The following is a 123,907-nucleotide window of genomic DNA, read 5'->3' as shown; positions in this document are numbered from 1 at the left end:
AGTGTAGACAAGCCTTCATTCGGTTTGTTCCAATCTAGGAGCCTAAAGACGCTGCACCTCCATAGAACAACCTCACTGGGTCCTAACCTCAGCCAGGCCCACACAGCACCTGTCAGGGTTCCCTCCCCACTCTGAACTCTAGGGTACAGATGGGGGGACCTGCATGAAAAACCCCTTAAGCTTATTTTTACCAGCTTGGTTAAAAACTTTCCCAAGGCACAAATTTCGCCTTATCTTTGAACAGTATGCTGCCACCGCCAAGTGATTTAGACAAAGAACAGGGAAAGGACCACTTGGAGTTCCTGTTTCCCCAAAATATCCCCCCACGCCCTTACACCCCTTTTCCTGGGGAGGCTTGAGAATAAACAAGATGAGCACAAACCAGCCTTGATTTTTAAGACCCAAAAACCCCAATCAGATTCTTAAAAAACCAGAACTTTATTAGAAGAACAAAAAAAGATAAGAGAACAACTCTGTGAGATCAGAATGGAAGATAATCTTACAGGCAGTCAGATTCAAAACATAGAGAATCCCTCTTGGCAAAACCTTAAGTTACAAAAAGACACAAAAACAGGAATACGCATTTCCTCCAGCACAGCGAATTTCACAAGCCAAAACAAAAAAAACCTAAAGCATGTTCTAGCTAGATTACTTACTAATTTTACAAGAGTTGGAGGGCTTGCATCCTTGATCTGTTCCCGGCAAAGGTATCGCACAGACAGAGAGAAGCCTCCTCCCCACCACCCGCTCCAGATTTGAAAGTATCTTGTCCCCTCATTGGTCATTTTGGGTCAGGTGCCAGCCAGGTTACCTGAGCTTCTTAACCTTTTACAGGTAACAGGATGTTGCCTCTGGCCAGGAGGGATTTTATAGCACGGTATACAGAAAGGTGGTTACCCTTCCTTTCATATTTATGACCGCATCGGTGTGGGAAACTGACATGATTTGAGCAGTGAGCCAGGAATCCAATTTGTGTTTCTTTCTTCTAACTTTTCTGAGGCCCCCTTTGCCAGCATGTCAGTCACCCTGCGGGAGCCGCTGCTTCTCTTGTTAGTCACCGATGCCAGCAAAGGGTGAATTTAAAAAGTCGCTGTTTATGTAGGACCTGCCTAAAAACAATACATGGTAGTGCAGCAACAGTGGACCATTTTAGGTGACACTGAGCAACTGACCCCTGGGAGGCAGGGCACCTGGGTTGCGTTTCCAGCTCTGGGGAGGGACGTGGGGTGAGGAGAAGGCCTGGGAGTCAGGACTCCTGGGTTCTCTTCCTGACTCCACCACTGGATCCTTGGTCACCCTGCACCATGCCACCTCTGGGCTGAGAAAATTAAAGGGGACAGTTGCTTCATTCTTTCCATAACCAAGGGTTTCATCATTTATTTTTTTAAATGATGCGTGTTTCATTTTGGCGGAGTGATTCAGTTCAGCAGAGCCGCAGGGCCTCCCATCGGCTTCTTTCCAGGAAACGAACATGGCGAGTGCTCGATTCTAGCAGCGTTCAGTCCTACCAGAATCCCCAGCCTCCCCGCATGGCCTTGGGCCAATCTCGTCACTTTTGTTAGCGCCGCCTCCCCATCCACGCGAGGGGGATAACAGCACGGCCCTGCCTCCGAGGCACTCTGAGTCCACACCACCGTGAGTGGGGCCAGATAGGCACAAGTGTCTCTGCTAGAAAGTTGTGCCACTTTGAACGACAGCCTGGTATAATTAAAGCAGCCAACCCCCCCTGCAGCCAGGGCCCTGCTTGGCCCTACACTACAGTGATAGAACAGCAAAGCACGCTTAGTGCGGACGCAGCTTACACTGGCAAAACCGCACTTTTACTGGCCCCGCCCAGCGAAACGAGCAACGCTCGTATAACTGTGTCTACGGTGGGGGTATAACACTGTAGCTCGGGGATGATGCTACTGGCTGCCATAGCTATACCAGCCGAGGTCGGGGTAGCCCTGGCCTTAAAGGGGCAGCTCTCAGCTGTTTAGATCTCAGCTAGATGCTGGCAGAAGGCTATAGCAGTGGTTCTCAACCAGCGCTATGCAGAGAACTTCCAGAACTGTATTTTTCTGTCTGGTTTTGTAAGCAGAAGTGAGGGTACACAAGACAAATCAGACTCCTGAAAGGGGTACAGTCGTCTGGAAAAGTTGAGAGCCACTGATCTACAGGGTAGGCATGGCCCTAGTGGGGATGCAGTTATATGAGGAGAGAGGTGCATTATGCCAGCATAGCTGGTTCTATAGGGGAAGGGGAATCAGCCGTACCAGTATAAGGTACTTTTATACTGGTATACACAGTACGATTTGACCCATTGGTCTGACTATACTGGTTAAAAAAAATCACCTCCTGATTGACAGTTATGAAGGTTGAAATTTTAATAGTGGCCAAGCCGGTGCCAAAACCAATTTTCCTGACACTCTGTTGCCAAAGTCAAGGGATCAAACACCAGGTATCAGGCCTGCAAATATCACAAGCATGGCTGAAGAATCATGAGATTGTTGAAAAATAATAAATTTGGAGTCTGGCTTCCTGTTCCCCAGCTCCCGGTTTCTGAACCCTGAGGGTTGCCCTCAGGTCACATTCTCAAGCTTCTTTCCACCAGCCCAAGGGCTAAAAATTGAGAGTGTGTCTACACAGCAGTGTTTTAGTAGCTGGAGTGCTGGACTGGGAGGACATGGCAGCTCTGGCCTGCTGGGTGACCTTGGGCAAGTCACCGCCTGCTCTGTGCCTCAGTTGCCCCATTTGTAAAATTGGGATAGGAACACTGCCCTCTGTTAGAAAACACTTTGCACTCTGCTGAACAAAAGCACAATATCAGAGCTAGGTATTATAATTAGCCAGAGAGAGAAATACTGGGGTAACCCCGGGTGTGGCCCCTCTTATTTCAGTAGGACGGGGGTGTGTATTAGATTTCACTTAAACCCTTTCCCAAGTGACGTAGCTAAATGGCCCTCTTGCACCAGGATAGGCTTGTCCATGGAGGAGGTTATACCAGTATAACTATATCAGTTTAAAAACAACATACTGGAAAACTTTCCCATGTGGACAAAGCCTTTTTTGAAAATGCAAGCTAACATTCCGCCAGAATCACATGACTCCTGGAGCTGGGACTTCAAGAACATCGCAAGAATTGGCAGCACTCCTGATTTCTCAGCTCCGGGACGGCTGCAGGTCCTGGTATTTCTAGAGTCCAAGGCCAGAAGGGACCATTGTGATCATCTAGACTGACCTCCTGGATTGCGCAGGCCAGAGACCTGCCCCGAAACAATTCCTAGGGCAGAACGTTTAGCAAAACCTCCAACCTTGATTTAAAAATGGTCTGCCCTGCCCTGGGGAAGTGTGATTGCAGAGCGTGCAGCGAGGATCTAGCCAGCTCGCTCCAACAACAACAGCAGTGATGCGCGCACCTGTTGAAACACTGCATGAGCGGAGGCCGCTCAACTAAATACCCAGGGTCCTGGGAGGGCAGGGCTTGCCCGGGCAGCCCCCCATCCCTGCTCTTGTTATTCAAGGCTCGGGGATGTGATCACATACCCCGGTTGCAGCGTAGATGCACCCTGCTGAGTGCAGCTCATGGCTGTTTCCATGATAAAATGAGTGAACGTGATAAAAGGAATGAACTCGATGCCACTGGGCGGACTCATGCTTCCCTCCCTCTCTGGTGCACTGTTCCCCACCGTTTTCTGCAGGCCAATGGGCTCAGCGGGTTTCTCCGAAGCTGGCAGCTGCCCTACAGGTCTTCCGCCCTGCACAAGGCTAGCAGCGCTGCCTGGTAATCGCCTCTCGTCTCCACCTGGAGCAAGGAAAGGAGAGAGCAATGAGACATTTCCCAACCTAAACCTTTACAGCAAACACTGGAAGAAAGCAGCGCGGTCTAGTGGGTAGGACAGGAAAGTTGGTGGTGGAGGGCCCAGATTCTATGCCTGACTCCAAGGAGCAGGGTCCGGTCTTGCTCTCACTAGGCAAGGGGCTGGGAGCCAGGACTCCTGGGTTCTAATCCTGGTGCTGGGAGGAAAGTGGGGTCTAGTGGGTAGAGCAGGGAATGTGGGAGTCAGGACCATGGGGGGTGCTTGGCCTGGCGGCTCTATGCCCCCCCGGGTTCTAGGGCATGCTGGTGTTGGTTCTGTCTCTGTCTCTGCCCCCGGGCGGGCGCAGCAGGCTGACCTGGAGACAGGAGTACAGAGACTTCCCATGGCACTTCTTGAACTCGGAGCGAATGCTCAGCAGGTCGGTTTCACTGCGGGAGACCAGGACACGGATCAGGACTTTGTCATCGGTGCCGGGGCCCTGTGGGGGAGGGGAGGAGAGGGGAGGTGCACGCTCAGGCTGGGAGATGGAGAAATTTCAGCCGCCGATAGATGGGAAGTGGAGCCCCAAGTTCTGGTGGTAGGGGTCACTGTATCCCCACTGGTTTCTACAGCCCAGTAACTGCCCCCTGCAAGCAGACTAATGCAGCATCGGCCCCCTCCCGATGGCTAAAGGTCCTGTCTGACCTTAGTGGCATGCACAGAACCCCCTGCAGCCCGAACATCACTGCCGGGCTGCCCCAAAAGGCCGCTGGGCCCATACACCGCCGATTCACTGGCATGGGTTGAAGGCGACTCACCTTCACGGCATTGTGCAGCTTCTCGGCAAAGTAGCGCGGGGTGTTCCTGCACGCCGAGGCTGAAATGAGAGGGGGGGCCCAGGGTTCAAGCCATGGCACATGCTGGCTGGCATGCACGGGGCACCACTGCACTTTGATGGATGGAATCAGAACTGCTCCACTCGGTGTCATAAGCCCTGTACTGTACACACCTCCTGGGAATTCTCCCATAGCTGACGGGGCAGGCGGTTCCACCCCCATAACCCCTTCGGTGCTCAGCCACTCAGGGGGGGCTGCCAGCCCGAGGGGCTCGCTAGAGACAACGCTGCAGCTGGCGTCTGCCAGGCAAACGCCGGCCTGCTAGGAACTGCGCTGAGACCCACCGCACTCGCTGCACAGAGAGGCCAGCGGATGGCAATGCTCCTTAGCAAGGAGGTGGCATTTGTCCTGGTGCCCCAGGGGCAGCAATCGCCCATCTTGTCCCTCAAGGCCAGGCAGCTCGGTGCCAGCCCTGAGTCACCCCTGAGCCCAGAACCCTTCATGCCCACTGCCCTGCGCATGCTCGTGTTCTTCCAGGCCTTGAGTGGAGCCCAAAGCCTGGCTCTCACTTGATGCTGCAGGGTCTGTTTATAATGAGTTAATAAATAAATGAGTAGCTTGGCCCAGGCCCCCATTGCGCTAGGCACTGTACAAATCCAGTCCCTGTCCCACAGAACGTATAACCTATGTGAATCAATCGGGTGCTCTAGAGGGAGTCAAATGGGGTCCTTAGAACCATCTATGCTCCCTTCTTCTGATGGCCGCAAAGCCACGCCTACCACCCACTACTCATGTCTGCACCGTGCATCCCCCGTCCATTTGCCAGGGATTAGCCCTTTATAAATGGGGCCGTCACCCGTGGATGACGCCATCAGAAAACAGGGAATCTGCAATAGTGACTCCCACTAAATATTCTCTTCTACCTCTCCGGCCGCCATCCCTGAGCACTTCCCAGGCTTTAGCGGATTGATCCAACCCGCTTTGAGGCAGGTAAATGCCACGGTCCCCATGGGAAACTGAGGCATGGAGCGACTGGTCCAAGGTCACCCTGGGAGTCCCTAGCAGAGCACAAACCCCCAGTTGGCACACTAACCCCTGGGCCCTTCTGCCTCTGAACTGCACTTGGCTGATGGCGCTCTCAGGTTCAGGGGACCCAGACCCAACTGCAGCCCAGGTTAGTGCTTACCTAGGGCCAGCATGGCCATCTGGCCATCTCCCCGGAAGCGCTTGCAGATGGTCTCCTCCACCTCCAGCCCGTGGGATTTCCGGTACTGACTGAACACTACCAGAGTTGGAAAGGGGAGAGTTAGTCCTGGCCTGCACGTGGCGTGCTTTGCCGGGGGGCTGTCCCAGGGCGCCGTACCAGCAAAGCACTCCTGGGGCAGGGACACGCTGCACAGACCAGCCACACTGCACTCTTAGGGTAGGGTTCACTCCCGCCCTGCCGAGCGAAACGAGCGACACTGGTGAAATACAGCGTTGCCCGCATGACACCATCTACCCTGGGGCCAGGATGCCTGCAGACATTTTTCACATGGTGTGCGCCTGCCACCCCCGTCCTGGCCGGCTCCCCCGGGCGGGTACCCACTGCAGCTTCCCATGCTTGTGCAGGTCTCCAGGCTGTTGCTGAACGAGTCCTGGGGGCAGAGCAGAGGGGACATGGGCCGCTGGAGGCCGGGCAGCCCCCCGATGGGGAGCCGGGGTGCAGAAGCCAGCCCCATGGCAGTGGTAAGGGGATGCAGTGCTGGCCACCCCACTGACCATGGGTGAGACCTAAGCAGCATAGAACCCCCATGTGTCAGATCATGACACCACTCACTCAGACTTGGCCCGACCAGCACCCTTGTCATGACAGAGGGGCTGCAGGTCCAAACCTGAGTGGACAGTGAGGTGGCCACTGCCCCTTCTCCCCTGCTGCTATGGGGCCGGTTCCTGTACCAGGGCTTCCCCCCAGGGCCCTGCCCAGCCGCACCCTGCTTCCAGGAGGCCATGTCCCTGCAGGACTAGTGGCGAGTGCCTGCAAGGGGGTGGGGCAGCCCGTGGACAAAATTTCCAGGGTACCCCTGGGTCGGGCCACATGGACACAGAGAGAGAAATGCCCCGACTCCCTGTGCCAGCTCCCAGCTGTGAGTGACGCCAGGTTCCTGCAGCAGGGCATCTGGGCCTTGCCTCTGCTGAGATGCTCAGGGCTTCGCTGCGTGAAGATACTTATCCATGTCCTCTCACCAGCCCCCTCGCTGCTGGCTCCTGGGTCTGCAAGAGCCTGGAAGAGGAGGAGAGCGGTGATGGGCTGTGGGTGCTGCGAGAAGTGACTCCCCCCCAGAGGGCTTCCCCATTAGCCTGGAATTAATCCCACTGTGTTCTGGGTTGGGGGATGCAGCAAGATGGGACCGGGGGCATCTATTCCAGAGCCATAACCAGGCAGCTCTGAGCAAAGGTGCACTGAGCTTGGCTTCGCTGAGGAAGCTCAGACCTGAGGCAGGCAAGGGGCACGTGATCCAGAAGCACGGGGACAAACAGGTGCAATGGGCAGGGGGCAGCCGCCCATTGGTGCCAATCGTGTCACTACTGTGGCCTGTGGCCGGTGTACAGCAAGGTGCAGTACTGACTGCTGCCACGGCTCCTTGGCCTCAGGAGGCTGACGCCATCCCAAAACGACCCCATCCCAATGCCTCTCTCTGAGCATGGATCCCTGGGGACCCCGGGAGGCATGGAACTCCCCCCAGTCAGTCCAGCAGGAGGATTTCAACAACTCACCCCCCACCACCTTGGGCACATCCCCAGGCTCACCTCGGCATCCTGCTGTATCAGGGCATAGTCGATGATCCCAGTGTCACGCTCACGCTTCCCCTGCAGGGTAGAAGGCCGGAGAGATGGATTTGTGACGTGGTCAGAGCTGGAGTCCCTCGCCCCACAACCCACCTAACAGGATGTCCGCTCGCAGTTACAATATTCAGCCACTAGAGGACCCTTGGGTAGGCTGCGTGGAGGAGGCAGAGAGTGGCTGTCTGGTAATTAACAGAAACAAAGCTGGGTCTCAAGTGGTGTGGAAGCTTGTCTGTTTGCCAGTAGCTGTATGTACCATGATGCCCACAAATGCTGAGGGAAGGGAGTGCTGGAGATGGTAAAGCAGGTGGGTGCGTGCTCGGCCCCCCACCCTTGCTCTGCTGGTTCCTGCAGCTGAGCAGTGGTCCCCAGTGTACGTGCCCATTCAGGTTATGCAGAAAAGGAACCAAACAAAGTTTTACCTTTGCTAGAGCCAGGAGAATTTCCTTGAACCAACCGCTGGTTTCCAAGGCTATGTCCTTCTCAGGGTCTGCTTTAAAATCTGGAGATAGAGAAACCACCCTGGTTAAAGGGGAATTCAGCTCAGTGGGCTTGCATGGGTAACACGGCCGCCAGCTAGAATATATGCAGGGATCAAACCAAGAGACCTCTGGATTTAAAAGCAGCAACCTTTTCTGCTTGAGTTAAAGGAGCACCCCTGCTAGGCTAGCTGCCGAAGCCTGTATATATACTCTAGCCTTGGGGTGGGGGGACAGAAAGCGACCCTAATGTGCGACCACATAGGACTGGTCCAAAATTTTTCATTGAAACTGTTTTTTGACAGAAAATTGGGGTTTTGACTAAAAAACACAAAATCGCAACACATATCTACTCCCCCACAGAAAAGTTTCATTTTTCATTGAAAAGCAGAATGCCCCAAAATTGAACTCTTTCAATTAGGAAATGCTATTGCGGTGCCTCATGCTCCCCATTTTCCTCTCTTGGGCTAGGCTCCCTGGCTGGACTACATTTCCCATGATGCATCATGGCCAGTGATTCCCATGATGCACCACCTTCCTCACGAAAAGGGGAGAGTGTGGTGCATCATGAGAGATGTAGTTCAAGCAAGGAGCCTGGCTGATAGATGACAAAATGATTCCCTCCCCCCCCCCCGGCCCGTTTTTATTGAAAAAGGAATCCCAGCTGGCTGTAGAGACACACGAATCCAAATGTCCTCAGGGTAGCAGGGCCCTTCCTCCAGGGCTCAGAGAGCACTAAACTGGGGCTCCCCTCACAGCCCCTGGCCTTCCCCGCCCCCACTTTTACCTTGCTGGTAAAAGGCCAGGATTTCTCTGAGCTGCTGGTTGGATCGAGTGGAGAGAATTTCGGTCAAAGCATCTTCGTCAGTGCCCATGCCCTGTGAAAGCAAAGGGCACAGAGCGGGTACAGGAGTGGCTGGCATGGGAGTGGCTGGCATGGCCATGGGATGAGGACAAGCCCACTGCTGGCTTCACTGGAATAGGGGGTGGAGAGGGCCAGCCCAAAGGAGAAGCATTGAGCCAGGAGCGGGGATGGGCAGTGATGCTGCTTTATGGCAAGCTAGTCCTCGGGACGTGAACGGCATTTGACGCCTGTTATCACGTCCCCCTTCTAACCTCTCTGTACAGCTCCTGCCATCCTCCTTGTTTGTGCTGCTCTTCTCGGACCTCCCTCCAAGGTGTCACCCCAGAGTGGCAGGACACCTGGGTTCTATGCCCACGGACCAGCTGGGTGAGCTTGGGCAAGTCCTGTCCCCTCACAGTGCCTCACTTTCCTCTCCAACTCTTCGTCTGGTCTGTTCTGACTGTGAGCTGCTTGGGGCAGGGACTGTCTGTGTCTATGCAGCGCCTGGCACCATGGGGCCTCTACCACTGTCATAAATATAAAGGGAAGGGAACCACCTTTCTGTATACAGTGCTATAAAAACCCTCCTGGCCAGAGGCAACATCCTGTTACCTGTAAAGGGTTAAGAAGCTCAGCTAACCTGGCTGGCACCTGACCCAAAGGACCAATAAGGAGACAAGTTACTTTCAAATCTTGGTGGGGGTTGGAGGGGAGGGTTTTGTTTGTGCTCTTTGTTTATCCAATGAAGTGAGCTGTAGCCCACGAAAGCTCATGCTCAAATAAATTGGTTAGTCTCTAAGGTGCCACAAGTCCTCCTTTTCTTTTTGCGGATACAGATTAACACGGCTGCTACTCTGAAACCTTTGTTTATGTGTTGTTCTCTCTTGGGACTGAGAGAGGCCAGACAGAAATCCATCTTCTCCAACCCATCCTAATCCAAGTCTCCAATATTGCAACCAGCATAGGTAAGCCAGGCAAGGCGGATTAGTTTATCTTTTGTTTTATGTGAATTTCCCCTGTGTTAAGAGGGAGGTTTATTCCTGTTTTCTGTAACTTTAAGGTTTTGCCCAGAGGGGGATCCTCTGTGTTTTGAATCTGAATACCCTGTAAAGTATTTTCCATCCTGATTTTACAGAGATGATTTTTACCTTTCTTTTTTTAATAAAACCCTTCTTTTAAGAACCTGACTGATTTTTCCATTGTTCCAAGATCCAGGGGTTTGGGTTTTTGATGATTTTGTAACCAATTGGTTAGGATATTATTCTCAAGCCTCCCCAGGAAAGGGGGTGTGTAGGGCTTGGGGGGATATTTTGGGGGAAGACGTCTCCAAGTGGGCTCTTTCCCTGTTCTTTGTTTAACACGCTTGGTGGTGGCAGCATACGGTTCAAGGACAAGGCAAAGTTTGTACCTTGGGGAAGTTTTAACCTAAGCTAGGTAAGAATAAGCTTAGGGAGTCTTTCATGTGGGTCCCCACATCTGTACCCTAGAGTTCAGAGTGGGGAAGGAACCCTGACAAACACAATACATATTATATATGATAATATCACATCCCAACCTTGACTTGGCCAGTCCAAAATTCGCTTGAGTTTTTCTGCTGCTATATCCCCTTTGCAAGCCCCTCACTCACTGCCCCCTCCTCAACCCTTCCTGCTCTTAAACCCCTCCCACTGACCAGATGAATTTGTCAAATTTCCTCTGGGTATTTTCCACCTGTGTTTGTAGTCTCTCTGGCGGGCCCCTCACTGCTGGACGCGGCCATGCGCAGAGTCGGGAGCAGGGCTGATAGGCCACATGCACCCCACTGGCCTCCCAAAGGGGTGCTGTGTCCCCAGGCCGTACCTGCATGGCCGCCCTCAGCTCGTGAGCATCGTACTGAGCCGGTGGCTTCAGCAGCCCCACGATGACCCGCTCCAGGTTCCCTGACAGAGCCGCTTCCATGGATTTCAGCAGGTCCTGGAAGAGAGCCCAGGAGTGGTCAGAGCTGGGGCCAAGCAGTGGCCTAGCTCCAGGCCCCAACTCCCCTGAGACAGGAGGCTTCATGCATTTGGGGGACCCCATGGCAGCTCCCTTCCTCAGGGCCCTGCGAATGGTCACCCCAAGTGGGCTGGTCTAGCAGTTGGAGCATGAAACAAGGCAGGACTCCTGGGTTCTGGGAGGGTGTGGTCCAGTGGGTAGAGCAAGAGGCAGCAAGTCAGGATTCCTGGGCTGTATTCACGGTTCTGCCACTGACTCGCTGTGTAACCTCAGCACAGCCTCAGTTTCCCCATTTGTTAAGTGGCGAGAATAAGGGCTCCCATACAGGGGAGCTGCAAGGGTTAATAAATATTATTTGCACAGAGTTTCAGATGGAAGCCTCTAGAGAAAGGGAAAAGGTTGTAATGAGGCGGCCAGTGTCTGTGGATGCACCGCTGCCCCCTAGTGGAGAGATTCGGCAATGTGGCATAAGCCCTATACTGCCCACAGCTAATAGGGATTCTCTGTTGGCGCAAGTGCTGGGGCCTGGGCTATGGCCATAGGAGGATCAGAACAGTCACAGTCAGGATCTCAGTGGCCCACTGTGCAGCGTAGCGGCAACCAGGATGTGTTGGGTTATTAATATGACAGGGTGGGGTTGAACCCAAAGGAGCATGGGGACACAGAAAGGAGCCCACTGAGTGGCTGCCCTGTCTTCCGCATGGCTGGTGCGTTGCCAAACGCCCGGCACACGGCCCCATCTTGTGCACTACGGCATCTCTCTGCAGGGCAGCCAGACTCCAGTGCCTGAAATGGGCCCCAAGCAGACAGCATCGCTGCTGCTGAGAGCCCAGCCCAGTGCCCCCCAACCCCGGGGCCCTTCCCATCACCTGCTTGGTGAGAGCCTGGAACACCTTGGTGATCTGCTGCCTCTGGGCGCTGGTCCGATTGGTCAGCACGTCCAGGATGGCCCCATGGTCAGCGCCTGTAGCAAGCGGGCAGGGAAGCTGGGTGTGAACCCATTCAGCTGGGTGCTGGGATCCCCTCCCCCACCCCCTCCACGGTGGGATCACGTTACCATTGCCCACGATGGCCTCTGTGAGGTGCTGCACGTCACTCTCCACGTCAAAGCCCAGGTAGGGTTTGATGGTGCCCAGGGTCCCCCAGGCTGCTGTCTATGGCAAGAGTGGAGACGGTTAAGCAAGTAGTGGTTATTGAAATTCATATATGGAACTTGTTGCTGTGTGATATTGTTGAGGTGAGCCTGCGGGACTCCCTGTCACTCGCTATTGGTGGGGTTAACCTAGGGGATTCACTGCTGCTAGATATTAACATGATTAGCTTGTGGGACCTCACTGCCCCGGGTTATTATTGAAGTTAATTCATGGGACTCCCTGCGACTGGATATTACTCAGTTTAACCTGTGGGACCCACTGCCATTGGATAGTACTGGGGTTAATCTGTGGGACTCACTGCAGTGGGCTATTACTGAGGGTAGCATGTGGGACTCCCTGCCACTGGATATCATTATCAGAGTTAACTCATGGAATTCACTGCTACTGGAAATGATTTAACCTGTGGGATCCCTCATACTGGATATTATTGGAACTCACTGTCATTGGGTATTACTAGGATTAACTTGTGGGACTTCTGCCATTATTGAGGGTAACCTGTGGGACTTTCTGCTACTTGATGTTAGTGGGGCATACCTGTGGGTCTCCATGCTACTGGCTATCACTGGGGTTAACCCAATGGAAACCCAAATCACCCCCTCACAGTGCTCACCGCTCCCCACTTGCTAGGGTGAAACGCTCACCATGGTGCCCAAGAACATCCTTAAAATACCCATGATGCCTGCAGAGACGCCCCAAAACACCCTTCCACCCATGCCCACAATGCCCCGGGCAGGGATGCCCATGGTGCCCCCCTCCTCCCACGCTCCGTGGCACCAGTCACCTGCTGGGCCAGGGGCAGCTGGCTGAGAATCTCATGGGCGAGGGAGCGTCTGTCCATCCCGTCCCCCAGGAGCATGGCGTTGTCTTTGTCTTTGGACAGCTCTGAAAGGCAGAGAGGGGCGGGGGTGAGGCCCCCACAGGGAGACTTAACCATCCCCCCAGCATCCCAAAACAGCCACCATCAACAGGCCCAGTCACAGGCCTGATTTCCTCAAGCCCAATCCGATTCAGGTATGCGGGCTGGTTCCCTGCCCCGGTCCAGGCCTCCTGCACGTGCCCTGCTCCTTTGGCGGCCCTCGGGGATGGAGGACGGAGATCCGCGGGGTAAGTGCAAACTCGCAGGGGCGGAATTGGGAGCCATGTAGGCTGCCTTATCCACGCAGCTTGGGCAGCAGCAGAGCAAACTTCCCCTGCATAGTGCCCCTGCTCATGGGGTGTGTCCCCCGGCACTGCCCTGAAGGGGATTAAATGTACCCCAGTGAGTAAGGCACTGGCCAGAGAGCCACATGGGAGACAGGACACCTAGGTTCTATTCCACTATCTGCTGTAAGACTCTTGGCGGCTGTTCTGTGCCTCAGTTTCCCCTTCCATCCTTAGCTGCCTACTCTATTTAGACTGTGAGCTACTCAGGGCTGCCTGGGGGAGCAAAAGGGGCCCTTTGCCCTGGGCCTCCCATTTGAGAGGGCCCCCTAACTGGAGTGGTGCTGCAACCCCATGCACTAGGTTGCAGTGCCCAGAGTGGGGAGCCAGGCTCAGCCATGTGGGACAGGAGCCACCGCTGCTGGGCGAGTCCAGGGCCTTCCCCCAGGGATAATATTTTTGGAAGGGTGGGGAGCCTCTGTTTCGTATTTTGTCTCAGGCTCCCCAAAACGTCTGTGCACCCTGCAGGGGACTGTCTCTCAGGTGTGTCTGGGCAGCGCCCGGCACGACGGGGCCCTGAGCTCAGTCACTCTGTGTCTGGGCAGCACCTGGCACGACGGGGCCCCGATCTCGGTCGCCCTGTGTCTGGGCAGCGCCCGGCACGACGGGGCCCCGATCTCGGTCGCCCTGTGTCTGGGCAGCGCCCGGCACGACGGGGCCCCGATCTCGGTCGCCCTGTGTCTGGGCAGCGCCCGGCACGACGGGGCCCCGATCTCGGTCGCCCTGTGTCTGGGCAGCGCCCGGCACGACGGGGCCCCGATCTCGGTCGCCCTGTGTCTGGGCAGCGCCCGGCACGACGGGGCCCCGATCTCGGTCGCCCTGTGTCTGGGCAGCGCCCGGCACGACGGGGCCCCGATCTCGGTCGCCCTGTGTCTGGGCAGCGCCCGGCACGACGGGGCCCCGATCTCGGTCGCCCTGTGTCTGGGCAGCGCCCGGCACGACGGGGCCCCGATCTCGGTCGCCCTGTGTCTGGGCAGCGCCCGGCACGACGGGGCCCCGATCTCGGTCGCCCTGTGTCTGGGCAGCGCCCGGCACGACGGGGCCCCGATCTCGGTCGCCCTGTGTCTGGGCAGCGCCCGGCACGACGGGGCCCCGATCTCGGTCGCCCTGTGTCTGGGCAGCGCCCGGCACGACGGGGCCCCGATCTCGGTCGCCCTGTGTCTGGGCAGCGCCCGGCACGACGGGGCCCCGATCTCGGTCGCCCTGTGTCTGGGCAGCGCCCGGCACGACGGGGCCCCGATCTCGGTCGCCCTGTGTCTGGGCAGCGCCTGGCACACCAATGTTCAGAGTCCTACAGCTCGGTCATTGTCTGGAGCTCCATTGATTTCAGCATAGCACTGCTCATTGACAACAGCTGGGGACCTGGCCTGCACATGTCTGCAGCTGGAACACATCTGCCCTTAGACACACTTCCCTGCAGTGAGATTTTCCCTGAGCTAAAAAGCGTGGATCCATTGCTGAAGCCAGTTTTGCCAGCCTAACCGATGAGTGTGTGTTCTGGGTCCTTCTCTGTGCTGACCTGCGGAGGGTGCGAGTGGTGACAGCTGCAGCCACAGAGCGTTGGTGCTTTCGCCCAATTCATCACAGCTCCCGCTTTGAGCGGCGGAGGGCCCTGGCGTGTCAGCCCAGAGCGCTGGCCATCAGGCAGACGGGAATGGTGGCCTTTGAAGGGAATTTGTTCATTGCAGATGGGGCTTTACAAGCAACCTCCAAAGGGGCGAAATTAACGAGGCCGGTGCTAGCAATCCAGGCCTCGTGTCTGGAGTGAGGCGAGACTGCTTTGTCTGGAGATCCAACCAGCTCGTCAGTGCAGCCAGAGACTTTCCACAACAGCCTCCCCAAACCTCTTGCTTTCCAGTCCCCGTCCCCAGCCTCTCTTTCTCAAACCGCACCAGGCTGGGGGATGGGAGGGCGCAGGCCGTGACACAGGCTGGAAGAGCCTATGCCTTGGACAGGCGCCAAGGGGAAGCGAGCGCCACGGGGGGCTTTTATTTGGGCTGTTTCGAGGCTCTGGGTTGCTTTTGAACTCAAACATCTTGGGAGGAAAGACAGTTCGAGATGCCCGGAGCCTTTTGCAGGTTGCCTCTCCCAGCCTGGCCTTTAGCACGGAGCTGGAGCCTTTGCCACGGGCCCGGAGATGGCCTCCTTCTCTGGCTCCCGCCTCCACCTCCCGGCTGCACTTGCTCGTGACCACGGCCCAGCGAGCTGCCAGGCAGAACTAACTCAGTTAGTCTATTGCGAGCAGGGAGCTGAGATTCTAATCTGGTCTGCAGGGAGTCTGGTGCACGGGGTGGGGGGTGTACGCTGGGGAGCCTTGCATGGGAGAGCCTTTCACAGCACGCACGGGGGAGTGTTGCCCTGGGGATTGCGGCATTGGGGGGGCGGCATGCGCTCCGTCTTCTCCGTGCCCAGTGCTCCTCCCCCACTTTGTACTCCTCTCCCTGTTCCCTGCAGCCCCATTGGGACTCAGGGATCCCTTACTGGTCTGAAGCCCTGGGGGTGGCAGCCATAAAAAGCAGGAGTCCCCCTAAAGTGTAAGGCAGCCTGGCCAGTTAGTGGGGCTCCATCTCCCCACAGCATCTCAAGCACTAATTGAAGTTAAGCTCCCCATAGAAATGCTAAGAATGATTATTAATTAATTAATCCACGCTGTGGGAAGCTGGCAGATGTATGTGTCTGTCCGGCTAATCCCCATTGAGATCTAGGTACTGGACATGCTCTTGATCACCAGCTGCAGATCCACCCCTGTTAATTAGCGTCATCCTCATTCCACAGATGGGGGAACTGGGGCGCGGAGGGGGAAAGTGAGTGGGCCATGTCCATGGTGGGAGTCGGGGGGAGCTGAGACTAGATCGCAGGAGTCCAGACTCCCAGTCCCCTGCCCTCACCACTGGAACACACTCTCCTTCCAGAGCTGGGAAGGGAACCCAGGCGTCCTGACCCCCGCGCCCTGCCCCCCGCTCTAACCACTAGACTTTACTCCCCTCCTAGACCCAGGAAAGGAACCCAGGGGTCCTGACTCTCCTTGTTTGCAGCTCAGCTGGCCAGCAGAAGAGCTGGATTTCTCAGAGACTGAGACAGACCTGACAAGGCTGCACTTACCCCAAGCCGCACTAGTCAGAGTCCGGATCAGTGCACACTATGACCCGACCAGTGTGTGTGCTCGGCTGATGCAGGGAGTGGCCAGGACTAAAGAAATCTGATCGGCTGAGGTCCACACAACTGGTGGGCGTGTATCATCTGTCCCACTCCCAAATAAACACCCTCCTGTGCAGGCGTGGGGACAAGCGGGGGCATATAAACAACCCTCCGCCCCCTAACCCACCCAGAAGCAGCCATGGCAACCCACACATACAGCCTGTCCATCCTCCCAGCACCCGGATTTTTCCGGACACTGGCTACATTGTATTCCGCAGTCCCCAGCTTGACGTGACATCCACCGCCAGCCAGGACCTGCTGGGACAGTGGGCACTGGAGGGATGCCCCTCCCCGGCGGGGATCAGTCATTGGGCATGGAGCTGCTGACGAGAAGTGCAAAGAAAAACCTGTCCAGCGTGTCGCTCCAGAGCCAGGGTGGGTGGAAGCAGGGTGTCAGGTGGTTCTCAGCTTGGCTTGTGCACCGCGCCAAGCTTCGCTCCTGCTGGAAGACGCCAGACGGGCCGTGCCCCAGGGGGAGCACTGGGGCGGGCGGCACTGGGACCGTGACCGGCTGTGGGTTTCTTAGTGGGGAGGCAGCGAGTGGACTTGCTACAGCATGACCTGGGGACAGGTTCCCATTGGGAAGCCAGAGAGCGGTTGGCAAGAGGCCAGGCCTGCCGACGTAGATCGCTCAGTGGAGAAGATGGGTGGCGGAGGGGTTAGTGTACCAGCCTGCCTGTAGCGAGACCTGGTTTCAGCTCCCACCGCTGCCTCTGTGACCTTGGGCAAGTCAATTAGGCCCAGATCCTCAAGGATATTTAGCAAAAAGAAAAGGAGGACTTGTGGCACCTTAGAGACTCACCAATTTATTTGAGCATAAGCTTTCGTGAGCTACATCCGATGCATCCGATGAAGGGAGCTGTAGCTCACGAAAGCTTATGCTCAAATAAATTGGTTAGTCTCTAAGGTGCCACAAGTCCTCCTTTTCTTTTTGCGAATACAGACTAACACGGCTGTTCCTCTGAAACCTGTATTATGCAAGGATATGTAGGTAACTAACTACCCCTGAAATCTGGGACTTAGGCCAGGTTTACACTGCAGACCTATATTGGTGTAACTATGGGTATGTCTACACTACGGAATAAGGTCGAATTTATAGAAGTCGGTTTTTTAGAAATCGGTTTTATAAATTCGAGTGTGTGTGTCCCCACAGTAAATGCTCTAAGTGCATTAAGTGCATTAACTCGGCGGAGCGCTTCCACAGTACCGAGGCAAGCGTCGACTTCCGGAGCGTTGCACTGTGGGTAGCTATCCCACAGTTCCCGCAGTCTCCGCTGCCCATTGGAATTCTGGGTTGAGATCCCAATGCCTGATGGGGCTAAAACATTGTCGCGGGTGGTTCTGGGTACATATCGTCAGCCTCCCGTTCCCTCCCTCCCCCCGTGAAAGCAAGGGCAGACAATCATTTCGCGCCTTTTTTCCTGAGTTACCTGTGCAGACGCCATACCACAGCAAGCATGGAGCCCGCTCAGGTAACCGTCACCCTATGTCTCCTGGGTGCTGGCAGACGCGGTACGGCTTTGCTGCACAGTAGCAGCAACCCCTTGCCTTCTGGCAGCAGACGGTGCAATACGATTGGTAGTCGTCCTCATCGTGTCCGAGGTGCTCCTGGCCGCGTCGGCTGGGAGCGCCTGGGCAGACATGGGCGCAGGGACTAAATTTGGAGTGACTTGACCAGGTCATTCTCTTTAGTCCTGCAGTCAGTCCTATTGAACCGTCTTATGGTGAGCAGGCAGGCGATACGGACTGCTAGCAGTCGTACTGTACCATCTTCTGCCAGGCAGGCAAGAGATGAGGATTGCTAGCAGTCGTATTGCACCATCTTCTGCCAGGCAGGCAAGAGATGGGGATGGCTAGCAGGCGTACTGTACCATCTTCTGCCAAGCAGCCATGAGATGTGGATGGCATGCAGTCCTTCTGCACCGTCTGCTGCCAGCCAAAGATGTAAAAGATAGATGGAGTGGGTCAAAACAAGAAATAGACCAGATTTGTTTTGTACTCATTTGCCTCCTCCCCTGTCTAGGGGACTCATTCCTCTAGGTCACACTGCAGTCACTCACAGAGAAGGTGCAGCGAGGTAAATCTAGCCATGTATCAATCAGAGGCCAGGCTAACCTCCTTGTTCCAATAACAACGATAACTTAGGTGCACCATTTCTTATTGGAACCCTCCGTGCAGTCCTGCCTGAAATACTCCTTGATGTACAGGCACCCCCTTTGTTGATTTTAGCTCCCTGAAGCCAACCCTGTAAGCCGTGTCGTCAGTCGCCCCTCCCTCCGTCAGAGCAACGGCAGACAATCGTTCCGCGCCTTTTTTCTGTGCGGACGCCATACCACGGCAAGCATGGAGCCCGCTCAGCTCACTTTGGCAATTAGGAGCACATTAACCACCACACGCATTATTCAGCAGTATATGCAGCACCAGAACATGGCAACGCGATACCGGGCGAGGAGGCGACGTCAGCGCGGTCCCGTGAGTGATCAGGACATGGACACAGATTTCTCTGAAAGCATGGGCCCTGACAATGCATGCATCATGGTGCTAATGGGGCAGGTTCATGCTGTGGAACGCCGATTCTGGGCTCGGGAAACAAGCACAGACTGGTGGGACCGCATAGTGTTGCAGGTCTGGGACGATTCCCAGTGGCTACGAAACTTTCGCATGCGTAAGGGCACTTTCATGGAACTTTGTGACTTGCTTTCCCCTGTCCTGAAGCGCATGAATACCAAGATGAGAGCAGCCCTCACAGTTGAGAAGCGAGTGGCGATAGCCCTGTGGAAGCTTGCAACGCCAGACAGCTACCGGTCAGTTGGGAATCAATTTGGAGTGGGCAAATCTACTGTGGGGGCTGCTGTGATGCAAGTAGCCCACGCAATCAAAGATCTGCTGATATCAAGGGTAGTGACCCTGGGAAATGTGCAGGTCATAGTGGATGGCTTTGCTGCAATGGGATTCCCTAACTGTGGTGGGGCTATAGATGGAACCCATATCCCTATCTTGGCACCGGAGCACCAAGCCGCCGAGTACATAAACCGCAAGGGGTACTTTTCAATAGTGCTGCAAGCTCTGGTGGATCACAAGGGACGTTTCACCAACATCAACGTGGGATGGCCGGGAAAGGTGCATGATGCTCGCATCTTCAGGAACTCTGGTCTGTTTCAAAAGCTGCAGGAAGGGACTTTATTCCCAGACCAGAAAATAACTGTTGGGGATGTTGAAATGCCTATATGTATCCTTGGGGACCCAGCCTACCCCTTAATGCCATGGCTCATGAAGCCGTACACAGGCAGCCTGGACAGTGGTCAGGAGCTGTTCAACTACAGGCTGAGCAAGTGCAGAATGGTGGTAGAATGTGCATTTGGACGTTTAAAGGCGCGCTGGCGCAGTTTATTGACTCGCTTAGACCTCAGCGAAACCAATATTCCCACTGTTATTACTGCTTGCTGTGTGCTCCACAATATCTGTGAGAGTAAGGGGGAGACGTTTATGGCGGGGTGGGAGGTTGAGGCAAATCGCCTGGCTGCTGGTTACGCGCAGCCAGACACCAGGGCGGTTAGAAGAGCACAGGAGGGCGCGGTACGCATCAGAGAAGCTTTGAAAAACAGTTTCATGACTGGCCAGGCTACGGTGTAAAAGTTCTGTTTGTTTCTCCTTGATGAACCCCCCCGCCCCTTGGTTCACTCTACTTCCCTGTAAGCTAACCACCCTCCCCTCCTCCCTTTAATCATTGCTTGCAGAGCCAATAAAGTCATTGCTGCTTCACAGTCATGCATTCGTTATTCATTCATCACACAAATAGGGGGATGACTACCAAGGTATCCCAGGAGGGGTGGTGGAGGAGGGAAGGAAAATGCCACACAGCACTTTAAGCACAGCACTTTAAAAGTTTACAACTTTAAAATTTATTGAATGACAGCCTTCTTTTTTTTGGGCAATCCTCTGTGGGGGAGTGGCTGGTTGGCCGGAGGCCTCCCCACCGTGTTCTTGGGCGTCTGGGTGTGGAGGCTATGGAACTTGGGGAGGAGGGCGGTTGGTTACAGAGGGGCTGCAGTGGCAGTCTGTGCTCCAGCTGCCTTTGCTGCAGCTCAACCATACACTGGAGCATACTGGTTTGGTCCTGCAGCAGCCTCAGCATTGAATCCTGCCTCCTCTCATCACGCTGCCGCCACCTTTGAGCTTCAGCCCTGTCTTCAGCCCGCCACTTACTCTCTTCAGCCCGCCACTTACTCTCTTCAGCCCTCCACCTCTCCTCCCGGTCATTTTGTGCTTTCCTGCACTCTGACATTATTTGCCTCCACGCATTCGTCTGTGCTCTGTCAGTGTGGGAGGACAGCATGAGCTCGGAGAACATTTCATCGCGAGTGCGTTTTTTTTTCTTTCTAAGCTTCACTAGCCTCTGGGAAGGAGAAGATCCTGTGATCATTGAAACACATGCAGCTGGTGGAGAAAAAAAAAGGGACAGCGGTATTTAAAAAGACACATTTTATAAAACAGTGGCTACACTCTTTCAGGGTAAACCTTGAAAGTTAACATTACATACATAGCACATGTGCTTTCGTTACAAGGTCGCATTTTGCCTCCTCCCACCGCGTGAACGGATTTTGGTTGAATGCCAGCAAACATACACTGCAATGCTTTGTTCTACAGTGATTCCCCAGTACGTGTTGCTGGCCTGGAGTGGTAAAGTGTCCTACCATGAAGGACGAAATAAGGCTGCCCTCCCCAGAAACCTTTTGCAAAGGCAGAACCGCAAATGCCAGGGCAAAGTAATCCTTTCACATGCTTGCTTTTAAACCATGTATAGCATTTTAAAAGGTACACTCACCAGAGGTCCCTTCTCCGCCTGCTGAGTCCAGGAGGCAGCCTTGGGTGGGTTCGGGGGGTACTGGCTCCAGGTCTAGGGTGAGAAACAGTTCCTGGCTGTCGGGAAAACCGGTTTCTCCGCTTGCTTGCTGTGAGCTATCTACAACCTCCTCATCATCATCTTCTTCGTCCCCAAAACCTACTTCTGTATTGCCTCCATCTCCATTGAAGGAGTCAAACAACACGGCTGGGGTAGTGGTGGCTGAACCCCCTAAAATGGCATGCAGCTCATCATAGAAGCGGCATGTTTGGGGCTCTGACCCAGAGCGGCCGTTCGCCTCTCTGGTTTTCTGGTAGGCTTGCCTCAGCTCCTTCAGTTTCACGCGGCACTGCTTCGGGTCCCTGTTATGGCCTCTGTCCTTCATGCCCTGGGAGATTTTCAGAAAGGTTTTGGCATTTCGAAAACTGGAACGGAGTTCTGATAGCACGGATTCCTCTCCCCAAACAGCGATCAGATCCCGTACCTCCCGTTCAGTCCATGCTGGAGCTCTTTTGCGATTCTGGGACTCCATCATGGTCACCTCTGCTGATGAGCTCTGCATGGTCACCTGCAGCTTGCCACGCTGGCCAAACAGGAAATGAGATTCAAAAGTTCGCGGTTCTTTTCCTGTCTACCTGGCCAGTGCATCTGAGTTGCGAGCGCTGTCCAGAGCGGTCAGAATGGAGCACTCTGGGATAGCTCCCGGAGGCCAATACCATCGAATTGTGTCCACAGTACCCCAAATTCGAGCCGGCAACGTCGATTTAAGCGCTAATCCACTTGTCAGGGGTGGAGTAAGGAAATCGATTTTAAGAGCCCTTTAAGTCGAAATAAAGGGCTTCATTGTGTGGACGGGTGCAGGTTTAAATCGATTTAACGCTGCTAAATTCGATCTAAAGTCCTAGTGTAGACCAGGGCTATGTCACTCAGGAGCCACATCTAGCTGTGGGTGGAGCCTGGGATTCAGGGGCGGAGTTAGATTCCCAGCCTGCCATTCTGGAAAAGGCCTCTTTACCTGGAAGGTTCTCAAGGCAGAACGACCTACCCCTCCAGATACACAGTGCACGGCGTGGAAAGGGCGTCTCTGGTCGGTTAAAATGGGAAACTGGGCAGAGGAGTGTGGATTGTAGGATCATTGGGGGCTAAGCCCACCCAGTGCCCCCACTGATGTACTGTGGGGTGCAACACCACCTGCTGCCACTGAAGGTCTGGTAGGGCTGGAGCAGCTGCAGTAGACCCAGCTGCCACCAGAGAATGCCGGAAGGAGACAGCGCAGAGCATGGAATGTAGGGTTCAAAGGGACCGTTGGAGTTCAGCCCCCACAAACTCAGAGCCCTGTGCCTCTGGCCCCCACTGATCCTGCAGCCACGCTGGCTGAGAAGCAGCTGCTGCTGCCCCTTATCAAGCAAAAGCTGGTGTCGGCTGGATCCGTCTAGGTGGCCAGTGGTGCGTTTGTTGCATAAACCCTCACACCTGCGTGTGCCGGGCTGAAAACGCGGGGGTGTCTCCCAGCTGTCTGGAGCTGCATCAAGGGGGGCACCGAGCCAGCCAGTCTGACGCCGAGCCGCCTAGGACCAGCGCTTCCAGCTCAGGGGAGTGAGATATGGAGCCGCTTGGCTCTAGTGTGCGAACAGCAAACGCCCGAGCCGGCGGCCGGTGGGTGGTCTGCATGCAATGAGCCAGGTGGGATGAGGAAAGCTTGCCCCGGCCATCCCCATGCTGTGCTTGTTCTGGGGCTAGAGAGGGGATTTCTGTCTCCTGAGGCCCTGTCCGTCAAGCCAGCAGGAGAAAGCTGGATGGGGTCGGGGAGAGCTCTGTGACTGGGGGCTTCTACCAGGCATGTGTCCACGCACAGTTCCTCTGGGTGGCGTCCACAGACTCCCTTTCAGGGCAGCGGGCACTCTGCTCGGTGTACCCTTCTGGGTCCCTCATTTTGACCCTATTCCCTGCACTCCCATCCCTCTACTTTTTTTTTGTTCCCCATGCTCAGTTGTCATCTGGGTCCTGTGGCCCCTCCCACACCTGAGGAGTGCGGGGCCTTTTGGTCCAGTGGGCCCGGCCCACCGTCTCAGTCATCAAACAGGCTGGGGAGAATGGATGGCCTTGTGATACAGCCCTGGGCCAGGGCTCTGGGGACCAGGTTTGATTCCCTGTTCTGCCATAGACTTCCTGGGTGAGGTCCTTAACTACTTCATGCCTCAGTTTTCCACCTGTAAAATGTGGATGGTATTTCCCAGGCTGAATTCACTTCTCTTTATTCCCCACCTGGGGTTAAACAGATCAGTGGCTATGGGGTGGAGGCCAAAGCAGAATAATCTCAAGCAGGTAGGAATCCTGGGCCATTTTTCCAACCTCCAGGGAAGGAGCCCGGAGGCCCTGGGTGACTCAGCTGGGCTCCTTGCTGCCAGACTGCATTCCTAGCAGAAATTCCTTCCTTGTCAAACAAGATCAAACAATTCCTGCCTCAAAGGAGAAAGGGGGAATAAGTAACAAAACCACTGAGGAGGGCGGATCAGATGGGCCCAGAGCCGCTTGCACAACATGGCAAAGGCTTCCGTACCTGCCAGCACCTGACTCCTGGCTCTGATGCCTGGAGTGCTGTGGGGCAGTCGCTGCTGGAGGGCAGAGAGCAAAGTCCAGCGCTGGGTTCCAAAGCTCTTGCCGTGGGGGGGGAGGTATTTGGAACTGGGGGTGGAGAGGAGGAGTTGGGAACTCGGAATCCCCCCCAAAGTTAGAGGGGTTAAATCCTGGGTTTGGGGTTCATCTCTACACTGGGGGTGAGGAATCTTATCTTATCCCTACACATGCCTGTCTGCCTACCTAGGGCTTGGATGTGCTGCCCATCCCCGTGGCATCTGACTCCCCAGCCGAAGGCGCCCCCCCAGCTCCTTTGTCCCAAAGGGTATTTGCTGCTGTCAAGCGTCCCCTGAACTCTTCTGTTGGCATCTGCTCTCCCTTCCCAGCCCCACACCTGAGCAGAGCCCCCTCCCCAGCCCATCTGCTGCAGCCCCACAAAGAGCCCCATCTCCCCCACTTCCCTGGCCTGACTCCCCACTTATTCCCCCCAGCCTCAGTCTTTTCCCTCCCCTGCATCTCCTCACCCCTCTGCGCCTGTCTCCTTCCCCCCAATGCTGCCCCCCAACATGCCTTGTCTCCCCGCCCCCCCGGCTCCTGAGCAATGCTGTCCCCTCCTGGAGAAGGGCTGTATTGCAGCTGCTCAGGTCCAGGGGAGGGACCTAGGGAGAGGGAAGGGGCAGGAAGTCTTGGCTGCCGGCTTAGCAGCCCTGGTAGCCAGAAAGCCGGGCACATGCCCGCAGCCCAGCTGGGGAGCAATAGTGCAACTGGGCTGAGTATCAGGCAACTGCAGGGGGCAGGCGTAAGGCTGACGCTCCCTGTCCTGGCAAGTGGGCACTGCTGGGCCCTTGGGACTTGGGATGTGTGTGTGTGTGTCCATGCATGTGTCATTGCGTGTGCGTGCAGGGCTGGCCCTAGATCACATGGCGCCCCAGGTGAGGAGCGTCTTTGATGCCCCCTCCCATTTGTTAAACCTTTGAATACCTTCTTTCTGATTGCGTTTGTAGCCCATGTCACGACGCTGAGGCACGATTTGCCTGTGTGATTTATCCCTGTCATATAAGCTGACCAATTTGCGCACTGGGATCTGTACAGCTGTATTTATTCGGGCCGGACATAAGCAAATAACAAAAAATTAGTTTCCTCTAAGCTTATGGAAACCTTTTAAGAATAACTGAAATGTACAGGGCAGGGCTGACAACGTTCTAGGTTAGTGAAAAATGAAGCCACGTACGGAATACCGGAAACGCTTTACTTCAGACGTTCTATTTTCCCTTTTGTTGCTAGCCACAAAACCAGCCCCCCGAGCCCGGCGCCCCCCGAGCCCAGAAACCAGGCAGTCGCCTGCCCCTAAATCTGGCCCTGCCTGCATGTGCCTGCGTGAGTCTGTGTGTGAGCTTGCACGCGTGCGTGCGCCCAGCCTGCCTACCTCTCGCACGCTGCTCCTGGGCCTCGTGAGCTAGTGCAGAGATGCTAATGGAGGGGTGGCCTGGGCAGCACAGGTTGGGAAGGGATCCCGGCAGTGGAGGAGGTGGGCGGTGTGGGGATCACTAGGAAACACAGGACTCTCTAGCCTAGATTGGATCAATGGGCCCATCTAGCCCAGCATCCTGTCTTCAACAGTGGCCAATACCAGATGCTTCAGAGCAAGGAGCAAGAACCCTGCAGCGCTGGGATAATCTGCCCCCCAGGGAAAGTCCCTGGCTGATCCCAGGGAGCTAGAGGTTAGTTTATGCCCCTAAGGAGAGAGGTTTACAGCCTTTCCAGCACCTTTCATTCCTCCCCCCTGGAGATTTTCATTACCCACATCCGTGTCTGAGCCGTTCTGGAATCCCTCTAAGCTCTTAGCCTTGATGCTATCATGTGGCAGTGAGTTCCGCTGACTAATGGCAGGTTGCGTGGAAAAAGTAGTCATTGCATCCCACTGTAATGCAGCAATGGAGTCGGGAGTGCCTGGCTGCCAGGGCCCCACCCTGTGCTCTTCACAGACCCAGAGCTCCCATCGGCAGCAGTGGGAGCTTCCGGCATACAGGCTCCATCCCCAAGATTGGAATAAACCCCTGGGGCCAGTGAGCCAGATCCTCTTGCCAGTCAAACTGCCTCTGATGCAGAGATTCTGTGGGCTGGACAGGGGCCAAGCAGCTTTGAAGACAGATACTGCTGCAGGATCTCTCAGGCTGTGGACAGGTTCCTGGTACCGGAGGTCCGAGGGACTAACTGCCTGGCAAAGCCAGCTGTGGAGGGAGGGAAGCTGCTGTACCACACCCTGAGTTGGCCAGATTTTATTGACTGAATTTCCTGGTGCAATATGAGGCCACACTGTCCCCTGGAGTTTAGACTCTTGCATGATCCAATTTTAGAGGGTAGATTATTATTGCTTGATGCTATAGATCTGCAGTAAATAGGCCAGTTCTCTCAACATCCCGCCGTTCACACCCCCTCCCTCTCTCTCTCTCTGCTTTCTCCCAGACGGCCTGGCATAGCTTCCTTATTGCTCTCTGCCCGTCCCACCTTTGTCTGAACGGCAGTGAGGGCTATTATTATTACTGTTATTTATTAGGTGTATTATGGTAGTGTCCAAGAGCCCCAGTCACTGAACCCAGGACCCCCACAGTGCTAGGGGCTGTACAGACTGAACAAAAAGACTGCCGCGAGCCAAACAGTTAATAAGCGAAAGATGAGAGCATGGTAGAGGGAGGCAGGACTCCTGAGTTCTAATCCTAATGCTGTGTGACCCCCTGGCATCTCATTTCTGTGCTCCATGACTCAGTTCCTCCCCCCGCTAAAATGGCGGTACAGACCTCCCTTTGCCCAGAGAGTGGAGATCCCAGGATGAAAAGCACAAGATGTTTATTATCTGATCTGATTATAAATCTGTTCTGGGAAGCTGGGCAATGCCAAAGGAGAGAGGCTCGTCAGAGGAGGGAACTGCTAATTGTTCGGCATGTTACCCTGTTGCGCCAGGCCTGTTCGTGGCTGTACAGAGAAAAATATAGTCCCGGCAGATATTGGGCAAACTTCCTTCACACAGCTGTGCCGATGCTCCTCAGTCCCGACCCGCAGCCCTGGGCTTCCCCCGACCCCCGCTCTGCTGATGCCCCTCAATTCCAACCTGCAGCTGCTGCCCTGACGCCCTGAGCTAGCCCAAAACAGCTTTCCCGATGCCTCTTAATTCTGACCTACAGGCCCCCCAACCCCAGCTCTTCCGATACCCTGCATCATGACTTGCATGCAATCATAACACACCCCCTGGTATTCGAGAGTCCTTTCTCTAATTTCTATTCTTCACGTATGCAGGTTTTGTTGTTGACTCTGCTACTTGACTTGTTTCCCCACCTATAAAACTGGGATCACAGCTCTTCTCAGAGACGCAAGGGGTCTAATTCCTTAGTGTCTGGGAAATTTTTGAGATTTTCCAATAGAAGGTGTGAGAGAAATGCAAAGTACCGTTATTATTTTGGTAAGAAAATCTGTCCATGTAGGTGCTGTTGCAGGGCTAGCCTCTGGGAACTTTATAGAAAGAGGGAGAATAGCATGTGGATTCTTCTCCCAAAGCCAATGCCCCTACCACCTGAGCTAAAGGAGAATCTCCATTTATGTATAGGGCATATGACACACAATTGAGTTGTTTCAATTCCATCCAGGAGAGGGCAGCTCTCCTTCAATATCTCTCACAAACTCTGCAGTCCATTACAATATTATTAATTTAATTGGTCGTTACTTAAACTCCATTTCCCAGCAGGCTATGATCCCCATTGCTTTAGCCTTAATATTTCTCAGTACTTACAGTGCTTTTCTCTTTCAAAGCCTTGTGCATTCATTAGCTTTTAATCCACCTATTAACAAACCACACTTCTCGACCTGAATTGGAGAGGAGCGGGTTGCATTGTTGAAGGCACTCCGTACATAATCCTCAGCTGTGAGTATGCAATTTTTCCAGGGACGCGAAGCAGATCACTGCTCCTGCTCCTAATTATTATTTTTCTTATCAATAATAATAATGCTGATCACCTTTCCGCTTCATATTGCCAAGGTGCAGCAGATGGCAGCAGAGTAAACAGAGAGATGTTTGTATTGCAAGCGTTTGCTCGGCAGTGACTCAGCAGCGCTGTAGGTCTGGTAAATTAGTTCTCCCCAGCTGGGCTTTTCAAGGCTCATGGGCCCTCCTGGCCTAATGACAACAAAAGCTAAAACCTCGGACTGTAAAGCCCTATCCAGTTCAGGAGCGCAGCTCTTGGCTTTCATTCCATGAGATGAGCCAAACAGGATGAGTTTTGGGAAAGACTCAGGTCCTGATCACACAGCTGGAGTCAGATGGGCAGGGCCCAGAGCGGCACCAAGTTCTAAGAAGTCAACGTAGATCGAAGCCCAAGTGTCAAATGACTAAATAAATTTAATTTAAATCTCTTTTATTCTGAGTTCTATTGCCCGCTCTGCCACTGGTGACCTTGGGTATGTCATGTCCCTGCTCTGTGCCTCAGTTTCCCCATCTATACAATGGGGATAATGAAACCTACCTCCTTTCTAAGAGACTGTGAGATCTGGGAATGAGAAGTGCTGGATAAGAGCTAGCTAATAATCATTTCAATGTATAATATAATGATACAATTATTATTATAAATCGCATACACACTATTCGGAAGAACACATTTTTCCTCAGTACGAAAACCAGTCATACTCTTTGGGCCTTTTGGCGAACACCGTTCAAAAAATGGATGGTCTGGAGCCTGGGATAAAATGTTATCAAAGCATCAGCTAATGCTGATTGTTAATTAACTGTTACTCATAATTAATGGTGCAATCATGCTTGTATTGTTTAGTGTGCATGCCCTCTTGTTGGTTTGGTATAATCTCATCATGATTTCACTTGCTTACGAATTTGTTTGCAGGCCAGCAGCCTGCAAAGGCAGGCGAGAGGCGATTGCAGATAGATGGTCTGGAACAGACATGCAGGGAAAGGGCTCAAATTTTCAAACGTTCTTAAGCAGGGTTCTCAAACTGGGGGTCGTGACCCCCTCAGCAGGTTGTGAGGTTATTACATGGGGGGGGGGGTCGCGAGCTCTCAGCCTCCACCCCAAACCCCGCTTTGCCTCCAGCATTTATAATGGTGTTAAATATATAAAAACGTGTTTTTAATTGATAAGGGGGGGTTGCACTCAGAGGCTTTCTGTGTGAAAAGGGTCACCAGTACAAAAGTTTGAGAACCCCTGTTCTTAAGTAATTTAGGAGCCCAGATCCCACTGGCTTTCCTTGAGGCTGACGCTCTGGAATTGCTTGACTATTTTAACCAGTGTTCCTATCCGGGGCAGGATTTAAGGAAAGGTTGAAAGAACTGGACATGTTTAGTCTAGAGAGGAGAAGGCTGAGGGGCGACCTGATAGTCTTCAGATATGTTAAGGGCTGTTATAAAGAGGATGGGGATCATCCAGAGCCGTCCCTAGGGTACAACGAATCAGGGCAGCCGACCTGGGCCCCATGATTTGGGGGGCCCCCAGCAGCCACCCCAAATTACCATACCCTAGGGACAGCTCTGTGTGCCTGTCATGCGGGGGCACTAAGCCAGCCCAGAGGGGTGGGGTTAGGGTGCGGGGGCCAGGCTGGCCCAGGGGGTTAGTGAGGGGCCTGGCACCAGCAGCAGTGACCCCAGGAGTCGTGCGTGGGAGGAGGCGGAAGCTGGAAAGAGGCGGGGCAGGAGCGGAGCAGGGGCGGGACACGGGATTGGGGGAAGGGGTGGAGGGGGTGGGGTTTTCCTGGGCTCTGCACCCCTCGGGGACGGCCCTGGGATCATCAGCTCTTCTCTATGTCCACTGGAGGTGGGACAAGAAGTAATGGGCTCAATCTGCAGCAAGGGAGATTTAGGTTAGAGATTAGCGGAAACGGTTTAACTGTAAGGACAGTTTAGCATTGAAACAGGCTACCAAGGAAATCCCCGCCACAGGAGGGTTTTAAGAACAGGTTGGACAAACACCCATCAGGGATGGCCTAGGTTTATTTAGCCCTGCCTCAGCGCAGGGGGCTTGACTAGATGACCTCTGGAGGTCCCTTCCAGCCAGACATTTCTCTGATTCTCCATGTCTAACTTGGAGCACGTGCTTACGTCTCACGTGCGTGCGAGCACTGGCCTGCATAGGGATAATTTCCTGAGTCGGGCCCTGGGAGACTCAGCGGATGACCTGACTCTGCTCTCATTTGACCACCTGGGGAAGTTTGCCCAGTGACTTCAGTGGCAGCAGAACGGCAGCTGAAATGGGGCGAAGGCTCCGTCCCTACTCAGATCACTGCAGGATCGGGGCCACAGGAGGGCGGGGGGAGAGGGTAAGAATGTCGCAACCTCTGCTGAGGCCGCGTAGAGGAAACGCTCAGGGGAATGTGTTTCGGGCCAGAGAAGTGACTGCGCAAAACACTGGCCCCGCTTACTCAACCTGCTCCCTGCGTGTCTCTGAGTCACATCCCCTGACCCTGGCAACTCGGCCCTCCTGCTCCCTGCCAGCCAGGGGGGTGTACTCTGGGCCCACTGAATTGCCAGCTGCAGTGGCATTGTGCCCGGGGGTGGTGGAAGGAGCCAGCTGGAGTTTGAGATCTTGGGGGTGCAGTTTAGGGGGGTGTTTCTCTAGACGTCAATGGCCTGGCAGTGACTACGAGCCCTGGCATTCTGGGCTTCTGTTTTACTGCAACAGCACCCTGAGCTCTGGGGCCCTAAGTCCTGCTTGTCTTCCCCCCTGCACCCCTGTTCCCCACCCCTGCAAGAGGTTACTCCAAAGACGCAGACAGGAATGGAAGCAAAGAAGTGGAGAGTGCCAAGCTCTTTGCATAGCCCTTTAAGAGCCAGCCAAGGAAAGCGGGGTTAGAACAGGGGTCTGGGCATCAGGAGTCCTGGGTTCTGTCCCCAGCTCTGGGAGGGGAGTCGGGTCTAGTGGTTAGAAGAGCAGGCAGGCAGACTGCGGGGTTCTATCCCCAGCTCTGGGAAGGGAGTGAGGTTTAGTGATTAGAGAAGGGGGGTGGACCAGGACTCCTGGGTTCTCTTTCCCAGGGGGACCCACCACGCACACTGCCTAGTGCATGGCAGATGCGCAGAGAAGCAGAACGATCAGTGTCCCCAACTTGCATCGGGGGCTCTAACTGTATAGGGTGTGATGGGAACTAGTGGGAAACATATGGCCTGTAATCCCATCCTGCCCTAGCCTGACTCACAGGGGCTTTCCGGCAGTGACACGTTCCAGCAGGAACAAAAGATTTAATTCCTTCTCTGGGTAAGCAGAATCCTGCGTGGTCACAGACTTGTTCCAGTCCCATCAGCACCATTCTACAGATGGTGACACCGAGGCACAGGGCAGGGACCAGACTTGCCTAAAGTTGCACAGACAGTGCTGGGAATAGATCCCAGGAGCCCAGACTCTCAGGCCCCCGTTCTAACTACTAGACGCTGCTTTCTCCCAGCAGTGGGCGTAGAACTGAGTCACAGTTCCCTGCTGTAAACACTAGACACCACTCCCCTCCCAGAACTGGGAAAGAGAACCCAGGAGTCCTGCACGCTAGAGGCTTGGCTCTTTGAATCATACTGCAGCAGCACCTGGTTCAATCCTGGTGTGTTGGCCAAGAGGGTGGCTGGCATGCATTCTTCTGCATGGGGCCCGGACGGTGTCATGGCGCCAGGGGCTCTGGTGGGTGTCCAGGTTGCAGAGAGTGAGACGGCCAGGGCTAACCTGATGGAAGGTTATGAAAATCACGACAGGGACCTTCCCCCCCGCTTCCAGGCTGGTATGTTTACAGTGATCGGGGTTGCTAGGCGGATAGGATTCCTTGTTCTGTACCAGCTAAAGCTGCATCAGGGTGTGTTTCTGCATTCCTAGGCAAGGCATCCCACGGCCAGTGCTGTGCATCATGGATCTGTTTTTTTGTAGTGTAGACATACCCTTAAACCCACTATGGATTTGGTGGAAGGTAATTATGCATCTTGGTATTAATAATTAGCATTCTCTGAACGGCACTCAAAGTTGGACAGACAGACAGGCTCAGCGACGAGTCTAGGTATTGATCCTGCAGTTGGGCCCCCTGCCCGCATGTGCAATCCCATGGGGCAGCAGGATCGGGGCCTCAACAGACCCTTTTCACACCATGGGGCAGATTTCCAAGGGCTCACCACCCACAGTTGGGGCCGGGACCCAGGGTTTTCTAAACACTTCCGCTCCCATTCGGCTAGCAGAACAAGTGCCCCAAATTTCCAGCCCGGCACCCAAAAGGGTCACTTTTGGTGAGCGTCTCGGCACCCAGGGTGCTTCTGGAAAGCAGGTCCCTAGTACTGTGGGGAGCTGGGCTCTCTGGGAAAAGGGATGACCGTATAGCTGTATTTAAGGTACTTACAGGGCTCCTCCCACTACCAGAGCATCTGAGCGCCTCACACCCACCCTGTGAAATAGGGAAGTGCTATTATGGACCCCACTTACAGATGGGAGAACTGAGGCTCTAATCCTCAAAGGTTTGGTCCCCAGTCATTTGCCCAAGGAGCCTGGGTAGAGTAAGGAATTGCACTTAGGTTTGCCAAGTCCTAGGCTAGTGGGCTAACCATTAGGCTGTCCTTACTCTCTGGGGAAGGGTTTGTTTGACTGCTGTCATGCCGCACTCTCTTAGGTCTGACCTGGCCCCCACCACCCTAGTATCTGAGCACATAACAGTCTTTAATGTATTTATCCTTACACCACCCCCATGAGACAAGGCAGTTCACTTATCACCATTGTACAGATGAGGAAACTGAGGCTAAGTGACTGGCCCAAGATCACACAGAGAGCCTGTGGCAGAGCAGATACTTGACCCCAGGTCTCTGGCTAGTGCTCTGACCACTGCACCAACTCTCCCGCCCTGCCTTCTCCCCCAGTGTCACGGCTCCATGCCCCCATGTTTAACACAGCATGTATTCACTCCCGCCATTTCTAAGCCTTACCCATTAACTCTTTAGTTGCTGTTTTATGGATGACTGGACACATACACACATCCCTCCCTGACACTCGGGGATGCTTCGCCCGCCCTACTGAGGGGGCAGAAACCTCCATCCCTCTCAGGGTAGATCTAGAGTGCAAAGAAAAGACCCCTAGCAGCAACCCTCAGAGTGAGGGTCAACTGACTTGGGCTCATACTAGGGGGCTGAAAATAGCAGTGTAGCTGTTTGTGCTTGAGCTGGAGACCCTCCCTCCTCACTGGGTCTCCAGCCCGATTCTCTACACTGCTATTTCTAGCCCTGTAGTGCCAGCCCAAGTCAGTTGACCCAGGCTCTGACACTTGCTGCCGGGGGTCTTCTATGGCAGGGTAGCCATTCCCTAAGTCTTCTGGCCCTGGAGTACTCCCTGCAGCCGCCAATTGGGTGTCTCTGCAAATCACAGAACTAAGACCGGTCAGTGATACGCCCTCCCCGCCTCCAAACGCACACTTCTCCATTTGGTCTGAGCAGGCTTGCTGCCGCAACTGCAGCAAACCTGTCTGCTCAGCAGAAAGGCATCTGACTCACCACCGTGGACCCACCGTGTGCGTTAGATGCCTCCTAGGCCGGTTGACTGTGCCACACATCCATGAAGAGTGGGCGCTCCACAGGCGGGTGCTGCAGTCTATTGGGTGAGTGGAAGGAGGACCCTTCAGCCCCCAACGGCGAGTTCGTGGGGTCACTTTCTGGGGCTAAAGGAAGAGGACTTAGACTTACAGTGCACTGGAGTGGGGCTCAAGTGACCCAAATTCAATTCCTAGCTCTGCTGGTGACCTCAGTTTCTCCATCTGTAAAATGGGGACAATGACACTGACCTTCTTCATAAAGCACGTTTTGATCTATGGATGCAAAGAACTAGGGATTTGACTCTGTTGACAGCATTGACAGGACAGCAACTGGTGCGAATTGTGGTGCATTGAAAACTGTGTTAATTGTAAACTGTCACTTTAAATTCTCAGGGGGCCTTCCTGGTTTTGCTAGCAGGCTAGGGGGCTCTGTAGGGAAGCGTGTGATATGGGCCTAACAGCAGTCAGTGCCAGTCTGCAAAGAGCCATGCTAGAGAAAGATTGGGTAAGGTGTGCCTCGCTGCCTTAGGGAGCAGCCTGCTTTGTCTCTCTCTGGTTTTGGTTCTTGTGTGTTAAGGTCTGGAGTTTAAGAAATAAAGTCGTGTTATGCTGCAACCTTCCAGCAAGAGTATTGATGTTTTCATCTAATGCCCAAATCAATGGACTCTCCTTCCTTCTTGCGATGTTGGGTAAAGGAAGTTGGCAGCTCATAGCTTGGTCAGAACAACGGAGCACCAAGGACCGAAGCAGCATTCCTGACCTCATGTTCCGAGGCGCTCTGTTTGTCTACTCCTCTTTGGACTCACTCCATAGCTACCTACACAAAACCCTGGCCGAGTGCCATCGGGAGCTTTATTAAAAGCTCTGGGTCGGTGTCCCTTGCCAGCACCTTGTTGCCTCTTAAATCCAGACTCAAGGGCCATTTTTCTATGGGAGCACCTACTACTTCTCCCCCTGATAACAGGGGGTTCCTATGTCTGGTTTTGGCCAACTTCAGGTTTAATCTTGTAGCCAGGCAAGATTCTTTGTTTTCCCACTACCAGGCAGGGTTGCACTGTCTACCTGTCAGATCCTTTGTGTTTAACACCAACACCCAGATTTCACAGGAGAACTCTGTGCCTTGGCAGGAGTTAATGAGAATGTATTTTAGCTGGTTCCAGGCGGGGTTTGTCAGACCTGCCGCTGTAGCAATGGGATAGGGTGTGTCCAGTTGCCCTCTTGAGTTTGCAAATACAGTTGATGTGCCGCAGTGTTTCTCCAGCCTCTGATACGCCAAAAAATAAGCCAAGCTGGGTTCTCACCCAAGCATCAGGAACTGTGGTGCAACATTGTGCTTTGTGTCCCTGGAGATAAGCACCAAGAAAGCAGCAAAGAGATTTCCCCCTCCCTATTGACTGGCATTGCAAAAGCCATAATAGAGATTCTCACTGGGTGCTCACTGTACTACCACTGGACATCCTGGTACACTGAGGGTGGGACTGCTGACTCTCAAGCTATGATGGCCCCCAGAGACTTTCCTCTACACGCTTCCTCTTCTCGGTCTCTCTCACCTGCCACTCTTGCATCATGTTGATGACATGCTCAAGCCGTGTGTCTCCTCCAGGCAGCGCAACAGCACCCACAGAGAAGCAGCTCAAAGGAGCACTCTAAAAAGCTAATGCATCAGGTGACACAGAGACGGGGTCTGAGGGTTAGAGTCCTTCACATCAGCCAGACTTACTGGCAGGACGTCCCCAGCGGCTCTTGCCAGCTCCAGGGGCAGAGTTCAGGTTGCGAGGCAGGGCTGGTGTGCACCTCGGTATTTCCTAGTTTTCAGAGGTTTAAGTAAGGGGGCCCCTCGACGTTCTGGAAAGGCAAGAGGCTGGCCAGACTTAACGCTCCAATAACAAAGTTTTGGGGCAGTGAATTTCCCTAGTTGTTTGGGGGAAGCGGGGGGAGTGAGGGCACACTATTGCGGGGTGCAAGGAGGCTTCCTGGGAGCACCTCACTGCCACTCAGCTACCAGCTCTGCCCTCCTCCTTGGGGCAGGGATGGGCCAGTAAGGCTGGAGTGGCTCCGGGGAGGAAGGAAGGTGGTATGCAATGGGCTCTGAGCAGCACATCGACCATTGGCAGGCAGCCAGGGAGAGTGGAGGGGATCCCTAGCTGCTACACCCCCCGCTGGGGGCCAGCGTATTGGGAGGGGGTTCTGCATAACCCTCTGTAGGTTCATCTCTCTGTTGATCCCTGTATCCGTCTCTCTATTGATCCCCACATGTATCTATCGATCCTCATACACCTCATCTCTCTATTGGTCCCATATCCATCTCTCTATTGATCCCCACATGCATCTATCGATCCTCATACACCTTATCTCTCTGTTGATCCCTGTACCCATCTCTCGATTGATCCCCACATGCATCTATTAATCCTCATACACCTATCTCTCTATTGATCCCTGTATCCGTCTCTCTATTGATCACTGTATCTATTAATCCTCATACACTTCATCTCTCTATTGATCCCTGTATCCATCTCTCTATTGATCCCCACATGTATCTATTAATCCTCATACACCTCATCTCTCTATTAATCCCTGTACAGTATTTGGCCTGCTAAACCCAGGGTTGTGAGTTCAATCCTTGAGGGGGCCATTTGGGATCTGGGGCAAAAACTGGGGATTGGTCCTGCTTTGAGCAGGGGGTTGGACTAGATGACCTCCTGAGGTCCCTTCCAACCCTGATAGTCTATGATTCTATGATCCTCAGACACCTCATCTATTGATCCCTGTATCTATCGATCCTCAGATCTCATCTCTCTATTGAGCCCCGTATCTATCGATCTCTCTATTGAGCCCCGTATCTATCGATCCAGCTATCCGCGTATCTCTTTCTCTGTCTCTATTGATCCCCGTCTCTCGCTACTGATTCATCTATCGAGCCCCGTCTCAGTCTATCAGTTGATCCCCGTATCTACCCCTCTATCCCCCCCGCCTCCCGCCACGGCCGCCTCAGCCCCGTGAGTCGCGCCCCTCCCCCCCAGCGGCGGAGCGGCCGCGCGGCGCCGGCAGCCGCAGGGTGGGGCGTGGCCTCAGCCCGGATCCGCCCCTCCCCGCCGGCGGCTGAGGCCTCGGGCGGCCGATCGGTTTCTCCGCGGTCGACTGCTGGGGCTGGACCAGCGTCTCGCGCGGCGGCGGCGGCGGCGGCGGGCACGTCACGGGGCAGGGCGCGCGTTGCCCGGCAGGGGCGGGGACCGAGAGGCGCAGGCGAGAGGCCGCAGGGAGCCCGCTCCCGCTCTTCCACAGGTGAGTGTCTGTCTGTCTGTCGGGGGGCTCCCCCCCTTCCCCTCCCCTCCCCCCGGGGGCGGTTGGCAGCGGCGCCTGAGGGGAAGCGACGCGCGGCTCTTCGCCAGCGTCGGCTGCAGGGTGGGGCTTCGCCAGGCGGCTTCTGCCCGCCCCGGCGGCCCGAGAGAGGGCGAGGGAAACAACGGCCCCCCCCCGCTAGGGGGCGTGTGCAAGGGGGGGGGCACCCCTCCCTTGGATGGGGGCGCTGGGGGCACCTACCCCTTCTGATGGGGGGGGGTGGGGAGTTGTCGATTTCTCCTCCTCTTTTGTGTGTGGAAGCCGTTAAAAAAGGGAGGGGGGGTGGTTTCTGCCGCATCCCCCCCCCTTTCCCTTCCCCTTCCCCTTCCCTTCCCTTGCCATGACTAATGGATTCAAATGGGCTTCGGTGCGTCTCAGCCCGTGTCCACCCACGTGAAGCGTTTACCAGAAACTGGTTCACGAAGGTGGGGTGGGGAAGGGGGGTCGTTTCGCGGTCGGTCCCGCTCTGCCTTATTCCCTTTGATGGCGCCCGGGCCTGAAACAGTCACGAAAAGCGTTAACCGCCCCCCCCGCTCCTTCTCCTGTCTTCTTTATCGTCTCCACGCGCTGCCCTTCCCTTGGGCAGGGAGGGTTTTGCAAAGTTTCCGTGCCGCGGCGGCGGGGTCATGTCATCGGCTCTCCCGTTTGCAACAAGCGGAGAGGCTGGAAGCGTTTGCAAAAGCTGGGCACTCCGGCGGGGTTGCGTCGGCTGGCCAGAGCCGCTTCTGAGCCTGCGGGGTGTGGAAGGGCCTTGCACGCTCCCCTTAAAATGAGGGAATGCAACCGGCTGGGTGGATCGTGAGCAGAAAGTAAGTTGGAGGAGAGGCTGTTGATAAAGTGCTCTCTTTCCACCCCCCACCCCCCCCTTGAAGGGTAGTGCCTTATGGAGTTTGGACGATGCGTGTGTGTGGGATATAATTATTTTCCAAGTAATCTAAGGTCTCTTCCCCACCATATGCCCTACATTTGGGGTACATGCTTTCTACGTTTATAAGGATTTTATTCTTTTGCTTCCAGTTTGTTTTTTTTTTGGGGGGTGGGGGGAACCTGCCCTGCCTCCAGACTTGTTGCTGTGGTGAGTTTGAGACTTTTCCAAAGCACACGACTTTGCAGAACGCTTAATGCAACTGGGAAACGTTTGCAGGGAGTATGTTTTCCGAGGCCTCAATTACGGGAGTTTATCTTGTTTTGACTCTTCAGATGTTAAACAGCACATATCTCTGCTGAGTCCCATTATGTTTTTTAAGCTCCTGGGCTGCTGACTTCCCACTTTCTGAATTCCAGGAGCCATAATGTGACTTGCCAGTTAACGGGCCTGAGTCAAAGCAGATTGTAGTCTGTGGAAAAGATTCCATATTATGCATTAAGTTCTGCATAAATGTTCATCTTCAGACACCCCATGTTTCGGGGGGGATTGAATCAGTGAACTTTTAGTGGGGCTTAAGGGGGTGGAAAGTGTGCAAATTTAATAGCAGCTGGGTTCCTAACTCCCCTAGGGTACTCTGAAAACCCCAAAAAGAAAAGGAGTACTTGTGGCACCTTAGAGACTAACCAATTTATTTGAGCATAAGCTTTCGTGAGCTACAGCTCACTTCATCGGTTTTATGTGGCTCAAGAAAGACCACACAGTAAGTTGGAGGCCAGGGAAATTGCTGGCTCCCAGCCCCATGCTTCATCTGTGAGTAAATTCTAGCATTCAGTAAAATAGAAGGTTTCATTATACAGAATCTGAGGCTGCCTTCCAAAGTAAGATAGCTGGACCTTTGGGCGCTCTCTTAAACGGAACGAAAGACTCTGTTTGTAATGTTCATTGATTCAGCAATGCAGGTTCTCAATTACCATATTTGGGCGGGGGGAGGAAAGGGGACAGGAGCCCAATGTGTCAGAACCCTTATCGGCTCTGACTGTACGAAAGGTATGGGAACAGTCAGAATCTGCAATAACTTTACAAGATCAGCATACTGAATAATTTAACAATCTAGGAATAGAGAGGAAGATGGCCCCGTGGTCAGGACACTGATCTGTGACTTGGGAGATCTGTTTAATTTCCTGCCCTGCTGCAGACTTCCTCTGTAACCTTGGGCAAGTCACTTCAGAAATTAATGGAAGTTAAAAGCCTAAATACATTTGAGCATCTTGGCTTTCGTTTGTCTGTGCCTGAGGTTCCCCAACTGTAAAATGGGGGTGATCCTTCCTCACAGAGGGTTTGGGAGGATAAATATGTTAAAGATTGTGAGGTGCTCACATACTACAATAATGGAGGTCAGATAAGGACCTTAAGGTAGAATGTGTAACCTGCTTGATGCTATAATGTAATTCTTGGGCACCTTTTAAAATTAGCCTACTCTGTACAGAAAACAGTGAATTTCTGGCATGTTGGTAGCTGTGTTAAAGGGGGTATGTTTCTATCTTTGAGATAAAGGTCTCACCTCTAATTTTGTTGTAACCAGGGTCGTTCTAGTTTATATTTACTGGGGAGCCGGAATCTTTGGCCTTGTTAGTGGTGGCTCCAGCTGACAACCCTGGTGCTGAGCAAACCAAAACACTTGAAAAGCAAAAGTTTCTGATTCCAAGTTCATCCCAAAACAACCCTCCTCTCCATTCCCATCTAGATGGGTTAATTCCAAGGAGCATTATTTATACAGCAAATCTTGCAAGGCTGTCAGTGGAAAATAATACTTTATTTACTCTTTCCTCTGTTTGCCATCATAACTGGAATTATAAATATTCCCCCTTTAAAAAAAAAAAACAACTTGGCTGAATGAGCAGAATCTTGTGGGGGTACATGCAGCGCCTGGCACTTTAAATTCTCTCTGCAAAGAAGGGTTTTCTGCCATAAAGAGTTTTCAGTCTGAAGCAAATGTGGGATGCAGGATCATTACCACTTCTGTTTCTTGCTAGTGCTTTGGCCTGATCTTTTGGTCTGGTTTGAGCAGGTGGTTCCCTGCACCCATGTGGAACCACATTGTTGGGCTGGGTTTTGCGTGGAGAGGTCAGATTGCAGGATGGGGGTTTTGTGAGCTATTCCTGAGCATCCAGTTAGCCAAATGTTAATAATCCATGCATTTTCCCTCCCCCTTCCCTAGCTCTGTGATCTGAATTGCTAGACAACCAAGACTCAACTCCTTCAGGTTAATTATTCACATCAGTGGAGAGTTTCATATGAGCTATCTATTTTTGGGCATAGATTTCCCCCCCCCCCCCACCACCACTATGACTGGTGATTTTATTTTGATGCTTCTGTTTTTGGGTGCCCAACTTGAAACACCCTGGGCCACATCCTCAGCTGGTGTAAACTGTCATAGCTCCATTGTGGGTATGGCAGGTACTTAACACACTCTGAAATTCAAACCCCTTTTAAAGCGCTTTGGGTTTGGTCCTACAAAATGACTCATTGCTTTTGAAAATCATGGCTTTGTTATTTTTAAGCCAGCAGTGGCAAAGCAGAAGTTGCCCAGATGTAATGTGTTAACTATGAAGACAAGAAGATTCTATTCTCAATAAATCCCTAGCTGTCACTCAGGAATTACAGGATGTTGGATGGGTGAGACTGAAAGAATTTAAAGAATATTGACCTGTCATCACTACTGCTCCATGTGTATGTTTACATAGGCTAGTCTGTTTCACTTTTGTTTTTAGTTACTTTCACTTTCTGGTTCTCCTGCCCCTTGTACAGCTGTTTGGTACAGCTACCTAGAAATCCATGTGTGGTTTTTTCAAAAGCACTCAAGGCCCTGATCTTGTAAACACTTACACACATTAAACATTTTACTGTTATGAGTAGTCCCATGAATGTGTTTAAAAAAAACAAAACCATGAAATGAAATCGGGAGGCAAATAAACAGAACTTAACACTTAGATTTCAGAGTGCTTTGCAAAGGAGGTATCATTGTGCAGACAGAGAAACTGAGTCACACAGAGAGGTAGTGACTTGCCCAAGTCACCCAGAAAATCAGTGGCAGAGCCAGGAATAGAACAAAGTCTCCTGAGTCCCAGTCCAGTGACCTACCCATTAGGCTGCACTGCTGGGTTCTGTTTGTTTGCCTTCTGTGGTGTGTGTGGTGTATTTTGTTTTTGTTTTGCCATTAGGGGTCATATTTTCAAGTTTTTCTCTGTGACCACAAGGGCTAGAAATGAAAGATTTTCATGTAACCTCCTGACTGCAGGACCAGGGGCTTTAAGAAAAGCAACAATTATCAAAAGACTCAAGATTTGGCAACATTTCTTTGCAAATAAATCCTATTTCTCCCTTCTAACCCTCTGAAAGCCTTCTCCAAATAATTGGAAAACTGTGTTTTTATGTATGTATATTTAAAAAAGAAAAGGAAATGGAAATTGTGGAGGTAATGAACCAAACTCCACTGCTTAATCACTGCTCTTTGTTGTAACCCCACCCTGATCTCTTATCTGTAAGGTTATCAACTTAAATCAGGATGCCTTCAGCATGAGGTCAGAGGTGTTGGCATCTTAATACTGCAGAGCACATGAGATTCCTTCTGGTGCTGTATAAATAATAATGCCATTTTTTAAAAAGACAACCCTGCTAACCATAAATTTGGAGACTAATCTTAAATTTATGTTGTCCCTTTAACTCTGAGGAGCATCACTGTCAACGCTACAGATTTCCCTGGGTTTGGGGATCACAAGCACATAATCTCATTCATTCATTTTTTTTTTAAACAAAACCCAAACTACTTGAGTAAATTCCAAAAGCAGCTGATAAGCTTTTTCATAGCCTGCAGCTGTGTGTCTGCCTCTGTTTAGATCTCTGAATCCAGCACTTTGCTCAGTTAGTTGCTTACATTCTTTGTCTGCCAAAAATCTCTCTTCTTAATGGTCTGGCTCTCTCTAACTCATCAGCTAGCACAGTTCTCCATCAGAGTGTCTTTGTGGCCTACTGGGTAGGGCACCAGCCTGAGACTTGGGAGACCTTGGTTCTCTTCCCAGCTCTGCCATTGATTTCCTGTTTGACCTTGTGATTCCCTTTTCAGGGCCTCTCTTTTCCATCCCACCCATTGTCTGTCTGTCTAGTTTTTGTTTGTTAGGCCCTGGTCCTGCAAACACTTCTTATCATGTGCCTAACAGTGACTCATGGAGGTAAAATTAAACGTGCATAAGTGTTGGTAGGATCGGGGCTTTACTCTGGAAAATGGGGATGATCAGTCCTTGTCTGCCTGGTCTGTTTAGATTGGGGGCTCTTTACGGGCAGGGTATGGTCCTCACACAGTCTGTGCAGTGCCCAGTGTGACAGGGCCTTGATCAGTGTCTCAGTGTGCTGCTGTGACACACTGAAGGAACAATGAGGATGTTATTTTGGCAATGAGTTTAACAATCAGTTTACTCTTGATTAGCATAGGATGGGGGGGTTTTCTTGGTAGAATAGTTTAGGTAGCCAGTCTAAGCATCTGGGTTCTGTGGTCTTGTGGTTAGGATGATGTGAAGCAGTCATAATCCTTCTATTTTATTATTTACATCATAACAATGCCTAGAAGCCCCGACTGGATCAGGGCCCCATTGTGATCAGTACTATACTCAGAATCATAGGACTGGAAGGGACCTCGAGAGGTCTTCTAGTCCAGTCCCCTGTACTCAAGGCAGGACTAAATATTATCTAGACCATTGCTGACAGGTGTTTGTCTAACCTGCTCTTAAAAATATCCAGTGATGGAGATTCCACAACCTCCTTAGGAAATTTATTTCAGTGCTTAACTACCCTGACAGGAAGTTTTCCCTAATGTCCAACCTAAATTGCCCTTGCTACAATTTAAGTCCATTGCTTCTTGTCCTATCCTCAAAAGTTAAGAATATTTTTTTCTCTTTACTCCTTGTAACAATCTTTTGTGTACTTAAACTGTTATCCCCCTCGGTTTTCTGCAGACTAAACCAATCCAACATGCATGTAGTGCGACAAAGTCCTTGGCCTGAATTCCTTAGACAAAGGTGGGAGAAAGAAATAACTATAGTCTTCCCTTTAGAGGAGAAACTGAGGCACAGAGAGGCCAAGTGACTTGGGCTGGGAATTGGACCTGGGTCTTTTGAGTTCCTGTCTGGTGCCTGAGCCATTTGCTGCCCAAACTTTTGGAAATGTCTCATCAGCCAGGCATGGCAGTGGGACAATTGGAATGGACCAGAGCCATACAACTGTTGGATGTTTTTCTTCAAGGCTGTGGGTGTTTTTTAAGAGACACTCTAGTTCAAACGGGAATTAATTCAGGGCAGTTCTTGGGCCTGTGCTATTCAGAAGGCCAGACTAGATGATCACAGTCTTAAAATCTGTGAATCTATAAATGAAAAATGAGCAGAAAAGCATATTAACAGACTTAATGATGCTGCTTTAGTCATCCCATCCCTAAAATGGACTGCAGCACTTGTTAACCCTTGCACTCCCCTGAGCTAAAAGGATTGGTAGAAGAGTAACTGAGAGATTGATTCACCCCCACACCCCACCCCATGGGTTCTTTCTTTAAATATATATTTTTAAGTAGCTATTTTTGAAGTCTGTGCAAAAATTCTGTTAGCGATCTAGAGACTCTCACACAGTGGTCTTTAAAAACTAAAATACTTCTGATTAGCTGTACAGATTAGTAAACAAACCAAGCAGTAAGGAAGGAGGTGATCAAAAGTACCCAAGGGATTTAGGGACCAAGTCATATTGACTTTGAATGGAATTTGTACACCTAAAAATCCCTTTGATGCTTCTGAAAATCTCCTTTTACATTGTTGTTAATACAATGAGAGGCTATGTGGCTTGGTATGTAGGACACTAGACTGGGACTTGGAGCCCCAAGTTCTATTCCCAAGTCTGCCGCTGGCTGGCTGGGGGGCTTTGGACAAGTCACTTCCCATCTCAGTCTGTTTCCCTGTGTGTTGAATGGGGAGACAGTTATACTGACCTCCTCTGTAAAGCATTTTGAGATCTAGAGATAAAGGGAGTGATGTGTAGTGATTAGAGCCATTTGAGAGATGAGACTCCTAGATTGTGTTTCTGTCACCAAGTTGGACATATGATATCAGACAGGTCACTTCCCCTTATTGGTGAGAGCCCCTGTCCCAAAAAGCTTTTAATCTAACCCATCTATAAAGAGAAGATAATGCTTACCCCCCTTCCTCTACTAAACCAGACCATAGTCTGTTGGGTGCAGCAGGGGGCTGGGTGCCAGGACCCCCTGAGTTCTAATCCTGGCTTGGCCACTGACTCGCTGGGAGACCTTGAGCAAGTTGCTTCCCTGCTCAGTTTCCCCATCTGTAAAATGAGGTAATGGGATTTTCCTCCCACATGAGGGGGTTGTGAGGACAAATCAGTGTCAAGTTCTTTGGGATCCTGTAATGCAAGGTGTTAGGGGAGTAGGGCTTTAGCATCACAGAGCACCCTGCCTGCCCTTTGTGCCTTTGACAGTCATCAAATCATAGAAATGCAGGGCGGGATGGGACCCCGAGAGGTCATTTGGTCCAGTCCCCTGCGCTGAGGCAGGCCAAGTAAGCCTACAGAATCCCTGACAGGTGTTTGTCTTCTAACCTGCTCTTAAAAACCGCTAATGACAGGTTCCGCATCCCTGTTGGTAACCTGTTCTGGTGCTTAACTCTGCTAATATGGCAGCTTTGATCCATGCCAATTACAGCCCTTGCTCCTATTTGTTTTAGCAGCAGCATGGATTTCTTGCTCTCCTTTTCCTTCCCTCCTCCTTACAAATCTTCCTTACTTAGCAAAGCTTCAAGACTGAAGAGGCGGGTGAGGAGACAGGCAAATAGAAACCAAGTTCCTTGGAAGAAGTGTAACTCCCTCCCCCGCAGTCCATTGAATCTTTAAGTAGACAAACTAATATTAGCTCTGGCACAGGGCAGGGCAGACCTCCCTGAGCCAGCAAGTCAATCAAGGGACTTGGCGCACTCATCCCTAGTTTCACTGAAAGTAAAATATTGATTGTGTGGCAAAGGTGCCAGAGGCACTAATTTCCCAAGGCTGAAGGGTCATGCCAGCAGGGGCCGGTTCTTGGTTATCATTCAAACCTGTAATTTGGGACGTCAAAATCCTTTCATGGGACAGCTCCGCTCCTCCCTTCTCGTCCATCCTCTCTCTGCAGCCTGGCGGATAGAGCCTCAGGGTACCTGGGTTCTGTTCGGAGCTCTGCTGCGGGCCTTCTGGGTGACCTTGGGTAAGTTGCTTTCCCTCCATGTGCCTCATTTTTGGGGACAATGAGACTGAAACCACCTGTTTAAAGTGCTTCGAGATCTCCAGATGAAAATTGGTAGGTAAGAGCTAGAGCGATGTGTATATCTCACACAACCCTTCAGCTCTTATCTAGTGCTTTTCATCTGGAGAGCTCAAAACACTTTACAAATGTATAACATTCCATTGGCGTTTAGGGGCTGCAACTGAGATGTGGGCCCCATCATGTTAGATGTGGTACGTTCACATAAGGTATGTCTACACTTCAATAAAAGACCTGTGGCTGGCCTAGGTTGGCTTATGCGGGCTCGGGCTGTGGGGCTAAAAATTGCAGTGTAGTTGTTTGGGCTTGGGCTTGAACCCGGGATCTGGGACCCATCCTTTACAGCGGGTTTTCTGAGCCCAGGCTTCAGCCTAAGCCAGAACGTCTACACTGACATTTTTTAGCCTCACAGCCCGAGCCCATGTTGATTTATGTTCTGAGACTCTGGGTTTTTTATTGCAGTGTAGATGAACCCCTTGGGGGATGGTCCCTGCTCCAAACAGCCAACCATCTTATGGACATGAAGTGGGAGGGGAAATGGAGAGACTTGCCCAAGGTCAGGGCTGAGAATAGAACTTGTATCTCCTAACTCCCAGCCTGTGCTACCTCCCTGTGTGATGGCCCTATTAAATCTGTATTAGTGCAATGGGTTACATACCCTACCTGCTCTGCATCTTGTACCTGTGTTGGGATGTTTTCCCTCCCCACACTCTGGGTGCTACAGTATTAAATCTCCCCTGGTTGCATTTTGATTTGTACTGTGGTACCTCTTAGATATCCCGTAAATGCCCTTTTGTGCCTGAACTCAGAGATTATGGATTTAAGTGAGGAGGGGTCTTTGCACTGGCTTTTTGAAAGGGGAGGATCTAATTTCCAGAGGCGCTGTGTCCCTGCAGCTCCCAGTGACAGCTGTAAATCAGGCCGCTGATTTAGGTGCCTCCGGTTAGGTCCCTGATTCTGGAAATCTCAACCCTGAACTGAGGAAAACCAGGACCCTGGTCTGGTTCCCTGATCCTTAGCTCTGGTTTCAGTCATCCGATGTCCTTTACTTAGTGAAACCTGGGAGTGTGGTCTGTTTGTGTTGGTGTCTAATCCTGCTTTGTGGGATTGTTTTCCTTCCTCTTTGTCGTTCTGGTTCCTCTGCAGCAGGGGGAGGGCGGCCAGCATAGCTGTATACCCAGCACTGCCTTCCCTAGGAAAGCTGAAGCCTTGGAATTTAGCACCTGTGGAAGTGAGGATGTGCTAATGTCACCCAGGCATAGGGTGCATAAGTGCTACTGCTCTGCTAAACCTCAGCCAGCAGCACTCTTTGCTCTTCCAGTCCTGGCTACACGCTCCTACATCACTGCTGCTTCAATCCCAATTTACTGCCATTCCAGCCCTGAATTCCCCCACCCCTCATCTCTGCCAATGTTGTAGAAGTGCATGTAACTACAGTGGCATCATAGACTATTGGGCTGGCGATATAAGATGGGAATTCTACAACAAGTGGGAATATGGATGAATTGCCAAGAGGAGTACAAAGGAATAACACGAGCATATAGGGACAAAATCAGGCTAAGGCACAAAATGAGTTCTGTGTAGCAAGGGGAATAAAGGGCAATAAGAAGAGGTTCTTTAAATAGATTAGGAGCAAGAGAAAGAAGGACAAAAGTGTAGGTTTTCTACTTAGCAGGGAAGGAGAGCTAATAACGGACGATATCAAGGGGGCTGAGGTGTTTAATGTCTATTTTGCTTCAGTCTTCACTAGAAAGGTATATTGTAATTGTAACCAGATATTTGACACAATTAATATTAACAACAAGGTGGGGGGGAAATGCAAGACAAAATAAGGAAATAACAGGTTAAAAAATATTTAGATAAGTTAGATATATTCAAGGCAGCAGGGCCTGATGAAGTTAATCCTAGGCTTTTTAAGGAACAATCTCGGAGCCATTAGCAATTATCTTCCAGAACTCATGGAGGAGGGGTGAGGTGCGAGTGGACTCAAGAAGGGAAAACATAGCACCGATCTTTAAAGGGGAGCAAAGAGGACCTGGGGAATTATAGACCAGTCAGCCAAACTTTGATACCTAGCAAGATACTGGAACAAACTATTAAACAATTAATTTGTAAACACCTGGAGGATAATAGGGTGATGATTAATAGCCAATGTGGAATTGTCAAGAACAAATTAGGGTTACTGGTCTTGTAGATGTGATATATCTTGATTTTTAGTACGGCCTTTGACACAGGCCTACATGGTATTCTCAATAGCAAACTGGGGAAATGCGGTCTAGATGAAATTACTATAAGGTGCATTTTGTAACTGGCAAAATGATTCCTCTAACAAACAAAAACATGAGGCATATCACCTTCTTAAAGCCAAAGTCCAAAGGCGGCTACGTGACCTCAAAAACAAGTGGTGGCAAGAGAAGGCGTCTGAGATCCATGGTTTCGTAGACTAAGGTGACATGAGAAGCTTCTTTCAAGCAACAAAACCTATATATGGGCCAAGCTCCAAAGGGCTAACCCCCTTACATTCTCCGGATGGCTCCACCCTCCTCAAGGACAATGCGGCCATTAAACAACACTGGAAGGAGAACTTTGAGAGCCTACTAAACCGCAGATCCATGGTCTCTGAAGACCCCATCGAGTTTATTCCACAATGCTTAGCAATGGAACACCTTGCTAATCCCCCATCTTCAGAGGAAGTCTGGCATGCCATCACCCAGGCAAAAAATCACAAGGCACCAGGCCCAGACAGTATCCCAGCTGAAGTTTTTAAAGCTGGTGAAACAATGCTCCAGCACAAACTTTCCCAACTCCTTGACAAAATCTGGACCTGTGAAGAAATTTCACTTGACTTTAAGAACACCAGCATTGTTACAATATTCAAGAAAGGGGACAAATCTTTGTGCGGGAACTACAGAGGTATTGCTGTCCTCTCCATTGCAGGGAAGATTCTTTCCCAGATCCTACTAATCTGCCTCCTCTCCCTTGCTGAGGAACTCCTCCCCGAATCACAGTGTGACTTCAGGCCATCCCGAGCTACAACCGACATGATCTTCATGGCACGACAGATTCAGGAGAAGTGCAGAGAGCAACACCGGGAACTGTTTATGGCATTAATCGACCTAACCAAGGCCTTTGACTCTACCAATCGTGATGCTCTATGGAAGGTGTTGTGTAGGTTTTAGCCACAGAAATTCATTTCTACTCCATGATGAGATGACTGCCACCATTTTGTGCAACAGCTCAGAGACCGAACCATTCGCACCGGTGTCAAGCAGGGCTGTTTCATTGCTCCAACACTTTTCTCCATTTACCTTGCCATGATCCTGATTCTCATCCACGATCGCCTTCCTGTTGGAATAGGGATTGAGTATCATATGGGTGGCCAACTCCTGAATCTTGGATGCCTCCAAACAAAATCTAAGATCACAAATTGGCATCTCTGACCTTCAGCCTGTCATTCTTGCACACACAGAGGCCGAGCTGCAAAGCACACTAAATCTTTTTGCAGATGCCTATCACAGCCTGGGTCTCTCTCTCAACATCGGGAAAACCAAGGTACACTACCTGCCCTCACCTGCACAAACTACTCTTCGTACTCCACAAGTCACCGTCAGCGGAGAACCCCTAGAAAATGTGGACCATTTTCCGTACCTTGGCAGCCACCTCTCTCAAACAGCCAGCATTGACACAGAAATTGAATACAAGATCCGCTGTGCCAGCACGTTGTTTGGAAGACTATTCAAACGAGTCTTCAATGGTAGGGATCTACAAACAGGTACCAAGATCTTGGTTTACAAGGCAGTTGTCACCCCCACCCTTCTCTATGGATGAGAGACCTGGGTAACCTGCAGACGACCTCTCAAGCAGCTGGAGTGGTTCCAGCAGCGCTGCCGCAGGAGGATTCTCAGGATCAGCTGGGAAGACCAACGCAGTAACATCAGCGCTCTCTCTGCAGCCAACATTCGCAGTATAGAAGCACAGGTCATGAAACACCAACTCCGCTGCGCTGGCCACTGTGTATGTATGCCTGATGCTTGCCTCCTGAAGCAAGTGCTCTTCTCTCAGTTAAGTGAGGGAAGAAGGGCTTGCAGAGGGCAGTGGAAGCGTTTCAAAGACATTCTGAAAGTACATCTTAAAAAGAGGCATCAACCCAACAAACTGGCAGGACTCGGCACGGAACAGAACAGTGACGCCACGCCATGCACCAAGTCACATCTCGCTTTGAGGTGAACAGACGTGCTCAAGAGACAGAAGCGACAAAGGAGGAAAGAGAGGGCACAACACTCCAGCCAACAACTATGTTTCCTCCAAGATTACACCTATCACTTCTGTGGGAAAATCTGCAGGGCAAGAACTGGGCTCCTCAGCCACTTAAAAACTCACCAATGAACCCTCTTGGCAGACGTCATCCTCGCGTTGAGGAATAGCTGAAGAAGGCGACAGTTATAAGGTGGATGCACAACTGATTGAAAAACTGTTCTCAAAGAGTAGTTATCTATCGTTCGCTGTCAGATTGGGAGGGCCACAAGGGTCAGTTCTGGATCCAGTATTCAATATTTTCAGTTATGACTTGGATAATGAAGTGGAGAGTATGCTTATAAAATTTACAGATGACCTCCATCTGGGACGGGTTGTTAGCACTTCGGAGGAGAGGATTAGAATTCAAAACAATCTTGACCAGTTGGTCTGAAATCAACAAGATGAGATTCCGTAAAGAGAAGTGCAAAATACTTCACGTAAGAAGGAAAAATAAAATGCGCAGCTACAAAATGGGGAATAACTGCCTAGGTGGTAGTACGCTGACAAGGATCTGGGAGTTATAGTGGATCACAAATTGAATCTGAGCCAACGATGTGATGCAATTGTGAAAAAAGCCAATATCACTCTGGTGTGTGTTAACAGGAGTGTTGTGTGTAAGACATAGGGGGTAATTGTCCCACTCTGCTTAGTACTGGTAATGCCTCAGCTGAGGGACTTTGTCCACTTCTGGGTGCCACGCTTCAGGCAAGATATGGACAAACTGGCGAGAGTCCACAGAAAGAGCAACAAAAATGATAAACCTGATCTATGAGGAAAGGGTAAAAAAAATTGGGCACATTCAGTCGTGAGACAAAGATGACCGAGAAGGGACTTGAGAACAGTCTTCAAATATGGTACGGGCTGTGCTTGGTTATTCTCCATGTCCACAGTGGGGTGGACAAGAAGTAATGGGTTTAATTTGCAGCAACAGAGATTTAGGTTAGATAGTAGGAAAATCTTTCCAACTATAAGGTTAGTTAAATGCTGGAATAGGCTTCCAAGGGAGGTGATGGAATGCCCATGGCTGCAGGTTTTTAAGAACAGGTTAGAAAAACACCTGTCAGAGATGGTCTAGGTATTCTTGTTCCTCCTCCTGTGCAGGGGGCTGGTCTAGATGACCTCTCAAGGTCCCTTCCAGCCCAACTTTTCTATAACTTTATGGCTCCAGCGGCAAGCTGAGTAGCTACTCCTGACAAGAGGCAGCCTGTTGTAGCAGCCAGCGTGCAGACCTGGGAGCTGGGATGTCCTGAGTTACCTCTGCGTCAGAGAGTCTTGCTCAAACACTTTCTGTACCTCGGTTTCCCTAGCTGTAAAACTGGAACTAATGCATATCTCAGTGGAGAGGGACTGGGGCTTCATGAATGGTTGAACGTTGGCTTGGTGATGCCAGTGTGCATAAGCATTAAGGTTTCTATTGGCATCCCTCTAGGAGGTGAGTGCATGCAGGTGGACAAATACCTGCTCTACATTGCAGATATTGGGCACTGGGGTAGCTGCACTAATGCAAACCCCTAATGTGTACATGGGTTACATCAGTGCTGTTAACCTGGTACAAATGGTGTCCACGCTAAGGAATTTGCAGCAGGAGCAACCATGCTGGGGAATGAATCCCCAGTCTACCAGGCCATAGATCCCTGCAAAGTGGTCAGTTGATGCCTTCAGAGGGGATACCAGAGCATCGGTTGCTAATCCCCTAAGCAAACACAGAGGAAGGATGGTCTGGGGCTGAAGGCGTTGGGTTGGGACTCAAGAGATCTGGGTTTCAATTCCCAGCTCAGCCACCGACTCCCTGTGTGACCTTGTTTGGGCAAGTTAAATGATCTCTCTGGGCCTTGGGTCCCTATCTGTAAAATGGAGATCCTTTCTCCCGCCCATCTCTTGCTTTACATTTGTGCAGCACCTGGTAGAAGAGGACCCCACCCTGAGCTGGGACCTCTGGGTGCTGCCATAATACACACAATAAAGTAGCATTGTTGTGTGTATTTAGGTCCGGGGAGATGAGTGGAATCCACTCCACACACTCATTGCTGAGGGGTAGATTGGAATTGCTGTCCGGCAGTGGCTGTCCTCTTGTTCAGTGCTTTGTGCAGCGCCTTGTGCCATAGATTCCCTATCCATGACTGGGGCGGAGAGATGCCGTAATACACCTAATAAGTAGAAATAGTTTTACAGCAATTTCTTCTCCAAATGTAATATCACGACTGGAGGGCCAGATCTAGACTAGAAACTTTTGCTGGTAGAGTAATGTAGCTTATTGTTGTTATTATTATTATTAGGGACTGATTATTTAACATCTCTTCTGTACCAGCAAAACCGTAGTGCAGGCACAGTTATTCCAGCGTGAAAGTGGGTTTGCTGGTCTAGCTGATTTTGATTGGTATAAGCCATACTGGCAAAAGCCCTTTTTTGCCAGTATACGATGCATCTGCACTAGGAGGGTTTGCTGGTTATAGCTACACTGGCAACCCCTTTCTAGTGTAGACCTGGCTAAGATGTACTGATTTCAGGACCATTATTTTTGTCCTTTTCTAACGGGTATGAAATCTTTCTGAAAATACAGCGTTGCTCCATTAAAAATGGTACCATGGGGCTCCATATTGATCGTGGTTTTCTTAGCTTTATTACGATAGCCACCGTAATCTTTCATCTTGTTGATTTCAGATCAGGTCCTGTTGTGCCAGGCCCTGTACAGATCTAGTGAGAGCCAGTTCCTGCCCTGAACAGCCTACACTCTAAATAGCTAGATGATGTCTTCTAGAGAGAATCTGCCAACCCCCTCAGTGCTCAGATCTGATGAGGGTGGTTCAAAAAAACTCATGAGATCTTAATAGTGGGTTGTTTTTATTTACTTCCTGTGTCTTGGACCCTTATAGGGTCAATTGTCCAAGCTTTTCTCCACCATCATTTTAGCGAGAAACTTGCCTTCTTTTTTTTTAAAATTGTGCCAAGATTATCATGTGATCACAGGACTCCAGGAGATGGGGCTTTAAGGAAAAAACCAAGTCTCTCAATATTTTGTGAGATAAAATCATGAATGTTGGCCGTGCTGAACTTGCGTAGTTTAAGAGTAAAAATTGGGTGAGGGGTATTGTTCTGTCGTCCTTGCATTCTGGGATCTTGAGGGTGGAGACGAGGACTTCTGCCTCTCAGGTAGTCAGGGTTAGTTAATTCTGATGCATGAGCTAGATTTTGTTCTGGCTCTTGCTGCCACAGCTGTGCTGAGACTTTGCAATACTAATAGAAGAAAAAAGTGTTAATTTACATTAAAGAAATTCATGCTGGTATTAGTGCATCAGTGTAGTTATGCCCATATAAACACTTTTCCTGGAGCAATTTAATCTGGTCCCAGATGGAAATAAGATTGATGGTGTAAGCCTGCTTTGCCTGCTGCAGAGCTCTTACATTGGGGTTTTGCATTGATTATACACATGCAAATGCCCTTAGTTACTAAGGTTTTTCTACACTACAAAATTCAGTCGACCTAAGTTAGGTCAGTTTACAGCCATTGCAGTAATTATTGCGGTGTTCATGTCCACACCGCGCCCGCTCTGTTGATGGTACATGTCCTGACCAAGAGCACTTCCACCGACTTAACTGTTTGGGGCACTGACGGGTGGAGCCCCCTGCCCCAAGGCTGACAGCCAAGAGGCAATGTAAGCAACACAATAGGTATTAGGTTGGTGTAGTGGTCAGCTTACATCAGCAGGAGCGACACTGACCTAACTCTGTAGTGTAGACCAAGCCTCCAGTAAGGCCTTTGTCTGTGTTTAAAGTCTGGGGCTGTGCATCCCCATCCTGAGCAGACTGGTTGAGTAGAGGAAGCTGCTGTTTATTTTTTTAACAGTCTTTTTAAAGGTGTGCCCGTTCCATGGCCCTATGGCTGGATCCTGGGGATTTTCCGTCCCTGTTAGGAGGCAAGAAATGTTCAAAGTGGGAGATCCTGGTGCCAGTCTGTGCTGGTGGGTGGGGAGATGTTTGGCAAGAACTAATGCCTTCAAGGCAAGTGCCTGCCCACTTCCTGTGACTGCTTTGGCAGTGTGGGTGTGATCTGTGCGCTGGAGGAATGTTGGATCTGATGCACTGCTGAGAGTCTGGAGGGCTACCCAGGATTTCTGCCCATGCCCCTGAGATCAGAATCTGGCTCTTAGACGTGCAGCGAGGAGAGCAGTTCCCACTAAGGCAGATCCTGTTGGATTTTTCTTCAGCACCCAGAGAGTCTTTTTACACCAGGTCTCAGGTCAGGGAGCTCGGTTAATCATCTCTCTGTGACCCTCCAGAATGAGGGCAAAGTCCCTGAGCCAAACCTTTGGCCAACATGCCAGCAGTACAACAATTTCACAACCCTGTGGTGACTAGCTGGGTCAGGTGGGCTTGAGAATGTTTGCTGAATGATCTGGTGGATAAGACCTCCCTAGTGCCCATCCCTGGCTACTAGCGGGGTGCTGATTCAAGGGCTAGGCATGGATTTCCATGACAGCATGCAGCTGATCCTGACTTGGCAGCAGTGTCCATAAGTAACATGACTCCCCTGCACCTCCTTGCTGTCATAATTTGGTCAATATATTTGTTGTTTGTGCTAAACCTGAACTGCAATAGGGTAACCTCGTTTCCCCTCCCGAAGCTCTCCTGTTGCTTTAAATGGTTGCAGAATTCTCCTTGTTCTGGCCTTGCTGGGTGACCATGGGTGAGTCATGTCCTCTGTGCCTCAGTTTTCCCATTTATACAATGGGTAAGGATGTTGACCTCCTTTGTAAAGTCGTTTGAGATCTAATAACCATCATCAGTTCCTATCCTGAAGTGTTTTTTAGTGTCACCATGTGGCTGTTAAGCACTAGCAGCTGCCACGTTCCAACCCAGAGGTGGCTGCATCTTTATAATGGCTGAAGGGAATTGTGTAGATGGCTTGTAATTTTGTAAAAGGATTTGGGGCTTTCAAAATGATCAGGAAGGATTAAATCAAATTCTACAGCACCCATCTTCTGCATCTCCTTAGCTGTGAGACCTAGGTGCATATTTCAGATTGAATAAAGGAGCAGGGAATCCCAGAGAAGTGAAGACCCTGGGCTGGGACTCGGGTGACTGGGCTTCAGTTCCCAGCTCTACCACTCCTTTGGCTGAGGCCCTGAGTGAGTAAACTCCATGCTTAACTTTCAGCCTGGCTTCACAGGTACGGGACTGAAGCATGTGCTTAAAGTTAGGCATGTGCTTAAGGGCATGCAGTACTTTAACTACGTTGGTTTAGAAACTGCTACAGTTAAAGCGGTACAGCACTACAGCATGAGTCTTTGTGAGTGCCTTTATACCAGTATTGCTGTGTCCACACTAGAGGTTGTTCCAGTTTAATTATGGTGGCAGAAAATCCCACCCCTAATCAACTGAGTTAAACCTGAACAAAAACTGTGAATGGAGCTGTGAATCTCTGGGCCTCGGTTTCTCATCTGTGAAATGGGGATCATAATCCTTCCTTTGTCTGGCTTATCTTTGAGACCGTGAGCTCTTCGGGTCTCTTGTCCTCTGTCTGTGCAGTGCCTGGCACAATGGGGCCCCGATCTCAGCTGGTGTCTCTAGGCACCTGTAAATATTATTTATTAGGTGCACTGCGGTATTGCTTAGGGGCTCCAGTCAAGGACCACGACTCACTAGTGTGATTTGAGTCTGATGTGAAGGGACTGTTTGAGACATGCAAGGGCTTTGCAAGCTCCCTTTGCCCTTGGGTGCAGAAGTGAGCTCATAAATCAAACCTTAGGCATCTTGCTCCCAACTGTCTTTATAACAAACCAGCCCTGGCCAAAGAACCATTCTCTAGAAAGGCACATTGGCTCCTTCAGGGAGTTTATCTTGACTTGTTCTCAGCCCTGCCCAATGGCTACTAATAACACAGCATCTCCTTGCAGCTGTTGACTGGAACACTCTGGAGATAGGGATGGCATCACAACACACGTGCAGATTCTGGATTGGCTAGTGCTAGGGAAATGGAACAGGCTGTGCACTTGGCCAGCCTGGCTTGAATCAGCACCGGTTTGCTGACCTATGGAACTTGCAGCAACAGCAAAGTAGTTTAGAAAAGGTTGGAAAAGGGGTAGGAGATGATACGCATTCCTTGATGTGGTGGGTCCTTGCAACAATCCCAGGTACAACTATGCAACTATGCAAGTAATCACAGGTACAACTATGAGCGTTGCTTGAACTATGAACTGGGGTTGCTTCCACCATTCCTGCAGAGTTTGGAGCATTATTGGAGGTTGATTGGTATGAGTTGGTGTCAGGAGTGGGATACTGGACAAACTGGTGCATTATCTTGTTTGTTTGTTGCTCGTATTGCAGTAGCAGCTATACACCTTTTCGTGGGGTCAGGCCATGTGTCCCCTGCCTCAGTTTCCCTTCGGCTCCCCTTAGATGCTTGTGAATCAGGAAACAGCCCTTCCTGGGTGGGTGGCTTATTAAAATATCATTGCACTGCAGTGTCAATGACAAATCTCTCCCAGGCTCTATAGTTCTTTCCCCAACTAGGTCCTGGTGCCCTAAAGCTTCTCGCCATTAAGGCTGCTACTCCTGGTGCTTATGGGTATCATTTATCAGGAGCAAAACCCGCTCCTAGGCTCTTTCTCTGACCCTGGGGCTTCCTCCTATAGGAAATGACGCCACTGGGTGGTGCTGTCGCATGACCCTTGGTGACCTGCCCCAGGACCTTGCTTGTAAGCCCCATTGTGCTACATGAATACACAGTGAGAGACAGTCCCTGCCCCACAGAGCTTGCAGTCTACAAATACAAAAGGGAGGGGGGAAACTGGGGCACAGGGAGGGGAAGTGACTTGCCCTATGTCAGAGGCAGTGCTGGGAAAAGACTTAGGTCTCCTGACTCCCAGGCCTGTGCTGTATCCACTGAACAATGCTGTCTCTTTGGAAGGACAGCGGAAAAGAAGTACTGTTATCCCCACTGTATAGATGGGGAGTTGAAGATCCAGAGAAATTAAATTTTGGGTTGATTTTTCTTGTGCACATCCCACCTTTCACATGCCGCTTGACATGCTGGTGAACTGCAAGGCCAGGTGATGAAAGAGGCTGCTGGCTATGGTGGCTTGGCTGGAACGCAGCCAGCTGTGGGTTCTGCCATGGATCAATGGGCTGAGGGAGTGCGGGGGGCAAAGTCCACTGCACAGGATGTGCTGGACCTCTGAGGACATCCTGGCAAGCACTTGGGGATTTGAACACGTAAGTGGAAAATGAAACTTGGTGCACTGCATTGTGGAAACCTGGGTTCCAATCAGTCGCTGAACCGCTTTGCAGCTGGAGTGTAGCTGCTTGTTGCAACTGATGTTCTATAAAGAGCTGCAGGGAAACTTTAAGCTTGGTCCTGGGAGAGATCAAAGCTTTTTGTGAAGTGGGTGGGCAGTCCCCAGCTTTTTGAGGCCTGAATTCTATGGGGATCAGCCTCCTGGGTAGCTGGTCTGGCCTGGATGAGCCATTAGAGTAACAGGCACATGCCAGAGCAAAGAGAAAGCTGTACCCTTTGCTGCACTGAGCCCCCCAGAGGGGCAGCAATGCTACAGCGACAGGACTCTTTCTGAGGACTGGATGCGTCACTTTGTTGGGGGACTCCAGACACATTCCACTGTGTGCTGTCTCCCCGCCTATCCTGAGCCAAAATGTGTGACCTTAAGTCACTTCCCAGCCCTCCCTTAATGCCTGCAAACGCTGCTCAGCTGTCTGTGCTCGGCCCTTGTGTCTGTTTCCTGCAGTAGCCTTTTCAGCCCTTGTGGGATTCCCTGAGACACCGGTCCTGCACCAGGTCATGGCATAGCAAACCTGTCTGCTGCCCCAGCTGGGGCCCAGTCTAGTGTCTGTGCTTTGCTTCTAGCTATGGGGCTTCCGCCCACCGAATGTTTGTGAGGGGTAGAAGAGCTCGGGTTTGAGGACCTGGCACAATCTGCTTTGCAGAGTCTGGGTCCCAGTTCAGCACAGAGCGGGCAGGGGAGAGCTTATTTTCCAATTCCCGTTTGGATGTGGCCAACATTGCACTGCTCCCAATAGTAGTACTTTGTGCCCAGCAAACCTGGTACTTTGTGGAGGTGGGTGGAAGATCAAGGTCCCTCATTTGAAGAGGGGGGAATCAGGGCAGAGAGGGCCCAGTGTTTTGCAGCCAGTCAGAGAGAGAGAGCTGGGAATGGACCCTAGGAGTCCTGATTTTTAACCCCATTAGCTCTAACCACTAGATCTGTTCCCACAGCCAGAAAGGAACCCAGGAGTCCCCATTTGCAAACTTGTGCCTTATTAGCTAGGCTGCAGCAGGCCCAGAATGGCGAAATCTAACATCTCCTGGCTACTGTCATCTTCAGCTGCAGTCTGTGTGTCTATTTTGTGTATGTTGCATTGAGAGCAGCTAGGTTGGTTGGCTTGCAAACACAAGGGTGTGTTCGCCACGTGGCTCTTCCTCTCGAATCACTGAGTTATTCCTAATGGCTTGGCTGTTGATGCTGTGTTGCTGCAGTGCTCTCAAATCCAACTATGTGAGAGAGTGCGAGCACCTGGCTTGGGGTGTGTGTGAGATACCGTGGTGTAACCTCTCCCCTCTTATTTCCCAAACGTGAGCCTCTTGGCTCACCTCTGTGGACACTTGCAATGCGCTTGGGCAAGGAGTGCTGACTTAGTTTGAGGAAGTCCCTGCCCCACCCAACCCTGGACACCCCATGTGACTCAGGAGGAAACCACAGCTTGTGACAAGCTGCGCCACTGGGTGTCCCTGGCTCTTGCCACACGCCTGCCCAGCTGCACCCTTTCTCAGCTTCCTGTGACCTGGGCTTCCTAGCTAGGCCCGTGCCCTGGGAAGCGGGGCAGTCTCCTTCCAGGGTCTTGCTCAGCAGATGCATTGAAGCAGCACTTCAATAGCTGTGGGGAGTGGAGGGGTAGGGCCCTGGGCACAGCTTTGTCTCTGCAACTGCAGCCAAGATCTGCACCCTTCCCCAACTTTCGCACTCCAGATCTCCGTGTGCTGCCCATGTCTCTGCTCCCTTTGCCTGCTCCACACTGCCCCACCACCCTGTCTGTGCGCTCCCAGCTCCCTCATCCTACCCTGGCAGCTCCCACGTGCCTCAGTGTCCTGCGGAACAGATGCCCATCATGTCTTGGCAGCCTTTGCACGAAGCTGGCCATGCTCAGGATGCTGTGCATTCAATGGATCGGATCCATCTGGCTTCTCAGGGGACCCTGGCAGGTAGCCAACCTGCTTCCTGGTGCTTCCTTCCAGGGGTCTCTGAGCGTGGGGGTTCAGCATCCCTGCTGTCAGGGGTCACCCCACATCTGGGCTTCTGATTAAAGGAGATACCAGCTATTGTCTGCCTAAGGGCTTTGGGCCATAGCACATCCCTCTGGGGTCAGGGCCGCCCCTGGACTAGGGGATCCTATGAAGAAGAGGCTGCTGGGTGGGGGGGATTTTATTGTTCTTGCTCGCTGTGATCTGGGAGCCCCCTCGACTCATCCAATTCCGCACACAGCCATCAGGGCCCTCATTCCTCTTGTGCTCCCTGCATCTGGGGTGAACACACCCGTGGCCTGTCTGGCGTAGGGGGTTCTTGTGTTGAAGACAGAACTTCAGGGCTGTTGAGGGCACCCCGGAATGTAGGAGCAGGCACTGCAGAGGGACTGAGGGAGATGTGCTCCTGTGTGCCAGCTGAACAGGTGGAAGTGACAAGGTGCGTTTGCAGTATACATTTCCTTGGTACCCCTGTATGGTGATCACCGGAAGCAGGAGATCTGGGAGTTGGGACTCCTGGGTTCTATTTCCAGCTCTGAGGGAAGTGGGGTCTACTGGATGGGGTCGGGGGGCTGGGAGTCAAGATTCCTGGGTTCCACTCCTGGCTCTGCCACTAACTGCTTGGCCAAATCACTCTGCCTTTCTCTGCCTCTCTTTCTCCACCCATAAACTGAGGGGGCGTGACAGTGACCCACCTTTTGCAAAGCCCTTTAAGATCTATGGATGCAAAAGGTCATAGAAAGCCACTGTTTGTTCTCTCTGTTCAGTGAATGCACTAACTGATCAATCCAGCTTCACCTACGTGTGTGTGAGAGAGATGTAGCACATCAGCATGGGACCAGTCAGTGCAGCTGCAGGGACTCTTCCCTCAGTGTGTTTCTGTAGCTCCTGGCATGGCGAGACGCAACCTGCTTGGCCAATAGGCGCTGGTGCTCTATAGCTGTTCCACAATGACCTCTGCTGTCTGGCTGCCCCACCCGTTGAGCCTCAACAGCGTGCACAAGACCCAGCACCTGCATCCCTGCTGTAGCTCTGCATTGAGAGATGCAGCAGTGGGAGAACCTGGGAGGAGCTGCTTTGCTCTGGAGACGTCTGGTCACCCGGCGTCATTTGTTTTCCATGGATGGTATTTAAGACAAGTCCTGACATGGTTAGTTTCCTAATCTGCTAAAACTGCTAAGGGCAGGGTGTGTGTGTGTGTGTGTGTGCACACGCTAACGTCCCACTTCTGTCCTGTCCTCTCGCCACCTGGACTAGTAGCTCTTCTGCTTTCTAAATCCCGCCGCTTCCAAGCCTTGAAACGCAGCCCTTTCCCCAGCCCCTCTACTTGTGAGTGGGGGGCATGAACCTAGTCTAAAGCAAGGCCATGGGTTTGTCGAGCAGTCACTTGGGGGTGAAGGGTGCTAGCAACACAAGACCGTTCATGTTGCTTACTGTGAAAGACTTCAGCTCAATGAATGTAGCTTGTCTCTCTGGGATCCCTTGCTCAAATGAGCCCAAATTCTGACCACTAACCCTGCCCCAGGAGGCACAGGAGTTTCCAAGAAGATGTGAGATAGCATGTGGATTTTAGAGCACTAGGAAAACCTGGTTGTTGAACAGTAACTTAGGCCGTGTGTACGCTTACAATGCTACAGCAGTGCAGCTGCCCCAAAGAAACCCTCCCATCGCTATAGTCAATCCATCTTCCCGAGAGATGGTGTCTGGGTTGCATGAAAAATTCTTCTGTTGGCCTAGCACTGTCTATATGGGGACTTAAATTGGCTTAACTATGTCGCTCGGGAGTGTGGATTTTTCATACCCCTGAGCCACATGTAACTGGGTTGACGTAATTTTTCTAGTATAGACCAGCCCCTAGTCTCAAATTTACGTATAGCAGAGCTGCTGCTTTGCTGTAATCAGAGAAGATTGAGAAGCGACTTGATCACGGTCTATAGACACCAACATCAGGAGAAGGTTTCTGCTCTTGAAGTGAGCAGACAAAGGCAGAATTAGCTCCAAAGGCTGGAAGCTGAAACGGGAGTAATTCAGACTAGAAATAAAGTGTAAAATTTTAAGGGAGAGGAATTGATCTTTGGAACAACCCTGGGGATTCTACATCACTAACCGTCTGTAACTCAAGGCTGGGTGCCTCTTTTTAAACAAACAAACAAACAAACAAAAACCTGCTCTAGCTCAGCCAGAAGTTATGGGCTGGATGCAGAAATTGCAGGATGAGGTTCTCTGACCTGTGATGCAGGAAGCCAGAGTAAATGATCATAGTGATCCCCATTGGCCTTATGCTCTGTGACTGACTGACTTATCGATCAAGCCCAAGATATTCACTTTTTAAATATACCTTCCAAATTCATGTTCTGAACAAACCTATGAGTTCATTAGAGAGAGAGAGAGAGAGTGTGAGTTCAACATGTGGAAGAGTCAAAGAATTCAAGTAACCTCAGCAAAACCAACCAACCAACCATGTTAATAGACTGTAGGCACACGCTGGGCCCAATTCTCTGCTGGTGTGAACTGGTAGAGCATTACACTAGCAGCGAGTTTGCCCCAGTTACACAGCAAACCAGGATTGTGTAGAAGAGGGGTTACTGAGTGTATGTAATGCACTATGGTTGGGAACAAATGATGTGATACTATATAGTCTTTGTGTATTGTTGCCCCTCCTTCTAACACCAGATATTGGGGCCTTGAAGATCAGCTCCCTGCGGAAGGGAAATCTGTGATGCAGAGGCTGGGTATATTCGAAAGGTCACTTGTTTTATTTATACATGTACACCAGTCCTGGAACAGGGGTTGTCAAACAGCACACAGGGCAATCCCTTCTCCCAGGAACCTCAGAGAAGTGCCAGTGCCTAGTTCCCAGGGAGCAAATCTGTGTCAAGAATTGGCTCCCATCAGGGCCCAGGCACAGAGCAAACATTTGCACTGCTCCCACCGCTTCCGCAACCTTGTCTAAGCAAATCTGTCACAGCATGTCTTCCTGAGGTGGAACACTTGCTCACACACCAAGAAAAGAATTTGGGCAGCTGTAACAGTGCCACCTGCTGTAACAATAGGTATGAAATATCACCCATAAAGTGATTGTGTGGTGGTCTAACTTGCAAATTTAATCTCCTTTTGGGGCATGCCTCAGGATTGCTTATCAGCTCAGCCCTAAAACCTGGATTAAAGGGTGTTTGCGTATTTTATAAATCTGTGTGCAAGTCCTAACAGAAAGATTAATGTGCTTTGTGATCTCTTCAGAGTTTTTTCTTCAGATCCTTCTCTGAGGGTGGGACATCTGACTTAGTTTGGGCTCCACAGCCACTTTTCTCTCTGGAGGGTGGGAGCCAGTGGAAACTGGTGTGTGGTGAGTTGCCTTTTCTTTAAAAAAAAAAAAAAAAAATCAAAGTCTAGTGTCTTCAAGTTCAGCACTCAGCCTGTCCCTTTGCCCCAACATGAGGAGCCAAGTCCGGCATGTTCAGGGTTGTTTACTAGCCTGACTTGAATCTGCATTGCTTTTCCTGATTGACCTCCTAATGCCTTGACTTTTGATGTCATCATGGAGGTGGTGGAATGGGAAGAGTGTTGCTCCAATGCTTTGAGGTTCTCGAACACCAGACTTAAGGGGAGTGTCTTGTTGATATATCATGTGGCAAAGACCCATCAGTCCAGGATTGTCTGTTGCCCACCAGATTCTCAAGAGCCGCCTTTGTCCCAGTTTGTTTGTAGGTGCAGGTTTGCTCACTTGGTCCAGAATTTTCACAAGTCTCAGCTTCCATTTAGGCACCAGAACAAGGGCCCGGGGTTGTAACAAGAGCTCAGCATTTCAGAAGCATGTTGTTAATTAACCTTGCCCTTGTTTTCGGTGCCTAAATAAGAGCTGCGATTCTTGAATGCCTGGGCCCCTCTGCTCATCTGGTAACTGTCTGGCCCTTTGCTACTTAAATGCTGTGTGAGTAACTGCAGGTGGTAAACTTCCACCCAGCCAGTTGCAAATTGCGGTGATGGGGCAGGGGAAGAGGGGTTGTGGTTGAAAGTTAGTCCCTTCTTGGCTTTTTTTTAATGAGCTTGGAGCTGCATGAAACGCTGTGAGCATCAGTGTGAGTTGTTCTAGGAATTAGCATAACACTTAGGTCCGTGTGTTGGATTCAGCACAAATTAGGCATGTGCTTAACTTAAGCACATGCTTTATTGTGTGCCCCTTCATTGGGGTCTGATTTGACCTTAGCAGTTAGAGGGTGGAACCCTTTATGCGGCTGCCTTCTCCTTCAGGTCTTGACTGATCCTACAGAACGCCGTCCTACTCAACCTCCCCTTCCCTGGTCTGTTCTGCAGTTGCTTAAATCTATCTTGGGCAAATGACACTTAGGTGGGGCAGGGGTGTGATGTGTGTTCAAATGCAATTGCATTGTGAAGCTCCACTGATCGCTGCAGGGTGTGCCTGCTTCTGTGCTCATTTGGGTTGGGATGGCTTTTTTAAATTTTGGATTAATCCCATTTATTATGGCAGTGCCCAAGGGCCAGCTGAGAGGCCCTGTTGTGCTAAGTGTTGGACAAACTCACAGTAGTAGAGCTTACAGTCTAAATAGATTAGATGGGCACAGGGTGAGGGAAGAGGTATCTCCCCCCCCCACTAGGGCTGCTGACACTGTATTTCAAAAATAAGGGGCCGTTGTCTTAGCACTCCTGCCTCACCCCTCCTCTCGGTGTCATCATCAATAATAATACTACTAAGCAGTACTCACCTATGTTCACATGGGGTATTTCTTGCTGCTTTTTGCAGCACGTAGCCAGCCACCAACCAGCAGTTATGCTTCTCTGCTGGGGACAGTGACTGCGAGCAGGGAGGCTACACCCTGGGAGTAATGACTGCCCTCTGACAGAGTCCTTTCCTGACCCTGGCCCTTCAGCTCAGCTCCAGGGCATACAGCCCCATCCACTTGCCCTGCCAGACAGTCTGCTCAGGGAAAGCAGATGGGGATGCACGCAAGGGCTGGAGTCAGCAGGAGGCCAGTACTCATGGGTGTACCTTTCCATTCCCCTCCCAACCTTGGCCTGGCCTTTGAGTGCGCCCTGCCTGCTTTCCCTGCGCAGCAGCACTGAAGGCCCCCAGTCAGAGGGGAGTGGAAAGAGGCACCCATGAGTACTGGCCGCCTGCTGTTGAAATACTAGAAGGCATCCTGATTGAGTACTGGACAGGCAATTTTCTATGTAAATAAGGGACATCCCTTTTGTAATTCGGGGACTGTTGGAGACACACCCCCCCCCCCCCCCGCGCGAGCACAGCCTGAGTGTGTATGCATGGAGGCATGTCCTGCAGTGATCGCTCTTTCTCTTGCCCAGCTGCTGAGGACAGATCCATTTTGAATAGCCCTATTGAGCACTGGCCCTGGCCGCGCTGTGTATTCATTTAGCCCATGTGCATTCTCCACGTGTTGCTTGCACAGCTCTGATAGAGGCATGGGCAGGGCTATTGTGGCTGCTTTCCAAGCCCGCTTTCCCTTCCCCAGCGCTGTTACCCGGCTGCACCAAGTAGCTCGAATGCCCTGGACCTGATTCTTCATGGTGGACCGCTGGGAGATCTCTGGTTGGGCTGCAGGCCAGGGGTTTTGGTGCAATTGTGCAGTGGAAATGAGCCATGTCTTCTCTCTTCCCCCCCCTCACCCCCCGCATTCCTTCCCAGAAAAAGCCCATCCATGCTGGCAGCGTGAAAGCCGGGCTCACTGCTCTGGTTTGCCGCTCTGCTTTTGATCTCTGCAGTGTGCATACAGCAGCGCAGCGGCTTGGCGGGCTCCCATCTGATTGTTGTAGGGGCTCAAGGAGTGGCTGAAGCGATGGGGCTGAGGACTGAGGGTCATGTGCAAGCTGGGCGGGCTTCTTGCTCTCTGTGCAGGGAGTACTCAACCTGGGGCCTGGATTTTCAGAGGTGCAAAGTCTCTGCAGCTGTCCTGGGCTTGCGGTTGCTCAGCACCTCTAGGAGCCAGGTTCTCCCCACACACATGCTAGGATCATCTGGGTTCTGTGTGGATCAGCTGTTGTGGGCTCCAGCTGCAGAGGAAAAAAACAACCCAGGGTTCCCCACCCACTGCAGTCCATTCCAGTTCTCAGATGCCAGGGCAGCCCAGCCGCAGTTACAAGCCCCTTGCCTCTAGCACTGGAGAAGCATCCTGTCACGGAGTGGTCCCGACAGTCCTTTCCAGCCTTAGTCGCAGCCCACAGCCACCCCTGGTGGGCTTGACCATGCCATGCTCTGTTATATTTGTTTCCAGTCAGCGCCAGGTTCCCCACTTGTCTGCTGCAGCAGCCAGTCCTGCCTACTGCTGCCTTCCGTCAGGCTCCCCACTCCCCTCAGCACTTCCTGCCTGTTTGCTTAGACAGCCCTAGCTGCTGGGGTGCTTCCCCCTCACACAGCCCTTCAGCTGCAGCTGTACTCAGTTAATTGGCACCCTCCATCAGCTCCCTGCCTTCCTTCCAGTTAGGCTCTGGTTAAGAGTCTGGTGGGGATTTGCATTAGCCCCTGACTCAGCACACCCTGTCACACATCCCCTGTGACTGCCACTTCCCAGGTCTTGCACGTGGGGGGGTTCAGGTAATGAGGCTCCTGCAGGTGAGGGTGTGGGAGAACCTTGCTTTGTGTTACTGCTGCTCTGGAGAGCTGGAGAGCTCATGCAGCAATGCTGCCGCCATCCCAACCCCACTGACAGATGGTGGCAGCAACAACCCAGCTTCCTGCCCCTGACGGCGCTGCACTCAGGAATCCTCCCCTTCGCCCTGCTTTGCAGCCCTATTGCTTGCCCTCTGCGGCAGTTTTAAGGGGTCCCGATCCTCCTGGCTGCCACGCAGCCTTCGCTCCCACTGACTGGCAGGAGCAGAGAAGGCCCTGCACCTGCCAGGGGACATGCAGCCACTTGGGGGATTGGGCACCAAGGTGCCCAAATGCACCCTGGGTGGGTCTCTGTGCCCAACTCTCCCCCTGAACCTAATCCACGCAGTCCCTAGAATGGCAGGGTGAACACAGAGCTCATCAGCGGGAGAGGATCTCTGTGGCTTGTATGCCTGGCTAGATAGCCACTGCTGTAATCAAGGGGACCCTGCAAAGAAGGGAAAGTCAGGTTAAAATTAACCAAGAGGGAGTGGGGTCTAAGGGTTGGAGCAGGGGACTGGGCATCAGGACTCCTGGGTCCTAATCCCATTTGTGTCACTGGCTCACTCTGTGGCCTTGCACCAGACCACTTACCCTCCTTGTGCCAGGGCTTCCCTAGCTGTACCCTTCTCTGCCCTTTGGAAAATCCAGGGTCAGATGCTCAGCTACGGTAAATGGGTGTGTTCCCACCGACCTCAGTGCAGCTGGAATGTCATAGGACGTTATTAGGCCCCCGTCTCTCCTTAGTACCTGAGCACCTCATGCTCTATAGTGTATTTATCCTGTCATCCCCCTGTGGGCAGGGGAGTGCCGTTATCCTGTACACATGGGGAAACTGGGGCACAGAGCAGTTAAGTGACTGTCCCAAGGTCACATAGGCAGTGTGGAAGAGCAGGGAGTTGACTCTGACTCTCCCAAGTCTGAGACCAGCGCCCTTCCTCTCCACGCTGCACTGGCTTATCCCAGCTGTGACTCTTCCCCATAGATCCCTGGGGGGACTCTTGAGTTCTGTGCCTGCAGGGATGTGGTGTGCGGGCATCCCAGCCCTCCGTAGAACCCGATGCTAGGGGCTGTGTCATTGGTTTCCGAGGGCTGGGAACTTGGTGTGGGGCCATGGCCGTGCCCGGAATGCTGTCTCCTTTGGGACGTTTGCATCAACAGATTGCAACGCTGCTGCTCCTGAGGCTATTCTAGTGCCCTGGGCTCGTCGCGTCACACCGAGAGAGCTCACGGGCTGCCCCAGAGAGAGCCTGCGGTGAAGAACGTAGCTAGTGCTGGGGGGGGGGGGAGGGTTTATGGGCACTTTCCAGACACCTGGCAGCTCCTGGCCCCCAGCAGTGAACTCTGTTGCACAGGATGGGGTAGAAGGGTCTGTGGGAGGGAATGGGAGCGGGATCTGACTCCTGTGAAAGATCATGGGGTGGGACTCCGGATGCCTGGGTTCTATTCACAGCTCTGCCACTGACCTGTTGATGACTTTAGCAAGTGACAGCCCCTCTTCCGCCTCAGGTTCCCCTCCGTTTCCTAATTAGGTTCCACCTGCTCAGTCTCTTTAGACTGCAAGCGCCTTTGGGTGAAGGACCGTCTCTCGCTCTGTCTCTGTGCCGTGCCCAGCACAACGGGGCCCTGATCTCAGTTTGCGTCCCAAAGTGCTGCTATAATACACGTAATACCTGTCGCCACCTGCTCTGGGTTGGGCTATTGGCTGCCATTGCGCGTTGGGATGGTGTCACTAGGGTGGCGTGGTTGACGGTGTGTTTGGTGGTGGTTGTGCAGGGGGCTGTGTGTTGGATCTGCAGTTGTTGTGCTATTGAGCAAGTTTTAATGTGGATCCGCACCCAGGTTTCCTTTAATGATGAGACACGCCACTTGATGGGGCAACAACTCTAACTAATCATCAGTGGGGTAGTGGAGGGGGGCTGGTTACTCTGCACCTGGATCATCCGTTTGGTTGGGGTTTTCTCTTTTTTTTTTTTTTGGTGGTATTATTCAGATGGGTGTGTGCCAGTGGGGGGAGACAGGATTGAGGGTCTAATGGGAGAGGCCAGTGGCTGGGTGTCCAGGGAGTAGGGGGATGGTATGGGATAAGGAGGAAATGACAGGGCAGGGCAGAATACAGGGGCTCAGGTCTGTGTTCGGGGTTAAAAGGGAATGGAGGGAGATGGGTGGATGAGGGGATGGAAAGAGAGCAGAGGGGGAGTGTGATGGGCAGGTTAGGGGTAGGGCAGGGAGATGCAGACAGAGGAGGGGAAAGAACCAGGAAGTGAAACTGGCCAGCACAGCTGTTGGTGTCTGGGCTGTCAGTGGTGCTGGGGGGGAGAAAGCTCTAGAGTTTCGATCTCGGTCACCTCCAGGGTTGATATTTTTCAACCAGCTTTGATTGAGGCACAGGGCCAGCCCCTGCTCTTGGCAGTGCGGGGAGCTGCCATGCTGAGGCTGGTGGCGTGATTCCAGATTTATCCTGGAGTTTAGTGCTGATAAAATCCACCCTCGTGTGCGTGAAGAGGCTGTTTGGTTCAGAACGAATCTGCCCACAATGGTAATGCTTAATACTCTGTGGACACTGCCCACGCTCACCGTGGTTCACAGTAGTGCATTCGTGGCTGGATTCCTTCTCTCATGTGTGCTGCAGGGAAGGGTAAGTGCTCGGGAAATGGTTCACTAGTGCTTCAACGCCCCATGCGCTCTGCTCCTTCCCCCACTGAGCTAAGCTCCCACCAGGCTGCCGAGCGGTGACTGGTTCCTATTGAACAGGTGCACCCTGCAGCCGTGGCCCCACTCTGTCCTTTTGCCTCCGTTCTGTCTCGCCCATGCCTCAGTCAAGCCTTTTATGGGGGGGCATTCTGGTAGGTGAGGCAGCGTGTTGCAGGGAGGGTCCACCTTGCTTGAGTCTGCTCCCAACAGGAGGGACTGCGTGTTGGTGGGGTGGCCGTGCCAGTCTGTTCAGCGGCCCGGGCAGGGTGCCACTTAGCAAAGTCAGTTTCTGGTGAGTTGGCTCCAGGCAAAGCCAGGTGAATATTGGCCTTTTTGGTTACCCACTTTCTGCGCTGGGCAGGTCCTTTGCTCCCCAGTGTCTGTCTGGACTAGAGAGCTGACCTGGGAGAAGGGCCTGGGCTGTCCAAGGCCAGGAGCAGGAGATGGGGTGGGAGATTTGCTTGTCCTTGCATGCTGCCATCCAGGACCAATATGCAGCCACCTCTGGAGAGGGGAGGGGCAGCTGTTAAGCTACACCCTAGTGTCCTGTTCCTCTAAGGGGCTTAAAGGATTTTGAATATAGCCCCTTCTGTATTTCCCATGTGGCAAGTGTTAGTTCTTTTCCACAGGCTGGGAAACTGAGGCATAGAGGCAGAAATCAACCTATTACTACTTGTCCTATGCCCAGTGGGGGAGGGATAGCTCAGTGGTTTGAGCATTGGCCTGCTAAACCCAAGGTTGTAAGTTCAATCCTTGAGGGGGCTATTTAGGGATCTGAGGCAAAAATTGGGGATAGCTCCTGCTTTGAGCAGGGGGTTGGACTAGAGGACCTCCTCAGGTCCCTTCCAACCCTGATATTCTATGAAAACATTTGATCACCTTCCTTTGTAACAGCCCTTAACATATTTGAAGACTGTTATCAGGTCCCCCGTTTCCTTTTCTCAAGACTAAACTTGCTCAGGTTTTTACCTTTCCTCTTAGGTCATGTTTTTTAAACCTTTTATCATTTTTGTTGCTCTCTCTCTGGCTTCTCTCCAGTTTGTCCACATCTTTCCTAAAGTGTGGCACCCAGAACTGGATGCAGGCATTACCAGTGCTGAATGTAGCCGGACAATTACCTTGCTTGTCTTACAAACGCTACTCCTGTTAACATGCCTCAGAATGATACTAGCCTTTTTCGCAACTGCATCACATTGTTGGCTCTTACTCAATTTGTGATCCACTATAACCCCCAGATCCTTGTCAGCAGTGCTACTACCCAGCCACTTAATCCCCTCTTCGTAGCTGTGCAATTGATTTCCCCCTCCACCCCTTCTTAAGTGAAGTACTTTGCACTTCTCTTTATTGAATTTCATCTTGTTGATTTCAGGCCAATTTGTCAGAATTCTAATCCTGTCCTCCGAAGGGCCAGCAACTCCTCCCAGCTTGGTGTCCTCTGGAGCTCCATTATCCTGGTCATTAATGAAAATATTGAATAGTACCAGCCCAGGACTGACCCCTGCATAACCTCACTAAATCTGTCTGTCGTGTGTGTCATGTCATGTGTCCCGCCCCCCTGGTTTGATCCCGAACCATTGATAACTATATTTGAGTATGGTCTTTCAACCAGCTGTGCACCCACCTTTCGCTAGACCACATTCTGTAGTGTGCAATTGAGGATGCCATGTGGGAAGGTGTCAGAAGCTTTACTAAAATCAAGATATACCACATTTACTGCTTCACGCCATCCACTAGGCCAGTTATCCTGTCAAAGATGAAAATTAGGTTTGTTTGGCATGATTTGTTCTTGGCTATTGCTTATCACCCTGTTACCTTCCAGGTGCTTACAAATTGATTGTTCAATAATTTGTTCCAGTATCTTTCCAGGTATTGAAGTCAGGCTGACTCGTCTATATTTCCCTGGGTCCTCTTTGTTCCCCTTTTTCAAGACCGGTACTGTGTTTGCCCTTCTCCGGTCCTCTTGGACCTCACCTCTCCTCCATGAGTTTTGGAAGATAATTGCTAACAGTTCTGAGATTGCTTCAGCTAGCTTCTTAAGTACCTTAGGGTGAATTTCATCAGGCCCTGCTGACTTGAATACTTGACTAACTTAGCTAAATATTCTTTAACCTGTTCTGTCCCTGTTTTGGCTTGCGTTCCCTCCCCCTTGTTGTGAATATTGTGCTGAGTATCTGGTCACCATTAAGCTTTTTAGTGCTCCATGCTCCCTGTTAAGCTGTAGAGTATTACAACAGCCACAGAGATCACGACCCTGCATGGGCGCAGAGTGAGAGACGGTCCTTGCTCTGATGAGCTCACAGTCCGAATAGCCAAGGCAAAGGCTGGGAGGGAAAGCAGAGGCATACAGGGCAATGACTTGTCTGAGGGCAGTGGCGGAGCTGGCAATAGAACCCAGGTGCCCTGCCGATGCAAGAAGGGGGAAGGTGGATCTTGTGTTTCTCCAGCACTGATGGAGGGCAACAATCTCTGGGGTGAAGCACAGTCCCAGACTGAACTGCATATTATGCAGCCACATGGGGGAGGGGAGTTGTTTAGTGGGTTTCAGCCCTGTTTCGTACAAGCTGCTCACACTGAGATGGGCCTCGACCCAGACACTGGGCAGCCTCCTCTCTCTGGCTTCACTGCCAGGGAGTGGGTTGGACTGGAATCTGTGACATGGAGGCAAACGGCAATCAGGAGACATCCGCTCCGCTTGCACTGAGTTGCTGTCAGAGTGGCAGGGCAGTACCCCTGTCTCTGGGAGCCAGCCCCATGGCTGATCTGGAGGGTGGTCTTCTGCACATGCTGGGGTGGGAGGGCGGCAGAGAGCCAGCCTGACAGTCAGCACTGAGAGCCATCTTACCACCCACTGCCTCCAGCTTGAGTCTTGGCCATGCCTGGCTGGTCATACGCCACCAGCCTCTCTGCCGCCCAGGCACTCTCTTCCAGGTTATGCCAGCCCTGTCTTTGCCTTGCTGGTTAGCAAGAGATGTGCCCCAGTCCAAGAGGCCCTTTTGAATTGTTCCCCTGGGCCCCTGATGCTCACAGAAATCCCAGCTCCTCTGTCCCCGCAGGAGCAGTGTGCCCTAGTTTACCGTAAACCACTCTGCAGTTGTGAGCACTTTTAATAAAACCAAAGCGGTTTATTGGAGAGAGAATAGAGATTTAACTAGAAACAAGAGAAAGCAGTGGAGAGAAAAGGTTGCGATACAAAACAAAACGCAAAGCTGGGTCAGCACTTATCAATAGTTCCCTTTCCTAGCTAATAAAGTCGGGTTCTCCCCAATGTTCAGCCTGTTGCAGAAGAACCAGGATCCAAACGTTGGTGAAAACACCCCTGCTCCTAAAGGGGTTTCCTCCTTGACTGGATCCAAAGAGCCCTTCCGTCCTCTGTTAAGACTGAAACAGCGTTTTGTTCCTGTTCACAGCCAGGTTTGTTCCTGTTCACAGCCAGGGCGAGCCCGGGTCTTGTTGCAATCCTCCTTTTTCACCTTTAAGAGGTTTTGATTGTTTGTATGGCGCAAGGCTAAACAAAGGAGCCTTGCATTGCATCACCCGCTAAATAGAGGAGGCATGACAACTCCCTGCCTGCCTGCGTGGGCTGTCACCGAGACCTATATCCTGGTGACTATTTTTTTTTTTACTGCAAGTCCATAAAGCATACTGTCAGTAGAAATACATTAGTCCTTGCTAGTACCCGTACAGTTGTGAATCTTGACAAGTTATGAGCTTTCTTTAGACACCTTACAGCAAGGGTGGGCAAACTACGGCCCGCGGGCTGGATCTGGCCCACCAGCCATTTTAATCCGGCCCTCGAGTCCTTGCTGGGGAGCAGGGTCTGGTGCTTGCCGTGCTCCAGCCAGGGAGCAGGGTCGGGGGCTGTTCCACGCAGCTCCCGGAAGCAGCGGCATGGCCCCGCTCTGCCTCCTATGTGTAAGGGCAGCCAAGGGGTTCCACTCTGCATGCTGCCCCTGCCCCAAGCGCTGGCCCCTGCAGCTCCCATTGGCTGGGAACTGCAGCCAATGGGAGCCAAGCGCCGCCCCCTGCAGCCAATGGGAACCGCAACCAATGGGAGCTGCAGGGGCAGTGCCTGCGGACGGGGGCAGCATGCAGAGCCACCTGGCCACACCTCCACATAGGAGCCAGAGAAGGGACTTGCTGCTGCTGCTTCTGGGAGCCGCTTGAGGTAAGCGCTGCCTCTAGCCTGTGTCCCTGAGCCTCTAAATCCCCTGATTCCCCTCCTGCTCTCCGAACCCCTCAATCCCAGCCCGGAGCCCCCTCCCGCACCCTGAACTCCTCATTTCTGGCCCCCACCAGAGACCTCCCTCCCTACCGCACCCCAACCCCAATTGTGTGAGCATTCATGGCCCGCCATACAATTTCTATTCCCAGATGTGGCCCTCAGGCCAAAAAGTTTGCTCACCCCACCTTACAGCTTACTCTTGGTGGATAAATATCCTGTAAGACATGTTTGGTGTAGTGCGTTTGTCAGGTCTGAGGTGAGAGTTGTTCGCAAAGAGCCAGGGACCCTTTGCCAGGGAGCCTGTGTGTCACAGCCAGGTGCTGCAGTCATCCTGAGGAAAGCCCCTGTCACCCGCTCAGCCTCCTCTATTCTGAGCCCCAGGCAGAATGTAACTGGGTCTCTCATGCGTGGCTGGGATGAGCTGGGCAGGGGGACTAGACGCTGGAACTTTGCATGGAGGTGAGTGAAGGCTAGATGCAGAGCTGGGTGCATTTGTGCTGCTGGCGCCTCCTACTGACGCTGTTTATTTTTACTGCAGTAGCACCTAGGGTTGCCATTCTGGACCCCCTGGCACTAGGTGCTGTACAGACAGAACCAAAAGCCAGTCCCGGCCCCAAAGGACGTACACATCTGTACTTAAGAGAGTGTCTGGACTTGAACGTGGCATGTGACCGGCTGTACATCTGTCCCAACCCTGACCCTTTGCAGCCACTGTAGACCCCATAGCACTTTTCAACCCTCCACACTTGGCATTCCTGGATTTCCCCTGTGATTTCAGTCACATACAAGGTTCTCTGCTTGCTAAACTGCCGTGTGGTGTTCAAACAGCTGCAGCATTCTGCGCACACACCCCCTCCCAGCCCCCCTGCGCCAGCTACGTTCTCACCACTTTCCTGTGTGTCCTTAGCACTGTAGGGCTTACGGTGATTCTCCTCCTGCTCTGGGACAGGCAGGGGCCTGTGCTTTGAGTGGTGGGATCCCAGGGCTGCGAGGGTTGGAGCAGCCGTGATAAGTCATGTGTGTCCATGCTGCTTATTGTAGCTTGGGAGGTGGGAATCCAAGGGTGGAGGCGGGGGCCTTGGTCTGTGTTGCCCAGGGGCATGAGTAGGAGACTCAGGGAACCCTGGGGCATGAATGAGCCACTCCATTTGTCTCTCTCCCCCTGCAGGATGTTCCAGACGTTATACAATTACTTTTGGTGGGACCGGCTCTGGTTGCCAGTGAACCTGACATGGTCGGACCTGGAAGACCAGGATGGGCGGGTCTATGCCAAGGCTTCGGACCTCTACATCACCATCCCCTTAGCCTTCCTTTTCCTCATCGTCAGGCACCTCTTTGAAATGTGAGTACCCTTTGGGGAGGCCAGGTCGGCCTCCGTTCCTGCAGCCTGGCTGGAGCCAGCTGCAAAGAGCTCCCCCTGGCGGACAGTGAGGGAATATCCAGTCCCTAGAGGAAGTTTTGTCTTTAATGCCAGGCAGTTGAGGGCAGATTTTCATAACACTGGGTGCACATTAGGTGCTTCTGCAAACCCAGACCTTGTTAAGGTGCCTGAGCGGTCTAGAAAATCTGGCCGGCCCCAGTTCAAATCCCCACATCCCCACTGCCTTCCCAGAGCCAGGAATCCTGACCCCCCTGCTCTAACCACAGACCCCACTCCTTCCCAGAGCTGGGGATAGATCCCAGGGGTCTTGACTCTGCTCTGTCCACTAGACCCCACTCCCCTCTCAGAGCTGGCGGTAGAACCCAGGAGTCCTGACTTCCAGCCCTCTGCTCTAACCCACTAGACCCCACTCCCCATCCAGAGCTGTGAACAAAACCCAGGAGTCCTGAATCCCCCAGTCCAGTGTGTGGGCCATGGGTGCCTTCTGGGCGGTATGGACTCTGGATCAGATCCTGATCGGGTGGGACGGGACAAATGAACGGGGGAGAATCTCCTTATTTTACTTGGGCTGTGTCTACACTACGCTTCCGTCAAAATTTTGTCAGGAGTGTGAAAAAAACTCCTTGACTGACAAAAGTTTTACCAATGGAAAGTGCTGGTGTGGGTAGCATTTTGTTGGTGGGAGATGCTCTCCCGCCAACAAAGCTACTGCCCCTCGTTGGGTGTGGTTTTATTTTGCACTGCGTACCTTACAACGGTACGGCCGTAGCGGCACAGCTAAGGTACACAGTGTAGACAGCATCGTACACACGCTGTCCCTCCCTCCAAAATAGTAAAAAGTCCTAAACCCAGACTGCATGAAGCAGCAGACAATGGACTGCAGGCTGCGACCTGCACTGACCTCTGTGGGAATGAGATAAAGCTTGGTAGATGGTCTCTAACCTCCTAGCTTCTAGGAATACGGAGCATGTGGAGTATATTTATATGCACCCATCCCAGGCCGCACTGCACAAATGCTTGCATTGTGCAGTCCAGCCCCCGATCCCAACTGTCTCAGCAATGCTGGGGGCTGAGGCAGGAACAGCTGGGCCGAGGAATTAAAGAGCAATTTGTTGTATAAACCACTGTCATGGTGACAAACGGAGACCTGAGAACAGAGCTGGCTTTGTTGGGGGATCGGCACAGGCACGTGGGTGGGTGGAGCTCTATCGGGAGCTGCCCGCCTGTGTTGTGTGTGTGCGCCCTGGGTGCTCTATGCCTGTGAGCATCTTGCTGTGATCGCAGCTGGGTGGGAGGAGCAGTGTGAAGCTGGGGGAGGAGGGGGCTGGGTTTCTGTGGGGATGTCTCCCCACATGTTGTCAGTAAATACAAAACCTGTGTGGGATGAAAGCAGGGGCCTTGGACTGGGAAGAAGGGGGCTAGAGATGTTTCTTTTCTGTGTAGCAAAGGGAAGATTCACTTTCCCAGCCTTCGACTTTCTCTTTCTTTCTATCTTTCCTGTCGCCCGTTCTTTTTTTCCTCTCCCCTCAGTTAAAGACATGCTCAGTCTGTCTCTTTGCTTTCATATCATTCACTTCTCTCCCTCTGAGTGTTTCTTCTTCTCTTCCCTCAATTAATTTTTCATTCACTCTGTCTCCCCAGCCATCAGTTCAGAGCCCCCACTCTGATTTTTAATCCTTTACTTCCCCTGCGCCTGTCAGTCACCTCCATTATGGCAGGTCGTCTGATCAAAACACACACATTGTTTGTTGACTTTAACTCTTTGCTCCAACTGCTAGGAGTCAGGACTCCTGGGTTCTGTCCCCAGCTCTGGGACAGGAGTGGGCTTAAAGATTGGGAGACAGGACTCCTGGATTTTGTTCTCACCAACTGTATGACAGGGGAGTGAGTCCAGTCCCTTCTCCGTCCCTCAGTTTCCCCATCTGTAAAATGGGAAGGATGTTAAAGATTCCTCCCGAGCCATCTGCATCCCTTTGGCTCAGGTAGGTTTGCTCTGTCATGTGGGTTTGACTGCCACCTAATGGCCACTGCCCAGCAGAATTCTTGTCAGTGACTTTACAGGCAGCTTTGGAGTTCTGATCTGAGGGCTGTCAGGTTGCAGGAGGGAATTGATTGTCCATATGGATCCGTGTTATGGTAGGGCCTACAGGGCAAGCAGTAATGGGTGTGTCTTTGCCAGAAGCTGCACAAATGTAGGGTGACGCACGGTTCCTGCCCTGAAGAGTTATTACCTAATAATTAGACATATTATGGTAGCACCTAATAGCCGCATGGTGCCAGGTGCTGCACACATTAATAACTCCTCCTCCTAACTCTTCCGTGGCACTTCCCATCCATAGATCTCAAAGTGCTGTACTCTGGAGAGCCGTGTCCTCCTCCGCCTTGCACAGATGGTGAAAAGCTGTGTGAAAGCCGTGGTGCTCTCCCTTTTCTAGACTGTGGCCCCATCTTATAACAACGCCAGATGGCCACAAAGGGAAGGGCCTCCATGTTCTAAAGCATTATTCTAACCATGTGTTTTCTGCCTGTGTTCCCCATTCCTCTCCCCCGCTTCGCCCCACCCCCAGATATGTGGCTACCCCACTAGCCGGGCTTTTGAATGTCAAGGAGAAGATCCGATTAAAAGCCACCCCGAATCCCGTGCTAGAAAAGTTCTACGCTTCATCCACAAAACACCCCAAACAGGTACAGTGCGTGCCACCGGCAGGGGGGACGGGATGACACGACGTGTGTTGCCTGTGACGGGCATGGTGCTGGTATTGCACCCGGGTGCTGTGGGTCAGGTGCCCGGGCTGCCCTCTCCCACCTGGGGTCTCTGGGAGCTGATCTGTACGGGGCTAGCCAGGCGGCTGGGGCATTAATGTGATGGTATTAAATGAATCTGGCTCTGTGTGTTGGAAGAAACGGGGAGGCAAGTTGAGGAGCGAAGTGGCTGCATTTAGCGCTCGGGGGCGCTTTTGCATGCGGCTTGAGCGATGCAGGGGCTAAAGCACTGGTCTTTCCCCCCGGTGGGGTGGGGATCCATTCCTGATCATTACAGGCACTCTGCCTCATCCCCAGTAGGTAGCTGGCCAGAATGGCAGCCTGTGCCCTGGGGGGTTCCCAGAGCTGGCATAACAGGGAGGAGGTACAAGGCAGGATTGAGGGGCATTGGCACAGCTGCTGGGGCAGAGGGGGAGCCCCGGGCTGGATTAGCAGGGGGGGATGCAGGTTGGGATTGAGGAGCCTAAGGCTGGGATAGCAGGGGGCTGCTGGGTAGGAGTGAGGGGCACCGGCAGAGCTGGGGGTGTCAGGAATTGGGATAGCATGGGGATGTGGGTCAGGAATGAGGGGCCTGGGCAGAGCTCTGTGTGGGGTAAACCCAGAGCTGGGCTAGCCAGGGTGGGTTGGGATTGAGGGGCCCCAGCAGAGCGGGGTGTGCGAGGCTAACAGCCTGTGGGTCAGGATTGCAGAGGAGCTAGTACCCTGCACTTGTCGCTTTCAGCTTCTCACTCTCTCAGGCACCTGCGCCCCCCAGCCCTTGTGGCCACTGGCTCTGAAGGCACAAAACAAACCCGTTTTCGGCTCCCTGGGCCTGGCTGCGCAGTAACAGCGGGCTGTGGCTGCAGTGGGTGTAGACGGACCCGCTTTAGCGAGCTCAGGAGCAGCGAAGCTGCAGCAGCACCAGCTCAGGGCCAGTCTGGGCCCCCAGAGTTGCTCATGGGCTAGATGCCCCCACCCGGCGTCTTCGCTATGGTCAGGACCTGAGCTCATGAGACCAAAGCAAGCCTGGGTAGCTCCACGCAAGCTGCCATTCCACAGCCCTGATTGTCAGGCAGACACCCTCTGCTTCCCCTGGCATGAGTGGCTCCTGTCTCCCACTGACCACCCTGTGGCCTGGTCTTGGGGCCCAGCCAGCCCCTGGGTCACCCTGGCATCCGGTAACTGCCCCGGGTCTCTCCCCTCCCAGGGCGACGTCGAGATGCTCTCCAAGAAGAGCGGCTGCATGGTCCGGCAGGTGGAGCGCTGGTTCCGACGCAGGCGCAACCAGGACAGGCCCAGCTTGCTCAAGAAGTTCCGGGAGGCCAGGTAAGAGCCTGGTGCCGCTCGCCCAGCTGTGCAACAGCGACCCTGTCGCACCCTGGTGTCTGCAGCACCCCCTGCAGCCCATCTCTCTCTGAACTCGGGACCCCCTTGTGCTCTCTGCTGAGCTGGGCACCGTGGGGCGGACCCGGGGCTCTCGCTGTAATGAGACCCGGCAGGGGTTGGCAGGTGGGTGGTTCTCCAGTGGTAGTGAAGGGAGCATCTGTGGGCTGTGAGTGCTGGAACGGCAGCGTGGGGGGCCCCGGGAGTCTATTTGGGGTGATCCCCTTAGGTCCATAGTGCCCTGTCACCCCTGTGCGCTGCCATCAGAACTGAGCAGGCAGGTTGGGGGAGGGGGAGGGAGTGCGTGGGAGTGGAAGAGGCTGTTCCCTCCCCAGCCCAAGCTGGTGAGCGCTGCTTCTGAGCCCAGCTCGGCTCTGAGCACAGCTCCAGCTCCAGCTTCAAGGCAAGAGGGTGACAGGATTGAGGGGACTCTTAAAACCCAGCAGCTGCAAGGCTAGCTCCTCCCCCTCTCCAGTTTTCTCCCAGGGCATAGGACAAGGCTCCGTCCCTGCTAGATCGCGAGAGAGGCACAGAAAGGGTCCCCCGTGACCCAGACGGACGCTTCAACCCTGTGTCCCCTGGGCCGGCTCGCTCTGGAGCTCCCAGCGTCTGGGGCTCCCTACCGGCCCTGCCCATGATGTGTTCTCTCTCCCCTTCACCCCGCCCCCGGCTCCTCTGTTGAGAACCATCTGCTTCCTTTTTCCAGTTGGCGATTCACCTTTTACCTTATTGCTTTCATTGCTGGCATGGCCGTCATAGTGGACGTAAGTAAGATCTGCCGTTTTGACCCCTTCCCGGTCTCTCACCCCATCCTGGCCAAGCTGCCCTGCTAACCTCTGCCGTGTCTCCCCCGTCCCGCTTTTCCTCACAGAAGCCCTGGTTCTACGACTTGAAGGAAGTGTGGAAAGGGTACCCGATCCAGGTGAGTCCAGCATGCGCCTGCTGTTCGGGTTAGCGCCGCTGGACAGAGAGTCCTGGCTCAGCTCGGGCTCCAGCATAGCTGCCCACGCAGCACGGGCTCCCTGCTTCATTGGGACGCGTGTCCATTGGTGCATGTGCTCCGAAGTCAGGATGGTTACCTGGCAACTACTTGGTGGATAACATCTCCTTGGAGGGAGTTCTAAGGAATTGCTGGGATAGTGCAATATGTGGCCTGTGGCCATCTAGAAATCCAGGGTGATGTCAAGGCTCAGATCCTCCTGCTTCCAAAGCTCAGGTCCCTGCTGCTTGAGCTACTAGAGAATCCTCATTAGTTCTGTGCAGAATTGGGCTTATGACACACAGTGGTGCCATTCTGATCCCATCCAGCAGAGGGCGCGCGCGCATGCTGCAGCAGAGCATTGTGACGATTCGCTCTCTGTCCCCCTTTGCCTTGCAGACCACGTTGCCGTCGCAGTACTGGTACTACATGATTGAGCTGTCGTTCTACTGGTCCCTGCTCTTCAGCATCGCCTCCGACGTGAAGCGCAAGGTAGGCTGTCTCTTGCGGGCCCGGCTGTGCAGGAGGCAGGGGTCTCTGGGAAGGCGGGGGGCTGGATGGAGATCCATGTGCATCCCCAGTCCCGGGCTGCTGCTGAATGGGGATGAGATCTGTGGGCTGCTCCTACCGACCCTGTGGGGCTCTGGAGAGAATCCCCTCTGCCCTGATCAGTTCTAGGCCTCCAGGACTTGGGAGGGAAGGGTCTGCTGGGGTCAGAGGGCTTCTACTTGGGGCTGCCTCCACTAGCTCCATAGGGCGAGCAGTGGCCCCCAAACCAGCCCTGGTACTAGGAATGTGGCCCTTCCCCCACTACATGGGTGTAGTTGCTTGGTGATCCCCAGGTAGCCCCTCTCCACCTCCCGGATTGGGATATTGCATGGGATTCTGTGTCCAGGGCTGGGGGTGTCTGGGCAGGGCTGGGGGAGTGAACAGCTTGGAAGTGCTGGGCAGGGAGGGTCTGGTGTGTTTGGGGATGGGGCAGGGGTAGGAGGTTTGGCAGGGTAGGGCCTGGTGTATCTGGGGCAGGAGGGGCTGGGCTGGGGTCTGACCCCTCCTCTTGTGTGTTGCGGGGCTTAATCCCTTCCTTTCCCCTCCCCCCTCTTCCCGGCAGGACTTCAAAGAGCAGATCATCCATCATGTGGCCACCATCATCCTGATCAGCTTTTCCTGGTTCGCCAATTACATCCGGGCGGGGACGCTGATCATGGCCCTGCATGACTCTTCCGACTACCTGCTGGAGGTGAGCCGGGTGGGGGGAGCAGCGCGCAACCCCCCACCCAGTCCCTGCGGCTCTTCCCCATGGCTGATGCACCATACAACCACCATGCCAGTGAGAGCAGACCCCCTGGCGCCCCCGTGGAGCCAGTGGGACTCACTCCCATGGGGTGTGGGGGCTGCCCCACTGAGCCCAGCACAGAACCCAGGAGTCCAGAGACTCATCCCTGGTCTATTTGGACTCTGAGTGCCTTGGGGCAGGGGACAGTGTCTCACTCTGTATCTGGGCAGCACCTGGCACACGGGGACCTCTGGGTGCTTCAGCACTACACCTGACGCGAAATGGATGACTCTGCGTTTCATTAAGAGACGTCCATCGTCGGGAGCTGGGGGCTACTCTCCAGACGCAAGCCCTGCCTGAAAACCAAACCATGCAGCTGCTGTTAGCAGTGCCGCTCGACCTTAGAGCGTAGAGGTTCCCAGCTAAGAGCAGGACCCTGTTGTGCGAGGTGCTGTATGTACGGAACGAGACCCGGCCCCTGCCCCAAGGAGCTCCCAGTCGAGACTGACGAGGGGTGGGAGAGCCCCCGAGAGACACAGTGACTCATCTGAGTCTCCCAAGGCCCACGCTCTGCCCCCTCCCACCCCTCAAAGGCACTGCAGCTTACTGTGGCTTTGGCCTCTCGCCCCCAGTCTGCCAAGATGTTTAACTACGCCGGCTGGAAGAACACCTGCAACAACATCTTCATCGTGTTCGCCGCCGTCTTCATCGTCACGCGCCTCGTCATCCTGCCCTTCTGGTGAGCGAGCCTCTGACCACCGGGCTGCTGCTGCTGCCAGGCCTGGGACAGCATCGCAGGCAGTGGGGCGGAAAAGCTGGCCGTCGGATGATGTTCCACAAGGCCAAGCTGTTGCGTTTCGTGTACCTGGCAGAGCCAGGAATAGAACCCAGGGCTCCTGAGAGCCAGGGTGGCCCTCTAGCCACTAGGCCATGCTGCCAATTTTGCTTCTGAGCAGCGTGAACCAGGAGGGTTGCGTAGCCGCCTCACTTTCAGTACAGTGGTCTCCTGTGCTCTCCTGTAGGATCATGCACTGCACGGTGGTCTATCCTCTGGACCTGTACCCGCCCTTCTTCGGCTATTACTTCTTCAACTTCATGATGGTGGTACTCCAATCGCTGCATGTCTTCTGGGCGTATCTCATCATCCGCATGGCCCACAAGTTCATAACTGGAAAGGCAGGTTCACTCTCTCTGGTGGGGAGGGAGGGTGTTTTTGTTTGTTTCCAGGTCACCCTTCGCTTACATTGGAACCCAGGGGCCAGGAGGGAAGCAAAGGGAAGCCACCTCTCTGGGGAGGATGGGGAAGTGGAAGAGATCAGCAATTTTTAAGACCGGCTGAGGGGCCTTTTCTTGTCTTGGTTAATGGAGACAAATAACACGATAAACACCCTAGTCCACATTGTAGGGTTGTTGGTTTGTTTGTGGTGCAACAGTGCAGAGATTCCTGTCAGAGGAGCAGAGGGGTGTGTGTGTGTGTGAGTGAGGGCGGGGGTGTTGGTGAGCACTGGGGCCTCTATTGCCTTTTTGAGGATAGAGAAAAACCTTTGGTCCAGATCTTCAGTAATGCAGGTGCCTATCTCCCACTGATTCCTATGGGAATTAGGCACTTCAATACCTATGAGGATCTGGGCCTTGGGGATTTAAGCAGCAGCGTGATTTGAGGTGCCTGTGTCACATCCCAGGGCATCCAGACCGGGTGGGGCCACATGCTGGGTGGTGGCTCTAGGGGAGGTCAGCTCTAGTAACGGGAGAAGTTCGCTAGGGCAACAGCATGGAGCGGGCAGAGGCAGGGAGAAGCCAGAGTTCAGCAGCGAAGTCCTGGAGCGTCTCTAGGGAAGGCAAGGCAGTAGGGGGTCAGTGAGCCCTGGGGTAAACGGAGAGGGGGGCCTTTCACATCGCGGTTGCGAGTGCAAACTCAGTCCCAGGCAGTGGCTGTTACCATCTAAAGCGTGTGCGGTGGCCCTCGTGTGAGATGTGTGGGAGGATTTCGCCCAGTTCCCAGTCAAGTGCCTGGCTCACAAAGCTACCTCTGCAGATGGCACTAATGGAGGAAGGGCAGGGCTGTGGATGGAGTGGGCCTCAGACAGGGAAACTAAGGCACAGAAGCAAAACGGATCCTGCAGATAGTCAGTGGCAGCGCTAGGAACAGACCCCAGGAGTCCTGACACCCAGTCCCACTCCGCTCTAGCCTGCTCGCCCCGTTTCACTTTGATTCATGAAGCGCCTTTCTTTTCGATCCCCCCAGGTGGTGGAAGACGAGAGGAGTGATCGCGAAGAGACCGACAACACGGAGGAGGAGGAAGTGACGAAGAACGGGCCCCTTTCCAACGGGCACCCCGTCCTGAACAACAACCACCGGAAAACCGATTGATTTTAGGCGCACGTGGAGGTGTCACCAGCTTGCTGCCCGGCCCCACCACCACGGGCGTGAGCTGAGAAGGCCAAAACTTTGAGAACTTCAGCTTCCACCCTGCCACCAAGAGTAGTGCCAGGGTCTCCCTCCTGTCCCCTATAAATAGTTACTCCCCCTCTTCTCCCAAAACTGATCTAGTGGAAGGAAATAGCTGACCCATCTAGGGGGGAGGCTAAAGGCATGGATCCTGGAGTGGCAGCACCAACCTACACGTGTGCTTAGAATACATCATTTGAGGTCAATTTTCTTTCCTATCGCTGCAGATGGAAATGTGCCAACTTTGTGGGGGGGAGGGGTGGTAGCACTTTGTGCCACCGCCATACAGTAGTGTCCTTTCTCTCTGTGTCCTCACCCAGCTGCCTTAAAACCAAACTGGGATGCAAGGATTCCCTTCTGCAAGACTATCTGGCCCCATCCCCAACTCTAGGGGCATAGTGGAAGGCACAGCCAGATTGCTACATGAGGGAGAGATGGCAAATTGCTCTCACTTTTTTTGTGTTTTTTACACACACACACAGAGAAAGCTGGCGCCAGTTCCTTCCCAGTCTGTTTTATTGGTGAGGTATGGTTTCATTGCCTCTCTAGTCGCTTTTTTCTCACCTCTCAAGTTTCTGGAAGGGAATTCCCTAGCTGTGTTGCTGGTGGAAATAACGCACAAAAAGCGGAAGTCTGTTGTCTCTTTAATGTCCTCTGAGGGTTTGGATTCAATTGCAAAGACTCGCTCGTTCCCCTTTGTTGGGTTTTTTTTTAAATGACTGCAAGCCCTCTCCCCAAACTCCTTTCCAGCTGCAGAGGAAATTGTAGTGTTTCCCATGCAGAAGGGGCATAGAATTTTGCTTTCTTGGGTAATAGCAAAACCATGAAATCAAAGCCTAGGCAGGCCAAAGACTCTCCTGTCAGTTTCAGCTCTGCCTCTTAGCTAAGTGGATTCGTGCAGTTCAGGCCCTTCTGGGAGCCTTTCGCTCAGCTGCAGAGTGAAGGAGTTCAGGGACTAAGATGAAGGGGTCTAGTTTTGAAAGAAGACCCTGGTCCCCATTTTGACTTTGCTACTTGCCACAGTTAGTGAATGGAGGTCAAAGCTTTGGCGGCTGGCTCCCCAGCGTGACCGAAATGTGCCCATTGCGCCCAGAAAAGCAAAGGAATTGGGGGAGCAGGCAGGAAGAGCAGCCAGAATGAATTTGTGCTCTGTTTACAGCTCACCACCACAGTAACAGACTTGTGGGATCAGGTGACATTTGTTCTACCAGGGGGGAGGCTAGATTAAGTAGATGAAGGTCTGGGTATTAATGGCTGATTTAATAGACACTATGGAATACTTGCTGGAAGGAAGCTGTGTGGTTTAGACATGCTCCCTCGTACCTATTTCGGTGGGATTTAATACGTCCCGTTATGTTGCTCTATGAGAATTGGTCCTGATCACCCTTAAGAACGATCTATTCCACTTCCCTTCTAACGCGCTGCTCCCCCCTCTGCCCAGGCTGTAAATCAACACATGAATTTACAACTGAATTTTTTTCCTATTTATTTGTTTTAAAGCGAGGACTAAGTACAAAGAGGAACTGGAGCGCAGAGAGCCTTCCCTGTAAACCCAGATTTGGTGGGGGCTGAAATGCTGAAGGCATTAAAACTTTCCAGGCTAGACAGAGGGGTTGGAGAAAAGGACCATTAACCTAACTTCAGACCAAAATGTTGTTTTTTTAAAAGTTAAAATTTATTAAAAGTTAAATAAAACTAAAACTTCTGTAAAAACAGGCGTGGTGTTTTCTGTGGGGAGTGTCACCCTTTTCCCACCCCGCCCATCTGAGGGGTTTGGATCAGTATGAAACGCACAGCTTTTCTATCAGCTGTGCTAGGCTTGCAAGACTTGAGCTGGTGTGGTTTTCACAGGAGCGTCCTTGTGGTGGTAACATGGTCACTACAATAGCAGGGATCAGCTCCCATTTTTAAGGCATCAAAATAAGCAGCCAGATTTTCAAAAGCACTCAACATGCTGGGTTTTGAGGTGTCCTGGAAACCTGGATGAGGCCACTGGGAGGTGTGGGGAATTTTTGAAAGTCTGGCCTTTAGTTAAGAGCTTGAACACTTGGGGGAACCAAGCCCAGAATGTGGGTTCAGAACTTCATATGCTTTCTACTGCCCTACTTTTAAACACAACTGGCCTCCCACTTCCTAGAAAAGCCACCTGCTACAGCCCTCTGAGGTTACACGGCTGAAATACTAGTGTGGCTACTGGCAGCTGTTCCTACAGGCAGCTTGGGAGGAACCAGCTGCTGATTTAACCCTGCTATTAATAGCACTTATCTATTAGCTTTGCAAGATTCCCATGCAGCCCCTCAAACGGACAGAGACAGGATGAGCTTTCAGATGTCCAAGGAAAGGTAATTACTGTAAAACACTTTAAAATCCAATGTCAGACTCTCTCCCCCCATTAGCAAGGGTGGAGTCCCTTTTCTCCATGTGTGTAGTACCTCTGCTCAGGAGTGACCCCCTTTGCTGGTCCAGGGAACCTCCGTTCCCATGACCCATTCGTTTCATTGACTAGCTCAGTAGAGGGGGCCTGCACTGATGCTCTTTGTAGCTCTGTGCCTTGTGGATGGTCTGACCCTGAGCTGGCTTGTACGTGCCCCTGCAGGCTGGAAAGGGGGGAGCAACCGGAACAGTGTACTTCCCCTAGCTTGGTTCGCTCATGATCACAGTGAACTCAGACTTGCCCGTGGCCTTTGCGGTTTGACAGCTGGTGCCTAGGGATCTCCTCTAGATGCTGTGGCAGGTGCCATGTGCTGATTGGGTGGTTCTGGCAGATTCGTGAGGTGACAGTGCCCAAGGTCCAGTGTGTGTTAAGCTAAACCTGCTGCTCTAGGCGGAGTTGAGTAGAACCTGCTCTGGGTTTAGGACACAAGTGCATCCCTTTGTAAGTGCAGTTTAGTTTGAGACCCTGACAAGGAAATCACTCAACCCCTTTGGATGTGCAGGGACTTGGACAGGCTACAGCACCTACACCTGTAAAAAGAGGCCTGAAATTACACCTCTGCTTTAAGGAAAGGAGCCACTTCTAGCTTCACCTGCAGCCATAACCCTTTGGTCTTGGAAGGCTGAGACTGGCCCCTGAGAAACCCCATGAGCAGGTCAAAATAGACACCACAGCGGCTCAAGCTTACTCCCGCCAGTGTCAGCTGGAGCCTAGCAGTAGATATTTGTCCCTGCTAGCAGCCCATGCCACCCTAGATTAAGCTCTTCATGCAAATCTGCAGCTGCCACTAGATGCACCCACATCTTTACAAATGTCCTCTGAGCAGATATTTTTAGATTTGTTTCCAGTGTGAGCAACGTGCCCTGGCATCTCTAGCCACAGGGAAAGCTGGGTGAAGGAATTTGACAATGAGCCCTGAGGGGGCTAGTTGTCATGCAAAGCTCTCAAAGACAGTGTGCCTTCACCTGGCCCAGGGCAGGCAGCATAGTGTGTTAGAGTCCTGGCCCTGTAGAAGACTTAGTCTGCTATTTGATGTAGCTATAACTTAACCCTAGAACAATCCTCAGCTGTATAACTGAGCACCAGTCTCCTAAAACTGTGGTTTTGTGCCCTTATTGCTTCCTCTGAGACAGGGTGAGAGAAGTTGGTCCCATAAACTATTACTCACCTGCCTTGACACACACATACCCTGGAACCAACATGGCTACTCCAGTTACAGCAAGTAAGGGCCTTGTACCAGTTTTGGTCTGGCTCTACTGAAGCCTGTGGAGTTATGGGCCAGATTTAATCACACCTGCTTTGAGTATTTTATACACACTGGTAGGTGCTGCATCCCTTCCTCCAGTGAAGTTTGATCATATTTCCTCCATGCCTATATCATCTGGGAGCAGCTGTACAGAAGCCTTACAGACCTGGGTTTGTTCACTAACCAACAAGTGAGTGGTGTTCCCAGTGTCCAAGTCCTAGGTAAAATCCCATGTGCCCACTACCCAGCTCAGTCTAAATCCACCCCAGAAGTGCTGCTTTCCCAAGAGCAGGCCACCAGCCACTTTCAAGTTCACACTGTTCTGCAGGGTGGGGGTTTTATTTTTTAAGAAACACATCCATTGCTTTCAACAGACAGGTTTTTTTACAACACAAATAGGTCAGAGAGGAGGACAGATCTCTCCTTTCTGCTGAACTCCTTGGTCTTCTGCTTTAACTCCAACATTGGTTCACTCCCCCAGGGCCTTACCAGCATGTTCAGTAATAGCACAGGGAAATCCCAAGAAGGTTCCTGCAGTGGATGATCTACCCCTAGTGCCTCTAAAATGCTGCCCTTTATTGTCATTATTTCAACAAGAGGGCACCAATTCTAACTAGTTGCCTAGTTTTGGGGGGGATGGGGGATTTGACATGGCAGACTTGTGTGCAGTAGAGGCTGGCTGCAGGATGGCAAAGCAGGGGACCCTTCTGTACTGCCTGCCTTGCGTGTTTCATGCCTGAATTGAGCTGTCATGATGACAGGTATTAAGTCTCTCAGCTAGCTGAATACCTGATGGTGGAGGCACCCCACCAAGGCAGAGAGCCATCCCAGCCCTCTGCACAACGCCAAGCCACCCCTTCTGTGAGCCTGATCATGTTGTGGTCTGTGCACCTGCAGGCATATTTTCAAGTGAACCGGGCAGCTCCAAGTTACTGTCACCAGCTTTATAACAGCTACAATGACAAACATGGTGTAATTAAAACAGCTCCCGCTGAAATACAGTACATCACCCTCCCAGACAAAAGGTAGTGCAGGGAGGGTAGGGACCAGGCCTGTGGCTGAGAATCAACTTTTTCCTGGCTCAGAAGCAGAGCTGCGGGGAATCCAGGGCCAGCAGCCTCTGTCCTTCATTGTGCGGGCACCGGCATGGCTAGAGCAGCCTGCCACGGCATTCGATAGCTCCACAGCAGCACAGGAGTTCCTTGCCCTCCACGCTGCCCACCTCGTAGTTATAATCCCAGGTCAGCTCAGTCCCGGCTCGTATCCTCCTGAGAAGGAAGGGAAGTGAGCATGTTACTTAACTAGCAGAAGGGGATGCAGTTGCTGGCCTCAAGGAAGTCTGTGCATCTCGGCCAGCAGACACAGGGCAAAGCTTATGCCTGTTGATCGGCGAGATCCGTGCCTTGGCAGTGCCACCAGCCTCAGCGGAACAGAAGCATTTCACAAACTTTACAAGGAAGAAGCCCGTGTGACAAAGAGGTGGGTGGGGAGAGGGCAGCGTAGCCAGTGGCTATGGACCGAGACTGTTTCCCTGCTACTGCCAGACCACCACAGGGGTGCTGCAGTTGCTCTTTTTGGGAAGACCAGAAAGCGAAGGCTGGTCCAGTACATTTCGTTATAGGATTCAGAGGCAGGACAGCCTAGTGGTTAGAGCTTTAACCTGCGACCCAAGAAACCTGGGTTCAATTCCTTGTTCTGCCAGGTCCTAGAGACCATTCTGGGCCTCAGTCCTCATCTGTACAAGGGGCATAAAAGCCCTGTTCTACCTCCTTAAAGATCTGAGGTGCTCATATGCTACAGTAATCAAGGCCACAGAAGTACTTGAGAGATTAAGCTTCACGATCTGTGAAAGGTGCAATGTCACTATTTCACCAACGATTAACTGGCCGCACCTTTTTCCCCAGAAGCACGGAGAACTTGCAGCTCCCAGTTACTTTGGCAAGAGCTGGTACTGCAGGCCCTGGGGGGAAGACTTTCAAAGGCAGATGGGTGCCTAAACTGCACCTTGTGACTTTGAAAGTCTCTCCACGAGCCACCTGCCCAAGCTCACAATAAGCCAGGGACTGAGCTAGGAAGAGAAACCAGAAGCCTTGATTCCCCAATCCCAGGTCTAGTCACAAGACCACATTAGAATCCTCATGGCACAAGCCAAGTACAACTTCTGAAGAGGTCTTGCCTCCTGGTGAAGTTTTCAACCTCCTGAACCATCAGGAACTAAAAAGCAACCAGCGGCACCAGCAGCAGCCCGACAGCCAACAAAACCCCTCAGCATCAGATCACTTACTTGCTAGCGAAGAAGGCAACCCAAGGGAAACGGAGATCATGCGTGTCCACAAAGACATTCTGCACAAACAGATTGGGGCTGCAGCTATGCTGTAAAGGGACAAGAGAAGCCACTTTATGAACAGGCACTTGTGGCAGGCAGGGAACAAGCAGGCTGTGGGATGCAGTGTTTTTAAACAGGTAGATCAGTAAGTAAGTCACTGAGTCCGATTTAAGCCCACTGAAATAGGGGTTACTATTTTCTTACCACACGCACTACATGGAAGCTTTACTTTAGTAGCTGCGTGTATGTCACACAACCGCACTTCGCATCCGTCTTCAACTCTTGCGTTTCCATCCCCCACCCAACAGCAAGAGCAAATGCGCTCCACTATGGAGCAGCTGCTTTGACAGGTTTCACTTCCTTGCTAAGCAGGTCTAGAGTCGAGCACAGAGCGACAAACAGAATCCCGTACAAACCCAAAGCAGACAAGCTGCAGGTTAATGTTCACCTTTAAAATCACAGAACTAGAGGGCTGGGCGGGACCTCGAGAGGTGAAGTCCAGCACCCCGCACTGGGACAGCTCAGTAACGGATGTTTGAAGCGACACCGAACTCAGTTCGGTCCCTAGTGGATAGGTGTTGACTTAATAGCCACCAGAACTGGCAGTCACTGGTCTCCCACCTAACCATGTCAGCCGGAGGAGGAAACCCTCCGGGACAGGGCTGAAGTTCGAAGCACGGCAAATGGGGAACTTGCTTCGGACCCACAAGGTTACCTAAGAGAAGTGAAACTCCTGTGCAACATTTGCTCAAATCAAACAGAAGCCGAGAGCCAGACAGCACTGTTGATGCTCCGAGAGGACACATGCACAGCACTGCCTAGGAGAGCGCGCAAGAACAGGGAACTCACATTGAGGTAACGGCCGAGGTTCCCTTCGAGTTTGGCATCAATGATATAGCAGGACTCTTCGCCGTCATAAAACTGGCGGGTGTTTTTGCGCACGAGCATGTTCTCCCCCTTGTCAGCTGATGCCATATTGGTCGACTTTATGGCAATCCCGTGAGTCGATTTGAGGGCAAAACCTCGTGTGGACTTCACTGCCACTTGCCTTTTAATGGGACCTGCCAAACCAGAGAAATCATCACCATGAGGTTTCCTCTCACTTTCTTAAAGGGATCGAAGACAGTGATAGTACTTTAGCTGAAATCAGTTCAACTCAACCAGCGCTGCCTGCTAACAAACTGTCCTGTTTCAGCCAAGACTCAAACCATTCAGGATTCAGCTTCTAGAGCTGGGACAAAATCCTGAATCCTCTCTGAAGCTGGGACCCAGGGATCCTGGAATCCCTGCTCAACGCCAGTCCATGCCCAGAAATCCACAGAAAAACAAATCGCTCTTTCTTCAGAATCTCAGGCTTAAAGTTTTCCAGACTGAGGAGTAATTTTGGGTGCCCATTGTGAGGGGCCTGATTTTCAGGAAGGGCCGAGCACCTACCTGAAGTCAGGTCCCTTTAAAGTGTCTCAAGTTGGGCACCCAAAACCAGTCACTTTGAGAAACTTTAGCCCTCAATTAGAATTTAGTCTGTAGTCAGCTGCACTGGGACCAGCGTAACATGTAGAAACGGCTGTTCTGCCCCGGGCACTGGAGACATTTGTCATCATGTTAGCAACACCTCCTATTGCTTCTGAACAGTTTCTTCTCCTGCATCTGCCCTCTGTACAGAGCTCCCTGTTCAATCCCATTAGCCCTTCGCCAAATGCCCCTGCTGCACCTACCTAGCCCGGAAGAGGAATTCTTTTTATCATCAATGTCCTCTTCCTCGGAGCCAGAGGAAATCGTCTGGATGTCATCACTATCATTCGTGTTGCCCTGCGCTTGTCCTGCTGCCGGCTGGCCATTCTCCCCCTCGCTGTCCGTGCTACTTGACAGTGTCAGCACATCCTGGAAACAGGCACGTGTACCAGCGTCTCAGAGGGGTTGCAATGCAGGCCAAAAGCATCATTTTACCTTCTCCAGCATGCTGCTAAAGCCTCGGAGAGTATTAATTCCCCTTTCTCCAAGGAGCTGTGCTTAAATATTGTGCCTTTCTATAGAACCTTTCAGCAACTATCAAAGCCCTTTCATTCATTAAAGCTTCCGATACCCTTGGGAAGTCATTTTAAATACACACACGAAAAAGGCAGGAACAGAACCCTGGGTCCTGGAACCCTGATGAACAGGCCTACAGCCTTCAGAAAAATTTCTATAGCAACTTTTGGCTTGAAGACTATTTGGACAGGAAGGATTTTAGCCACCTCTGAGGTGGTACGTGGCAGCTAACAGCACAAAGCAGCACTACAGTCCACAGTTTATTAAATGGGAAAAGAATAATGTTCAGGTTGAAACTGCAGGGGGAAATCAGAGAGGCTGATTAGTAACTCCAAGGTGGAATTTGACCAGAACACTGGGAGGTAACACGCCTCCCCTCGCTGCGTGAAATAAGTTCTTTAATGACCACTAATGGTCAGAAGTTTGGTTTCATCAACTTTTATAATAGCAACAAGGGCTGATTTGATTAGCTTCCTTTTTTATGTTCTGCAATTAGGAGTTAATGATGCAAAAAGTGTTTTGATTTAAAAAACCCCAAATTCAGTGCATAATGTTGTGTGTGTCATATTTCATACAAAGAGCTAAGGATCACAGAACACAAGTGGTTGTCGTGCAGCCTGGAGTGAACGATCTCTTACAAAAAGAAATAAGCGCCAAGATCCATCCAAGCTCGCTGGAATTGTGAGAGATCAACCACATGGGATAGGTCTATCTGACCCAAACAGATGCTCAGTGTCCTAGGGGAAGGCATAAGGAAACCTACAGTCCCTCTCAATGTGCCCTAGGGACAATTCCTTCTTAACACTAATTCTGGCAATCATCTGAACACCACGCATGGAAGAGTCCCCACAGTGGAATCCCTCACCCCATTTAGACCAAGTCACTACAGCTGCTTTACCATAGCGAGCCAGAGCCTTCAAAACCCAAATACAGGTGCCTGCAATTCAAAGCAAACCCTGGAAAGATGTAATCACAAGGAACTAGCAATCATAATCCACTGGACTGGGGGCTGGCTCTTAATCAGGCTGGAGCATGTAAAGCTCTTGAGTTTAAAGAGAGCCTCACACCGCCTGCCGTTTTGCAGTGCAAACCAAAAAGCCCACAGGGCACAGGCCAGTCTTCAAAGATCAGGCCCTAAAGCACGATTCTTACGTCAGCCGCTTGCTGGGGAGGAGCCAAGTGCCTTTTGCTCTGATGCATGATCGTCTTGCTTGGTGGCCTCCGGATCCCCTCGAGTTTCATAGGGCTTGGATTATAGCCATACACCTTGCCTGTCTCAGATGCCCTGGAGGGGGCAAGAACAAAATAAGTCACACACGCCGCTTCCTAGCCATCTCCCCCACCTGTCCTAGGGATACTCGGAAACACAGTGATGCCCAGGAGAGCTTCTAACACAGAACTGGAGAAGGTAAGAGACGCTCACAGCTGACTGTATAACTTGCTAATCTACCCAGTCCACTTCCATGGCCTAACATGCAAGGGCTTAACCAGCCTCGGTAGTAATGCAGCAGCTTTCCTGGCCCCCTCTGTTGGCATGGAGCTGGTTTCTCACTCATCTACCATGGACCTCCCTCACTGGCTGTACACAGAGGCTAGCTTAATTACCGGGGAGGCATCTACATGCGACAGTGATTGTGTCGGTAAAGATACCCAGAGAGCACTGGTAAACTGCAACGTTTCACTCAAATTCAAATATTTCAACACTTACAGCGAAAGCTTGTTTGGCTCTTCAGATTCCTACAAAGTGAAAAAAGTAAGAGACAGTTAACACCTCTTCTGCAGGCTGCATTTCGCTTTCTGTGAATATAGATCTAGCATCTCAGAGACTTGAAGTACTGTAACCCACTAGCCATAAGACCCAGGTGCTATAAACAGAGACTCTTCTGGGGACTGGTTTCCACCAGATAAACCTTCATCTGGGGCTTTCCAGCCTTCTACAAGGGCTTAATTTTCAATCTCATTTCCATAAAGTCCACTGACGCTGCTCAGCACAGGTTTGGGCCTTAAATCTGTCCTCCAGGGATTAAGTATCTTACAATAGGACACTTCACCTTCCCGTAGGAGACTATTCCACGGTGCAACAGATCAAACTGTTAAGTCTTCCCTGCATTCTTCCCTTTCTTAATGTCATCCATTCCTTCGAGTAATAGCCCTTGGATCACTCCAATCCCTCAGTGCTTCTACCCTTCCTGTTAGTTGCTGCTTGGCCAAGTAATTAGGTATTATGCAAATTAGCACTTGGGTCTTTTGATACTTCTCTACTCAATGCTGCAATTCCCTTGAACAAGTTTAACGTGTATGCTGTAGGAAGGATGATCTAGCACAGGGGTTCTCATCCTTTTTCTTTCTGAGGCCCCATATGCAATAACTGGTTTTCTGCATATAAAAGCCAGGGCCGGTGTTAGGGGGTAGCAAGCAGGGCAATTGTCTGGGGCCTTATGCCACAGGGGCCCCCATGAAGCTACATTGCTCAGGCTTCGGCTTCAGCCCTGGGTGGCAGGGCTCAGGCCTGGGCTTCAACCCTATGCAGCTGGCCCTGCTTGGCAGCCCCCTTGAAACCTGCTCAGGGCCCCCCCAGGAGGCCTAAGACCCCTAGTTGAGAACCACTGATCTAGCAGAGGGGGCACTGACCTGGGACTGAAGTCTTGGGTTCTATTTCTGGCTCAGTGACAGCCTCCCTGTCTGACCCTGGGCATGTCACTTGCGTTCTCTGCGCCTGTTTTCCAACGCATGCAATCAGGAGAATGCTTCCCTACTTCACAGATACCAAGGCGAGGCCGGCTGTACAAAATGGCACTGTAGCCTAGCTGAACACAGCCTTGGGATCCAGGAATGCTACATGGCATGGCTGGTCCAGGCATTCCCCTCCTCTGCACCTCATCTATAAAGAGGGGTGCTGATGCTCCATCTCCCCAGAGACTGGGAATGCCATGTACTTAGAGCATCACCACATCAGCCTCTCTCTTACCTCCTTCTTCTGCATCTTTGAGTCTGCATCCAAGCCAAAGGCCTCCTTGCCCCCAAGCCCAGAAGTGGAGGGCTTCTCTCGGTCACCCAGGACTTCCACTTTGCCTGCCTTGACCTCGCTGGCCTCGGTCATCTTGAACGAGGAGGCGCTATCATTGTCCTGGAAGCTGTCCGACATGCTGTTGGAGCTCAGCCATGAGGCCACTTTGTTTTTGGAGGTCTCCTCAGACACGGGTAGTTTGCAGGCGGCGGTCACGGCGACCTCGTCATGGCTGATCTGCCTGGTGAGGCCGGAGTCCTTGGAGGCTGTCTCAGACAGGCCATTCTCCTTCTGGCCCCGGGTCTGCCGGCGGGTAGCATAGCTGCGCCACACTGAGCTGGTGCTGAAATCCTCGTCCTTACAGAAGTTGTCATCAGAGCTGTCCTCGTTGGACTCATCCTGCTCCTCGGTGCCGGTGTTCTCTTCCTCTTCATCCTTCAGGTCCACGCCACTGCTGTCGGAGGAGCACTTGGCATCGCTTTCGTAGCCCTCCTTGAAGTTCTCCACGCTCTCAATGTGATCCAGGTTGGCGAAGTACTCATCCCCCATCTCCAGCCCTTCTTTGTCGGCAAAGTCGTCCGTCAGGATTTTCCCTGGAAAACGAGCGCAGCATGAACTTTAGTGGGTGTGTTACCCCTTCAAAAGGAAACAGGCCTGGGTCTACTCCCAAGCTATGCTCTGAAAACAAAACAGGCTATGCCTGTGGCTAAGGCAAGGAGGGTTAAAACAGCTTGGTGTGCCTGATATGACCCTGGTTGACCCCCAAATCAGGGAGCTGAAAGTATAACAGCTGAGTAAGGCCGGTGGAAAGTTTTCCACTGAAGCTATTTTTCATTGGATAATTGGATTTGGACTCAAGAATTTAAGTGAAAAAAAAAAAAAAAGGCGTCTGGCTTCCATGGAAAAATTCAACTTTGTTAAAAAAAAAACAAACACCAGAAAACAGAACTTTTAATCTGAAATGCCACCACGAGGCCTCATGGGAGCTGCAGTTCAGGACCTTCATGTCCCTATTCTCCTCTACATGCTGGGATCCCCAGAGGGACTACATCTCCCACAATGCAAGCACAAGCAAGAGGAGGGCCCATAGTGTGTCATGGAAAATAGTACAGCCAGGAAGCCCAGCCCACAGAGAGTGAGGGCTCTGAGGCACTGGGGCAGCATTTCCAATCTGCCCTACTGCGGAGCTTCCCCGGCAGGTCACTGAAACAAGCTGTAAAGCCAGCAGGGAGAACCTAGCCCTGTTTAAGGCCCTTTTTTTGTTTTGTTAAACCTACTGCACTTTCATGACTGCACGAAAGCCCTACCCAGCCAGGGACGCTCGGAAGAGAGGACTGATTAGCAGTGTCCAGTCTCTACACTGGCGATGACATCTGGAGTCACGTAGGCCAAGAACACAAGTTCGTATAAGAAACTAGCACTGAAGCAACATCAACACTCAATTATTGGCAACCCAGTGCTCGATTGTTTAAACAAACAGGAAGCAGGTAGCTACGTCTGTGCAATGCTGCTGAATTAATGCCGCAAGGGAAGCCTTCGCTCTAGGCAAATGCTTCACTTTTCAATACTGGCATCGCAGTCACCATGGTTTCTGTATTTCCTTGTTTACGGGGAAAGGCAGGGATGAAACTGCAATGCATCCTTAAATGAGTTTAACATGCACGCGAGGAGGTCTGTGACAATTCTGTTCACGTCTGAAGTTCTGTAAAAAGAAAACCGAATGCCGGTGTCATTTTACATAAATATTTGTTTTGTTTAAGAAAGGGTAGTTTAGGATTTCTGTGACCGTTGGCGATAGCAGCCCAGTCTAGTAGGAGCAGACATTTCATAAGACAGATCTGTGTTAGTCGTGCCCGATTTTAACCAAAGGACTTCCAGGTGGATACTCAGTACCACTGCGGCATGGCACCTGTACCTGCATAGATGCAGACGAAAGAGCCCTTGGCAATATCATCAAGGCAGCGGATTCCCCAGCCTTTGTTCTGAGTCTTGAATAGCTGGAGTCTGACTTGGAGTCCATGTTGTACCAAGCGATTGGTGCACATGTTTGTGTTGCATTTGCATCTCTTGTTACATTCATAGACTCTGGGGAAGGGAAAGCAGATGGTTATTGCTGCAAGTTTCAAAGCCCAGACTGAGCTCTTAAAATCCCCCCAAACAGAGGAGAGACTAGGCCACTCCATTTGCCTGGTTTCCTTTTGAATCTTGCCATGTTACATTAGCACTGCCTGGGTTTTGTGCATGTGATATTTTGACAAATGGGGAAATCCCAGCTTTCCGCTCTAGAGGGCGCATCGCATTGGTACTGCTTGTTACAAAAACTGATATAAAACCCACTCAGGGCAGTTTTCCCAGCTGAAGAGCACTGGACCTATCCCTGTTAGAGGTAGAAGTGGACAGAAGTCCAGACATAACCCTGCATCTGAAGTGTGCTTTTGCTGTGTAGAGAAAAAAAATCATTCAAAGTAAATCGCTTGCCATAAGATGTGAGTGATTTCTAGTGACGTACTGGGGGATTTGACACACCCCATGTAATAAGGCTGGATCGCTGTAGACTGAAATAATGCATAATTTGGTGCAGAAGCCCCCTGCTTTCTCCAATGCGTTTGTGTTACTAATACGAATAAATACATAAATCAACAGTACATTGAAAATTCAGGGACAGCATTACTATAAAAATAAACCTTAACTGCAGTTGACCAGTCGGTCCTCTACAATTTAGCAACTCTTCTACGGTACCCGAGTGCCTTCCATTAGAGCATTAAGCAATGTGACAGACGGCTCCCACTGATTGCATTCACCACATTCAGCAACATTTCAGTTCTGCAGTGAATCTGAAGCGGTCACAGAATATCCAGCCGGCTGCATTTGAGTGCCACAGAAGCTGAACCCCTCCCTGGTGCCATGTCTAGGACCAATTTGCCATGGAGCCTTAGCAATATCTTGGACTTGAAACAGTCAAATCATCAGAGGTGCTCAAAGTGCTTCACAGCTAATTTCATTTTGTAAGAACACATGAAAGGAAGAATTGCACTACCCCCACCTGGCAAGTGGGGAAGTTTCTTAGAGGCAGGGTGGTGCACTGGTTATGACACTGGGACTCAGGAGACCCAGCTTCAATTCCCTGTTTCATCACAGACTTCCTGTGTGACTAGGTGCAAGTCACTTAAGCCCGTGCCTCAGTTTCCCCATCTGTAAAATAGGAATAATGTAATGCCCTATTTGTTGGGTTGGGTTGTTTTTTTTTGTTGAGAATAACTACATTAAAATTGTGAGGTATTCGGTAACTACAGTGATGAGAGTCAGACATGTATTGTCAAATGCCAGGAGTTAGCGAAAGCCAGGAATACAACCCAGGAGTTCCGATGTGTATGACTAGCTCTCCAATATGTTGTCAGATTGACCATATTGGTCTCAGAAATCCAGCTTAACAAAAGCACAGTGCCACTCTACTCACCCTGTCGGGAGGCATTCCTCCAGCCTCTTGTGCTGGTAGCCAGAATTGGGGTTGATCTGCCCACCGGGGGTGCAGCCTGTTGCTTGGACTGTCAGCTGGTGGCAGGCACATTTAGATCTGAAGTCACAAAGCCCCCCCAAAGAAGTCACACCTTTCAAGTCACATACAAGTGACGGGGTATGAACATTTGGGACTCTCTGCCAAGGGCAGGACTCTTGCTATACAGTGTTACAGCAGGTCACTTTGAGCCCCCCCTCCTCCCCTCAAACTTACTCTGATGGCAGGTTACCTTCAAACATTGGCTTGCAACAGAGCCCCTGTCCGGCTGCACAGGCTCAGATGACTTGAGCCACACTGCAGAGCCAACCTTTACCCCAAACATTTAACATTGCTTCCCCAAAGGAGCTGCGGTGGCAGGACACTAGCCAAGAGCAATCCTGAGGCAGTGGGATCTGTGCCATAATCTTAGACCTTGGTATGTGCAAAAGAAATTAGAACAAGCAAAATGCTATTGTGGGAACCCCCCACTCCATCAGCGGGGGCCACCAACCCTAACCTGCATCCGCACCAGGGGAAACGATTTTTGAGACAATCGGAAGAAACAGGTGGATTTTCGAATACTTGGGAATCGGCTGAGAAACGGTAACTTAAGTCTCAACCTTAGGAGAGCAGTGTTACTGACACACTTTTATAGAGCATTCCTGCTGCTGCAGCGAGTTGGGAGGCTCAAGCCAAGTACCCCAGAACTGGGGACAGTGTTCTCCATGGGGAGCCCTGGCCTCTGAGATTTACTTCCTTACCACCCCCCACATACTATGTGCAACCGAGCCAGGAGCTGGTAACATTCAGGCCACGCAGCAAGGCCTATTTGCAGAGCCTTTCCTCAACGTGTGGCCCAGAGATGTGAGGAACTGCACAGAGTCACCTACTTGTCTCGGCAGCCGTCTTTACAGTCGCAGCCCACGAGGAACTCCCAGCCGGTGTTGATATAGACTCCTTTCCCCGGGATGCGCTCCTTGCTATAAGCCACCTGTGGAGGAGGGGTAGTGTCTATCTCATTGACGCAGGACAGCGGCACGTCCTCCTTGCCTTTGGTGATGTCTGCAATGTAGTAGAAGGGCTTGTAGGGCTGGAACTTGCGGTCCACCAGCACGTAGGGGTCTAGGCAGAACATCTCCAGGAAGAGGAAGTCACAGTCAGTCTCAAAGATGTAGCGCTCAATCTCCTGCATGGTACGCAGGCACAGCCCGCACGGCGTCTTGTAGATGACGTGGAAGCCCATCTTGCGGTTGACGCGGCGGCGGGCAGTCATGCGCCGGAAGTCGTAGAGAAGCGGGATGAGAAGGGGGTTCTTGCTGCGGTACTGGTCGCTCCGGATGGGGCGGACCCGCGACAGGCAGGTGTAGCTGCAGACATGGGGCAGGTAAAAGAGCTTCTCCATCGGGGCCCGGTACGAGGGCTCATTGGGCACCCGATCCATCATGCCGTGGAATGGCTGCACCGCACTGCTGCCTGGCTGGCCACTGGAATAGCTTCCACTGGAGAGAGACAGACAGCAAAGAAGATACACTAAGGATCCTCCCCCCTGGAGAAAGGCAACACTAACAGCTTGATTTGGCACATGAAGCTCTCCTCAGAGACACTGTAAGATAGGCTCCCTAGGGAAGCACCACTGATTACACTGAGCAAAAAGCCACAGTGAATAGGGGGATGACCCTACGGCGGCTGAGGAGGGACAAGATTTTCAACTCTATACCGGGAGCTGGCTAGCACACCTGCACCATTGTAAAGAGAGAACAGGTCTTTTCATTATTAGTAATATCACAGCACTTAAGAGCCCTGGTCATGGACCAGAACCTAACGTGCTAGGCGCTGTACAAACAGCACATATTCTCATGTAAAATATGCACGAGCCTAGGGATTCTGCAGCATGCATGTTAAAGGGAAACCAGACTAGAGCTTGCTTACCGATATTGCTGGTTCACTGCAGCTTTCCCCATGGGAGGAGTTTCACTTAGGACAGGAGAAACAGGTGAAGAGTGTCCAGACCCCACAGAGCCAGGACGGAAGGACGTGCTTTTCTTGGCCACTTGCTTTCTGGACTGAGCCAGCTGACTTTCAGGGCTTCTATATAAAGGAAGAAGAATGGTGCACGATTTCAAGACTAGATGCTCTCATGAGTGGCAGGGGTTAACAAACAGAACCTGGCACCTAAAACACTCTATGAAAATTCGTGATCCTGCCCCACACCGCAGCAGAGCTCAGCCCTCTACTGCCTGCCAGAAACAAACTCAAGAAAAGATTTTGTGTGATGGTATGATTCGTTCAACTCAATAGGATACATACACTGTAGGGATCCCAGGTTGAATATAAAAACTACATTTAAAAAATGTTGGCATACAGGGGATTTCTGGGGAGTGGGGCAGGTGCTTGAGAATATTATACTAATTTCAGGCGTTTCAGAGAAATCTGGACAGCCGAAGATTCCAAGGGCTCTGCTTTTAGTCTGCCAGCCCACAGATCTGTATTGGGGGCACTTTTCAGCATCAGTGAGAAATTAAACAGTGTTCCAGTTGTAATGCTCTCCTTACTATATCAGCGAGCAGCAAGAGTGAGGGGAATATAGGTCTCCTCTCTATATTGCTATTGAGCTGCATGAATCAATTACAAAAGGGAAGCCCAACTGCTGAGTGAAGTAGAATATCTATACTGGAAGATGCCAGGCGCTCAGAAGAGCAATTAAGTCTCATTCTTTGCAGAGATTATGGCAATTTCCAATCCAAATTACACACTGACTGACAGAACACACTACACGTGAAACCAACCATTGTATGTCAAACATTGGGGGAAAAGGGGGCAGAGAGGCTACATTTATATAAGACAAATTCTAAAATCCAGGACCAAGAGAAATGTTTGTGAACACTTAAATCCAGGGGGAAATGGCTTGAAGAAGAGATTGTTACCCTGCAGCACTTGCAATCCCAACACTGTGACATTGCATAAGAACCTGAAAGTGAAAGACTAGAAATCAAAACAAGACTAGGCAACGTCAGTAAACTAGGAGTACACAAAGACACGAAGGCAAAGATGCCATTCTTTCAGTTTTAATAATCTTAATCACAATCTTAAAAGTCTTTACTAGTAGGATTTTTTAACCCAACCATGCCCCTTTGAACAGCAGCAATACTCAAAGTATGGAGTCTGTTTTTAGTTTATACTAGAAGCTAACGTCTTTGCAGCAGTTTGCTGCACTAAAGGCAAAGGGGCTTAGAACAATAGCTGTAGTCCGAACCACTTGTCTGCAACTATGTGCTTTGAAGACAGGATTAAAAAAAAAAAAAAAAAAAGATTTAAGATCCCAGAGTGTCTTGCAGCCACGGCAATGACTGTTCTATAACAGAAGCGTGCAGCTTGGACAGCTAGAGGGAGTCTGTATCTTGTAGTTTAGTGTAATAGACTTCTATCAGTCTACAGGTAGTGCTGCTGTCTATCATTCCTGTAGCCTCCTCAGTTAGAGTTACTTCAATGGCAGCAAAGAAGTTTCGATCTTGTCCTGAGGACGTGGCCCTGGGAGCGGAGAATGAGAAGCCAAACTCTGTGTTCTTCAAGGTGGAGAGGACACCACTTGGGAGTAGGACTCACCTTGGCAACGAAAAGAGGAAGAATGAAACTACAGCTTGGATTCATGAGCCTTGGGAAAGTGTTAGGGTTAGAGTGGTGTGGAGGGGGCATTTACCAGTTGGCCACTACGTTCAGGGCAGAAGGCTTTGGATTACACTGGCTTTCGGGGCTACAGGCAGCAGCGCAGACTGGGTTACTTGCATGCTGCTACGTCTGGAAAGAATCTCGGGTATAATGCTCGACTTGCTGCACTGGTTCACTACAGCTCGGGCACTTCTTATCTCCCTTTTCCCCATGCAAAGCGGCACAGTCATAGCAGAAGACATGTAGGCAGGGTATCATGCGTCCATAAATTCTGATGGGAAATCCACAGTGGTGACAAAAGTGAACAGGGACAGTATCTTTTTCTCCTAGGAAGTTTATCTTGAAGTCCCAGTACACATGCTTTCTTGCATTCTCCAACCCACAATCTCCATTGCAATGTTGCTTCTCTCCTTCGTCAAGTCCTCCTCCTGCACTAGGCTGTGCCTCTGACCGTGTCCAAATCGTGCCTCTTGCGGCGGAAGCTGTGTGTTGGATTTTGTTGGAGATTGGCTTGATCAGGTCTGGTCCGTGACCATCAAGACCAACCAATGATTCTGAATTCTCAGGGCCTTGTAAGTCAGTGAGGTCCATGAGCCGGTCAGTCCAAGTTGAGGAATGCAAAGCAGCAGGGGGCCAATGCCTGGATCGTGACATGAGGGAGTAATTCAGAGAAGCAACAAACTTTGTAACTTGGAAATATATCAAGTGTGAAGCATTAGGATTGAACAAGGACAAGAAGCTTTACTCAATGGGTACTGTGCTGTCAGCCTCCCCGCCCCAAGATACTCATCAGCCTTTATCTACCGTCTCCCCACACTGGAATTAAAACAATTGTGCAACCAAGAAATAAGCCAAGTGATGGAAGAAACCCACACCAGAAGACTCCTTCCCACAGGAAGGGATGGAGCCAGTAACAACTAAGAACTGGAGATATTTGGTGAAGCAGAGAGAAAAAGCAGAGAATTAATAGGATACTTACTCCATCTCAGCAGGCTGTGGGGAAACAGATGGTGCAGCTAGAGACATTGCTTGGACTTGTTCTATAGGTTTAAACTGAGTACTGGTTCCTGTTAATTCTTGCGTGTACTGTACTACAGGCCCTTTGCTTCTCACAGCACCTGGTGGAAGAGAGAATCTCTACTTCAGCCAAAGATGGTGCATTAATTAAACTACATGATATTGGGAGATTCCAGTTACCGCTCACAGAAAAATGTACAATTGAATTGTGAACAATTGTTAAACAATCCAATCTATTCTTTGGAAGGACTTCAGGCAGACAACCACAGCTCTGAATATCTAGCACATAGCAACATTGCAGCTAGTGGGAGATGCGTAGACTCAAGAAAGGTTAAGTCCACATTAGCAAAGTTAAGACAGCAAGAATCCCATTTTCTAGTGCTGCAAGACACCGGTGTTGCCAATTCTCTCCAACAGACTGGACTCTTAATGCAACTAATTTCCTTGCCAAGTCTTTAAACTAGCAAATGATGGGCCAATCTTGTAGCCCTGATTTGGTCAAAGCTTCCATTGGAGTCCTGCCTGAGAAAGCAGTCTAGGTTCGTGCCCTGAGACAGACACTTGGGGGAGGGACATACCAACATTGGGACGAGTCCTCATCTGCCCTCCTTGTTTCTTTTCCAGAGTGGAGGCCGTGGAGGTTTTCATGCTGAACATAGGCTCCAGACGTGTGGAACCACGGTAAATCCATTCGCAGCGTTTGTCGTCCTGTGGCAGAGAGAACATTGTAACATTCACAGCATCTGTCTGAGATTCAAGACAAGAAGTGTGTGTTTAAGGGGACGTCAAGATTTGAAGTATATATTAAAAAAGTGCATGAATGTTACGCTATGGAACCAGTGTATTAAAACGCAGAATTTAAAAACCATAGTGCACAGAGTGCTCTGAATCACACAACAGGACACGTAAGTCAAACGCGTGCAGAAGAGCTGGTGCTCTAGAGGCACTGGATGTACAATACAGAATAGAGAGGGTGAGATTTTTACAGCTAGAAAGGGAGGGTGCCAGCACTAGTTAGGAGACTCATGCAAAGGAAAGGAAAGGTAGAAGATGGCAAAGCTGGCAAAAGATACAGTAAGGACTGCGTTCTGAAGGGGAGGACTAGGCGCTTCCATTTAACGGATGGCCTTGCAGCTAACGCACTGGATTGGTACCCAGGAGACCTAGATTCTATTTCCAGCTCTGCCGTCAACTCCTTGGGTGATGCCGGGCAAGTAATCTCCCTGAGTCTCCGTTCCAAGACCAATACTTTGTTGCCTTAAAAGGTGTTTGAAGGATAAATTGATTAGCGTTTACCACCAGGATTTCACATACTATGGAGCCCACACAATACCTAGATAAGCATGGAAAGAGACTGGAAATCAGGGAAGGGAGTTAAGCAGAGGGAGGGGTGGGGAACAGTAGTGTTTACTTTCTGATAAGACTATCATTTAAGCTTCTAGTCAGTTTCACACCAGTTCTCTCACACTAGCACAGTGCTCTTATGTTTGGATTCAGGAGGCCACTGGGAGGAGTTTACAGTCAGTCAGAAAGAAGCCAAAACAAAGAACTTCCCATAGACCGTTAAAAAAGAAAGAAAAAACTTGTATTGTCTATTTCAATTTGAACACACACATCTATCCGATACAGAGCCTAAAAATTAGACATTTTTAGGAGCACCTATGTGACCTAGGAGCCAAAGTCATTTTTGAAAATGGGACTTGAGTGCTTTGGAAAATTTGACCCACTCTCATTTTAAATATAAAAGTCTCTCAGGTGGCATCTCCAAGTCAACCTACAGCTATCAGACCATATTCCATGCAGAACAGAGGAACTGCCAGCCTGGATCAGAGCTGAGGCCCATTTAATCCAGTATCCCATTTCTAACCATGGTCAGTAACCAAAACACCTTTTAAGTCACTTCCCATGGCAAGGAAACTCATTTTGTCCAGCCTGACCTACTGGAGAAGGAAAGTCCTCAGCCCCTGATTGGAAACATCTCAGCAAAATAAACTCAACCTTCCCCCATTCTAGGGGTAGGGAATGCTTTCATACCAGGAAGAGGATTTTGACCAGACTGCCATCCACTTCCTCCACTCTGGATTTCCACCATGTCCCTTCCCATTCTGTTTTAATCAGCTGGCCGCTCTTCAGCAATACCATGGGACGGTTTGGGTAAGCACTGATGTACTCCTCTATGAAATCACGACAGGAAACGTCTTCTATGTCTTCCCAGGTCTTCTTTACTATTAGGAAAGGAAAAAAGGGGAGAAGGCTTTTACAAAGACCTTCTCCGCAACCTCTCCGGTGATATTCCAGATGGATTTTAGTTAAAACAGGCAAGTGAACAAGGACAGTCTAAAAGACAATGAGGGATCATAATAGAGTGATTACTGTAGTGCAAATACTTGTAATCAAAAATAAATATAAAGTGAGCAATGTACACTTCGTATTCTGTGTTGTAATTTACATCAATATATTTGAAAAAGTAGAAAACATCCAAAAATATTTAAATAAATGGTATTCTATTATTGTTTAACAGTGCGATTAATAGCGATTAATTATTTTAATCCCTTGACAGCCCTAGTAACATTTGATTGTTACGTTCTGCAGCTTCTCGTGCACAGCAAATCTTTCCAGGCAAAGTGTTTAATTCCAATGCTAGGACAGAACCCAGCTAGAGTCCTAGCAAAGCATAGAAGCTTGCAAACAAACGGAGAACTCACATGGCCTGCAGATTGGGTACAGCTCCGATTGAGTGACGTAAGAAGCATAGCCATCATCGAAGAAGATCAGGAACCTGGAAAATGTATTTAATACGGCTATGAAGCTGCCTTATGTGATGAGAGTAGTGTTCATGAATGTAGCTGAAGACACCTCACCCACAGCCTGTTTGTATTACCATAGTGCCTCGGAGCCCAAGTCATAGCCCATTGTGCTAAGCACTGTACAGACACAGAACAAAGAGATGGCATCTGCTCGAGAGAGTTTACAATCAAAGTTATCCGATACTTCCACTTCCTCTCCATAGATCGGAACAGTGGAGATATCAAACTACAAGGGAATCCTTCCCACTTAGCTGCAGGGGCTGTGGAAAGGAGAAGCAGCGCTTCCTTAAGAGAGGCTCCAAAGATACCTCAGCAGCAAGAAGCAACAGCAGGGCAGGGATCCCAGCCAGGACTTCTTCCCAGCCTTGGATATGAGCATGGCAGAGAGAGGATCCACCCTCCCATTCAACAGTACAAAGCTCTCTGCCTCAAACCACAAGAAGCTGCAGCCGCTCCCACAGTCAGGGCTTACTCCCCAGAGGCAAAAAGCACCCCCCAGCAGCACCTCTGCACCCTTGAAACACTGACATCAGAGCTGTGCTCCACAACGGATCGATGGTCTTCAAGTGGCATCCCATACCTAAACAGAGCATGCACCCAAGAGGGAGGAGTTTATTTTCTAGGCAGTTCGGGTAAGCAGAGGGGCAGTTAGAAATAGTTTGTGTTTGCAGAGGAGGAGAGGAGAACAAAACCAAACAGGAACCAATCCCTGGAATCACTTTTTCTGGGGGCCGGGAGTATTGAGATTACAGGGGCTATGGATTTATAGAGTGGACCGTGGTAGCAGTTTAATGGTATACAGTAACACTACACAACAGTTTTAGGACAATAGCATCTAGTTGAAGTTATATTACAAAAAGATCACTGATCACCTATAGAATAAGTTGTATTTTCAATATAGCCTCTGAATGCAGTTAATTTTAGATAGGTTTCAGAGTAACAGCCGTGTTAGTCTGTATTCGCAAAAAGAAAAGGAGTACTTGTGGCACCTTAGAGACTAACCAATTTATTTGAGCATAAGCTTTCGTGAGCTACAGCTCACTTCATCAGATGCATATTGTGGAAAATACAGAAGATGTTTTTATACAGACAGACCACGAAAAAATGGGTGTTAAAACCTTTTGTAGTGATGAAGTGAGCTGTAGCTCACGAAAGCTCATGCTCAAATAAATTGGTTAGTCTCTAAGGTGCCACAAGTACTCCTTTTCTTTTTGCGAATTCTGATTGTGTGATTAGTGGGATGGGAATGCTTCTCAGGCGATTCAGCATCAAAGATCCAAACCACTTCACTAAAAAGCTGGTTCGCCCAAATTCACAACAAGGTTTAGAATCCGAGACAAAGCCACAACTTCACTATAGTCTTACTATTCTACATATACTGCCCCCGAGACTGGGACCACCACTATGGAGGAGAAGGTTGTTTAATACCTCAGTTTATTCTTCATGTTTGGCGTTTCGGCCACGATGCCAGCATAGAGCCAGACTTGATTCCCATCCTTGTATTTGGCCACAACCCGGCTTCCGACGTAGAGTTTCTCGGCAGAGGGATGATAGTCATACGCAATGTGATTGCCAGAAAGCAAACTCTTCCCTTTGTTGTCGAATTTCACTTTGAACTTCTTACCAGCACCTGAAAGGTGTTTTAAAGAGGGCTATGGTCAGTGAGAACCACATCACTTCACACTAACATCCCACTACCAAAAAGAACGTCAGATTAGATTATAAAGCAAGAAGTGACCATTGCAATCATCCAGTCTGACTTCCTGCATAAAACACAATCATGGGACTTCCCTGTATTAATTATCCTTTGAACTACAACATATCTTGCAGCAAAAACATCCACTCAAGTCTAAGAGCCAAGATAGAAACACTTAAGATGAGTTTAATTCAGAAGATTACTAGCAAGACCACATCATTTATCATCCCTAGTTAGAATATTTTGCATTTATCCAGTATCTTTTCATCCAATGATGTAAAAGCACCTACAACCGTTCAACCTTGGCACCCCAGTGAGACACTCAAGTATTATGCCCTTTTACACAGGGGGGAAAATGGCACAACAATTTGCCCCGCCATCCACTCCATGATAAAACAGGGACTAGAATGCAGGAAATCTTGACGAAACTCCTGTTTTAAATAGGTTTCAGAGGAACAGCCGTGTTAGTCTGTATTCGCAAAAAGAAAAGGAGTACTTGTGGCACCTTAGAGACTAACCAATTTATTTGAGCATGAGCTTTCGTGAGCTACAGACTTGATGAAGTGATGAAGTGAGCTGTAGCTCACGAAAGCTCATGCTCAAATAAATTGGTTAGTCTCTAAGGTGCCACAAGTACTCCTTTTCTTTCTGTTTTAAATAGAGAGCCCATGTTACCTCCAAGTACTTTTGCAAATATTGGAACACACACTTATTCCATTACTACTGTTAGCTCAACTGCAGGAACAGTTCTAGTAGTAAAAACTAAACAGAAGTTTTGGGAAAACATAAACCCTCCTGCTTCAGACTATAAAGACAACCTCCAATGGGGGTCAGGAAGAAACTTTCCCTGGGGCCCGACTATCCCACATCTGCCTCCTGCAGCGTTTCTTGCATCTTCCTCTGAAGCAGCTGGTCAGTATCAGAGACAGGTCCCCTGAATAGAAGGATGAATATTCTGGTCTGGTATAGTAATTCCTATGTTCCTAACAGTGTAGTTCTGCCATCTCAAGGACACAAGTTCTTAAGAGAGGAAAGATACCAGAGTCTGGCCAACCCTGAGCTAAGCGATGCTAAAACAGAAGGTTCAGGTACCTTCCTCAACATCAGGTATTAGCAACAAGAAAACATTAAATAACCAGTAGATCGCCACCGATCTTTAGACTCCTTCTTACCCGAAACAAGCTGCTCTGATCTACAGCTGGTGAGGAGAGCAAAGGACTATGTATTGAAACTCAAATATTTAATCTCTTAATCTGAAGGAAAGATAGGATGGCCCTAAGGATATGAAGAGCTCGGATATGGCGACATGTAGCAGCAGAAAACCTTAAGATAGCATTTCATTGTAGGTGGCAAGTTCAAAACCAGGCCAGATGGGAGTGTAGTTGCCATGGCAACATACAATACACTGGCCACTGCAAGTCAAATAAGATGATAGTCCAAATCTAGTTGACAAGGCCACATGGCAGTAAACTGCACTGCTACTCCGCTTGCTGTACTTGTTCTGTGCACGGAAGATTGGCAATCTAGCACACGTTGGTCACTAAATTCACAATGACGCTTCGCATATTGCATTCACCTCGAGACACCACTGGCTAGTTTACAGCCAAGACTGTGGGACTCACTCACCTACTGCCTGGATTGCAATCAAAATTCCTTTGTGCCACGTCTTGGTCCTTTTCTTGCCTAGGATACGCATACCAACCACCAGGTCACCATCATTGCTGAGGTCACCCCCAGCGAGCGCAGAGCTCACCTGCTGGGATGCGCCAACAGAGCTCGGAGGAGAGGATAGCCCATCTGTCAAGGAGAGAACAAAAAAGAGAAGTCGAAATCATTTTTCAAAGCAAACTTCTTACCTGTGTAACCAAAAACCTCTTCAGCTTAGAGCTGGACAAGCTAGAAACCTCATTAGCTTGCCACCATTTATGCTATTTCACTCAGCCTAAGCTAGTTAGTTTCACTTTCAGGTTCTCATGCTCCAGCTCAGTGATGTTTGGTTGGCAAACCCTGCAGGGTTAGGTGTAAACTAAGCCCTTTTAACAAAAAACACAGTGTTATGAAGTGTTGCTATTACTATTAGGGTTTGGAAAAGTTTGTCAAGAGACAAAACCTAAACTTGGGGCATGAACCACCTGACAGTTCCTTCAAGCAGGCAATTAGCAAAGAAGAGACTATGGTCTTTCTGTAACATTCTAGAGATGGATTATTGCAATCCTCCCAATGACTTTCTATCTCAGAACAGCCTTGACCTGTCTTTGGTTGAGATAAAAGGCCTGGGCACATGGTTACGCCAGTAATGGGACAGCCCTCTCACTCTCTCACACAGAAACACACCTTTTTGCAGGTCCTGGGCATTTGTTTTTTTGTTAACAGCTTCCATAAATTTCTGAACATCTTGGGCAGACTTCCTCATCGCAGCCATGGCTTCTCGAAGCTACAGGGAGGGAAGAAGGAGGTAAAAATGAAGACGCTTTTCAATATAAACTTTTTTTTTTTTTTTTTTTTTTTGAGGAGTTGCAACTTTAACATGATTCGTTTGTCCTATAAGTTTCTCAAGGCAGCAAAACTCAACAAAATGTAAGATTGGCAGCTCTCCAGAGCAAGGAGTACCTTTTTTAATGTTTGCCCAGTGCCTAGCACAACCGCACCCGGATTGTTACTTGTAATACAAGAACGCATTACAAAACAAGTCTTTTCCAACTCACCAGGGTCTGATCCTTTGAGATTCTGTTACTTGTTTCACCTATATTTAAATGAAAGAAAACAGAAAAAGCACTTAAAGCTTGGAACTGACGCTGGAAAAGAGTCTAAATCAGACCACAGTCTCCTCCTGCCAAGACACCAAAGCAAATTGAAGGGGGCAGAGGAAAACATCCATTCCAAAAGGAGAAATATAGAGTATAATTCTTTTACAAATGTATTAGAAGATCCACTCTGTTAAGCCAAAGATTTACATTGGTCATTGGAGTGGGCCACTTAAGACAAGTTTCACAGTTCCCATGAAATCCAGCCACCTCTGAGGTGAAAGGCACCATTACAGAGGGATAATTGGCACACAAGCGTTGCGGTCAACAGGCAAGGGAAAGTTTTGGGACGGAAGACCTGGACAGGCCTTAACTCTTAAGAGCTACAGAATGTTTACAATCTATGCAGGTCATCCAGAATCTTAACTTCCAAGGACTCTCCCAAGAAATACATGCACAGTAATCTTAATAAAAAGAACAGGAGGACTTGTGGCACCTTACAGACTAATGAATTTATTTGAGCATAAGCTTTCATGGGCTACAGCCCACTTCATTGGATGCACAGAATGGAACATATGGTAAGAGGTGTGTGTGTGTATATATATATATATATAAAAATAATCACACACACACACAGAACATGAAAAGGTGGAAGTAGCCATGCCAACTGTAGAGGCTAATTAAGATGAGCTATTATCAGCAGGAGAAAAAAAAACTTTTGTAGTGATAGTCAAGATGGCCCATTAAGACAGTTGACAAGAAGGTGTGAGGATACTTAATATGGGGAAATAGATTCAATATGTGTAATGACCCAGCCACTCCCAGTCTCTATTGGAACTCATTTTATATACCTAAGAATGACTGGAGGGACATGCCAATCCTTCTAGGGTTAAAACGTGTCGTTCCAAGAAGTCCTGCTATTTCAAAACTGAGGCTTATACCATTAAGCCATCCCTCTTCCAACAGGAAGTCCTTATAAACAGAATCTCAGGATAACTGAGCTTGAGCATGCACAAAACCTAGTGATTTCAATGGGAGCTGAGTGCGCTCAGGATCTCAGCCCATGACCCAAATTTTGCCTCATTTTTTGAGGAGAGAGGATTCCCCAGGATCCCCTCCCATTTCATCCTTCTCCTTCCCCACCAGAAAGCTGTGCTTTGGGATGAGTTAACTAGCCCTTCTGGCTGTTGAGTGCTCGATGCAGCTTATCTGCACTACTCCTGAGACAGCAGGAGAATGGGGAGGGGGGGTTGTCATTTGAGAGCTTCCCAATTTAACTCCTTTCAATTCCAGGAACAAATGCACTGACCTCGCAAGAACCGCTCTTTATTACACTTCCCACAGACTCCATGGGAGTCTCCATCTGGTCTCCAGAGCCTGAGGAACAATAGTCCTAATGCATATTCTTGAGGATGTTCCTTCACCAACTCCTCATTCCCCTTCTTATTCTTTCCAGGGATACATTTTCATCTCCCCCACCCTTCACCAACCCACTCCCCAACGTCATATGGAACACTGAACTGCGCTTCCAACCCGAATCAATACTCATAACATCGTCGTCATCCTCATCTGGGATTTCGATCACTTCCATCGGCTTGGAAGCTGAGTCCTCATCTTCAGAGCTGCTCTCACGATACTGAAGGCCCAGCTTGGAGTAGAGATCTTTTACCAGTATCTCGCATTTACCAATGGCTCTGCAGCGTATTGGGGGAAAAGAGGAGCAGAGAGAAAGCTCCAAGATGAGTACAGCTGTACCCCACCCCTCCCAGAAGGAGGAGAACGTTTTGCACAACAGTACCTGCTACATTAAGAGGCTACTCAGCAGTTGCTGCCATCACTAGCACTAAGCAGAACTGTGACTTCACCTCAGTAAACAAACCATAATTAGGGGTTGGACAAACTTTAACCTGAAGGACTAAAAGCCACTACAGAATGTGGCTTCGCACGACATACACACAAACAGATACCGAACCATACAAAGTTAGTGAACACTTCCGAAAACTTGCCTACACATCACGCTGCAAAGTCAGTGGTAGAGATGGAAATAGAACCCGAGGGCTCATCTACACTACCGCACGGGGTTGATCTAAGATACACAACTTCAGCTACGTGAATAGCGTAGCTAAAGTCGAAGTACTTAGATCTACTTACCACGGTGTCTTTGCTGTGGTAAGTCGACTGCTGATGCTCTCCCGTCGACTTTGCTTGCACTCCTCCTTCTGGTGGAGTACCAGAGTCGACAGGAGAGTGGTCAGCAGTTGATATATCATGTCTATACGAGACTAGACGCAATAAATCAACCCCTGCTGGATCGATCACTGCCCACCGATCCGGACAAGGCCTGAGACCCAATTCCCTGTTCCAGAATGCTCCTTGCTACCTCCACTAACTCACTGTTCAACACAAAGCTGCCACTACAAGTGTGCCCACCTCGAAGCATCATTGAAGAGCTGGTCGACATATGCCACTTCTGCTTCTTTCTGTTCCACGCTCTTTTCCAGCTCTTCCAGCTGCTGCTTCCGCTGCTTCACACACTCAAACTTCTCCAGCTCCTCATCAATGAATTGCTGGAGCTCTTCCATAGAGATCCCCAACTCTTCCATCACTTCTTGCTGCAACTCTGTTACTTCCGGAGAATCCATTTTTGCTAAAACCAAAGCAATAAAGAAATATGAGACAACATGTAAGGTTTCAAGGTTTTCCTCACACACACTGTAAGCCACAGCCTATGTATTTCACAATTATACTCTCCTGACTGTAGCAAAAGGCCTCATAAACATATAAACATTAGAACATAAAAGCAGCCATAGTGGGTCAAACCAAAGGTCCATCTAGCCCAGTATCCTGTCTTCCAACTGTGGCCAATGCCAGGTGCCCCAGAGGGAATGAACAGAACAGGTAACCGTCAAGTGATCTATCCCCAACAGGTGCACATGAACTGGTGCTTAACTTGAGTTGACTGAACGTAAAGATGGAATCAATAAAATGTTCAACATAATTTAAAATATCATGCCTTCCTCTCGAAACAAGAAGCTACACAGAATATGACTATTCAGAATGCTGCTTCCAATACACCAGTGACAGAGTAAAAAGAAAAGGAGTACTTGTAGCACCTTAGAGACTAACCGATTTATTTGAGCATAAGCTTTCGTGAGCTACAGCTCACTTCATCGTATGCATCCAATGAAGTGAGCTGTAGCTCACGAAAGCTTATGCTCAAATAAATTGGTTAGTCTCTAAGGTGCCACAAGTACTCCTTTTCTTTTTGCGAATACAGACTAACACGGCTGTTACTCAGTAACAGAGTAGGAAGCAGGAACACAAAGCTAGTTTTTCCAGGTAATCTTGTTTTGTTTATACAGAACCTTTAAACTGACGCATCTACATTTTGGGTTGCTGGAAGTGGTTGTAAATGAATTAGGGGGCTGAGGGGCCCTAAAACATCTAGAATTTCAGTTTGGACAAATTCTCCAAGCCTTCTGAATTTTCAAAGTTTACACCTCACCATCCTTCCCCTAACAACCCCCAGCAATCCCCCTCGTAGCCATCTGAGACACTGCTGGGCTCGCTCCCATGCTAACACAAGTTCTACTTGCCTAACCAAAGAGAAAAAGATACCATAACCCTTCAGTTGGCATCCAATACCCCCGGCCTACGTACATGAAAATAACCCAAGACTGCTCCCTACGCATCCATCCATGTAGAGAACATGGATCATCACAACAGCATCTAGATACCGGCCCCCAGCTCCCCAGCCACACAGCCATCCCTCCATCCCAGAACACCTGTCTTTCCCCTATGCCATCCCACTTCCTTTGCCACTTCCTGGCTCCAGCCACCTTCTCATTACTTCCCTGACTCTCCTGCTTATCCCCTGGTCCCATGGCTCCGGCCTCCCCCCTGCAATCATCTTCTGGCTCTCCCCTCAACCCTTACCTCCAGCCCCCTTGGCTCCCTAAGGTCATCTCCTCTCCAGGGCTCCTGGCTCCACCCCCACCATCTCCTGGCTCCCAGCCCTCCTTCCACTGACTCCCTTAAGCCATCTCCCGTCTTTTAGCCTCCCAGAGCCACCTCTTATGCGTCTACCACTCAACCAGCTCCACCCGTATGGCCCCCACTCCAGCCCCCCTCCCCCAGTCCCACTCCCTGGTCCCTGCCTCCCCCATCAGCCCCTGGCTCCCCAGAGCCGCCCAAGCCCCTTCCCCAGCTCATCCCCGCCCCGGGCTCCCCAACCCCGCGCCTCCAGAGACCATGTGCCCCGCCCCAGCGCGCCCCTGGATCCCCAGAACCCCCGCCTGACCTCCCCCATCGCCCCCCAGAACCCTCCCCACCGCCCCCCGCGCTCCCCAACGCCCCGCCTCCAGGGACCATGTGCCCCGCCCCAGCGCGCCCCTGCATCCCCAGAACCCCCGCCTGACCTCCCCCATCGCCCCCCAGAACCCTCCCCACCGCCCCCCGGGCTCCCCAACGCCCCGCCTCCAGGGAACTCCCCCCCATCTTTCCCTTCCCACCCCCGGATCCTACAGCCCTCACCTCTCCCCGGGGGGGGGGGTGCACTGTTTTTGAGGAGCCGCCGCTGGGAGCGGACCGGATGGGACCTCACGACACTTCCGGCGACGGTAGCCCGCGAAGCTCAAGTCAGCTCCGATTGAGAGCGGGACGAGAGCACACGCGCGGATACTGCGCATGCGCCAATGACGCCTGGGGGTGGGGTGGGGGGCTCTCTTAAAGGGCTAGCGACCCGTCGCTCTGTTTGGGCCGGTGCGCATGCGCTGGGAGAGCTGCGAGACCCTTGTTGGAGGCGCCGCATCAGCGGGCTGAGGCTTCTCTTAAAGGGGCAGGGGGACTTGCCCGAGATCACACGGCGAGTCAGTGGCCCAGCCGCGTATGGAACCCAGGAGTCCGCCCCCGGCCCGCACTTCCAGAATCCCTGCTGGAGTCATGGGGGCTACTTGGGCACAAGCCTCTGAGCGGCGCGTAGCTGGGTGCCACGTGCCCCTGCGCTAGCGGTGCGACCGCCGGAGGGATAACAGCCTACTACTGCTGCCCCTTCATCTCAAACGGGAGAGGCCTGTGCTGGAGGCTGAGGGAGTTCAGACCTTGGTGAGGACCTCGCTGGGGTGATTACACATGCCCAGAATCACAGGAGAGAAACACCACGCGACCTATGCTAATCGTGCACAGATACCACGGTGGTGGGTGTGCAGGCATAACAGAGTGGCTGAGTCTGCAGCCTCTCGCTTGCCCCTTGTAGAAACAGTTGCCTGGCATAAGCAACCGTCTCCTACTCCGTCTTGCTGTTGGGGTCGGCTAGCCCAGATGGCTACTACTGTCTTCTTCAATAAGGAATCTACTGTTTCAGACAAAGAGAGTCAAGATTCCTAAATTCAAGGTTTTGGTTTGGCCAGTGGCTCACTTGACACAAGGGGTTTAGTATATTCACTTACCTCCCGGAGGTTTTATGAAGCTGAGTTCATTGAAACGTGCTTTGAGATCCTCAGATGGAGGGTACCAGGCATTATCGTTAGCATCAGATTCTGTCAAATGCACAATTTAAACTACGGAATCTTCTTTTTCCCTGCAGGGGCAGGGATTACAGGGACAGCAAAGGAGTCAAACACATAGACTTGATGAGCAATTTCCCTCCTCTTTATTGCCAGTCAATTGATTTGCTCCTCCTCCCACATGGAGGTGGGGATGGCGCTGTACGGGTCCACGATCAGCTTGGCGCACCTCACAATCATGGCCATCAGGAAGAAGCACATCAGGATGACAAACCCAATGGCAAACCCCTTGTCCACGTCGACGTATGGCTGCACTGTCGGGCTGTCCATCGGGCTCCGCCTTCACTCCCTTCTCCGTCCTCTGAGCTCCAGCACATCCATTACCTGCATGGCAGAGTTTGGGAAGGAAATCATGATTGTTGATAATAATTTGTATTGTGATAGCACCGGGGGTTCCAGTTAAGTCCCCATAGTGCTCAGTGTTGTAGACAACACAATTACAATCCCTGGCCCAAAGACCTAAGTATGGAATCAGAAGGACCATATTACCTGCCGTGGCAGAAAATCATGGTTTTTCAGCTCACAGACTCTAAGGCCAAAAGGGACCATCATGCTTATCTAGTCTGACCCCGTGCATAGGCACTGACTTCGTGGGTGCTCCGGGGCTGGAGCACCTATGGGGAAAAATTGGTGGGTGCTCTGCACCCACCTGCAGCTCCCTGCCCCACCCCCCGCCCCAGCTTACCTCCGGTCCGTCTCTGCCTCCTCCCCTGAGCGTGCCGCGTCCCTGCTTCTCCCCCAGCTCCCAGCGCTTGCCGCTGCGAAACAGCTGTTTCGCAGCGGCAAGCACTGGAAGGGAGCGGGAACGCGGCACGCTCTGGGAAGAGGCGGGGCCGGGGCAGGGATTTAGGGAAGGAGTGCAGTAGGGGCAAAGAGGGGGCGGAGTTGGGGCAGGGATTTTGGGGAAAGGGTTGGAATGGGGGCGGGGCAGGGGTGGAATCAGGGCGGGGCCAGGGGGGAGCAGCCACCAGCGCCGGGAAAAGTTGTTGCCTATGACCCCCTGCACTTCACAGGCCACTGAACCTCACCCACTCGCTCCTGCAGTAGGTCCATAAATAACCTCTGGCTGAGTCACTGAAGTCCTCAAAACTTGATTTAGAGAATTCAAGTTACAGAGAATCCACCATTTACTCTAGTTCAAACCAGCAAGTGACCCAGGCCCCACACTGCAGAGGAAGACAAAAAAGGTTCCATGGTCTCTGCCAGTCTGACTTGGGGGAAAATTCCTTCCTGACCCCAAATGTGATGATCAGTTAGTCCCTGAGCATGTGGGCAAGACCCACCAGCCAGACACCTGGGAACGATTTTTTTGTAGTAACTCAGAGCCTTCCCCCTCTAGTGTCCCATCTCTGGCCGTTGGAGATACTTATTAACAGCCGTCGTGGATGGGCCATGCGTCATTGCAGGCAATCTCCTCGGATCACCCCCCTCCATAAACTTATCAAGCTCTTTCCATTGCCCATCAACCCCAGCCTGGAGCAAGCACATTCCACCTAAGGCACATGCCACAGCGCGTACTGCCTTGGTTATGCACCAAGAAGTGCTCTGAAGAGAGGCCCGACTCTCCCACACTCCCCTAGTCACTGAGCTATACATTCATTCTCACTGTGGCCCAATTCGTGTTTATTTCTCTATATCTACAAAGTGGACCAGCTTCAAGAGGAGAGCTGGAGAAAGGCCTACCCTGAAAAACCCCTTAGCCTACTGGGTAGGGCACTCATCTCAGAGGGGAGAGACCTACACTCAAGTTCCTTCTCTGATGCAGGCTTCGGCCCTCTAACCACTGAGCTATGGAGTGGCAGCTCTTCCTTCTGCTGTGTTTTGTGGGGGGCCTGATCTGGTAGCTATGCTCTACAGGGGACTCGGAGCATGCCTGCCTCTGCTTCCATTCCCATGTGTGTACTGAGGATAATAGCACCTCCCAGGGGGGTTGTGAAGATACAGACATTAAAGAGGGTGAAGTGCTCAACCCGACGTGATGCATGGAAATACCTTTGATACATGACCTGACTCACCATCAAGATGATGGTGAATTTCAGTTTATAAATAACTTGTTTACGTCCTGTTGTCCATTTAGTTCCAGGGGAAAATGACACTGAAAATGCCAGGCTGAAATCTTAGCACATGCCCATCCTATGTCTGGTGGGGGGTTGTTTCTCACATGATTTCACTACTGGTGTATTTTCACTGTTTCAGATGTGTAGTCACGTTGCTTAGCGCGCCCCTGCAGTGATGAGCATGGTGTAAGGACCTCTATAGAATAGAACTGGTGAAAGGTGCCGGATGGACTGTCTCAGTGACTTTGGAGTCCTCTGTTTATCCAGAGAACGTGGGCAGAAGCAGGGCAAGCATCCCTAATTCCCCCTCCCCTGAAGCCTCTCTCCCTACGGAGGACTACGATCGAGAGAGTCGCTCAGACGCCAGCGCCTGCTCAGTCTTTGGCGTCTTTGCCGAACCTGCCAAAAAGTGAACTACGTTGTAAGCTCTTTGAGGCTGTTCTGTGTTTATACAGCATCTAACACAATAGGGACCTGATCCATGACTGGCCCCGTGGCACTACTGCAATATGGCCCCCTTTACTGCAATATTGGAGCACCTCACAATGTTTACTGTATTTATCCTCACAACATCAGTGGGCAGTAGGGCTATTAATCACATTTTGCAGTTGAGTCACAGAGACTAAGTGACTGGCCCAGTGTCACACAGGGATTCTGTAGCAGGGCAAGGACTGAGGTTCCATGAGGCCCCAAACTCACTAGCGTTCGTATGTCTGAGGGGAGCAGATATCGCCTGCCGGGGTGCTGGTTGTGCCGTGTGGACACCTGTCCCTTTGGGGATATACCGAGACCCACCAGCCTCATTTTGCATAGGCCGCTAAACCTGTAGATTTCAGAGTAACAGCCGTGTTAGTCTGTATTCGCAAAAAGAAAAGGAGTACTTGTGGCACCTTAGAGACTAACCAATTTATTTGAGCATGACCTGTAGTCAAACTGAGTTGCAATTCCCTGATGGGCCAGGAGGTGGCACAGAAACAAACAGAAGCTGTTCGGTAACCAGACTGTTAGAGCAAAGTCTGACGTGGCTGTTAAAAGTGTCACAGAGGAAACCTGTGGAACCGAACCCGGCTCTCCCAAGTCAGCCACACCCTGACCACTGGACCACCCTTCCTCTCCTTAGGCCTCCTCATGGCTGCCCATCGGCCTGCCCATAATTAGACATTTTCTTGTGAGCACCGTGAAATCAGTGGGTCTGAGATTGGAGGCAAGCGAGTAGCTTTGTGGATCAGCTCGAGGAGGATGTTGCCAGCATAGTGGGCCGCGTGGGAGGTGGTGGTGGTAAGAGACCTGTGGGAGAAGCAGATCGTTGAGGGATCAAGGTGCTCACAGTCAGGGTTAGTGATGTCCCCATTCAACCTCCCGTTCTCGTTGCACCCCTGAAGTGTATCTGATCCACGGGAGAGGGAGAGACACAGGGGCATGAAGGAAAGAGTTAAAGGAGTGTAACAGACTAGCCATCTCCTATGCTGATGTTTAGATGTAAGAATATTGGGCCTGATTCTCAGTTACTCCATTCCTGCCCTTGGGGCAGGAGCATGTGGGAGGTTGCGTGTTAAGGTGCCTTGAATCATGGACTCAGGACTGGGAGGGACCTCCGGAGGTCATCAAGTCCAGTCCCCTGCACTCCTGGCAGGACTAAGAATGATCTGAACCATCCCTGACAGGGGTTTTTCTAACATTCTCTTAAAAAATCTCCAATGACGGAGATTCCACAACCTCCCTAGGCAATTTATTCCAGTGTTTAACCACCCCAACAGGAAGTTTTTCCTAATGTCCAACATAACCGCCCTTGCTGCAATTTAAGCCCATTGCTTCTTGTCCCATCCTCAGAGGTTAAGGAGAACAATTTTTCCTCCCTCCTTGTAACAACCTTTTATGTACTTGAAAACTGTTCTCATGTCCCCTCTCAGTCTTCTCTTCTCCAGACTAAACAAACCCAATTTTTTCAATTTTCCCGCACAGGTCATGTTTTCTAGACCTTTAATTACTTTTGTTGCTCTTCTCTGGACTCTCTCCAATTTGTCCATGTTTCCTGAAACATGGCGCCCAGAACTGGACACAATACTCCAGTTGAGGCCTAATCAGCGCAGAGTAGAGCTGAAGAATTACTCCTGCTTCGCTTATGACACTCCTGCTAATACATCCCCAAACTGCACTCAACTTGTTCTGGGCCTACCCAGTCCTGATGTAAGTCAGAGCAATCCTGCAGCTGCTCTAACTTACACTCCACTACCCTGGGAAGCAGAACTTAGCCACAATGCGTTGAGCTCTGGCTACGGCACAATTCACTCCCTTCACCGGAGGCTAGTGCAGGACTCTTGTGGTGGCTCCACACAGGCTGGGGAGGCCCCCTGTGTTGGGGAAGGATTCTCAGGGGGCTGTTTCTATCGTCTTTTAGGCTTCGTTACACGGCATATACAGCAGAAAGATTTTTACAGTGGAAATTCTGACGCCCTCAATTGCAGCAGTGCCCAGCGTAAAACAGCTACAGTTTTAGAAGATCTGCAATGCCTCCTTGTTTTTCGTCCAAACAGACATGCCTCCAGGTGCTTTGGATGGCAAAGATTCGGAATTTCCCTGTTTTCTCGCTCCCTTTTGTTTAGCCATCTTCATTTCATTGACTCCCATTAGTAACGCCTAGCGAGGGCATGGCAGATGATGGGCGGGACAGTAGGTCATGGGCCAGCTGTGGTTATGCTGCATTCAGATCCTAATTGTGATTTCCAACGTCCATGCTGCAGCAGGCTGTGTGTTTTTCTGGTGGTGCTTTTCCACCTCTCCAACGCCAGTGTAAAGAGTTTGCCGAGCTCCTAATTGTGAGAAAATCAAAATCTTTCTCTTTCCAGCAAAACCAAGAAAAAGAACAGTGAGCTGTAGCTGCTCCTTTGCTAAGGAAATTTCGACTCAGGAGCAGGGCTGGTAAACAATCTGCCCCCCAGCTAAGAAAACAACAGCTCAGCCATGCTATCAGGGCGCTGACTGATTTGTAACACCAGGGCTGCTTTTGACCTTTGCAACTCACAAGTTGCAGATCACGATTTGAATTACTATAGCAACACAGACACATAGGGAGAGACAATTCCTGTCCCAAAGAGCTCACAGTCTGAGACAAAGGGCAGGAGGGGAAATGAAGGGCCAGATCCTCAAAGGTACTTACATGCCGAACTCCCATTGAAATCAGTGGGGGTCCGGCACTTAAATACCTTTGCGGATCTGGGTTCAAGTGGCTCACCCAAGGTCACAGGAGAAACATAGCTAAGATTTTTTTTCAATGCCAAGTCCAGAGCCTTAGCAATCAGATCTCCAAGGAGTGGGTATGGGGCATCCAGGCCAATTTAGGGGGAGAAAATATTTGTCACGAGACAATGAGATAAGTGGGGATTTCATTGGAAAGATTTATTTCCAGCGATGCAATAGTGCAAAGCTGTCAGGCTTGGCTGCTCTCTGCTCCTACATAGGGTTGCCAACCCCCCAGGATTGGCCTGGAGTCTCCTGGAATCGCCATCGATCTCCCACTACTGAAAGCAATCCAGGAAATTTTAATAGGATACTTTAAGAAAAGGACAGTACGTCATGTTGAGGGGGGGAAATCTCCTGGAATAGCTTCTGTCAGAGTGGGTAACCCTACTCCTAAAGCACTCGACATTAGTCTAAACTCTGCTCCTTCATCTTTAATGGGAACAGCATTAGAACAATACTGAGGGTATGTCTACACTACAGTGGCACAGCTGTGTAGACGCGTCTTACATTGCCGGAAGGGGTTTTTCCATCAGTGGAGGTAATCCATCTCTCTGGGAGGTAGTAGTCTTCTGTTGACCTACGTGCATCTACAGTAGGGGTTAGCTCAACTTAACTAGGTTGCACAGGGAAATTTTTCACAGCCCAATGATGTAACTAGGTTGTCCTAAGTTTTAGATGTAGACGAGGCCTGAGTGCTTTCGACAACATGGTCTGTAGTTTTTTGAATGCCTTCTAGTGGCAGTTCTCATTACAGTGCTTCTCAGTACAAGAAATGCCTCGTAGATACCATTATTCAGAATGCCTCGTGGGAAGTTGGAAGAGTCTGTGGTTGGAGAATGGAAAGTAGAGCATAGCGGAGTGTTAACAGCAAGCTTTAAAGCTGTGTCTTTCCTAATTTAAAAACATCCTAATGTGACTGTATGGACACGGCACACCTGCACAAGGCACACATGCAAGCAATGGAAGGACTTTGCTTTTACACCCGGCATTCTGTAGCTAAAGATGATTGAGTCTTTATTATAGATTCTTTCTACATCTTTCAAGTATAATTATATACTGGCTTATAACTGGCTTGTTAAAGCCAAACAAATTCAAATGAGGAATAAGGTGCAAAATTGATTAATCACTGGGACAAACTCCCAAGGCAAGTGGTGGATTCTCCGTCTGTTAACGTCTTCAGATCAAGTCTGGGTGCCTTTCGGAAAGAGATGTTTAGCCAAACACAAGTTATTGCTTTCAGTACAGAAGTTCTCTGGCCTGTTCCATAAGGGGTCAGACCAGATGATCTAATGGTCCCTTCTGCCCTTAAAGTCTATGGATCTTTTATGTAGGTACAAGGTTCTCTGCTAGAGTACACATACATTATTAGTTTCATATAGGTACAGATGTAAATTACTGCCTAATGCATTCATGATAACGATTGTGCATTTCTGTGATATCAGAGTATGTGATTGTAGTGGGGCGCCTGCCCCACTCAAGGAGAGCAGGGGTTAAAAGCAGCCCTTGGAGAGGGCTGTGGCTGGGACCAATTAGAAAAGGGATTAAGAGCAGTTGAGGAAGGCTGGCTGGCTACCTGGCTCCAGGTGTGGCTAGCTCAATCAGGGCACAGCTGGCCCTGATAAAAGGGCGGTGAGACAGGCAACAGAGTGTTTCTCTCCAGCCTTGGAGTGGGAAGGACCTAGCTGTCTGGGAGCCCAGGGCACTGAAGCAGGGTAGTGTTAGGGAAGGGCAAGAGGAGCTGGGGAGCCTCAGCCTGGCAACTCCCCAGGCTGAGGCCTTGTTAAGGCCTAGGGAGGTACTGGGGCTGCAGAAGTGGAACCTGGGGATAGGCAGAGGCCGCTGGTCCAACCCCCTTGCCAGTGATGAGTGGCCATTACAGACTGCAGTCTGCCCCAGAGAAATGGGGCTAGATGATGACTGGTAGTAGCCACTGAGGCAAAGTAGACAGGGGTTGGGGAGTCCCCTGGGAGGGGAGACCTAGAGTGTGGGGGCACTAAGGCAAAGGGCACTGGGGTCTGGGAGGGACCCTGGCCAGCAGGAGGTGCTGAGTGCTGGAATTGAGCTAATTCCCGGATGACTAGCAGGAGGCGCCACGGCGGTGAGTGTTCAACCTTGCTACAGTGATTTAACAAGAACAGGGCGTGAGTCATCTCCGTCTGGCAGCAGCTATGCAAATAGAAGGGGTTTTTTTAAGCCACTTTCCATACCAGAATGTTTTTTTTTTTTTAAACCATTCATTATAGAGCTCTACGTCCACAAAACAGACTGAACATTCACTGCACAATCTTAGCTCTTGCCTACACTGGAAAGGGTTTGCCAATGTATCCAAACTCATCGAGCTAGACCATCACTCCCTCTGAGTGGAGACAGCTTATACAGGCAAAAACAGTTTGTTTGCTGCTGTATCTTATACCAGGTCCCTGAACAAAATTCGCTGGGCTGCCAAAAGTCATGGTTTGACAGAATAACTGTCTACACTAGGGATGTTGCCAGGACAGCTGTGTCATTTGGGCTTTGATTTTTTTTTTTCATGCTCCTGACAAAATTGTTGGAAAACTTTTAAGTGTAGACCAGACCTTAGTAATTTTGGCTGCTGATGAAATGTGTTGCTATTGTGTATTAATTCTGAGCAATGCTCTAAATGACACTGTTTTAGTTCGGCACTGAACAGCCAGTTCTTTTAGAGATTGTCACACTGTAGGCCCCCGAATTTAGGCTGAATACATAGGTGCTGTGCTGGAAGTAGGAGTGCGGTGGGTGCTGCAGCACCCCCTGACTTGAAGTGGTTTCCGTTTGGTTCAATGGCTCTCAGTAACCCCACTATAAAATGGTTCCAGCATCGCTGGTTGAATAAGACAAAGAATAGCCCTCATTTTGTTTTAACTTCTATTCTGAACACAGAAGTTCTATTTTCTATTTATTAAAAAATGTGGTGAAAACACACAGTTATCAAAATCTTCCCCTTTAGTGCTGAAAACAGAAATGCAGCAGCTTCTGGCTAGCCAGAAAGTGAAACTGACTAGAAACAGAAAGTGAAACTAAGTAGCCTCCTTCCATTGTCCAAATGTGCAAAGAAAGTATAAACAAACAGCATTGATGTTGAAAAGTCAATAGCATTTTAAAAATTCGTAACCATCCATATGTCATTTGCAAGAGACAGGGGTGTGTATGGGGCTAGACAGCTAGATTACATCGCATGCACTATATATCATTTGAGCACAATTATAGACACACGTGAAATAGCATGTAAAGAAACAGAATCCACAGAAAGGTACACACTGTATAAAGATTTTTCTAAGTGTAATATAACATTGGCGACCCATTACCTTCACACGTGTCTGGATTTTATTGACCTCTGGACATTCCTTACCTACCCCAAAGGATCTTTCAATAGCTTCCATCTTCTGCCCCGTGGTGCGACACTTTCATTACCCTAGGCAGTCTGGCTGGGGCTGTGACTTGCTTGCTCTCCCTGACTCCTTGCTGTGTTTGCTGCTACAGAAGCTTCATAAATACTTCAGAAATGTGGCAGCATTGGGTTTCAGGCACTCCCAGTAATGAGAGCAAAATGATCCCTCACAGATGAAATTATAGCCCAGGTCATCAAGAAAATATTTCCACAGTTGTCTTTCAACAGCGTGATGAAAACTGTGCTGGGCACAGAGCACGTGGCTCAGCGGGAGAGGCACCCTTTCAAACCAGATTCTCACTAGCCGATGGGTATCTTAACAGATTGGTCAGTAAGAGGCGCTATCATATTATATCTCGCACCAAGGACCTGACCCTTCATTCCAAACAGCCATGTTTACTTCCACCGTGCCTGGGAATAACTGTTTGCTGGATTGGGCTTTAAGGCCTAGATCCTGGGAGGTGCTGAGAGCCCCCCACTCCCACCGATCTCAACGGGAGCGGAAGGTGCTCACTGCCTTGCAGGATTGGTGTGTGTGTGTCAGAATTATTGCAGTACTTGCTCAGTTGAATTAAAGGCGGTTTAGCACAAGGCCTACACATCACTTAAGTCTCACTTAGGTGATCGAAACAAGACTTAAGGGTACCTGAGCCCTGGGTTTGCCCTCCGCGTGGGGCATATTTCACCCTGAGGCCCTAATCATGCAGCCACTTATATACATGCTTCATTTTAAGTTAGCAATCTCAGATGGGCTAGTCGCCCAGGTACAAGCCCATGCCGCCATGTCTTGACTACTATAGTGACCCGTGCATTAGAGAAAAAATAATTTTAAAACAATAAAGCAAACAATTACTTGCATATTTACTCTCATCTAATTCAGAACTGGTAAAAGTTTTTTTCACACCTGTGATTAGACTGTGGAACTCTCTGCAACAGGAAGTCATTGGGGTTAAACCCTTCACAGGATTCAACAAGGGATTGGACATTTATATGGATAACAAGAACAGCCAGAGTTAGAATTTATGCTGACATACATTTTGGAGGAGATATTACACTTCATGTTTCATGCCTTAAGAATGTGGT

The 123,907-nt window shown here is 51.0% G+C and overlaps 4 protein-coding genes across 13 annotated transcripts; 1 reads left to right on the top strand and 3 right to left on the bottom strand.

The window, feature by feature from the left end:
* Nucleotides 1–421: 421 nt before the first annotated feature.
* On the bottom strand, nucleotides 422–16,275 carry ANXA9 (annexin A9). 2 transcript variants are annotated; one of them, XM_048828732.2, is made up of 13 exons: nucleotides 16,195–16,275; nucleotides 12,674–12,774; nucleotides 11,796–11,892; nucleotides 11,608–11,702; nucleotides 10,604–10,717; nucleotides 8,708–8,798; nucleotides 7,864–7,943; nucleotides 7,406–7,465; nucleotides 6,785–6,878; nucleotides 5,802–5,897; nucleotides 4,598–4,656; nucleotides 4,156–4,278; nucleotides 423–3,784 (listed from the first exon to the last, which is right to left on the bottom strand). In XM_048828732.2, the coding sequence occupies exons 2-13, from the start codon at nucleotides 12,746–12,748 to the stop codon at nucleotides 3,722–3,724; spliced, it is 1,047 nt and encodes a 348-aa protein (XP_048684689.2). In that variant the 5' UTR covers nucleotides 12,749–12,774; nucleotides 16,195–16,275; the 3' UTR covers nucleotides 423–3,721. The 2 variants fall into 2 exon arrangements, with proteins under 2 accessions (XP_074978994.1, XP_048684689.2); XM_075122893.1 differs by lacking the exon at nucleotides 10,604–10,717 and having other exon boundaries at nucleotides 422–3,784.
* A 20,127-nt stretch (nucleotides 16,276–36,402) lies between these two features.
* Nucleotides 36,403–83,800, top strand: CERS2 (ceramide synthase 2). 3 transcript variants are annotated; one of them, XM_048827790.2, is made up of 11 exons: nucleotides 36,403–36,526; nucleotides 73,046–73,219; nucleotides 75,826–75,943; nucleotides 77,208–77,326; nucleotides 78,090–78,147; nucleotides 78,255–78,305; nucleotides 78,762–78,854; nucleotides 79,474–79,602; nucleotides 80,271–80,377; nucleotides 80,661–80,814; nucleotides 81,884–83,800. In XM_048827790.2, the coding sequence occupies exons 2-11, from the start codon at nucleotides 73,047–73,049 to the stop codon at nucleotides 82,007–82,009; spliced, it is 1,128 nt and encodes a 375-aa protein (XP_048683747.1). In that variant the 5' UTR covers nucleotides 36,403–36,526; nucleotide 73,046; the 3' UTR covers nucleotides 82,010–83,800. The 3 variants fall into 3 exon arrangements, with proteins under 3 accessions (XP_048683747.1, XP_048683746.2, XP_048683748.1); XM_048827789.2 differs by lacking the exon at nucleotides 36,403–36,526 and adding an exon at nucleotides 37,232–37,392; XM_048827791.2 differs by lacking the exon at nucleotides 36,403–36,526 and adding an exon at nucleotides 71,797–71,820.
* Nucleotides 83,801–86,087: 2,287 nt separating this feature from the next.
* On the bottom strand, nucleotides 86,088–113,201 carry SETDB1 (SET domain bifurcated histone lysine methyltransferase 1). 7 transcript variants are annotated; one of them, XM_048827786.2, is made up of 22 exons: nucleotides 113,088–113,201; nucleotides 110,985–111,201; nucleotides 110,076–110,248; nucleotides 108,516–108,553; nucleotides 108,145–108,244; nucleotides 107,437–107,607; nucleotides 105,543–105,744; nucleotides 104,013–104,086; nucleotides 103,342–103,532; nucleotides 101,886–102,015; nucleotides 101,270–101,408; nucleotides 98,554–98,712; nucleotides 97,515–98,123; nucleotides 96,586–96,702; nucleotides 95,044–95,213; nucleotides 93,090–93,721; nucleotides 91,830–91,858; nucleotides 91,274–91,406; nucleotides 89,809–89,974; nucleotides 88,943–89,154; nucleotides 88,052–88,140; nucleotides 86,088–87,035 (listed from the first exon to the last, which is right to left on the bottom strand). In XM_048827786.2, exons 2-22 carry the CDS (start codon nucleotides 111,194–111,196, stop codon nucleotides 86,918–86,920), a joined length of 3,864 nt encoding a protein of 1,287 aa, XP_048683743.1. In that variant the 5' UTR covers nucleotides 111,197–111,201; nucleotides 113,088–113,201; the 3' UTR covers nucleotides 86,088–86,917. The 7 variants fall into 7 exon arrangements, 6 of the variants coding, with proteins under 6 accessions (XP_048683743.1, XP_048683744.1, XP_048683740.1 ...); XM_048827787.2 differs by lacking the exon at nucleotides 113,088–113,201 and adding an exon at nucleotides 112,491–112,610; XM_048827783.2 differs by lacking the exon at nucleotides 113,088–113,201 and adding an exon at nucleotides 112,215–112,412.
* A 418-nt stretch (nucleotides 113,202–113,619) lies between these two features.
* CTXND2 (cortexin domain containing 2) lies at nucleotides 113,620–114,594 on the bottom strand. Its single transcript, XM_075122888.1, has one exon. It carries the CDS (start codon nucleotides 114,386–114,388, stop codon nucleotides 114,215–114,217), a length of 174 nt encoding a protein of 57 aa, XP_074978989.1. The 5' UTR covers nucleotides 114,389–114,594; the 3' UTR covers nucleotides 113,620–114,214.
* Nucleotides 114,595–123,907: the final 9,313 nt, after the last annotated feature.

Source organism: Caretta caretta, chromosome 24 (genome assembly GCF_965140235.1).
Source record: "Caretta caretta isolate rCarCar2 chromosome 24, rCarCar1.hap1, whole genome shotgun sequence".
Lineage (NCBI taxonomy): Eukaryota > Metazoa > Chordata > Testudines > Cheloniidae > Caretta > Caretta caretta.
Note: the sequence above shows the minus strand (reverse complement) of the source record. Positions and strands in the feature narration are given on the sequence as shown.

What these genes read in the sequence shown, in the direction of transcription:
- CTXND2 (XM_075122888.1), bottom strand. Translation starts at nt 114,388, where the DNA reads ATGGACAGCCCGACAGTGCAGCCATACGTCGACGTGGACAAGGGGTTT.
- SETDB1 (XM_048827783.2), bottom strand. Translation starts at nt 112,329, where the DNA reads ATGGAGGGATGGCTGTGTGGCTGGGGAGCTGGGGGCCGGTATCTAGAT. An exon ending in GAGGACTCGTCCCAATGTTG is followed by an intron (nt 101,409 to 101,885) that starts GTATGTCCCTCC and finishes CTCTTCCACCAG; the next exon opens with GTGCTGTGAGAAGCAAAGGG. An exon ending in GAATTCCTCTTCCGGGCTAG is followed by an intron (nt 89,155 to 89,808) that starts GTAGGTGCAGCA and finishes CTGGTTTGGCAG; the next exon opens with GTCCCATTAAAAGGCAAGTG.
- ANXA9 (XM_048828732.2), bottom strand. Translation starts at nt 12,748, where the DNA reads ATGCTCCTGGGGGACGGGATGGACAGACGCTCCCTCGCCCATGAGATT. An exon ending in TCCAGGCTCTCACCAAGCAG is followed by an intron (nt 10,718 to 11,607) that starts GTGATGGGAAGG and finishes GCTCTCTTCCAG; the next exon opens with GACCTGCTGAAATCCATGGA. An exon ending in GATGGCCATGCTGGCCCTAG is followed by an intron (nt 4,657 to 5,801) that starts GTAAGCACTAAC and finishes CTCTCATTTCAG; the next exon opens with CCTCGGCGTGCAGGAACACC.
- CERS2 (XM_048827789.2), top strand. Translation starts at nt 37,361, where the DNA reads ATGCAACCGGCTGGGTGGATCGTGAGCAGAAA. An exon ending in GGGTGGATCGTGAGCAGAAA is followed by an intron (nt 37,393 to 73,045) that starts GTAAGTTGGAGG and finishes CTCCCCCTGCAG; the next exon opens with GATGTTCCAGACGTTATACA. An exon ending in AAGAAGTTCCGGGAGGCCAG is followed by an intron (nt 77,327 to 78,089) that starts GTAAGAGCCTGG and finishes TCCTTTTTCCAG; the next exon opens with TTGGCGATTCACCTTTTACC.